Source organism: Dysidea avara, chromosome 9 (assembly GCF_963678975.1).
Source record: "Dysidea avara chromosome 9, odDysAvar1.4, whole genome shotgun sequence".
Classification (NCBI taxonomy): Eukaryota; Metazoa; Porifera; class Demospongiae; order Dictyoceratida; family Dysideidae; genus Dysidea; species Dysidea avara.
In genome coordinates, this window is record NC_089280.1 from 11824234 (window position 1) to 11947126 (window position 122893).

Here is a 122893-nt window from a genome sequence, read left to right on the forward strand (position 1 = left end):
TTAAGGCAAATAATTGTCCATAGCTCTATGACTGATCAGATTTGCACCAAACTTGGTACGATTGCACCGCATGTTCTTAAAAGTGCACCAAACTTCACAAAAATCAAGATGTGCATTTGCCCCTGAGACCCCTAACAAAGACAAGTCAAACTTTGAGGGCTTGTATTTCACAATTGCATTAGGCAATCTTGCTCACATTTGGTATGTGAAGTGCTGAAGGTGGAGGGCGTTTGCAGTACAAAAATGATTCCAATTTGAGAAGGGAGCACAGAGCTATGTATGCACATGCGTGAAAATCGTGTTTTCTTTCTTCCTGTAAATATACTCATGGCGACCGTGTGTCTTGACAACAAGTTTGGTTGCACACAAGGTTATCACTCTGAAGTTAAAAAAGACACAAGTAGCTATCATACTACATACTGTACACGTATTACACATTATATTAATAATTTTGTTGTCTCTTTATGAAGTAACTGTGGCAGTTCCTCTAGGTTTGATTTCCAGTGAAATTTTATACAAATCCTACAATGAGAAGGATTGATAGTAGTACCACATTAGGTTATGTTATACTTACTGAATCTGGCAAGTGATTTTCAAAATCACCAAAGAAGATCAGTATTTCATGATCCGGATCTATTGTGTATTGTCTGTGGTTAAGGGGGAAAAATAGCACATATCATTAAAGCTAGCAGTGATAATTGCATAACAGCACAGTACAGCAGGATCAACTCCACCCCCCTCCCCACCAAAAAAAAATGCTGCTACCATAGAAATATCATATGTAATGAAAAGCATCTTTATGGGAGCGTTTTAAGACTATCTAATGTCAAGTCTAGCATGAAAAACAAGAAAACCATTACAGAAGTATCATTCCAACACTCTAATCAGTTTTTGGTCTGTCTGCCAGCTTGACCAAACTCATACGGCCACCATTTTATCCCACATTAACAAACTCATGAGTGGTATGTGCTCTTTAGGCTTCTGACAAGTGTTAGCCCTCAGCATCTTGCCTCTACCCTTCACCTAAATCTTACTATCTTGTTCATACATGAAACCATACCAAGATACTAATTTCTGTATAATACTTTCTTAACCCTTAAAGCCACATAGGCCGATATATTGGCCGTTTTATTAAAGCATGTAAAACGCCACAAATATTTTAAGTAACGCATGCTTAAAGAATGGCTTCTAAACAGCCAGCACAGATGAGCTTGTCTAATGATATTAACTGAAAACCTTATATCAGGTTTATTCATTGGGCTACTTAGTCAAGTATAAATAATTGTACAATTGCTCACTTGTTATGACACCACAAAGAACAGCGATTGTATTTCCTGTTACTTCACACGCATCGCATCAGTAGCCACTTATAAAAATGTTTGACTCACGTGAGCTTTATATGGCGTGATTTGTCATTGAATGGAGAATCAGCTGGTCCTTACCAGAACTCCATAGGACACATTGTGAAGAAATTATCAACCGTTTTCTGAAGGTATGTAATGAGTTGTTTTGTGTTTTGTGACAGCTAGCATACACAGCGAGTTTTGGCCTTATGCTTTCGCCAAAGGGTAAAACTGTTTTATTCCTTATTACATCACGGGTAGAATAGTACAAACTGTGTAGCCTTATTGTACAGAAGTTATAGCGCTTTGTTTACAGTCACGCACTATGGCTGAAATATTGGCCTATGTGTTTTCAGTGCACTTTTATTAATAATTTTGTGCGGCTTAAGGGCTAAGAAGCACATATTTAGGTGCCACAAATTGTTTGAAGAGCTTAAACCACTGTTGGACTGCACTTGCCTACCATCCCCAACCTCAGCACCACTATAAGAGGAAGTAATTAATTAGATTGGTTTGTTACAGAAACAGTGTACATCAACCACATCAACACACAAGCTGCATTTAAAAGGCCAGTCATGACAACCACGCTCCACCCCACCAGGGTTAACAACACTGTCCTAACTACACTGGTACAGGGCGTGCCCACATAGCTCTAGCCATGCATATTTGTGGATTATAGGTTATAAGATTTCCAACAGCCAGGGCACCCATAATCCACTTAACGGTCACCTTAACATCAAAGAGATTCAAGCCATAAAAAGTAGTATGAAAAAGAAGACAAATATCATACAGTACAATAGTACTGTATAGTAGGGACAACGAAGGTGTGGGTGTGGCCCGTGATATAAGTAATAGTTATACCATGGCTGCGAGGGATTTTGCTGATATATACACCCAAAGCACGAGGGCCGCAGGCCCGAGGGCTGCGGGTGTATATGTCAGCAAAATCCCAAGCAGCCATGGTACAAGTGATATATATCACTTGGGGCGTACTCACCTAATAGGTGAAAGAACTAACGAGAACTCATCCCATTTGTTTTATACAGTAGCATCTGAAGATCGATTATGGTTTTAATAGCGTGGGCTAATAGCCATCAAAACGTTGTCCATACATTAAAACGTCAGTAATACGTTACTATGTTTCAACACGCAATGTTAGAAAACTTGCGATTGTGGGATGGAGTTTATATTGTTATCATTTTTGTACTAAGTTAAGCCAACTAACTTCGCTATTGGGACAGTAAGTAAGTTATTATATTAAGTTAAGTACTTAGAACTGTACGTTACTAACCTATTTCAACGTAGCAATAGTAGCTTTGCTGTTCCATGGTCTGTTCAAAGGCTGATATGCGGTGGGTAGAAATATGCATCCACAATCGCCCAAACAGTTATTTTGTGCCTTCATTATCCTTTAGTAACAACCAACTACTCTATCTTAGCCTATGTACTAAGCTTAGCAACCTCTACAAAACCGAGTCCCACAATACAAAGCTCTATGTCGCTCAATATAACGAGTCAAAGCGCATCGATTCTTTGAACTGGCTGGGTATCAAAGTCATTGGCAAACCGCTTTCCCATGATATTGCCCGGGCAATATGCGAGTTAAACACCGAGCGGCGCCTTTGAACGCCCACGCTAAAGTGGTATATTATAACTTTAAAACCTGCCTTGATTTTCCACTTCACCAGAAGCCATGGAATGTTAATTGGATAATACATTAGCTATTGTGTAATCACTGGAGTACTATGGCAGATGGATTGCCTTCTTGAAAAATGCTATTATTTGGCCTATGCTTTGCCACAATTCCATGAAACTAGTTTCACTAATGCAGTTATGGTCTAGGGATAACTGACAAGGTCAATCAGAGTCTTGCTCATTACTTGTATGGGTGCACTCAGTGCTAATAATTTGTGGCATGGTAATAAACACTCCTTTATCTCTCTGTTAAAGCATTCTGAGGTATTGCAAATACTGCTTTACATTAGTAAGGAAAACCATTGAACACATAACAGCAGTGTAGTCATAATGATTGCTGCACCTGTGATCATTTTGATATGAAAACTAGTCATCGAGTACCTGTAATTCATCTTACACTATGACTTTTGACAAAATTCAACCTTTTATTATTACTGACACTCACATTAGCATGCCACAGACCACACAGGATAGCAGTTTAAACCAAAATCAATTATAACAGTAAGTTGCAGACCCCGGCAAAGTATCTAGCAACAGGGCAAAGTATCCAGTAACAGAATGGGAGAATAGGATTATTTGACCATTGCTGCACTGTCTTTAAGGATTGATTGTGGCTTGTAGGACTGGATACTGATACATTAGGATCTTTTCAGCAGGTGTTTCTGTGACTAATAGGCTTATTCTTCACCACAACATGTACTACATTCTCGAAGCCATATCTTCACCTATGAACATGCTATTTCCACTCTGTTTGTGCCAATTGGTAGTTCTATAGGTGGTAAATCCTGTGTCCAAGTTTCACTTCAATCCAAAGAGCTGCAAGTCTGTGAGACACTTTGAAAAACATAAAAGTTGTATGGGAACCAATGCCTGGTTTAGAAAATAAGTACTCCAGACATTGCCAATCCTTAATTAAATTCCTCGTGCCTTTAAATAAAGTGGTCTATTGGTTGGGCAAAATCAAGCCCAAAAGTGTCTTAAGATCAACCTGAAACGTTTCTATCAAGTTGCTACAGAACTTCAATTGCATCAAACTATCCAAATACACGTGGTTAGTTTAGAGTTGCACCAAACTATTTGAACACACATGGCTCAGTGGTTTTCGAAGTTGGTAGTTGATATCGATCAGTGAGAGTAACTCACGGCAAATTAGCCACATGCAAGTCAATAAATATAGTTTAGTAACTAAAACCGAGTGGGGTCATCCAGGTCCCGCTTTACAGACTATCTGGGTCTGACCAGGATTTGATCACGAGCTAAATTAATTAGTGTAACGATGTGGATGTGATTAACACGTCACAGCATAGCCCTGCTCCTTTCGTGAGCCACACCCACTTATGTAAATCACTGTCTGCAGGTATATGGTAGCCACCCCCATTTATCAGTCTGTAGGTATGCACAAATCCACGTCCGCTATTGCCTACAGGCTTATGTAAAGCCATAATCAGTTATTGTATGAGTCATAATCTAGAATACAGTGCTGTGATTAACTCTATATAATATTGTGACTGGTTTTGTGAAAAGCAGGCTATTTAGTGGTCATGAGCTTGCAAAAAAAAGTTCAAACAAGTAATTTTAAAGTAAAGTAGGGACAGTGTATAGTGCTGCAATAAAAAGTACTGAAACAAGCTGGATTGGAGTCATACGTAATGTCCAAATACTGTAAAACAATAAGAAGTGAACAACCAGGGATATTCACTTCTTATTGTTTTACAGTATTTGGACAGGGTGGGATGGATTTTCTTCCTTAAACCTAAAGTGTTTACTATTATTAACACTATATAGTGACCAGCACTGAAGGCTGACAGCAATTTGTGCTGCAGCCTTAGCAATGTGGGAAAATCCCCTACTTTGGCAGTGAACAAATTATGATAACATGCCAATGTAGAGATTTGCTATGTAATAGACCGTATTCCAAATGACGTCACGAAATAAAATGGCTGCGGCTATTTGGGGTATTCTAACAAATTCGAGTGAGAATTCCAATGGGGCTTAATAAGATTCAAATCGCTATTCAATCCTGGAAGAAGATATTGACCTAAAACTAACAGGTGCAGTTATAAGGGCATAAAATCTATTCTCTAACACCGGGTTAGAAATTTTCAGCTGGTTTTCAAAGTTTAGAAGAAAAACTATTGTTCCTTTGCTGTAATAACCAAACCTGGTAATTTCGCCTCGATATCTAGTTTGTTAGCCTCTATATCAATCTTCGAAATCTCGATCGCCATTGGTGATAATACTCAAAAATATAAGAAATCCCAAAATAGAAAATTGGTGACATAATTTGGAATACAGTCTATAATCATTCATGTCTCTCTTGTTTTACAGCTTTTTATCATTTGAATTCCTGCTTCATTTTTAAAATCACACATATATTATTACATTTTTCACAGAATTAAAACTAACTATAGAATTATAGAATTCTCACTTTGTTTGGGCTAATCTGATCTTGTCTACAGTATTATATTGTTTCCAGCGTTTGTTAAAGTTGATACAAGACTTGTCGTCTTCTAGTTTATCACCCACCATGTTGATAAAAGTGAGATCTTGTAAGTATAGTCCACTAGAATAAGAAACAATATGATTATGAGTGCAACAAATGTTATGTATATGTTACAATTAACAGTTATTGTGAGAGTTACTTGAAATATCTACATACAAAACTGCTGTTTATTTGTCATGGCTCAAAACATAGCTGTAGTGGCTATGCTTATTGTAGTGAAGTCTCTGTACACACATGTGTAACAACCACAAAACCACCTAGCCAGCCCACAGGCCATCAGAAATAATAGAATACTTTTCTAAATTAAATACAGCTAGAGATATTTTAAAGGCTTGTCAATGTAAGAGAATGTGGTAAATCAAATTGCTGGAGTCACTTCTCTAAAACACAAACATGCACTTACATGTATGGAATACAGGGAGGTGTGGCTGTTCCAAAGGCATCTCTGTAAGCCTTAAATGATCCCTTGTTATCAATTAATGCTCTTGGCTCTTCCAAATTCTGTAAAACAACAAAATAATGTCATTAAGTATAGATAGAGCTAATCAACACAGACACCAGAATAACATTGCATTAATATGACCAAAATGCATCTAGTAAGAAACCGACTATTTCACTAATATAGTTTCATATATTACACTACTGTTCACACCTTGATAACTTTTTCTGACCACTCCAGTCTGCTGATTGATGCTGACTCAATGGCAGATAGGATAGCCAAATAAGAATTGAAATTGTTAATATGTCGTAGACTCTGTTGAATAACACACACTGACAACACAACTTATCATCAGGTAGCTAGTACCTTCATTATTGAAATGAAGTAGAGCATTACTCTCTCTCTTCCCTTCTTGTCAAGGCTTCTGTCCAAGATCAGTGTCTTTGTCCTGTGTAGTAACAAAACAAAGGAATAAAACACTTGTCATTCTAATGACAGGAAGGGTTGGGATGACTTACTAATAAATACATGAGTTGTAAACTTGCAGAAATTACTAAGATGAGTGGGAGTTCATAAATAAATCTAATCCAAAACAGCCAAGCTGTAAAAAACGAGTGCAGCCCTGAGAAAGGCTATGGTGAAAAAAGATGTGAAATCCAAGGTGGCAGCCAAGAAATGGCTGTGATGGTAGGTTAATGGTAAAAATTTTAATAACGACAATTCAGGTGAATTTTGTGCCAAGACCAAGCGGCACCAAATTCACTGAATTGTTGTTATTAAAATTTTTACCATTAACCTACCATCACAGCCATTTCTTGGCCGCCACCTTGGATTTCACATCTTTTTTCACCATAGCCTTTCTCAGGGCCGCACTCGTTTTTTACAGCTTGGCTGTTTTGGATTAGATTTCACTTCTTTTTGTATTTGTATACCCCAAAGTCGGCCTATGGCCAGCTTTAGGGCTTTTTAACCTGTCATTTTTTTCTTTACTACAGGAAGAAGAAAAGATGAAGCAGGGTGATTTGTTTGTAGCTGACCTCTCTGCAAGGTGATCCTTCTAGCTGATCTCTCTACCGGATGACTTGTTTGCAGCTGAACTCTCTACAGGATGATTTGTTTGTAGCTGAACTCTCTACCAGGTAACTTCTTCTAGCTGATCTTTCTACAGGGTGATTTTTTTGTAGCTGAATTCTGTACAGGGCGATTTGTTTGCAGCTAAACTGCTGAACTCTCTACAATGTAACTTCTTCTAGCTGAACTCTCTATGGGTGGCTTGTTTCTAGCTGATCTCTCTGCAGGGTGACTTGTTTCTAGCTGAACTCTCTACAGGGTGATTTATTTGTAGCTGAACTCTCTACAAGGTAACTTCTTCTAGCTGATCTTTCTACAGGGTAATTTGTTTGTAGCTGAATTCTCTACAGGGAGATTTGTTTGCAGCTGAACTCTCTACATGGTAGTTTCTTTGTAGCTGAACTCTCTACAGTGTAACTTCTTCTAGCTGAACTCTCTACAGGTGGCTTGTTTCTAGCTGATCTCTCTACAGGGTGACTTGTTTGTAGCTGAAGTCTCTACAGGGTGATTTGTTTGTAGCTGAACTCTCTACAAGGTAACGTCTAGCTGATCTTTCTACAGGGTAATTTGTTTGTAGCTGAATTCTCTACAGGGTGATTTGTTTGCAGCTGAACTCTCTACATGGTAGTTTCTTTGTAGCTGAACTCTCTACAGTGTAACTTCTTCTAGCTGAACTCTCTACGGGTGGCTTGTTTCTAGCTGATCTCTCTACAGGGTGACTTGTTTCTAGCTGAACCCTCTACAAGGTAACTTCTTCTAGCTGATCTTTCTACAGGGTGATTTGTTTGTAGCTGAATTCTCTACAGGGCGATTTGTTCGCAGCTAAACTGCTGAACTCTCTACAATGTAACTTCTTCTAGCTGAACTCTCTACGGGTGGCTTGTTTCTAGCTGATCATGATCTCTCTACAGGGTGACTTGTTTCTAGCTGAACTCTCTACAGGGTAATTTGTTTCTAGCTGAACTCTCTACAAGGTAACTTCTTCTAGCTGATCTTTCTACAGGGTGATTTGTTTGTGGCTGAATTCTCTACAGGGCAATTTGTTTGCAGCTGAACTCTCTGCATGGTAGTTTCTTTTAGCTGAACTCTCTACAATGTGACTTCTTCTAGCTGAACTCTCTACAGGGTGACTTGTTTCTAGCTGATCTCTCTACAGTGTAACTTGTTTCTAGCTGATCTCTCTACAAGGTGATTTGTTTGTAGCTGAATTCTCTACAAGGTAACTTCTTCTGGCTGATCTTTCTACAGGGTGATTTGTTTGTAGCTGAATTCTCTACAGGGCAATTTGTTTGCAGCTGAACTCTCTACATGGTAGTTTCTTTGTAGCTGAACTCTCTACAATGTAACTTCTTCTAGCTGAACTCTCTACAGGGTGACTTGTTTCTAGCTGATCTCTCTACAGGGTGACTTGTTTCTAGTTGAACTCTCTACAGGGTGATTTGTGTGTAGCTGAACTCTCTACAAGGTAACTTCTTCTAGCTGATCTTTCTACAAGGTGATTTGTCTGTAGCTGAATTCTCTACAGGGCAATTTGTTTGCTGCTGAACTCTCTACATGGTAGTTTCTTTGTAGCTGAACTCTCTACAATGTAACTTCTTCTAGCTGAACTCTCTACAGGGTGACTTGTTTCTAGCTGAATCCTCTACAGGGTGATTTGCTTGTAGCTGAACTCTCTACAAGGTAACTTCTTCTAGCTGATCTTTCTAAAGGGTGATTTGTTTGTAGCTGAATTCTCTACAGGGCGATTTGTTTGCAGCTGAACTCTCTACATGGTAGTTTATTTGTAGCTGAACTCTCTACAATGTAACTTCTTCTAGCTGAACTCTCTACAGGATGACTTGTTTCTAGCTGATCTCTGTACAGGGTGATTTGTTCCTAGCTGAACTCTCTACAGGTGATTTGTTTGCAGCTGAACTCTCTTACATGGTGGTTTCTTTGTAACTGAACTCTCTACAATGTAACTTCTTCTAGCTGAACTCTCTACAGGATGACTTGTTTCTAGCTGATCTCTCTACAGGGTGATCTGTTCATAGCTGAACTCTGTACAGAGTGGTTTGTTTGCAGCTGAACTCTCTTACATGGTGGTTTCTTTGTAGCTGAACTCTCTACAAAGTGACTTCTTCTAGCTGATCTATCTACAGGATGACTTATTTCTAACTGAACTCTTTACAGTGTGATCTGTTCATAGCGGAACTTTCTACTGGGTGATTTGTTTGCAGCTAAACTCTTTCCATGATTGTTTCTTTGTAACTGAACTCTCTACAAGGTAACTTCTTCTAGCTGATCTCTCTACAGGATGACTTGTTTCTAGCTGAACTCTCTACAGTGTGATCTGTTCATAGCGGAACTTTCTACTGGGTGATTTGTTTGCAGATAAACTCTTTGCATGATTGTTTCTTTGTAACTGAACTCTCTACAATGTGACTTCTTCTAGCTGATCTCTCTACAGGATGACTTGTTTCTAACTGAACTCTCTATAGTGTGATCTGTTCATAGCGGAACTTTCTACTGGGTGATTTGTTTGCAGCTAAACTCTTTGCATGATTGTTTCTTTGTAACTGAACTCTCTACAAGGTAACTTCTTCTAGCTGATCTCTCTACAGGGCAATTTGTTTGTAGCTGAATTTTCTACAGAGTGATTTATTTGAGCTGAACTCTCTACATGATGGCTTCTTTGTAGCTGAACTCTCTATTAAGTACCTTCTTCTAGCTGATCTGACTACAGGGTGACATGTTTGTAGCTGAATTCCCTACAGAATAACTTGCAATGTATACATGCAGCTAAATGCTTTATTAGGGTGACTGTTCTATTAGAGTATCTCGATCTCGCATTTGCTGCACGTAGTTGCCTTTCGAATCATAACTCAGTGATTTGTAATCCGATTCTTCTGTACTACTGCAAGAACTTTCTATGATGATTATTCCAGCTACATACTGATTTTCAGCTTGTTGCTCTAAGCGGTTTGCCTGGTAGACACGAAAACAAATAGTTTTTTTATTGATAAAAATCGATCGCGTAATTTTGACACAGGTTGGGTTTTGTGTCATATCTCCATGGTCTTTCTCCCGATCCTTTTTCAAACCACAAAAAGGTACTTCTACGATGGTTGCTCCATCTACATATCAATTTTCAACTGATTCCTCCAAGGGGTTTACCCTGTAGGCGTGACAGACCTTCGACCTTATTTTACGCAAATAATCGGTCATAACTCCGTGAATGTTCATCGGATTCCTACCAAAGTTGGTACGGAGATCCGCCTTAATGAGCCCTTTAAGTGTGCCAAATTTCAGCCCAATCCAAGCACGCATTCGTGTTTTATGGCGAATTTTGTAAAGTGTGCGAAATGAAGAAGATGAAGAAGAAAACGAAGAAATTAAAACGAAATTTTGTTCGCTTGTATCTCGGAAATGGCTGGAACGATTTTCTTCAAATTTGGTACGTAGACTCCCCTAACTGGGCGGCACGTCTCTAGCAAATTTAGTTCCAATCGGATAATGGATCACAGAGCTACATAGGTGTGAAAATTGCGTTTTCTTTCTTCCTGTTAATATACTCACGGTGTGGCGCGCCGGCTTCTTGGGCCGCACGACACACTATCGTGTGTCTTGATAAACAAACAACCAATGCAAGCACACATGCCCATGCGCCAGCAAAGGCTTTGGTTACTTACACATGGTCATGCCTTTCCAGTGGAATATTGGGTCACCTGTGTACAAGAGTCATCACTAGCAAATCTCATTACTGGTATCCCACAATAGTCTGTATGTACCATGTTTCACTGGTGAAAGTATGACATGCATATATGAAACACGGACAGTTCCATTTTTCTTCTCCAAGTTAACTACTAACAAAGCTGGGCATATTACTTCCCTAGTTAAATACAGCTAGACTACTGTCATTGCTTTCTAATAACGACAACAATTTGGAATCCCACTTGGAACCTTATAATTTTAACCTGGCAGCTTATATAAATACTTGGCTACGTGCCTTACAGACAGACACTATTCACAGCTCAATTGTGCCTTTCATATTATACCAGCACATGCTTTGATCCCATTGTTTTTGGTACAAAGTACACTTACCACTGTGAGACATTATTGAAGTGTTCAGTGAACTTGGTCAGACCTGGACTCTTCTCTTCATCGGCCTCAGCAGCCCAACACAACATCTCATAAATCTGTAATACAAAGAAGATGGTTAACTGCCAATAGTGATCATACCTCACATCCAACTTGTAGAAATATCCAGCATCTAGTAGTGTCATTTGTTTGGCAAAGCCTTCAGGCTTGAAGTCAAATAACGAATGTTTCCTATGACAATATACATAAATGATATATAATTCACTACCGTAGAGTCTGGTTGTTAGGCACATATGCCTAATAAAAGTTCGTGAAAAAATATTGTGATTAACATATGGTTGTTAAGCGCATGCGTCTAATAAATAAACCACATTGTGATTATTATGGATTCACTCTCTTGGGGTGGTGTGAATTGCAGTCATTATAAGTACCAATATATTTGAGTCCAGTTATTGTGCACTGAATCCTTCATGTGGAGCATAGACTACTAACTACAGAAGACCACTTTGCTTGGTAATTAAGTATAGTACAGGCCATATTTTGGCTTTGTACTTAATGAAATTTTGCACTATGCACTATTAGAAAACCTCTAGCATTTCTTCTCTAGATAGTATAGCTTCGTCTCATGTTGGAGCTTCGTGTTTGTCCACATGTGCTTATCAACCATGAACCCATTCACTGCTGAATTTCCCGGCAGACTATATAGGTCTGGCCGAATTGCCCAGTATAACACTACCTGTACACTAAACTACTTAGTAACCACCCCTTGAAATATTTGCTATAGACTTACAAACTTGGTTATATTGTTTATGTTTACACAACACAAACCGCAAAGTAATTACAACACAACAAAGACGAAAACAATATAAACAGCACATACGGGTACAAACAAAGGATCTACAAATCACTATAACAGTCTATTAAACAGTTCTACATTGTCTGCTTACTGAACGATGGTCTCCCTAGCTGATTTTATCAAGATTTAGCTCAATAACCTCATTGCGCATGCGTATACGCACGCGTGCACATCACGCCACATTCTTGTAAAACCATTGACTGTCTTCTTCGGCTATTGTAGTACATCAGAAATGATTCAGAGTATTCGAAAACACTACTATCAACTCGAAGAAACACTTTAACTCGACTCTGTTCACAAGAAAAGTTTTACCGGATTACGTAACAAACCCACAATAGTGCGCGAAGGATCCGGTTATCCCAGAAACGGGACCTCTATGGGCGTGTGCATTTCAGCATAGGTGCATCGTGCTAACAAACGCACAATACCAGTGTAAACATGTCGAAATTGTATTCAGCGAGTGTTTTATTAGAGCGATCTACCATATGGCGGTTGCCACCGTGAATGGGTTAAGTACAGGACACAGGTATGCACTTAACAGGCAATATGCACTTAATATATACGTGCGCTTAACAAACAGACTCTACGGTATCTGTAGAATACACTTACTTTGCTCCATCTGTTATCATCTTAGGGAGAGCTGCAATCATTGCAGTGTGGTCAGGTATTAGTTGCTTCAGCTACAAGGAGCATCACATGATCTAACTATCTAATTGAAATGTGCTTACTTTAGTAATCAGAGCATCTCTTAACAACTGAGCAAATTTGAGTTGCTTAGCTGACAACATCATATATACCAGACCAATCACTTTCACATCAATTTCTTGACTAAGACCCATCCTAAAATGTAAGAGAAGTAGTACCAACAAATTATATTTGATCAGGCACAAGACCCAGCTGGCTGCAAGAATGCTGTAGGGTTGTGAAATTAGTTTGGAAACTGTGTGCTTGTGTCTGTCTGATGGATGACACTCAAAAGTATTGATACGTTATGCACACAGGAAAGAAGGATGTGGGAGGTGTGTTCACAGCAGCTTCTTGAATGCTAAAGTTTTGGCAGAAAAGTAATAAATAAATTTCAAAATTTAGACATTGTATAAACTTCTACACAACTGATTCCAGTTTGATTGCATGTTTCTATGAGCACCTTGCTCAGTGGAAAACACTAGTAGATATATAAAAGGGCGCATGTCCTGTACTTGTACATAAAATGTATTTGTACAATTAAAAAACCACAGTCTTGAGGTCCATTAAAAAGAAAACTGATGAAGAACTTAGCACAACATTAACTTGTTTGTATATTGCTAGCCATTGGAAATAAACATACAAATTCAAGCAAAACATTCACAACAACTACTTGTATGAATATGCATACACATACTCTAATAAAACACACACTAGAAAGGTGACCTACTTGATGTTCTTTAGTACTCTCACTAACAAACTAGTACAAGAAGTCCACATGGTCTGTCTGTTCTCCTTGTAGAAGTACTGCAGTCTACAACACAAAAATTACAATTGCACAACACACCATACGACGAACCTGTAGACCAGTTTGTTAATCAGTTCCTCATGGGTTACAAATGTTGGATAGATCAGTAGAAAAGCTTCAGTGTAGTGTTTGTCTGTAGAATGATACATCAAAAGATACAAAACACAAAGTACAATGACACCTACATGGTTAATATATACACAATCATACCTGCAATATTCAGTGGTGATGCAGCATATGCTATTAGAGCATCAACTGGTCCACCACGAAGACTGTATCCACCATCATCCTATAGTAACAATATGTGTATGGTAGCTGCAAGGATACTATAAGACAGTGGAGAACACTGTTCAATACATATTCCCCTTGTGCATGTGACCACACTAACAGTATGAGACCATGTGGAAGTACTTTACAGAAAATTTCCTTACTTCTTTATTAAATCTCAGATATGCAGCGACATCCTCCACCTCCAACAAGTTTTCTTCATCGTCATCAAGAGATTCAGTTGATCCACTGATTATTGAGTTCTTGTTACTACCATAACCACTACACAAGTGAACCATGTCAGTACACACACTAAGACTGGAGAATACTATACAATGGTGAGTTGATTATTTTAACTATTCTGGGGAAGGGAGTTTGCATAACTGAAAAGTACATACACTGTACAATCAAACAGCTGTTTATATACAGAGTCTACTCAATTACTCTAATATAGAGCATACATCTGTTGACAAAATACTCTAATAGAACAGTCATTGTGGTGCTCAAATAATTAACACACTATCAACTCTCTACTGTATAAGCTGAGCAAAAGGGATAAAATTGTCGTGAAAATATTCATGAAATCCAGAAAATAAGAAATTATGTTGCCATTACAACCTGAAGTGATACGTGCAGCTACAAATATATCCATGATTATATTTTCATAAAGCTATCAACACCCATAAAAATCCCCTCGAATATTTCTTTTACGTATACAGTAGCTAATTGCATTCATTTAGTACATGGGGTTGTTCTATTAGAGTATATTGATGATCTTCATAGGCAAGTAGCCATTGCTTATAATGTCTCGTCTTAGTAGGTAAATGCAGCAAACACGCAAACACGCACGCACGCACGCACGCACGCACACACACACACACACACACACCTTGAAGAGTGTGCTAAACTACTTGACCTCTCATTAGGATTAGGTGGTAATTCATCCTACACAAAATAACACTGTACATATGGCCAACATACACAATATATTACCTCAGGAGGACTGTCAACTGAATCTCTTTGAGACACCGCAGACTATAATCAAGCATCACACAATAGTATATATACAACGGTACACTGTATGTAATATATCTAAACTATAATATGTGACTGGATCCCACATGTTCACATTAGTGTTGCACCGATATGCATTTTTTCACATTCACCAGTACCGATTATTTGCCTATTCCTGTAACCGATATGCCGATATTAACTGATATTCTTCAGAACAAGGGAGGGGGAACAGAAAATCATCTAAAGTCCGTGTGTAAATTACATTTGTAATGATAATGCAATCAAATGTAATTAATATAATTAATTGCGTGGGCACCCTTTTTTTACAATGTTAATAGTTTTTCCACTAACCCCTTTCATGGAAAAGGAAGCCAAGTAGTTATAAAACAGCTAAGCCACCTTATCAAACAATGTTTTTAGAGGGATTCCAGACACTTTGTGGACTGATTACGTGGGCGGCCAATAAATATACACAGCCTGCTATAGTCTTACAGCCATACTTTCACAAACAAGCCCAAAACAGTTATACAACAATTATAGCAAATAAATGTACCACTTACAGCTGCATTCACCGCTTTACTTTAATTCACCTGTTCATTAATGATTGATTGTGGGTTTCGCAAATTAATTTCCTCTTTGTAACTGATACCGATACTAGTAAAATTAGCTAATATTGGCTGCAATAATTCAAGAGATTATCAGTGCAACACTAGTTCACACAAACTTAATTTTTACAGTAGATAGATTTTTTTTCTTCCTTGAGTTTTTGCCTTCACTCTGGTTATAGGAAGGACCTGAAACACAACTTACCCAGCAATGGATTTGCCTGTTGATGAAGAACAAGTTGGCAAAAATTGCATCTTCGTAGAGGATTGCATTCGTAAGTTACGAACATTTAATTAAGCGTCTATAGTTTATATTCCATATTGTAACTGTACAAATCAATCTTTCTGTTATCACCTTGTAGCACTATAAGATATGGTCGAAATAGGAATCAAATGTCCATGTGTAGATGACATCCCTGTTTCATTGCATTATATTTCTATGATCCCTACTCAAATATAAAATTTCTATTTTTCCTTGCACTTGGTTGTTTACTTTTTTTGCAATATAAGGAAAGAACAGCGCTGTCCAGATATATTATTAAAAATCAACTGATCAACTAAATGTGTGGCCTGACTATCATTACTGAAAAACAATGTGGCCATTACACTTCAATTTGAGCTATGCTCCACATCATTACAAATAAAGAACAGAATGAGAAGCACTTCTGCAATCAATCCATTTACTACAAAAATTGTTATTAAACTTGTACCCCAACTATCAATTACTGAGATGTGTATGGTGGCCATTCCACTTCATTTTCAGTTATTTCTACTTACAAACAAAGAACAGCACGAGAAGCTCTTCTGCAATCAATCAACAACTTACTGCAAAAATTATGAATAAATTATGGAAGATTCAGAGTGTGATTCAGAACTATAGAAAACGTAACACACTAACCATGAATCAACACCTGTGCGGTAGTGGAGAAAGAAATGTAACACAAAGGAGGGCAAAGGTAAGTCCATTATGCATGCACTGCAGCTCTTGTGATTGGCAAAAGGCACATCTCAGGCTGAGCAATCTCTAACAGCAAAGGAATCAAAACTGTACCAGGTCAAGTCATGATCTGCTGGAGGCATCAGTCAGTTAGTCAGTCAGGCAGACAGCAGAAAATTCAGTTAAATGAAAAAACATTTAAAATTCCACAGAAACTTGTTGGAGGGGTTAGGGATTACTCTGCAAGCATTGTTGGTTTTGAGTACACCTAACCAATAATGTCAAACTGTCATGAAGGAAAAACGGGGCTGGTTTTAGGGTGACATTGTTGGCCAGAAAAGCACAATCCCTTCTATCAAACAGTACGGTAGTACGTTCAAGTAGGGATTCCCCTGAAAATGATGCATGCCACCTTAAAAATCATCCTAGAGACATCTTATGCCACGAAAATTACTTTTACGGAATAATATTAGTCGATCTAACATGAAATACAGCATTAAAAACAAGAAAACACTTACCGGTGACAGGATATAGAATTTTTTAAAAACCTCCAAAACTTGAAATTTTGTCTCACTCACTGACCAGTCACAAGCCTAGAGCCCAAATGAAGCAGCGCACACTCACCATTTTATGCCACAACAACAAACTCACCAGTGGGATGTGCTTTTTGGGGTTTCGATGAGTGTACGCCCTGCGCACCTTGTCTTTCCTTTCATCTTTCAATCAGGTTGATTGTCTTCTTCCTCAAGCATCGAAACCATACCGAGGCATTAATTTTCCGTATCAACACTATTCTGTAGACACCACAAAACTATTTCAAAAAGCGCTTATGCTGCTGAAAGAGCGAGGTGCATATAATTTCAAGTGTTGCATGTGAAACATTAAGGCTGCAGAGTTGTCACTTCGACTTTTGCCATCGCCTGGACTGCAATTGACGAAGATATTTGTTGACGGACTGATACTCGATGGCTTGTTCCTCTGAACACACTGACTCAGCCGGACGGCGAGATCAGCGAGTGATTGGATAGTACTCGAGTGGAATTTGTATTACTTCATCCTGTTAGTCGAGACTAAGCTCCAGACAACTGAAAGGGCCTGTACATTCGAACAACTTCCGGTCCAGGTGAATAGAATGCGGATCATCGTACTGAGACAAATCATAGATCTGAGCGCCACTGCTACTACGATCAAAGGTAAGCTATGCACACTACTACGGGCCTATGTGCTTCCAACTCTGGCACAGTATGTACTTTAATAAGCTGTTCAGGAACTTAATATCTAGCACACAAGTTACACTGTAACTAGCTGTACTACAACAAAAAACTAAACAAACTAGTATTTAAAAAAATGTTAATTTAAAAATGAAGTAGAGATCTATGCAAAATAGTGAAACAAGAGACGAATGATAGTATTACAGCATAGCTCGGTGGGAAAGTCCCTATTTTGGCATTGAGCAAAATTAAAGCTAATGTGCCAAAGCACGGACTTTCCCATCAATCTATGCTGTATACCGTCATTCATCTCTTGTTTCACTACTTTTAATTGCATAGATCCCTACTTCATTAAATTAACAATTTTTAAATACTAGTACAGTACTATAGTATCGTACAAGTGGCTAAAAACCACATTCATGTATACTAAAACAGATCTCAAAATTTCATCACTAATACTAGCAAACGTATAAAGAATCATTATGCTCTATTAAGTGTTTCGTTGTAACAACTTTTGCTATTACTCACTTTAGGAATGGTGTTTCTTCTCTTCTTCTTTGCTGGGATGGGTGGAGGACATTCTGACAAGATCAACTTGTGGGAGTACAGCTCATCAGGAAAGTTGTAGTCGACTTTGAACAGACCTTGATAGGCATTGACTGGAGGAACAAAAAACATGAGCAGTTACAGAAACTTTGCACATGCGTATGCACACATACCTCTCCTGTGTGCACACATACCTCTCCTGTGTACACACACACACACACACACACACACACACACACACACACACACACACACACACACACACAGCACGCACAAGGGCACATACACACGATGAGGTCACACTCTGCGTGTAAAATACTTGTGTATGTACCATGCATGCACACGTAGAACTAGTATTAAATCAAATAATTATATGAAAAACTGTAATTTAAAAGGGGGATACGGATCACTGAAAATAGCCATGAATCGCTGGGTTATTAATGTAAGCCACAAATCCCTATTTTGAGTTTAATATAACAGATTTTATTAACAAGACACATACACCCTCAAACCTTTACAGCATAACAGCATTTTAGAAAGAAAAAAAAAGATTTAATTTAAAAGTAGCTTTCCTTCAAGAATGAAAACAGTGATTCATTCACCATTCTAGAAATCTCCTTGAATAATATAACCAAAATTGTAAATTTCACAGTTTAGTCAGAAACACCCAAATTTCCTTTTCACTTGAAACTTACTAGTGGACCTATACTCCTTGCAAAAAAACTCTACAGGGTTGCTTAGTTGAAGGATGTTTCAAGGCAATAGTTTTTTCTATTAGGATTTTTGCAAACAACATGGACGATACCTATTATGAACCCGCTATTGTGGTTCAATATATAAATAACTGGCTTTGTTCGATTACTCTAGTAGAGCATACGCAAGTAGACAAAATACTCTAATTGAACAGTTGTTGTGGTGATCTAGCATTCAGGTAACAGACTGACTCATACATAGATTAGACAGCTTTAGGCATAACACATACTTACAGCAACTTACTGTGTTTTTTCTTAAGAGGAATAACTGGTAATCCTTCCTCTAAATTTTCCATGTATTGTCTATTGTAATTTTGAATTGCCTTAACATCTTCTCCACCCTTCTCTATCAACTCTTTCGGTAGAGGTAGTGGACCCTTCACATTAAATTCCACCATGTTTCGATAATTGGGATCAGAGGTAACCCTGTCAGGTGGCACTGGAACCTACAATATGATGGAGTACATTACAACTGACGGATGTACACAGAAACAACAAAGATGTGTACCACAAGGTTCAAAGCTAACTACAATCACTCATACTACAATACATACACATACATTCTCTGGAAGTGGACTTGGTGGCTCAGGGGAAAGTTCCCAGGTTGGTGGTCTCATGTTTCGATCTAATGAGGCTGTTGCAATTGACATAGAACGTCTCTGTTTAACTGGTACTGGAGGGGGTTCTTCAATGGGCTGTAGTGTAATACATGATTACAGTACATTGACCATAATCAAACAGTTTGCATACTTACAGTTTCTGCTATCTCATTCAGAGATGACATTCTAAATTCACTGTGTGAAATAAAAGTGACATCTGTATGTACACACACACACAACACATACCTCAAAGGTTTTTTGTTCCGCTTTTTCATTGGGATTGGTGGAGGTTCTTCTACACTAGCCAACTCAGGTGATGTTGTATTACTTCTACTTCCATTAACAACATCAAAACTAAATTCCCCAGTCCTGCTACTTCTCCTGGGAGGCTTGGGTGGTGGAACAGGTTCATTGTTATGTGTTGATGTGTGGTTGTGTGAATTACTAAGAGCTACATTGTTAAATGAGTTAGCCATCTCAGTTTCAACTCCATGTTGATGTGGTCTACACAAAACCACATTGTGTGATTGGTCGTTGAACATGGAAGGTGGTGAACGTATTGGTGGTGACAATGGTCCTTCTGAAAACCTAGCATTGGGAACACTCTTCTTTCTGCCTTGAGGAAGAGTTATGTTGACATCACTGAAACTAGCCGATGTACGTCCTGTAAGGAATACTGAATCAGTTGGTACCGATGAAGACATCATCATTCTATGGGGAGAATGATACGTAAATCAGTGGAAACCATGCCTACCATGTAAATGGTACGATACTCACCCAGCTGGAAGGGTACTGATACTGATCGGAGATGTATCTCTAGTCATTTGGTCAGCCTGATTCTGAGCATCACCCATTATGTGGACTAGGTCCTAGAACAGAACAAGACAATTTAAAGTAGCAATGATTGGCAAAAGGACTACTCTAATATAACAGTTACCACTACTCTAATACAACAATCATTGTTGAACAATCACTAATACAACCTTCAACAACAAACTGTGGGCAGGTACCTCATATCACTCGCAACAGTTCCCACTTCTACACACGTTATCAAAATAGGTGTCAGCTGATTACTAACTTAAGATGTTAATCACCACGTGACTATTGGATTGTTTAAAAATGCTTTACAACAATCAGTGCAGTGATTCTTGCCTGTAAATCACTTCATATCACTAGTACAGGTTCATTGGACAATAGAAATGTGTGGCACAGCTACCAGAGGCTTTGCTTTGTTTGTGAGAACAAAAGTGTCCATAATCTTTGTGCAGTCTTTACTTTATGCAATGAGACAAATTTATTAGTCAGTACATGGTTATTACAACCAGTTCTAATTGAAGAGCACCTCATATACATACAGTGTGGGATCACAATTCATATACGCCTTGCACCGTTGTTTATAAAACGTGACTGTGTATGTTGGTATGTAAGACCAGAAAGATAATTTACACGTCAATGGGGTATCTGTGCACTACAGTTGCTGCATTCCCTAGACAAGACTAGCAGTGTTAGGAGTAACGCGCTACTTATGTAACGTGTTACATAATATTATTACTTTTGTGGTAACTAAGTAATATAACGAAATACGCTATAAAAACAGGTAATATAACTCAAGTTACTTTACTAGCAAATGTAACGCGTTACCTAAGTAATATAGTTACTCTAATATTATGTAATATTATTACTACAAGTAACGAAGTTACTAATCTCGTTAGTTATCCACTGAGTAACACCTAGCCACAACGAAGTAATGAAGCCTACCGAATGAAGCTTATTCACCAGCTTCTTACTTATAACCAAGATTTGCACATTCCCCCAACAATGCCATCATGGCACGTGATAAGGTGGTAGTTTCACACGTGACAGCTTAAAGCTGTGGACACAAAGTAATATAATATGTAATATTACTATAGTTACTTATTTTTTTGGGTAATATGTAACTGTACCTAAATAGTTCGGTTGCAAGTAATATGTAATATGTAACTAGTTACTTTTACAAAGTAACTTGCCCAACACTGAAGACTAGTAACCCACACTACTAAGTGAGATAATGATGCTTGGGCATTTGCTTCTAACAATGTAAGTAAAGTTTCTTGTTAAAGGAAGCAACAGTAGCAACTGAGCATCACCGAGCAGGGAACTTGAACCTTGTAAGGCCAGTGCTCTAGCCACTTGACTGAGCAGACAAACACATGATGCAAACACACACGTATGCATGTACACACTATACAAAAAAAAAGTTCACTAACCTCAAGAGCTTGTTCAAACCCGCTCACATGGAACCTGACATCACTAGCAGTGGTTTGAAATTTTGGAGGAGTGTCTACCCACCGTACCAACTCTGCTAAATTGGCGAACAAACTTTGTTCCAAGCTTGTAAAAGTATTTTTGATACTGTAAAAAATGTGTACGTAGTTGTCATTTACACAAGCTTGCACACTTTCAATACAAGTTAACAAGTCAACAACAACACCTACTGCTTAGTTCCCTCTTAGCTTAAAAAGAGCTGCAAAGCAAATTACAGGGAGATTAGTTGAGAGTTCTGTAGCCCTTTTGCTTTAATTTAAGTACCACACAACATATTTTGTACTTGCGTGCGTAACAATTCGTACAATTGCTATAGCAGTGTACACTTAATGTACCAGTTGTCACACACACAGCTATAATCAGCAAAATATAGTAGAGCGGTAAACTGCTAATTTGCTACCAACATTAAAGTTGTTTTGTTAATTACATACATTCCTTGTGCTGCATCGCTTCATTGCTCTTTAGACAATACCTTGACAGTTTTATACAGTTAGTTATTTTCTCAATCTGATAATATTGTTATGCGGGGCAGTTAACAGCTCTCATCAACACACACACACACACCCACGCACGCACGCACGCACGCACGCACACACACACACACGAAATGGTCAGTTGACAAATATTGTGATATGCATGGCAAAGCATGTACACACGCACGCACGGACGCACACACACAAACACACATGTACACACAAACACATCACATATTGGGTTTCTTTGAAGCAGTTTAGGAGCACATATACATATGCTTGAATGACCTGTCCACACCCAAGTGAATAGAGGGGTTGTATAGTAAAAGTGGAAGCCACTTGTAAACTACACTAAATGTCTCTGCATCACTGGTCACTTAAGCTAAAGGATGGGTGCAGCAAACCACTGAACAGATGGACTCCCTGTATATAGGTCTGTTCACTGTTCAAACCAGTACTACATGTAGAGCTGATAACATATATAATTATGGTGAATAAATTATCGATGAAACAATGCACAATTACTGCATATAGTTAAACTGTACTCCACTTATACAATAGTATCATGTATGTAGCAGACACTTCAGAGAAACAAGCACAATTTTGGAATGCAGTTATAAAACTAAAGATTCCAAGAAACCATCCGTGCACATATTGTATTTAGTCATGGCACTTATCACTCCTCAAGCAAGCAAGTGTACCAGTCTTACATGGTTCATTTCATGCATGACTAACCAGTACATCAACTGGCCAGTTGATCAAACAATTTAATTACTGTGAATCTAGAAAGATGTGTAAACTTTCGTACTTAATTGAAGCACTCAGCAAATTTAAACTTTCACAAGTGTTTGCTGTCAACCTTAGGAGCACATTAAAGAAGCTTTCAAAATTTACAAAAACCCAAAAGTAAAAACACTTTAAGGTTCAGGGAAACTTTAGTTTTGATACACATTTTCACTTAAAAGTGGTTAGCAGAAGTACGTCTAATAATGGTTATATGTGTGGCCTTGCACAGCTAAACTGCAACATAATATATACCATAAACATGCAAATAATTTTTTTCAAGGGCAATGTTTTGGATCTGACAATATCCAGCAATATTTCACCTACACACTGGATTGCCATACTTTCGTACAACTCAGGTCCTTTCAACATGTATTGCCAGTACACTTGCTATTTCTGACCAGAGGACCAAAATAAATGTATATTGCATAGACAGATTTAATATACATTTGAATGAGGAAGCCACTGGTAGCCCACAAAAATACCCAGTTATGATTTATATACCCACACTGAATAGGAGTAAACACTACACAATTAATACACACAAGCCACTGTGTTATTAGTGGGGAATATAAATTGCAGGACTACAGGATCAAGAACTGCCAACTACACTGGTTACATAATGCAGTAACACTGGACAGCTACAGATTATTCACTTGATTCCAAATAATGCACACCATACAATTTCCATACCCTATATCACTCCTTAGTGGCTCCAAGGTTTTTGCTCGTTGAATGATGTTCATTACAAAGTCTAACTCCTTCAAGACTTCAGTCACAATCATCGTAAGGTTCTCTCTCTTAGAATGTCCAAAAGACACTACCAATACAACATGTATGTATAATGCACATATCTATTGGATCATAAATACAAGACTGTCAGTACCTCCAATGGATTCAATCAATTTATTGATCTTTGCTTGTTTCTGAAACACTAGCTGGAGTTGATATGAAGTACCAGTACTCACTCCCTGTAACAAACAAAATATAACTGAATTGAACCAATAATCATTCATAGTTGAATGGCTTTTGAGTCAGATTTCTATAAAAATTGAGATTAGATTATTATACTGATGCAGAAAAATTGATCATGTGTGGACATAAACAGGTGAGTTCATAAACCACACTGTTCATCAGAAACATAAATAAGGATGTATATTCGACTTCACTGTTCCAAAATCCTCTGCCACTTTTACTTTACTACCTTCTAAAATAATTGTTACTGCACACAATATTCCTCTGCTAGTGCAACACCAGAGCACACCATAATATTTCTAGTAAAGGAGTTACATTGACTGGGATACTCACTTCAGCTGATGTTGGTTTGCTAATGGTATGGCTCCTTGTCGTGGGTGAATGGTCTATCAAAGCCTTATTTTTTCCAGGCTTTTCCTTCTTTGATTTCTTTGTGCTGTACAAAATCAAACAATAAAATGCAAACACTATAATTAACACACTAGATGAGAAAACAACACCAAACACATTGCATGTACACTACTGTTTGAAATATCAAGGAGTATTAATGATAAACCTGTTGAATCACACTGCACACAATTAAAGTGTCAATGTACACGCTAGGTCACCATGTCACATACCGTATATGACCGTATAGAAGCCCAGGCGTTTATTTCCTATAAATCATTTTTGACCCGGCGTTTAAACGAGACTGGCGGCGTTTAAACGAGACTGGCGTTAATTTGGACCCGGGCGTTTATTTCTTACTAGCCACTCGTTGAGAATGACAGGTACCAGTAAAAGTACCTACGAAATACGAAATCCATAGCCCATCACGTACATAAATCCATTTGGACTCCTCTGCTGGGTGAAACATTGGAAGTCGGGCGGAAAGATGACAATGACCATGATAAATACGCTATGGCCATCACCAGAAAAGAAGGCATAGTCGAACAAGACAAGACATCATAAGACTGGTGACGAGACATCACTGTATAGTTAGCAGCTGACACGAGTTTAGAACCCCTTTCAGTGCATATCATTAACACCCCGGCGTTTAAATGAGCCCCGGCGTTTATTATGACAGTCCCCTAGCTGTACCCGGCGTATATTTGAGCCCCTGCGTGTATTTGAGCCCGGCTTTAATACGGTCATATACGGTACATATACACATAACTTTTATAAATAGTTAAACTTACGTTACTCTGTTGTTAACAGGAAGCGTCACAGACTGCCCTAGAGAAACAAGTATATATAAATTGATAAAAAACACACACAAGTGCTAGTGCTACAATCATATACATATATGGACACACATATACAAACCGATGCAGACATTTTGTGGGGATACTTTAATAGGGGAGTAAAAAGTCAGAATTATGTTCAAATGCTTTGTAATCTGAAGAGATCTTCATCTGTAAAAATAAAATCCTACCATCCCCAAAATAAATACTCACAATTCAATGCATATAAATAGTTACAATGATTGTGAAGGTAATATGCAACAGCCAGTATAAAGACCAGAGCCAGAATTCTAATCTCCTTTGAAATATGTACCACTCTGCGTGGGCAGTTCAAAGGCACCACCAGTGCCATAATTTGTATATTGCACTGCTGCAGACCGCAGCGAGTGCCATATAACTTATAACGCACTAGTTGCGGTTTTGTAGACCACAACGAGTGCATTATAAGTTATAATGCACCGACCGCAGTGCAATATGCAGATATTGCATTGGCTGCGATTTTGTGCAGCATAGCACAAGTGCCGGTGGCGAAGACCACTACGACACCTCACCTAATAGGTGGAAAGACACTTCACAGATCACTCGAATTCTTTTATAGCCTGACATGTAAAGGTCGATTGTGGGCCATAACGTCACCAATACGTATGAATGTTTACAAGCAGCCAATGGCGATTGAAAAGGCCAACGCGGGTGGCCACAACTCTAGTCTACATATATATAAACATACTTATACACCTTACTAGTCTGGTGCCATCTTAGCCCAGATTAAACTGTAGCCCACCTCGACAATGACTCAATAAAACAAATATATTCTAAATAATACTAACCTTTACGTTTGATTGTGGTAACTAGTTTTGTCATGCCACCAGATTCGAGTTTAGCCAGTGTGAATAATAAGAATTAGACTAGTATCATTTAGTAATTAGGTTTTGTTTACTTAAACCGTCTATTTAGCTGCTTTTTTTCACTAGAGAGAATCATTATGGCGATTAGTCTGGTGCTTAGTCTATATGTCATGCTGGCATGCTGAGCACTACATGATGAGAGTCGAACAGCGAATGCAGGTTAGTGATATAACCCATAGCGTACTAGCTTTCAATATCTCAGGTGGCTGCAGTACTGCAGGAGAACGTCATTGCAACGTCTGGCTTGGTTACCCACAATCAATGTTAGAAACCTGGCCTTTATAAGTGTTACAGCTGTCTTGTGAGATTCTCCCCACCTATTAGGTGAGTGGTACATAACAGTTATACAACGTGCACTCGTGCTCTGCCTGTATAAACGCACTTGCCTTCGGGCCTGATGGCCCTCAGGCTCGTGCGTTTATATCAGGCAGAGCACTTGTGGCCGTTGTATAACTATATAATACATAATATTATATGGATGGATATTAATACACATGTGGATTCTAATATTTCAACAACTGTTCATGAAGACAACTACTGTGAAGTGAAAAATTGACAGGAACATTTCAGATCACATGTTTCCCTTACTATCACATGTTGACGAACATGTGACTTGCAAATACATCAATTTCATGAGGAATATGTTGACAATTAACATGCCAACATTATGTCAATTTTTTTACGCTACACAGTGTACGCATCTAAAATGGATTCTTAAAGGTATCACGATTCCATATGAAGCACATTAATCACAGATTATATGCTAAAGCCATAGAGTCACTTAAGGTGGCGGTTACCTCACAATTTCCGGTTTGAAGGATATTTTTAAAATTCAGTTGTGAACACATTTGTAGAGCTACGCGAAAGCAAACACCGTTACATCGTAGACCAGCTCTTCCTCTACCTACATGATGATTTGTACGGCCATTAGATGCTGAACTATAACGCTATAGAGCCGATTGTAAGAGCAAGCAAAAATATTTTCGGCGTCAGTTTACGCAAAGCTTGTTGCACATTATGGCGAAGTAAAACGTGTAATCTATTCTTTAGCAGCATAAGCAGGGCGCAATCAACACAACTTCAGCCTATGCCAGGCTGAAACACAGCCATGGGATTTTGAAACGCTTTTGGCCACCGCGAAGGGACCTAAAACCTGCTGTAACATCGACAGGCAGTACAAAAATCTTTTTTTCTCGACATGCGGCACTGCTACAATAACTAATCGCTTATTTTACCCTAATACAGAGGTCTCCCTCACTAGTGTACAAGAAAAAACTGACGCAGAAAGTTGCACTAACACTTTAGCATACCATACAAAACCACAAATGACGTATGCCGCCGAAGTTTCGCGCGAACCACCGGCCGAATCCCCGTGAACAAAGCTTCTAAACTACTCTACTTACTTTAGTGTTTGCCTTCTTTAATAATACTCGCACAATAGTAACAAATTTCTTCTTGTTACAAGGCAATGGGCCTTAGTACACGCAGCTACCATTTTAATTATTACGTAAACACTAATCACATGACGCAATAAATGAATTTTTGTGGCAGGACGTATGGCTTCGTTTGCAATGGCTTCAAAACCACGACTTCCAGGTAACCGTCACCTTAATTTTATGCATTCAAAAGCAAAAGGAATGGCAAATGCACAATTATTTTTATACGCTACAGTTTAACTCTTAGAAGTTTTGTTGTGCATGGTTTCATACGTACAAATAATTAATAAGAACGATTTCACAAAACTATAGTATATGTTCCACACAACGCTTTTGTAGTGAATGTACACATGTACCATTCTTCGAAATGAAACAAAACACACATACACATGGACATATCACCTATAGCCGACAAACTATACTAACAAGAGGCAGGGAAGTACTGTATATTGGGGATCATGAAGAACTGGGCTTTTCCAGCCAAAGACACCACCCTAAAACCAGCCTCACTATCGCTCCATAACAGCTTGGTAGCATTCAAGCTCAAAAATGTCTTCAGACCAATCCCAAACCCTTCCAAAACGTTTCTAAGCATTTTTTAAAATTTTCTATTTCACAGAATTTTATGCTGACTGACTGACTGACTAACGATGCCTCTAGCCATGCAAGCATAACTCAACAATGGATAAGGCTACGGGCTTGATTTCTTCACTGCTCAACATTGCTTCATCCTGAGATGTGCCTTTTCACCAACAGCAATACGTACAATGCACACATCATGGTCTTGCCTTTGCTCTCCTTTTCTTTTTGCAAGGTGTCGATTCACGATAATGCGATGTGGCTTTCCTGTAGCTATGTCGGCTTATTGCCCGTATTTTCCATGGAAACTGGATTGATTACAGAAATGCTTTTGTACTATTCTTCATTTGTAATGCTGTACAATGTGTGGGGCATAGCTGAAAGCATAATGGCCACCTCCCTTCTGTCACGTAATTGATAGTTGGGGTACGTGTTCTGACACAAAATTACATTTATGGCATTCTTGGTGCTATTCTTTCTTTTGATGCGGTATGCATTAGTTCAGTAGTCACATTTAATTATGTTAAAAAGCAAACAAACAAGTAGAAGGAAAAATTAGGAATTTCAAATTAGGGATCAAAGACAAAATAAGTAATGAAACAAGGGAACAGCTACAAAGTGGCAAGCAAGGAGGTTGCCTATATTTGCAGAACACTAGTGGACGTTTAATCCAGTCATGGCAATAGACTGAAGTTTGGGGATTTAATGTCCACTAGTATATCTGCAGGTTTGGGAACCTCCTTGTTTCACTACTTTTTAGCTATTCCCTTGTTTCATTACCTTTTCTCTGATCTCTAAACCAAATTAAAAATTCTTTCTACAGTAATAGAGATTAGTATATCGGTCTATGTAATATTGCTGAATTCGCAGAATGCGTACCAGCTATATGTAGGTTGAGAAAAAAAGGTTTATTTGTCTGATACCGCCTTAAACTTTGTATGCGAATATTGTCCAACGTGTTTTATAAAAAAACAGCAAGCCACTTTAATTGTTATACTTACAGTTAACAAGGAGTTATTGTGTACCAAGCATAAATGCAAACAAGATGAGGGTGACCAAGTCATGTGATAAGTGCAAGACACTACATATACTGTAAATCAGGAAATTATCAACAAATTGTAAATATAACATATTTGTATACCCAGTTATGGTAAACAAAGAAAAATCATTATGGTAAATAAATGAAATGTAAGTTTCATGGTAGCTAGCAGGTACGGATGTAGTGGTCATTCTCTCTTCAAAAGTTATGACCATTGACATCAACTCTACTGGATCAATTGGTCAGTATATAGCGATTAGTTTTATTGTTGAATGAGAAAAGTGAAGCACAAAATAGCCTTACCACGCTAGCAAAATTTCTATATGCCAAGAAAGGAATGGGGTAAAGTTCAATGCTCTGTATGCTTTGACTATAGTTTGTTCAGTTACTTATAGCATCCTGTATAATTCCTTTGTGGATAGCCTAGTTCACATTATGTTTAGGTCACTAAATTACAGAAACCTAGTTTGTTCCCATACTAACATGTCCGGCACAACTTCATGCAACTTGACAATAAAACAATAATTGTAAGCTTGTGACCAGTATCGTTTGCAAATGCGTGCAAGATTATAAAATACACTTTACAATCTCACATAACAACAAAAGATATGTTATTCAAATACTCAGTGATAAAGTAACTACTCACAAATAACATTTGCCTAATAGCCATGATTCCTGGCAGGGTATATTTCCATGAAACAGCGATGATGTAAGCATGAGATAGCAACCAGTTGATTACTTTATGAAACATTTAAAATGTACAAGATACACAAACAAAAACATTCACAATAGCAACATAACAACTCTGGGGACACACACCACATTGTAAGTCACCCCACAAACCAGTCAGAGCATAACTAAAGTACAGTAAACAAATAAAGCCTAAGAGGGACAACATGCCAAACATTTCTACACTGAGATAGTCACATTGGTAAAACTACCCTGATGTTTGGTATTTTACTATGTGACGCATGTACCAAACATATACGCATGCTCTTCAACACACTACACTAGTACTACACACACACACACACGCACACACATAACAAGTCACATATACACACCACACACAACAACCATTCATCCAATAAAAACATTACTTTGTTCTGACAATTTGTTTCCTTAAGAAGACTCACAACAAAGCATGTAGTCCTAACCATTAGTAATGTAATCAACACTAACTCTATGCCATACTACAAGAATCCCTACCCAGTAATAAGGCAAGATTTAAAATATCACAAGTTTACCTTAGTGGTTGGCAGCAACTTAAAATGTACAAGCCATGAGAGAGTGAAACAATACACTACAGGTTAAATTTCATACATTACCCCATAACAAAACATTTACTAAATAAGTAAAAGATTTATCAAGTGCCTGCAAGCTTGAAACACAATGTACAGGTCTTATATTAGAAGATAGGCGAGGCCTCTTTGATTAAGGTGATACGAGTACCGGAATACAATATTAAAATTTACCCTTTTTATACTTTACAGTTATGAATACAATAACTATGATATGTCAGATTAGGTACAAGTGGTGTACAATACAGAAGCACTTCAGGTTTAATTTTTAACCTCGTTTTTAACTTACCTCCCATAGCAGGTTGCGGTTGGGCCATGTTGTATTAAAAAGGGTCACGCTATTGTTCTCCGTACACCGGCGAAATACCCCAAAACGTTGTCTTCTCCAAACTCAACTTGAGCTGAAAGTCGTCTTCGTTATAAACAATGACTCGAAGGGATTAGGTCTGTGGCGGCACATGGGAGCGCCGTGTTCCTACCATCTGTAATAACTCCGAAAATCCGCAACTGTTTTTTAATAACCCGAAGGAATCTTTTTTTTTTACTCTCAGGAGACTCCACAAGTTCGCCACAAATCAATTTGTGCTAACGATTTACCCGCTGTTCACACTTGCTGCGTTGGCACAAAGTGTTTGATCTCGACCAAGCTGTAAAGAGCTCGAAGATGAATTACCAGGGTAAGCTTTTAAATTGTATGTGTTAGTGTGCACCCATTGAATTTTATTGAACAATACAGACACGTGTTGGTTTCGTCACTTGATATATAGTAACAATATATATCAGTGTTGGGTTATGTTGTGTCGAGTTTTAATGTTTGTGCTGCCATAAAAATACAAGTTTTGTTTGGTGTTTCACAAACACATCTTCGAGTGATGTAGGAGTATCCCTCTGTGTGATTTGACACCTGTAATAGTAGCTGTGTTATGTCAGTATTGTGGGCAATCCATTACTGTTGCTTAACATTTGATTTTAAAGTTGGTAGTATGCCAAAAATTTGTACATACTGTATGTATGGGTCAGACTTAACGTTGTAACTCCCACATTAAATTAAGACCTGCAAAAGTTTTTTTTAGAAGGCACAGTATTGGCTTTGTTTTATAATAATTTACAGAGGAAACACTAAATGTACCCCATACAATAGGAACCACTGTACAGCTTTATACAAGACAATAGCGGGTGTAATACATACAATTAATTTATATTGGAGTGAAATACGTTATGCTTCACACTGTTTCCTTATATTCAACACTTGTATGACAGTGTGTCTTAGTCTATATACATTTTGGGTGTAGTATTATCAGTCATTGAGTGTTTAGGTATCATTGTTGCTGTAAGTATTCCATTTGTTGTTCCAATATAATTAGCTCATATCCATTCATCCTTCCCTTTGGACAGCATGTACTTATATGGGTGAACTTTGTTAATGTAGAAATGTCATATGACCTGTATATACCTTCCTATTAGGTGGAAAGGCTTATGGAGAGTTGAAAGATTCTCAGTTTAAATCACTGGAAGAAATCAATGAGGTACATAGTTGCGTTGTATTTTTTCTGTCGTAATTTATTTTTGTCACATAGCTTCTTTATATAAAAACAACAACAACAGCAATTTAATTGTTCTTTTGAACGTGTATATTTGGTGTCAACAATAGTAGCATGAAATTGAAGGTTATAAAGTTCCATATAGAAACTCTTTAGCATCCTTTCAAGTCTGTGTACGTACGTATCCTCTTTAGTAGTTGTTTATGCTTCTTGGATTGTTGTTATGAATCACCTGTACATCATGGTAAACAATGATGGCTTGTTTACACTTTCTATAAATGGCCATTACCTGGGGCTAGAGTGTACAGGGGTGCACTTATCACTCAGCAGTAAAACAGCTTCTGTGTGTGTTATCATAATAACAACCACTGTGCTAAGTAAATCAGGTACATGCATAATGTTTCTTAAACATACATGCAGCCATGATGCTGAGTACGTGTACAGGAGTGTATGTTGTTTGCACGTATACCGTGTGGAGAAAGCTTTCAGTTATCATGACTAGCCCTATATATATACACATGTGGTGCCTTATATACTTATGAACAACACTGTGTTGTACTCATGTTCTTTCCAACAGTATGTACAACCTACTGTGTGAAAATGTATGTTCTTTGCTTAGAGTCTCATGTTGTGTTCTGTTTGCTGTTTCACCTTATCATGTTTCCTTTCTGTACTTACATCACACATGTTCTCATCACTATAGCAATTCAGGACAAGTGGCAAGTATGATGATGTAGAGGAGTTGGATGAGAAACTGGCTAAGTACCAACGTGAGTGAAATATCCACTGTATAGCTGGTTGTGTTATAGTCTGGTTATGTGCAGGTCAGTTTATGGAATTTGATGAGAACAATTCTGGAGATATCGGTGAGTCTAACACCCTTGCTATATAGAGTACCACTGGTGACTACTGACTAGGATTTGAACCTGGATGTAATACCATCACCCTATTTTAAAGTAGCTGGGAAATTTGTCATGCTGATTAATTACGTACAGTGGTTGTCTTTCTACCTAGAGCACAAAAAATCTGTGATCCGTATATTCGCTATACCCATCAGCTGCATTGTATTTCTTGCAAATATATCTTTGTACATCATAGAGCTGGTCTACGTATGCATGTATGTGGTATTCTTACTATGAATACAACAAAAGATGTCTGTTATTAAACTAACACAAGAGTGTGCACATATACTTACTAAACTAAAGTGGCTTTATTGTTGTGTAATTCTCAATCACAATTTACACTACCATAAGTGTATTAAATTTTGTGGGTAAAATTTTCGTGGTCTATGAAAATACAAATTTGCAAATGTATTAAGTTTCATGGGTGAAAATTTTCATGGTCAGTAGAAATTTGTGGATCCATTAAATTTGTGGTGACCACATTAAATTTGTGGTCAGTAGAAAATCATGAGGGCGGGCAATGAACTAATCACTTGAGCAACACATGGTCTCACATGGTCTCATGATGGATCGGAGGAAACGAACACCATAGAGGAATCTTGCATGCTGGGATCAAATCGGTTTCAAATACTTGAAGAAAGTCCATCATGTGGTTTACCAGATCACATCACACATTAATGTGTGTTCTAATAGGATTTTATGAGGAAGGGTTATTGATCAAGAAGTGGGATCAATTTTTGTGGATATGTCATGACAGCCACAAAATTTTATATATAATCAGCTATTTACCTATTGCATCGTTTATTGAAAGCTGCATGAACCACATGTTGACACGTAAAACATCCTACACAATACTAGTGAAATTTCTATTCATGCAGTATATGAGACAAGGAAATGTAGCCAGTAAACAAGGCAGCCATATCATGAAGTTATCAGCTACCTACGGGTGAAATTTTGTGATTGACGTTGTGTTATGAATGTCACTTGTGAACTGTTGCTAGTTAGTGGTGGTCCATAGGCTATTGGTTTGTACCCCTCAAATTTTGTACAATCAATCATTCACAAAAATACATATATTTACCTTAGAAAACCTGCAAATGTTCTTGTAATTAGTAATAGATGACTATTTTTATGCTACATACGTTCAGGGATGAAGCTATAACTAGATATAGTACTACTTCTGGTACTGGACTGGTAGGCATTGCAACAACAAAAATTTTGCAGTCCTATATAGAAGGTTGTGGTCTATGCCGTATAGCCAGAGACAAAATTTTCTGAGTTGAGGTCCAGTAAATCTTTTTCTGTATTCGACAGTTTATAATCTGACTTCAGCCATTTCAAGTGGAAGCATTTAAGGGCCGGAGAGGCTGTTCACAAATATAATTCAAGGACATACTAAGGATTTAGTATTCCCAGAGTCATGAAATTTGTTTGCCAGCTATCCACTCATTCTAGTTCTATATTTAACACATGTTGATACAGCCAGCAGCAGTAAACTGTATCAAGCTACAGTAATGTGGTCCTGATTTTGTGAGAATTGTTTGGTAAATATTGATTGACTATCATGCTTGTTTCAGACATGATGGAACTGAAAAGAATGATGGAGAAGCTCGGTCAGGCTAAAACTCATTTAGAATTGAAGAAAATGATTGCCGAGGTGGACACAAATGGATCAGGTAATTAATTATGACATAATGTACATAAGTGGTGTGGTATAAGACCTTGGAATTATGTATAATTCATTTTTATGACAATTTGTCTGAACTGCACAGTCAGCATTTCCCTATTAACAAGTAGTGTGCTAATTGACTTCCTGCTAAGTTGTTGTGTAGGTCACTTAGTAATGTAGTGGTTGCCATAGTAACTAAGTGGTGTGTGTAGGTGATAAGTAGAAACATGAGGTGTTAAACAGTAGCCTTTGTTTAATTGTCAGCTGGGTCTAGAATTTATGACCCGGACCTACATAATTTAATAAAATTATGCACAGTTTTGCCTGAAATATCTCCTGGTTAGGGTTTATAAAGCATGGTAGCACACAACTCAGATAGCTTTCAGATGGAGGTGTCAATACCCTACATACTCACATGCACTAATTATTTACTCTATTTGTAGTGCAATCTATTACAGAGTGTATGCAAACACTTACCACATTGTTCCTCTGATATTTATACACACTGTAGTAATGTCAGATCCATTACTTTTCCTCTAATTCCATGTGCTATTACTAGTTAAAGCACTTGCGTGGACGGAGATCAAAATGAATAAATATTAGTGCTATTATTTTCATATACAGCACTGAAAGGAGAGCATTGTGTACGTATACAGAAAAGACAGTACTGTTTATCATGTGCGTATCATTTTAAATTGCTAAAAGTAGCCAAAATAATGCTATCTGTTTGTATCGTGGCCAAAATAAGACACTTACCGATTGTCTGATGGTTGAAAACCAACGTGGTTCGAATGAATGCTCTGATTAACAAAGACGACCAGAAAGCACTTTAAACCAGTTTAACTAGTATTTGTTGTGGCATTACTTGTATGGGCGTTGCTTGTATTATTATTCTCAACCAAATCTAATAATCATACAGTACGATAGTAACTGTATAGTAGGGACCACAAAGGAGTAGGCATGGCCCACGAAATATTATCACCCAAAAAAAACAGCCTCAATTTCCCTTGACGACAATGAGGTAGTATTGGTTAGGTAAAACTTAGCCCAAACAAGCTTTCAGATCGACCCGAAACGCTTTCAACAAGTTGCTACGGATTTTAAAAATAATTTATTTAACGTAATTTTCTACTGACTGAGTAAGTAAGTAACTGACTGATGCCTTCAGACAAGCGTAACTCGAAACAGCAAAGGCTACGGGCTTGATTTTTGCACTGTTCGACGTTGCTTCGGCCCGACAGGTGCCTTTTGGCATACCGCAGTATGTACAATGCATTCTTCATGGACTTACCAGTGTCCTCCTTTGTGTGCCATTCATCTTTGCTGACAGCGAAAAGTGTTGATTTGGCAATAGCACGTGATGGCTTCCCTTCGTAACCGAAATCGTCTGTATTTTTCATAGTGACTATTTTGATAGCAGAGGTGCTTTTCAAACAGTTCTTGATTCGTATTGCTGTGTAACAGGTTGAACATAGCCAACAACGAAACGTAATGGATACTTCACTTTTCAGACAATAATTGATATAACCGGGGTGCACGGCACCATTTACGTATTTCAGTGTGTGTGGATTGCAGAGGTGCTTTTCGAACAGTTCTTGATTTGAAATGCTGTGTAACGGGTTGAACATAGCTGACAACGAAGCATAATAGATACTTCACTTTTTAGATGGTAATTGGGGTGCATGGCACCATTTCAGATGCGGTATGCATAGGTTCACCAGTCATAATAATTATTTACAAAAAAAAGTTAACTAACAAGTACACAGAAAAATTTGGAATTTTCAACTAGAGTAGGGACCATAACACATCGATAAAAAGTACTGAAACAAGCTGGTTTAGTGCATGATATTAAATCACAGTAAAACAATAGGAAGTGTTATATCCCTACAGTGCATTTCCATTATGGTATCTTGAGCACAGTAGGGATATAACACTTCTTATTGTTTTACTGTGATTTAATATCATGGACTAAACCAGCTTGTTTCAGTACTTTTATCGATGTGTTATGGTCCCTACTCTAGTAGAAAATTCCAAATTTTTCTGTGTACTTGTGCAGAAACATCTCATCTTCGTTGTGTATTAAACCTATGCTGACTTGACAACAGCTGCCCACAAACATCTGGCTCCCGTATTAAGCAATTATTCCTGAATGTGGCTGCATACAGTGTAGCTATATATAGACACAATAATAGTTATAATTGCTTAGTATACTTTGAAGTGGGACACTTATGAGCTCTTGATGGTATGTCACATTCAGCTAGCTGTTCTTATCAAAAGTTTGCTAGTCTCTACATCAAAATAAGATAACATGTTTGGTTAATGATCTTGTATTCACCTTAACCCTTAAACCCGCATGTAATTTTTAGTAACAATGCACTGAAAACGCATACGACGATAAATTGGCTTTTACGCATCTCCTCAAAGAAAACGCTGTAGCTGTTGAACTAATAACTCTACGGCTATGCAATTTGTGCTGCTATATTTGTGATGTAATAAAGAATAATATGATACCAAGAGATTTACCCTTCAACAAATGTATGGGGCCAAAACTTGCCAAGAAACAACATGTACGCAATTAAAACACGCATGCCAATCCATACCTCCAGAAAATGGGTCATAACTCTGTCCCAGTTCACTGTATCAAGCTGAAATAAATGCTAGTAGATTCACCACGCATTGGAGAATCAAGGCATATAAAGGTCACGTAAGTCAGACATTCATAAAAATGGCTTCCAGACCATGCGTTCACGAGGTAGGGGAAACCAGATGTTTATCTTCAGTAAACCAGCCAATCTATGGGAAACCAGCCAATCTATGGGAAACCAGCCATCACAGATTCATCCATTAGTAATAATAATTGTGCATATTTTGAGCTTTATAAAAAAACACCGATATATCGGCACGTGCAGGTTTAAGAGTTAAGCACACATTCTATGTTCAAAGTTGGTAAATAAATTTTCTGTGTACAGCTGTACTCTGGTTTCCTGAGTGCTGCACTTCAAAATGTCCAAAATTTCTACATGTATGTTCTACTAGAGTAGTACCGCTATTTCAAACTTCTGTTCACAATTGTGAATATGCGCAAGTACAAGCATTAGTAGTCATTGGTGAGTAAATACGTACACTTTACAGTTTAAATTAATCTTGTTCGTGTGGTGTGTAGTTGGATAGTACGTATAACTGTGTTTACTGATGATCTTGTTACAGGAACTATCAACTATGATGAATTTCTTACTATGATGTTAGGAAAGAAGTCAAGTATCTTGAAACTGTAAGTTGATTAAAGCAGGGCATTTTTCAGAAAGGCAAATGGTGCACTGATCTTACCATATTGTGGGAAAGTCTTGGTATTGTGTGTAAGAGTAATGGTGGCTACTTTCCTAAAATTTTCTTGGGGTCCTAGCTGGCAATACATATACTGTATGACAGAAAATTTTGACAGAAGAAAAATTGGGCAAATCAGATAAATTGGTCAATTGTTAATTTGTCAAATGTCATCGAGTACTCATGTAATTATTGTGTCAACATGTAATTGTCAAAACTAATGAAGTGTGAATTTGTCAATTTTTTCTGTCTAAATTTCCTGTCCTATGGTACAGAATTTTGTTTTCTTGCTCTTGGAAACCCTCTCTGGGTTAGATCCATAATACCACCTTATATCAGTGGTCATCTTTATTAGGTCAGGTCTCTAAGCTGTACTTCAAGACCTCATTATTAAGGCCGTATTTTGGTCTCAAGGCAGCCCTACTGACGAGGTTATACTGTAATTGACTGTTGTTTTTTCTCTACAGCATTTTGATGTTTGAAGAGAAGAACAAGGAGAAGGAAATACCAAAAGGTCTCCCTCCCAAAAGAACCCTGGACTCTTTACCCTGAGTGGGTCGGTGCAATCAGAGCATCCTCTATAAGGACTAGTGACGTGTATTGTATAAACACTTCTATGCATGTAGACCTTTGTACATATTTTTACTACTTTATATTGTGTTCACTCTACCTTTGAGATGTGTTATATGGGTGTATGCTACTGTATGTGTGATTTGCGTAGCATACTGGGGGAGGAGTTAAAAACATTACGAACTCTTGCACATAGTTTATAAATTAAAGTTCTACAAAGCAAGCACCATTCATTTGTTCATCACCATGGCACCTGACGAGTTCTTTGTGATCGGCTTACTACCTGTGTGACTAACACCACAAGTTTAATTACCAATAAATGTTGTGTTGAATTTTTGCATTAAGTTTGTGTAGTTGACAAGAACAAAATAATTAGTTTTAGCTTCTCAGTGTTGATTAGCGCGGGCCCGGATACTGTATACGTCACGTGATGATGTATTCTACCGCGCAAAAAATTGAACTGGTGGTGGGCATCAAACATATCAAGTATGTCTGTTAGTAATCCGACTGAGGCTGAACTAAAAGAACTCGTGGCTAAAACGCTTGAAGAAAAGGGCGTTCTGGGAAAAGTGAAGGTATTAAATATCGATCGAGTAATACATATGCGAACTCGCGCATTGTTTCTTATCATGGATCATATTATGTTACTTGTAACACACAGGCACAATTGAGAGCTAGCGTGTTCCTGGCGCTTCAAGAACAAGACACTTCAACTGTAAGTGATTGTTTACTTTCAAATATTTGTTACCACAATCGAAATTAATTAGCACACCAATGTACTGCTGTAGGCTATATACACCTGTAACTATATTTGCTGGTGCTTTGAAAGTGAACGTTTTCACTTTTTGATTGCATCTTTATGTGATATGCATGTGGCATGGGACCTTCTCGGTACACAGCACCATGTGCACATACAGTAGTTTTAAATTGTGGTAACAACAGTCAACAGTGCTGCTATTAGTTAGCATATTAGTGAATCGAAGCAATAATTGAAAAAATTCTAGGTACATATACAGTGCCAACTGCCTGTGTCTTATGAATGCACACTACACCAATGCCTTCAGCTACTGTGCTAGACACCTGTGTACTACTCAGGTGATACAAGTCAGTGCAGGTAAATCCTCCTAGGACAGGACTAGTGACACAGGAGGCTGTGCCATTCCTCACAGGTGATTATGTCGGCATCCGAGGTCCCATCTAAGCTTCCATGCAATAAGTATAGTGTGCGTTCAGGAATAGAGGGATTGAGATATATAATGTATGGCAGGGTTTGTACGAGGTACTGAAGTTGAGTAAGTAGAAATTTATTGTGGGAATCAATAGGGGTGGACAGTATTTCAAGAAATTCAATATTTTACTGATACCGATGTGCAAAAATGATATCGAGATACACTGTAACAAGCACAATGTGTTATATAGTTGCTGTTACCTTGCTAAGTATGATGCAACATCTTGTACAAAAAAAACATGGGTACGCTCAGGCATACAATACTAGGTATTGACAACCAGCTGCTATGCAATAAATCAGCATTCTTGGAATTTGAAAGCTAATTGGACAGGTGGACTAGTTAAGAGACATATTGCAATATTAGTAGTTATTGAGATGATGTGCCAAAAAATTATCGATATTTGTTTTTGAAGATATCGCCCACCCCCTCCTAATGATGTAATGTATTAGTCTGGTACATTACAGACCCAGCTTATCAATCAGAGATAAGTACTCTTCCAGTGAGGATGCTTACAATCTGTAATCGATAAGCCCCATCATGCAGCAAGGGTCTGTGTGTGCCAGACTAGTGGCATATGTGGTAATATCACTTGGCAACAAGAATTTGAATTTGCATACCTGTACTTCTAGTTTGCTACAGTGTGGCCTTACTTGATTAACTATTACAAACAAGTATTCTGTTTAGGATATATAAATACTGTAGATTATTCTTATGTTGTACCATATTTTGTGTATTACTGCAATGTTCAGGGAACACATTTACACATGTTATTGTTGTTATAGAAGTTTCCATTGAACAATGAGAAGATCAGAAGTTTCATATCATCTCAAGAAGGTGTGTACAGTACAGTCAATACTACAAGTGATTGTACTATTTGTTGTGTACATTAGGCAAATTGGCAGTCAGTTTGGTCATGGAGTTCCTGGATTATTTTGAGCTTGATTCAAGCAAGGCTGTCTTTGAAGTGGAGGCAAGCTGTGTAAGGACTATTACATAATAGTAAATCAGTAAAAGTCTGTGGGGCCCAGAATAAGCATGCAAAAATTGCTTTCAGATTCTAAGATTTGCAGAAATTTAGTAAAGATTTTTTTGCTACAAAACTATGGCTGTGCGATAATAAAATAATTATCCCTATATTTTGATAATAACAAAAAAAAACACCAGTTTATCACGTTATCTCGATGATAGAGTACTTTTACAAACACAGTTTATGCAATAATAATTGGTTAGTATCTCTTGAATTACCGCAGCTGATTGTAACCTTACTCACAATAGTACCATCTGCCTGCTTTTAATGTACTATTATCTTGAGATATCGATATTAGAAAACTCATTATCTTTATCATGATAATGACATCGGTATCGTGATAATCACGTTATCGTTATATCACATAGCCCTACACTAAAACTGTTGTCAAAAGTATAGATACATAGATTAGTACGCAGGATTGTAACCATTTTGTTGAACATGAACAGGGCCTGTTGACTCTATTACAAAAATGCATTCACCAGATGATTGTTACCCCATGGCCTTTCGAGAAAAGTGAAATAGTAAAGTACTCCACTCAGAATACATTTCTGTAGAATGTTAATATGTGAGAGTGTTCTAAACCTTCCTTGTGAAAGCGGGTAGTCAAAATGCCAACAACCATGCATTTGGAGAGGTGGTCTAGAACACCTGCTTTAGCTGCTGCACCAGCAAGAAAGCTAAGGACATGCACCAGTAAGTTAGGAGAGTGGCCCAGTTACTGTACGTAGGAGCTCTCACATCCTGCTATAGGAAAAGCCGCCTGTTATGTACAGCTTCTCTCCAATCTTTGAGTGTCACAAGAACCAAGAATGTAACTGCCCAGTGGGTATGCTGGAAAGGTACTATGTCAAATTGTCAATGTTGATTCCCGACAGCTTTTTCATGGAATAACCCACTAACTTCATACCTTTTGTGTAGCTAGTTATAGTTTTGCTCCTTCTTATGCTCACGGTCACATCCTTGTCAAATTTCATGTCAACAGGACACAGTGCAGATACATTGCAGATTGCCTGCAGTTGAGCAGTGCTCATTAGCATCAAACAGTATGGTAGTACTGTTTAAGATAAGAATCCCCCAAAAGTGACATGCAGCACCTACAATGTCGCATTTAAAAACTATCCTAGAGACGTCTTTTGTGATGAGAATCACCTTTATGGAATAATATTAGTATCAAATACAGCATTAAAAACAAGAAAACACTTTATACAGGAGGCTAATTTTTTTAAAATAATCACTGAAACTTGCCTGCCTGCCTGCCTGCCTGCCTGCCTGCCTGCCTGCCTGCCTGCCTGCCTGCCTGCCTGCCTGCCTGCCTGCCTGCCTGCCTGCCTGCCTGCCTGCCTGCCTGCCTGCCTGCCTGCCTGCCTGCCTGCCTGCCTGCCTGCCTGCCTGCCTGCCTGCCTGCCTGCCTGCCTGCCTGCCTGCCTGCCTGCCTGCCTGCCTGCCTGCCTGCCTGCCTGCCTGCCTGCCTGCCTGCCTGCCTGCCTGCCTGCCTGCCTGCCTGCCTGCCTGACAACAGTCGCAAGGCTGGAGATTAAATGAAGCAGCACACAGCCACCATTTTATGCCACAATAACAAACTCACCAGTGGCATGTACCTTTTGGAGTTCTGCCAAATTGCCTCTCTGCTTCCTTTTTTCTTTAATCAGGCTACTCTTCATTCCTTTTTAGCCATGAAACAATGAATGATGCTAAAATAGGCTATAAAAATGCTGCTAAAATATATTTAATTTACTATATATTCACTATTAGTTGTATATAATTTCATCACTATTGCTTGGCACATTATGCGTTCCCATCAGATCGACTTTAATCTTTCATGTGCTTCAAAATCTGGTTATTGAAAATTCCTGTAAAATAGGCTGCTTATGATCACTGATGTAATATCAATCCTTCAATTAATGGAAAGTTGTAAGTTAGAGCTTTGGATACTCTCTTCCTAGGACCATTGCCCATGGACAATATATGTAGGCCATGTTCAACAGTAAAGTCACCAAAGCTGGTTGCGCTGGCATCAGAGTACACAGTCCTCACAGCCAGGGGGTAACTCATGCTTGGCCTCCACTGATGCGGGACCACTATTAAGGATGAATAGAGACTATGGGTCATAGAATCTGCTATAGGCCCTAAAGCAATAGATTATCTTGCTGATGACACTAGCTAAGATAGACGCTGGAAAGGTTTCAAATGACCAAACTGCTGTTTGAGAACCTGCAACTTGGTTGATTACCTTAGAGAGAGTGTATTGGTGATGGTTCTCATACCTGCTGTTAGAGCTTCAGTTGTTTTGCTGGTGGCTTCATTAACTTAGGGAGCTTGGAAAAAGGCGCAACTAAAATGGTCTTTGACGTCACTGTTAGATAGATGTCCTTCTTGAGTAAGCTTTGAACCTTGTATTGTACATGACCAGGTACACAAAATTTTGGCCGTGTGGACATAAAAGAATTTGTGGCTTGTTCTATTCTTAAAAGTGTCATTGATTACCGTATAGAGGGAAACTTTGGCGAGGGAAAACTTTGGTGAATTTGGTACAAATTCGCCAAAGTTTAACCCACCAATTACTCGTAGCGCCTGAGATTAGCATCTTCATAGCTACAGATTGAGCTTGAATTCACCAAAGTTTATTTTGCCAAATGCGATTTAGCTTGCTATTTGCCAAAGTTTACCCCCGCCAAAGTTTCCCTCTATACGGTATGTGTAGATACGTACATACATTGGGTATCACCTGTTATAAGTGTATAGTAATATGTTTTTGCGTACCTGGTCACTATGTATTGGCTGTTTATTTGTGTGCTACCTATTTCAGACAAATGCTTCTTTTGTAGGGAGTTGTGAACAAGGCCAGAAAGTCGTTATTGGAAGAGTTACCAGGTATCAGTGAGTCTGAAGCTAGTGGTGGTCCCTTACTGAGTACAATGATTAAGAAACTGAAGCAGCAGCCATTGCCAAGTTTTCCTGTACAGAACTTTGCTGGCATGCATCTCTCAAAGCCAGAAGATTTCCTATCCACAGCACCAAAAACAGAATCACTATCAGGAAAATTTAATGGCACTAGTGTGTCTGCAGAAGGAAAGACGTTGGGTGGCCTGAAGGAAGATTTTGGAAAAATGGAGTTTCCTGGCAATGATTCAGTGCGAAGAGTGTTAGACTTTAACAAAACAACATCTTTTCCACCAGCTGGTACTGACATGAACAAGAAATTAACCTCTGGAGATATTTCTAGTGTGGACAGGTGTGTACATACATACGTATGTGTATTATGTAGTACCATATGTTAGGGATCGCTGAAGATTTAGGCAAAAACATCACCCCAAAACTAGTCTCACAATAACTTCTTGGTGTCTTGGCAGTACTTGTAAGGTATAATCAAGCCCATTATGTGTCTTCACAGCTACCAAAATTGCTTCCAATAAGTTGCTACAGAATTAAGAATTTTCTACTGGCTAACTGCCTCCCTAATGCCTTCAGACAACTGTAGCTTGATAATGGCCAAGGCTAAGGGCATGATTTTTTCACTGCTAGATGTTGCTTCAACCTGATAAGCATACCGCAGTACATACAATCCACACATCATGAACTTACATGTACTTTTGTCCTGCTTTTGTGTCTCAGTTCTTTTCACTGACAATGCAAAGGAGTTGATTTGCAGTGCAGTAGATATGGCTTCCCTGTGGTTGGGTATCATGCTTATTGCCAGTATTTTCCATAGCAACTGGATTGATTGCAGAGACACTCATCATATTATTCTTCGGGCAGAACATAGCTGAAGAAGAAATAATGGCCACTGCACTTTCAGTAATTAATTGTTGGGGGAACATGTTTAGACGCAATGGTTAATTTTGTGGCATACCTGACACCATTCTTTCTTTTAATGTAGTATGCGTGGGTTCATCAGTCATACACTGTAATTGCATTATACTAGCAAGTAGAAGTTAAAAAATTAGGAATTTCAAGTTGGATTAGGGATCAAAGAAAAAAGTAAGAATCGAGAAAATAGCTAAAAAGCAGTGAAACAGAGAGCTAGCTGTAGTAGACAATTAATCCCTTATTCAGTCTGGATTAAGTGTCCACTAGATCTGCAGGTGGCTATTGTTTCACTGCTTTTAAGCTGTTCCTCTTTTTCTTTGATCCCTAATTCAACTTAAAATTCCTGTATAACAATCCAAGTTCATTTAATATTTTTGTGACTTGTGTGCAGGAGAGAGGAACTGACAGATCCAAAATTGTTAGGTAAGCAATACTGTATGTCTGTAAAGAATGTGTGTGTGTGTGTGTGTGTGTGTGTGTGTGTGTGTGTGTGTGTGTGTGTGTGTGTGTGTGTGTGTGTGTGTGTGTGTGTGTATATGTCAGTCACTGTAGTACACTGATGACTGATGTGTTGTTATTGTGTAGTGACACACCCACCCAACCCTAAGGGCTCTGTGAACACTTTTGATACTCAATTGATACAAGGCACTACCACCACCACTAATGATTATGAAGAGGATTTCTACAGGTATTGTGATATTTAATGTAGTTAACATGTCTCATACTGTAGAGTTGGGTTATGTCTATTGAGTGCATATTATTTGTTAGGCGTATACATAATTTTTTTTGTGATTTACCATAGCTGATAAGCGCACATGGGCCCAATGTGAGGCTTGCACGCGACGAAGCTATGCACAGGAAGAAAAGCTAGAAATCCTGGAAAATTAATGTCTCCTTGAGTGCTTGCGTCTCCCTTCACTATGTATACAGCAAATTAAACCAGCCTTCTAGATCTTGGTCATCACAAAAGATTTCGCCCAGAATGGAGTAAAATATCCTTATACACTGGTGTGGTGACCACGACCTACTCTATTACAACATAATTATAGAAGTTATCCGTTTACATCATTAATGGTTACTAGACACCATGTTTTTGAGGCAAAAATCTGAAACTTTTTGCGATTTTACACAATTAAGGAAAGACCTGGGGGAAATCGCTACACCGAGTGAGTTACCAATTGAAGAGTGGGGACTGGGTTAACTCAGCACTACAAGCCACCGAGCAGCTGGAGTTTAATGGTCCTGTTTCTTCAAACTACGAAGCGATATTACTAAGCATCAAATAGCATAGCAAATGCACCACGGCTTTCTTATTATCATTATCATTAAAGTACCTGGTAAAGGCAGAGCCTGTATACCAGAAGGCCTTATAAAGGCCTAAGATGTTTATATTAACTGCACTAAGTATGTTTGAAAAGTAGGAGAAAGAAGAAAAAATCCATGACTGGACCTGGGCAGCTTATTTTCACTAGTGTTCTTCAGCTTGTAACTCATTCTTGCCTTACTCATTCATGTAGATAACCTGTAATTATACGGATAATATTTAGTGTGACATCAAACAAATAACCTCTATTAATTAGGCATATGTGCCTAACAGCCAGTATTATTTTTATTGAAAGTTTTCTCCAAAAATTATAAGTGTATGTGCTTAACAATCCAACTCTACGGTATACTGTATACACATCTACTGTATCTGTATGTGAAACTTACCATCATCTGTATAACTGATTTAAAGCTAAGTCAACATTATGTATACACAATACACTGTACAGTGCAAATTACAGTGTGACTTGCTTCTCTGTGATACACAATGCAAACTTTGGAAAGGAAGCATATTTGTTGTTACTGGTAGTCATTCATTAACTTTTCTTCATGTCACCCAGTGAAGATGATGGGTCCATCCATACCAGTTCAGTATCATCAGAACACAGTGAGGAAGAATCACAGACCATGTCCAGTAATAAGGTGTGTATGTCCCATCTGTTGTGTATCATACTTAAGTATTTGTACGCCTCTTGACCATTTCATTGTAGTGGTGGTCCCTAACATGGTTGTAGTAGTAGTAGTTACCTGATGTTTCTGGTGTAAACAATAGTTTCAACAAGTTGATGTTGTGCTACTTCTAAAAACCAGGCGCCATGCAGCTAGCTAACTCGTCTGGAATTAACTATAGACAGTATATACTACTATGAATTAACCAACTATGTATTACTACTTTACAATAGGGTAGTTTTGGATTGTGCAATAATATTATTAGCTAATTCTCGTATTTTGTATTTCATGAAATATTCGTAATTCGTTCAATTACGTTGCTATGCTTTGCTAAGGAAGCGTTTGTAAACAAACCGCTTTTACCAACTTATTACGCACAAAACTATCTTCTAAACTGTTTTATAGTGTGACTAATGTGTTTTTTTCCCACAAATTCTCTCGACAAAGCCTCAAAGCTGCTCTTCATTTTCGTTCACGTACGTAAGGGATACGCCCCCTTTCCAACTCGAAGCAATAGGCTATTCCTGGTAGTGTACGAGGCCTGCACCGTTGTTTTTCAGTTGCTAAATGCCTGAAAACCTCAAGGGGAAGTAGTCTGAGGAAAGTCACCACACCCGTATTTCAGTCTGCCGAAAAGAAACCACCTCAGAGCAAAGTTCACCTGTGCAGAAGTTTAATACAGACTTCATTTCACTTTTACTTACTTCTTACATGAAAGCTGCTTTTACCGTTATTAAACGATTTTGCTCACGTGGGTGCGTACGGACAAACATAGATAGGTAGATAGGTACACACACACACACTTTTACGAAAACAATTTCAGTAAACCAGGCACACGCCCACAGCCGGCCTTCGGCTGGCTGTGGGCGTGCGCCTGGTTTAAAAATTCAATTGTCAACACGTGTAGAGAATTACACTGAAGCAGACTTATAAGTGCTCTCATATGTTAACATATTGTAAATGAGTGATCATTGAAAAATTAGTGTATACATAAAGAGATTGTGACCAGATCTGCACAAACCCAACACAATCATGCAAGTCTAATTTGCAGCATTGAATACAATGGGTGAAATACTTGTATATCATTATAAAAATTCCGTAACTTTTTTTGAGTACTTCATTCTTAGTGAAGAAAGGGTCTGGCGCTTCCAAAACTATTCACCTCAGAAGGCTGAAACTTTGGTGATCCATTCCTTGGACACTGCAGATAATGTTGAGAAGTTTTTAAAAAGTTTCGGAAGTTGTGCAAGCAAGTTAGGTTTTTGCTAAGACGGTCACAAAAGTACACATGAATTGTCTACTTAGGGATAGTATTATCTGCATGTGACACCTGGTTTTTAGAGGTAGCACATTAACTTGTTCAAATGTTGTAAAGTTACACTTCCCTGTGTCACCAACAAGATGTAATGATCAATGCATGGGATCCAACACACAATCTGGCCAGTTTACCAGGACAAAATACAACTAGGTTTACCTAATCCCTGTCTATTTTTAGTAAAACTTCAATACTGTTAAGTTAATCCTCCTAGCATATGCAGCATGTTTCTTAGAATGTCACAATCTCCTCAACTATAGTCCTTGTATATGTGACCAGCTGAACAAAACCCGGTTGTTTTAAGCTTCAAATGTGGGTTCGAAGGTTAGTAAACTTTGAATTACAAAAGTATCCTTCAAAGCTTTGTAATACACTCATAGTCTACAAAAAAATTACAAATAAATGTCATTATATTTTTATTGCAACTGCTTATTCATCTTGCGTGGTCGATGTTCATCTCTTTGCAATCAACCTTTGTGTGCCACGCCCACTTTTAAACCATCACAGTTTAGCTTACTATTGTAGTTGTAGCCTTAGAACACCTTATAAAGGGATAGATAATACATGGAAAGCATAATTAGTTGGTGTTTACCTATGCATGATTGCAGTATAGCGGACACGCCCATTTGCAATTGATCAATTGCGTCATTCAGTACTGCTGCTAGGCATTTCCAAATGCTTCCAAGTTATTAAATAGGATTAAAAGATAAAACTTAAGAAGGATGTGCATAAATGCAAGAAAACATGTAACTCATATAGCTAACACTGAAGCTTCGAGTGTTCGAACATTTATTAGCGACCATTCGATGGTAAATTTCAATATTTATCCCAGCCCTAGTTTTCACACATTCCTCAAATTGCTCTGTTATCAACAGTAACAAAGGCCAACTTTCATCCTTTTATGATGAACAGTCCTGGAGTTATAGCGTTACACAGTTGGAACAGCAATAAATTAATTTGTACACCAACAATATGGCAAATAAGTTCCAGCTGCTTACTCAATTGATCACAACTCATGACTGAAACAAGCTATGCAACTCGACAGAGATTGAACAATTCAAGCACAACCTAGCTGGTCTAGACACTATTTAATTAATTAATTAGTAATTAAGTATGATTGTAATTGTACTATTGTTTCTTTTGTGCACTACACTCTTCTTGAGGTCTGCACAATACAACAACAAATAATAATAATAATATGGAGATAAGATGTGGCTCAATCTATTTACCGTGAGCAGACAAATTCATTAAGGTATAATGCTTTCCCTGTGATCCTTTGTGTGGACAAAGTTCATTCCAACAAATAAATGATGTCAGTAAACTGCATTGTAAATAAGTGCCCATACGTAGCTATCATGCATTTTGCTGTACAAACATGAAACAAATGTGACCCTCTGAGCGAAAACCGGCTGCTTTTCGCAAAATATAAAAACTGTATACAGTAGGTGAAAATATGCATGCTACATAAAAAAATTTACACACACTTTAATTGCATTCGTACACCACTGGATTCGTCTGTTTATGGAGAATAAATAAATTTTTGTTTCATGTTCACACAGCAAAGTATACGTGAGTTATGGGCATTTATTTACGATACGATAACAACAATGTTCACCATTGTCATTTCTTAGTTGGAATGGCCTTCTTCTTAATACCTTGATAGATTTACCAGTTCATGGTGCACGGATTGAGCCAAGTCCCATTTTCGTAGCTTGTTTCAATCGTGAGTTATGAATGATTATCTAAGTGCCTGCAATTTATTTCCCACAAATCGAGTTTATCACTGTTCCAACTGTCAAGCGCTATAACTCCAAAATTCTTTATCATAAAAGGCTGAAACTTTGGCTATCCACTCTTTTGTTGCTATAGATTTCAGAGATATAATGAAATGGAATTCAAAGAATGTGTAGAAACAGCCAGTTTTTGCTCAGCTGGTCACAAATATTTTCTTACTCTCTATGAGCACACGAATCAATGGTGTATAAGTTTCACTGATTTGAGCTTTGTTTCAGTATGTAACAAAGGTGTAGCTGGCTATTGTAGCATGCATATTTTTTTATCCCGTTTATTTCAATAGCAAGATAGATTTTTGCAAAAACACCAGTTTTTGCTCAGCCAGTCACATATTTGTTGTGCTAGTGTTCTAAGGGTAGTTTCAATATGTATCAGATTTTGTGTCTCACATTGTTCCTCTCACTTATAGCTGGAGACAACAGATCATACTATCAACTTGTCACAGAGTACAGACTTTGACATAGCAGAGACTATCAATACATGACCACCTAGCTGCTATCCTACTGTATAATATCACTTCATTATATTTACTTGTATATTGTATATTAACAGAGTCTAGTTTCTTTATTGTACTTGTTCTTAACAATATTATATGTGCTTTTTATTATTCACTATTTAAAAAGTCAAGTTTGATGGTCTTTTATCCTATAGTACATGTTGTACCTGGTGTATGTGGTGATGTTTTCTTTGTAAGGACCTTTATGGTCCTTCTTGGAAGTACTTATAGAAGTGATGTTCTGGGTTGCTTGTAAATCAAGATATTACATGTTGATGAATTGTAATATGGTGTCCTGGTTACATATCTGTTAATACCAGATCAGTTCATTGTTGACAGTATGGAACCATTATTGAGAGTGTAGTATCCTTGTGTTTAAGCGACCATATTAATAGTTCCCACTCTGATAATGTATAATAAATATTATTGACGAATTTCAACTTCACTAACAGATCCACTATATACAGTGTAATTTGTCCAAATAGATATTTTTTGGCAAAAGCCACCGTATATGTATGGCCGAGGGAGAAAGTTTTTGCTGATTTTTCAAGGTTTCATTGGACAGGTTAACAGAGTTCATTTCCACTGGCAATGAGCAAATGTGTGTGCACTATTGTGTTTATGTACATGCACAACCAGTAAGTTATGTGTAGTCTAATCATTAGACAATAACACTGGCCGTATTTATCTATTTATTATTGCTGAGCAGGCAGCACTCAGTGCTGGTTAGCTCAGGAAAAAGAAAACTTTAGTGATCACAAACATAGTTACAATGATTATATGCATACAGAAGTTAGGACTTATAGATTTCATTAGTAAACTGGTCAATGTTATCATGATCAATTAATCTGTGGTAAAGCGTTCCAATCATGAATTGATCTGAAATAAAAGCTGTGCTGGAATATGTTGGTGGATGAAGTTGGAAGAATGTAATGTCTGGGATAATATTGTCTAGTGACTCTTTCCATTTCTAAATAGTAGGATGGGATAGATAAAGGGTGCTCATTGTGGATGATTTTTAATAGTGCTTGTAACCTACGTATCTTATGTCGTACTTGGAGACTTGGCCAAGAAAGCTGTTGTAACATATTGACTGAACTGTATCTACTAAAGTCTTTTAAAACCCATCTTGCAGCTCTATGCTGCACTTCTCTAAGTGTTGTATATCAGTTTGATAGTATGGGTCCCATACAACCACAGTATATTCCATTACATCTGGTAACTACTAAGGTTTTGTTTGAGAAAGTTTAAAGTTTTGGTAGCTTTAGCAACTGCATGTGTTTTTATGTAAGATGACCAAGATAGTTTATATCTAATAAAATTCCAAGGTAGGAGTGTTGACTTAAATTGCAATCATTCAGTTTATAATTATATCAAGAGTTTATAATGTGTTACCGAGACCATTATAAATTAAACTCTTGATTATATTGAACAGAATGGGTCATGAAGATTGGTGAAGTGCATAATAACTACCGTATATAGAGGAAAAGTTTGGCAATTTACTACAAATTCGCCAAAGTTTATCCCGCCAATTACTCGTAGCGCCTGAGCTTAGCGCCTTTTAAGCTAAAGATTGAGATTGAATCCACCAAAGTTTATTTTGCCAAAGGCAATTTAACTGGCTATTCACCAAAGTTTACCCTCGCCAAAGTTTCCCTCTATACGGTAGTACATTCTGTTACATTTAAACATAGTTGCCACTTTATTGCCCATGGCAAATAGTTGGTCGAAATCATTTTGTAAGTGGATAGCATCTTCTTCAGTGGTAATAGTTCGCTATATATGCAATGATCAGCAAATAGTCATAATGGTGAACTTATGTTCTCTGTGATGTCATCAAGGGACCAAGGACAGTTCCTTGAGGTTAGGCACCAGCCTATTATGCTGGCATTAATTATGAGCGTAACAGGTGCCTGAAAGCATCAAGCATAATGCTAGCATAATAGGCAGAATAATTGTCATACTGTAAGCAAAAATGCATGCCACAGAAAAAGGACTTACAATAATAGAACATGTACAATCGATGCCACTGATATGGCATTAAGTAGTTATCTGACACAACTGTGATTATAGTTTACAATTAATGCAGCCAAACTCTTAATGCACAACGAGTACTTTTTACATTTAACCAGTTGTTCATAAGCCAAAGTTTATCATTATCCATAGAAAGTAACAAAACAATTGAACTGGCAAAAATTTTGAGCATAATAGAACTTATTTCCATGTTAGATATTCCATGGATCATCACCAACAAAAGGATGTTATTCTTCTTGATTTTGCAAAAGCATTTGACAGCGTCCCACACCAGAGAGTTCTTGTAAAACTAGACATTACTGCATTATTAATAACATCTGTCACTGGATCAGTATCTGACTTACCCAAAGATCTCAACAAGTAATATTAGATTGTGCCTCATCTGACTCAGTATCTGTTCAGTCTGGAGTACCTTGAGTAGGTACCAGCTGCAGCCTATTATGTTTTTAATTTTGCCTACTATGCTATAATGCAGTGCTCAAAAATTTTGGTACTAGCATATAGTATCTGTATATGCTATTACTTATCACAAAGCTCCATGATGTGTGACACACATTATATGCCTATATACCTGGAATACTGGAATACAACATCAACTCTCTGTACTAGCTTATAGATACCAACAAGGCTAGTGGCCCAGACAATATTTCTCCATTTATCTTAAAGCACTGTTCCAATGAAATATCAGCTATATTACAAGCCAATCCCCGGATACAGGTGTGCTACCATCTGACTGGCTAAAGGCTACTGTATGCCCTGTTTCCAAAAAGGAAACCAAATTCATACTTCCAACTATTGTCCAATATCTTCAACATCTATATGCTACAAAACTATGGAGCACATTATTCATTCTATTATACAACATCTGAACTCCTTCAATGTACTCATTGAAAACCGGCACAAATTCAGGTCACGTGTCACTCAATAAATAATATCTATGGTAATAGCTATGTATACCTGCATGGCATGTTCGCTTTATTACTTGCAGGCTCAGTTATAAATGTGGAAATGATCCTGCATGTACAGCATGCAGGTACGTACCAACATTAGTGCATTATAGGAAGAAAGAACTCGATCTTCACCAAAGCTGAATACCTAATAACTATAGCTAAGTCTGTTAAGTATAATAATGATGTCTGAGTTTTCAGTGAGTTCCAGACTATGATCAATTACTTGGAAGGCACAAAAGCACCCTAATAATTATCTTTTATAATGACAACAGCAAATCAACGAGTATAATAGGTAGAACAATAAAGGCAATAATATCAAGGCAGAGCTGAAGTGATTATATATTACATCATTCTTGAGGGGCTGGGTGCTTATATCCACTGAAGAATCCTAGCAATGCATGTCTTAGTAATTTAGACAATATTATAGCCTCTGTACCTGGAATTTTGTTATGAGCCACAAAAGTGAAAGGTATGCAATTAGTTTGTCAAATTAATTAAAGTTTGTGGCTAGGTGTCTTACCCAGTAAGGTACCTGTGTACAGGTCTAGGTCTCTTACCAGAAATTTGCAAACTTGAATGCCATTGGCAAAGTGTGAATATAATTATAGGAAGTTCACTAACGAGTATACTGGTGTTCATAATTCGAGAACGATCATGAATTGTCTCCAAAATAGTTTTGAGCACTGTAGCTCCTTGATCAAAGAAGATTCATGCATATATCTTCCATAAGAGTACTAGTGATACTCTTGATGGTCTCTAGGCTTGCAGTAAATGTTTCACTGTGCCTTTGGCACTCATATCTAACTATTGTGCGTAGCATGCTGTAGCTTCTCAAAATGAAATTCTAGAATCAGTGATTGATAATGGTATTAGTGCATGAGTTTTACAGTGGTAATACAGTAACAGACATCACTGGTTGTGGTTCTGCATGAATGGGCAACTGCAGTGTTCAGATATCAATCATCCAATCAATTGAATGTATTGCAAGTAGTATTATCAAATAAAAAGATTTACAGTAAATAACATAATATTATTGCATGATGCAGTTACACATTGTGTGTTACATATTTCAGTTATAACTATCTGAGTGTATGAGTGTGTATGGTGCTACTTTTTAATAGGTAGCTATGTGCTTTGTTGTCATCAAAAAGTATGAGATGTTATTTTTTCAAAAATGATGCTATTTTTATATGTATGCTATACCATATTTTTTTATGTGTTACTATTATAGGTGCTATTTTTTCCGGAGATATTTTTCTGGTGTAAATTATAGTTACTTTTTTTCAAAATCATTTACCTATTTTGTAAACTTATTTTTTGTATGAGCGTTTCTATATGTATATGTAACTAAGGTACTTTATCTCTTTGATCTTTTCTTAATGACAGTTATCTGTTGTTCGATCTGTTTTGCAACCTTCTCTAAATCTTTGATGTCCATAAGTGTGAAAATCAGTGTAGACCAGGTCTTTGGTCTCACTCCATTGCTGGTGCTCAACCAATTTCTGAGGAGATCATCACAGCATTTTACAGGATTGTGGTTGCATTTTTCTTTTATAGTTTTGATCACACCAATGTTATATTCAAGATAGTCAGCAACTTCCCTCCAATATGATGCTATACGTGGTATGACAATTTTGTGTAGTTCTTTCATCTTTGGAGCTAAAGGATTAATGATGAATTAGTGCTAATGTTTAAACCAGACAGTACAGTATTAAACTTACGTTGAGCTAATACTTCATTTGAGTTGGAAGGGACAATAGAAGCTGTAGGTTTACCTGAATGATTGAAACAATAATATGAATGGTAATAAAGTACTTAAAACAAGTACATATCTGTTTGTACATGAGTCACTACTAGATTTTCCTGTCTGGTTCCTTTTAGACACCTCAGCCCAATCAGATATTTGCAAATACTTTGCAATAGATTAATATACACACTGAGTAAACCTCATCAAATCACATGTACAGACAAGGTAAACATGTGAAAAGCATGTGTAACCACAAAATCATGTGCAGCTAAACAGCTATTACATCAGTATATCACATGTTTTGTGGTAGACCTCAAGATGCTGGGTCATCATCATACACATAACACCAGTACAGTTACATTTCACTCAGAGCAGATAGTACAACATAACAACAAGAGTTAATAATAAGAGAGGAGAGTATCTAACGCTGTATAGGCCTGTAATAGATGATTGCGCAGAAGTTATTATTATAATTTACCAAAAAGGAAGGCATACACAAAAGGCAAAGCCTGTACAAGGTGTCCGCCTACAAAAACAAACATACATATACATATACCTACAGTACACTACAAACTAAAAAGTACACAACAAAACACAAAACAGTGATTAAGAAGTTACTTGACACATAAGTAATTATAAAGGTGATGCCGGAAAGACATTCGATTACTGTCTTCAAGGATATGTATAGGCCTGAAAGGTACAGTGTTCCAGAAGAAAGTTGTGTTGACAAAAAAGTTAAACGGCTTCCTTTCCGTGTAATGTATAGGCTTCTAGTATTTGTTCGTTTCCTTACCGCAATTAGTTTAGCCGCACTGTGATGAATCCTCGAGAATATTCGAAGACTGAACTAAAGACTGAGCTGTATGTACAGGGAACAGTGCTCCTTCAATTGAAGAATGCTCAAAGGTAGGGTAACATGGCGACGCAGTGAAAATTCGAAGCAATACTCCACCTTTGGTTCAGTGTTTAAGACACTCTCCCCCAGAGCTATCTTCGAGGTTAACAGCCACACTTCTTTACGCAACAGAGCGATGCTCTTCGTGGTGAACATGAACATCGAGTTGAACGCACGCCCTTGTGTCTGGGATAGCCTTTATGGTTAAATGCGAAAATATACTAGCCAGTCTGTACGTCACGCGGAAAAGAAGCCGTTTAACTTCTGTGCAATCATCTGTTACAGGACTACACGGCGTTAGACACTCTCCTCTCTTATTATTAACTCTTGATAACAACCATACATAAAAACGATGCTCACATTTTAATGATTCCTCAATCTGTTCAGCTACTCCTGATAGTTGATCAATTTCTTTCAATGTTTCTATCAAAGTGGACCATGTTTTTGGTGCTAGTCCATTATCAGTGGTTATCCAATCAGTAAATAGCTCAATGCAGCACTTTGTTGGGTCTTCCTTGCCTGTTTCTGCAATAAGATTGATAGCAACAATATCATACTCTAGAAAATCAGCAACTGTTCTCCACTCAGCGGCTATCTTGGGGAACACAGTTTTATGTAAATCCTTCATCTTTGGTGCTGATAAAAAGATAAGGATGTCTCTTCAAACATTACTCAGTAATACAATGTGTACCTTTCTTAGTAACTTCATCATAATCCAGTGATGTTTCATCAGAAACTTCAGACTGCACTGATTGACCTACAATGATCACTTCTACCTCACTAATACTGGTTATTATCTGTATCTCACTTACTGTTTAATGATATAGTGGTAATACTGGTAGCTGTGTCAGGTTGATGGTAATCCAGAGTCAAAGATGCTATACACAAAAGAGAATGAAATGTTATACAAGTTTCCACCTCTTAGTAATATAAACATGTTGTAGTGTTGATAGTTCAACCTCACCTGAAGTTGTATTGAGCTGCTCTTGTCCATCCACCTTCACAGACATTTTTTCATCTACAAAATACAAAATAGTTTAGTATTAGATATAATACCATCTAAGGGCTACTGACCTGTAGAAGTTGAAAATAACTTATGGTAGTGTGTGATATCACATTCAGTGTGGGGAACAGTAGTGGTACATGGTAATATACTACTCGTTTTTGCCTTTTCAAACTTGATGTGTAACTGGTCACATTCTGAACAAGGGATGTAGCTATATATGTAAAATTTGTGAAATGCTTTCATGTGTTGCTCTAATGCATCATTGATAAATCCTTGTAAGGTGTAAACAAGCTCAACGGTATCTGCATTAGCTTCTGCATCACCAGAACTAGAAGTGTAACGAAATACTGACAGCTCAATTACTTCATCCTCATTTATTGGTCTAAGCACATATGTCTGACTGTCTCCTAACTCAAGGTGAACATGTTGGTAGGAAAGCCTATAAATCATACAGATAAGATTAGCTAACAATTTGTTATAACACATGTCTTACTTTAGTAAATCATACTGTTGTGTGCCATTCCATTCTGCACACATCACAACAACTTGGTTGAAGACAGCTTCAGAAATAAACCCTCCTGGAAAATGGTATAGAAATCTGTACGATGGTTTTGGTAGGGTAATAGTTTCCTTGGGTAAAAGGTGAGGCACCAAAAATAACCGTTCATTTTCTTTTCTTTGCTCTGCTTGTATTTGTTTGTATGCTAGTGATGAAGAAGTGACATCTGCCATTAGTTTGAAATTGATGAGCAGTTGTGCAATTTGTAATGGTGTTATATCAGGTACTCTTTGGTCAGCTTCAGTTTCAAGGAATTGTTGTATGCTCCACTGCATAAGCTGTTCCTCAAGTAATCCTTCTTCCCTAAGCTTTTTCGCAAATATGTTGAGTGGGAATTCTCTTGGGTAGCATTTTAGAGTGGTCAGAACATATGTCAGTAACTTGGCAAGCCAATTTGGGGACAAAATTATGATGTTGGATAAATCTGGCACTCCAGCAAAGTGAAGAAGAGTGCCTTTGTTATGTAGGTGCTGTAAAGCCTCATTCACCTCGCCTTCAGATAAGCCACAACTTTGTGCTACTTCTTTGCCTTGAGAAAGGGTGATAACACTGACTTTGTCTTGATAAACCAAATGAAGAATTTTTCTTTCCATTTTCAAATATCGAATTGGTCGTGGTTGCTTATTAGTAAAGGCAATTTTTGTTATTACTTGTTTGAGCTGGTTGATAACAATTGGGTCTCGTTTTTTATTGCTCATGAAAAATATTGATGGAGACCCTTCTGTAAACAGCTCATTATTTTTTGACCCTGCAATGTGATTTAAGAATGGTTTTCCTTCTAATTCTTTCAACAGAACAGGGACTATTTTTTCAAAAGCTATTTTTCTTGCCACAGTTATATCTTCATGGAGTTCATCAATGTGAGTGGCAACAAGCACATATGTAGGATGTAGTTTGGAGAAATCATCTTTGCTGGTGCTTTCACGGCTAACACGAGCACTAACAACTTCCATCCAGTAACATATTGATTTGATGCCTGACTTTGAAGGGGTGATGTCATTAGGATACCTGTGATCTGGAGTGTCATACAGTGACTTTCCAGCATTAAATATAATGAGACAAATCACTTCATCAGATAAGAATAATCCATGTGTGTGCTGGAATACCTGCATGTAAAAGGATTAAAATACACCAGATAATAAGTAAACACATTATTCATTACTACAATCAATTTGTGGTTGGAATCACACAGTATTATTAATTAGTTCTACTGCAAATTAGCTATATATTCATAAAGTAACTATATAAATAATCTATAACAACAATGTATTCAAAGTTGACATGATGTAAGGCCTAGGGGAATCAGTTATGAGTCATAGCCTACAACCAAACATGACACTTGAAATTGTTATGTAGTTCTCACACTTCTTATCTAGTTCTCATAAATTGGCATTGTTATTGGTCAGATTTATGTATGTAGCATTTGTTTCTTAGCTTGAAAAGCCTCGCAAAGTGTTGGGTATATAGCTGAAAGTAGGTACTGAGGTGTCAGGGGTTAAATGGGTTGAATTTTTCTTTAAGGCTATGAGATGTTTGCTGACGCGTAACCAACCTCTTCTGGGATGGCATTGGTAATGTTGTCAAAACAAAATGCATGGTTTCTAAATCGAACAACAAATTATAACAATTAAAGTTAATAAAGAAATGTTGACATGGCTCAAAGAAATGTGGCACATTTGACAAAGGAGACAAGCACCTAACCCCACTACCATCCTGTAATCATACTTGGTACACAATTACCATGTAGGGAAGTTGTTATTAAGAGTTTTTAGAAGGATATACACAGTAAAATTCACTCTGCGGAGTGTTTTTACCTTGGATGTATATACTACGTTCATAGTTATAATTTGCATAAACTTATATTCTTGACTTACATAGTTATCCACAAGTGAGAGTTATTATGCATGACATGTATATAATTCTATACTTGTACAGTAAATTTACTCAACTATAAATAGTCTATAATATTATTATAATACTCACTTGTTGGCCAGCAAAATCCCACAGGTGAATATACTTCTTCTCTGGATCATACTGTTCTTGCAAGGCTTTTAACTGTTGAAACTCTTCTTTTGAAATGGGTGTAAACCTTTGATATTGCTCATGCTGTGTATTTTTTTCTTCTATTACAAGCTTTTCTTGAGCTGTGACAGTTTGTGGTGAAATACCCCTTTTGAAAAATGCAGTGATTTTTGATAATATCCCACCATGTTTTGCTTTTTTTTCAGCTACAGGTAGATTGTCCTTTATTGGTGAAGGTACAAAAGGTGTTGTAGCTACTGACTGATTATCTTCTACATTTGAGGACAAGAAAAAATCAGCTTCAAGAAAAGTTTGTTTTTCTAGATTTATTATTTTTTCAGAATCATCCATAAGCTCCCAGTTGGCAGCTGTGGTGACTCCAATTTCAAATTGGTCTGCTCCTTCTGTTGGAGCTGTATCCTCCTGAAAACTCTTCCCCACAAGAGTGTCTGCTAGACATGACTTGCCTGATCCCTCATATCCAAGCAATACTAGACGGGCATCTGATGATGGCAACATTCCATCCATGTAGCCTTTGCTAATTTCTTCATGTGTCCAGCGTGGCCCGTTAAGAACTATTGTATAAGTGATTATTATAAATCATTTTGTATGCCCAACAAATATAAATGACACAATTTCTATACTGATACCACCATAAAGTTCATGTTACATATTCCCATAAAAATGGAAAGTATATATATCTTGTATACAATGTTTTGGACTGCAGTTCAAAAGATATAAAATTAAATGGTGTCTGAAACATAACTATCATCTACAGTGAAACCTCTTTTATCTGGACCTCTATTAGCCAGTTGGCTGGACAACCCAAATTAATCACATGTTTGTAATCCAATTTGGTATTGACACTAAAATAAAGATTAGCAAGTTGTTTGGTAAAGAAATAGCTATCAAAGCAAATCAAAATTGTCTAATGCTACTACAATACTGCAGCTAATTGTTTCCAATGATAACTCGTGTAAATACACATGAAACTATAAATGACACAATTACTACACTGCAATGATACCAACATGTGTATAGAGTATGCTGTTTTGGATTGCAATTAAAAGTTAATTTAACTGTTTCCACATTTCCACCATAGAGGAAAAAATTGAATCTATAATGAAAGTTAAAATCAATTCAAGTAGGGGTCATAGAAATAAAAGTTTATAAAAGATGGTTTTGCTACTGCAGCTCACATTCTATTTCAGCAGTTGCTAAAATGAAGATTACTTCTAAAAGAATGCAATGAGATCTTCTACAACTGAAGCTGTACTAGTCGACTACTTCAGTGTTATTGCTAGTCAGTAGTATACCCATGATTGAAGTAGGGATTGAATGTTCACGGTGACCTCACTCTTGACCCCTCTACTAGAATTGAAAATTTCCAACCTTTACTGGTACATTTTAGTAACATAATTGTGATTGGAGCATGAACTCCACAAAGAATGGTATGTATTTAAGTCTGCATGCCAGCAAACCAAATACTATCCATCCATTACTCAGTGCTACAAATGAAAAACAATATGATAAGTTCTTCTGCAATCAATTCATTCACTACAGAAATTACGGATTATTATATATATAGACAGAACAAGGAAGCCATACTGTGCTACTTGCAAATCAACACCTATGAGGTGCTGGAGAAAGAAACAGGACACAAAGAGAGGCAAAAGTAAGTCTATTGTAGCTGCTGCATTAGTCGAAAATACACATCTTTCACTTAAATGATGTCAAACAGTGAAACAATCAAGCCTGTTGCATTAACCATGGTCAACTTACTGCTGATGTCATAAGTTAGTCATTGTAAACAATTCAGCTAAATACAAATTAAAGATCTATAAACTTATTGTAAGTGTTTGCAGTTACTCTGGAGACAAATTTGGCTTGAATGCACTGAACCAATACTGCCATACTGTTGTGAAGTAAATCTAAGGATAGCTTCTTTATTTTTGCAAAAACAAGAACACATACAAAAGCTTTACTAAAACAGCCAAGCTGGGTGTGCCTCCCAAAAATGCCAGGGTGAAAAAGTTGTGAAGCAGCAGCCAAGAAATGGCTGCAATGATGTTAATGCCAGCCTACAAAAACAAATATATACTTCACTACAATACACAAACCAAAATACACAACAAAAACAACATTAGCAGGATGCAAACATTAATTCCACATTAGTACTTATATAGTAATGCTGTTGGAAAATTTTTGGATAGCGATCTTCAAGGATTTGAAATGGTGCACTGTTCTAAAGAAACACTATATTGATGAAAATGAGCATCTCTGATGGTAGACTGTAGAGATAGGTGTATAGCGGCTATTGAATGATGGTACATATCATTGAGTAGACCGATTGAAAGCTTGACTGGAGAGATAGCTAGGGCTCTCAGATCCATCAAACCGCTCTATTTAGAAGAGCATCTAGTATAGCTGGGTATCTTTCAAGTTTCCACACAACAGCAGCATACTCTAGAATTTGGCAGATAATAGCTTTTTATGCAACACACTGTTGCAATCAAACATATATGCAAATGGTTTATAAAGATGAACAGTTTACCTTAAAGTCCACTAACAGGTCAAGATACCTCACAGGGTTATTCCAAAACTCTTGCAAAAGAATGAAATTGGCTTACATTGCATAATTGATTTGTGAATTTTAATTTAGCTGTCAATGATTAGTCCAATGGGTAAATGGCAGTAAGATCATCTTGGAGGGCTAAACAATCCTTGAGAGTGTTAGCTGGAGCATACAGTAAACATTGTCAGCAAAAACTTAACAAGAGATTGCTAAAATCATATCTAAATCATTTACATAAATCAAAAACAAAAACTGGGCCTAATACAATTCCCTGGACACGAATAATTTCAAAATGCATCATTAATTTCTACTCTCTGATTTTTGCTGGTTGCAAAAATATCTGAGTCATGGTAGAACTTTACCATGGATTCACAGAGAGCTTACATGTAATATAAGCAGCTCATGTGGTTTGGAGTTTAAAGCTTTTTGCAAATCAAGTAGTAGGCAATGCACAGTACTCTAAACATAGAGCATTCAGTTAAAAGTGTTACTGTAGATTTGAAGTCAGGTAGAGAAGGACTGAGCTCGTGGCACTGAAACTAAATATGAGTGTCAACAATGCACTACAGAAATGAGACTGACTGGTCTGTATACTAGGATTATGTTTGTTATTGCGTTTGTATATATATACATATAAGGACAATGTTATATTACTTGAAATTTTGTCAATCAGTCTAAAGGAAGAGTGAGTATTTGTCAATAGTGACTTGTTGAAAATGACAAAGTGGATGGTAATGAAAGCTGTAGCACTCATCAATAGAAATGGAGTAATGTGTCCACAGGCTTAGTTAGTTAATTAACATTCAAATAGCAAAGTTTGATATGAATTTGACCCAAACACATGTCTTGAATATCTACAGACAATTAAGGATGTATCAATTTTCATTTATCAACATTGCAATATTTTCTGCCACAATACAATACAAGAATTACGGCTATTGTTGCATTGCAATATATGCCACAACTGATAATTACAATTACTTAGCTACTACCTATATTGGTGGCTATAGTCATCAAAGATATCAAAACTATACCAGAAAGTAATTAAATAGTCGACCAGAAGCTATAACATGAATAAATAATACTGATTGTACTACTAGCCAACTAGCAACTGTTGTATTGAATTGTGGATACCACTGTCTGCTGTATCATCATACAGTTAATGCAATACTGCAATGTTTTAAAAGACAGCAAGCAATATGGTGTTTACCTGTATTGTTACAACAGACAGTGTGCAAAAAGTTGCAAACTGATTGCAGGAGGACTAGGATTGACCGTAATTGTAATTACAAGTAGTAGCTCAGGATAGAGTATTTTAGTGCAAGTGACTGATAGTATTTCAACTGTTGTAGCAGAAGGATCCTGAAATGCTGTAAACAGTGTTGGGCAAGTTACTTTTTAAAAGTAACTAGTTACTTTTTAAAAGTAACTAGTTACATATTACATATTACTTGCAGCTGAACTATTTAGTTACAGTTACATATTACCCATAAAATAAAGTAACTGTAATAATATTTCATATTAGCTATATTACTTTGTGTCCATAGCCTTAAGCTGTCACGTGTGAAACTACCACCTTATCACGTGACACGATTGCGTTGTTGGACAATGTGCAAGTCTTGATATAAGTAAGTAGCTGGTGAATAAGCCTCATTTAGTAGGCTTCATTACTTCGTTGTGGCTAGGCGTTACTCAGTGGGTTACTAACAAGATTAGTAACTTCGTTACTTGTAGTAATAATATTACGTAATATTAGACTCGTTACTGTAACTATATTACTTAGGTAACGCGTTACATTTGCAAGTAAAGTAACTTGAGTTATATTACCTGTTTTTATAGCGTATTTCGTTATATTACTTTGTTACCACAAAAGTAATAATATTACGTAACGCGTTACATAAGTAGCGCGTTACTCCCAACACTGGCTGTAAAGTAGTGTTTTGGTGTAAATACAACCTGTATACATTGACATGATGACCTTTAGCAGGTATTTCTCATTAATGACCTTCGTCACATATTAATACTGCATTGGATGCTCCCATTCCTGCTTCCATTCCCATCCTGTTACTATTCCCCTATAAAACTTATTGTTTTAAAAAGTTTGTAGTAACTTCTCAGCAACATTTCAAGTCACAATGAAGACACGTTTAATACTGCCAAGATGCTGTGAGACAGCTTTCTGGTTGATATTCTTCGAAAAACATCAACTTTTATAGCCCCTATATCTATTCTATATTATAAGAGTGAAAAGCCGTCTGTCTGTCTGTCTGCATTCCATTTGATGTCACGCATTGTACTCTCGAACCGCTGCGCGTTTGGAAGCGTCTTTGGCGTCACGGAAACGCTGATTATTGAGCTCAACAATGACGCTTTCGAAAAGTTCGTGCGAGCTATCGTTAGTCGTCTAGGGGCCGTTGAAGGCAGGTGTGTAGACTAAAATTCGCTTGAATTCTTTCTATAAACCGCATGCAAACCGCAAGTAAACACCTATCTCAGTCCATTTGTAAAAGTCTTTATAATACTAAAATATTGCTGTAAAAATGTGGTGAAGTAGATAGGTTAATGGTTTAGGTGCCTGCCTTACGTGCGCGAGGTTGTGGGTTCGAGTCCAGCTGGTGTTAACTTTTTTTTTTCGTTTTGGGCACCTTTTCAGTACACCTTTTTTCGCACTGTACTGCATGTGTTTTTGCCAACTGTACACACGTGATATTTCTAATTCAAATTCATTTGATGTGCTGTGTAAGCATGCCGGAGCATGCCGCCTAAGCGAAAACGATCGTCTACTTTTTGTGCGTTTCAAGCAAAGAGACGCAAGCAGAACCAAAGATTGGATCCAGAGAAGAGACGGGAAGAAGCAGAACGACAAATACTGCGCCGCCAGGAGGCTTCAACTGGAGCTACCACCTCATCCAGTGCTAGGTGTGAACTGGACTCACAACAGAGACGACGACAACGTGACGCAGAAGCCCATCGTGTGGCCCACCAGGACGAAGAAAGAAGATCACAGGAACGGATCCACGATGCAGCTGCCCGTCGACTTGCGCGTGCGGACCCGGCCACCAGAGAAGAAGAACAGCAGCGTGATACAGCTGCCCGTCGACCTGCGCGTGAAGACCCAGTAACAAGGAGGGAGGAGCAACAACAAGATACAGCTTCCCATCAACAAGCTCGAGCTGATCCACTCTACAGAGCTCTGGAGCAGCAGGCTAACACAGCACGCAGACAACAGGTACGTGCAAGCACACACCCAAGCTTTAGGGGGCTTAACTATCAGCCACACAACTTCTTCAACACTACAGATGTAGGCACACTTAGTGTAGAATGCACACACTGCGGCGCATTAAAATTTCCCCAGGAGACCGAATCCCTTTGTTGCTTGAAGGGTAATGTCCAGTTAGAGGCATTTCCACAGCCCCAGTCATTCTTGAGACACCTGTATGAAGGTACAAACACAGCAGGTAAACATTTTCTAGCTAGCATACGTAAGTATAATAGTGCATTTCAAATGACAAGCTTTGGCTGTAACGAGATAACTATGGCTGGCTTCAATCCTTCTTTTAGAGTACAGGGTCAAGTCTATCATCGTATAGGTAGTTTAGTTCCATCAACAGGTGAGTCTCCTAAATTTTCCCAAATTTATTTTATCGACAACCAGCAAACTGAAGTAGCTACAAGATGTGGGATAGTTAATGGGTTAAGGCTTGACATAGTTAGGGGTATTACTGAGCTTTTGCATGACGATAATCATTATGTTCAACTTATTAAGGTAGCTAAAGAAATATTTGAGCAGCATGATGAGCCAGCAAATATTAGGGAAGTGATTAATGAGAACAAATGGCCTGTAGGAGAGCATGCTAGGAGGTACAATAGCCCGATGTGTGACGAGGTAGGAGTGCTAATGCCTAATGATAATGTAAATAATAGGGACATAGTTTTGCACTATAGGGATGGGTCTTTGCAGCGCATTTCTGAACTTCATAGGGGATATGATCCTTTACAGTATCCTTTACTCTTTTCTTATGGCACCGATGGATGGCACATCAACCTGAAATTGGCTAATGGTAGGAAATTGACAGCCATGGTGTATTACCGCTACCACATCATGGTCAGGCAGCAAGTGCCTGTATGAGCCTTATCCGCAATTACGTCACAACGCAAAAATGGCGAAAAGTGTGGGGGCCTTTTGTATAGAGAGCCATTGGGAAGAAACCAAAAACATACCGTAGGACTACTTGAGAAGTACAGAAATGCATGCCCCTACATAGTAAGATAGTTAATAAGCCTCACCAGAGTTTTCTCACGCTTTCTTCACGTGGAACATCTCGAAACATTATCCCTTCCATACAAAGTATCTCACTTGGCCCCCACACTTTTCGCCATTTTTGCGTTATTTTCGCGTTGTGACGTAATTGCGGATAAGGCTCATTGCTTAAGGCTAAAAGGCTTTTCCAGCAATTCCTGGTTGACGCCTACTGTAAGATTGAAACTGAGCGCTTACAGTTTCTCAGGCGTGAGCAAAAGGCACTATGTGCTGATTGCTACCAGGATTTGCGGGATGCAATGGTAGATGGGGATGGTGACCCCAGGAATGTTGGTCGTAGGGTGATCCTACCGTCGTCATTTACTGGTGGACCACGCTACATGCATGAGCGTCAGCAGGATGCAATGACCTACGTTAGGAAGTATGGCCACCCCGACCTCTTTATCACCATGACCACCAATCCTAATTGGCCAGAGATTAGGAACAATCTACTACCAGGTCAAGAGCCTCTGGACCGTCCAGACTTAGTGGCCCGTGTGTTTAGGCTTAAGGTGAAGAAATTGTTAGAGATGCTCACAAAGGAGATGATTTTTGGGAAACCACGGGCTTGGCTCTCCTCAATAGAATGGCAAAAGGGAATGATAATCCAATGGGAGGCAAGTGCATGCTACTGTGTGGTGACTTCAGGCAGATTCTACCTGTCATTTAAGGTGGCACTAGAGGTAACATTGTTGATGCTTGCCTCAAGCGATCTCATCTGTGGGACAGTGTGGTGGTTAAACAACTACACACTAACATGAGAGTGCACCTGTGTGGGGATGTGGCAGCTGGACAATTCGCTGAAGAACTATTGGCCATTGGAGATGGGAAGTTTCCTATTGACACTTTACCTGATGTTGTCCAGCTACCTGACACCATGGGAACCTTTGTGGATAGCAAGGAGGAACTGGTTTCCAGGGTGTATCCAGATTTGCTCTCTAACTTTAGGGACTTGGCTTGGCTTTCTGAACGCTGCATTCTTGCTCCTCTTAACAAGACCACTCATTCCATCAACATGACTCTGGTGGAGCAGTTACCTGGTGACTGCTGTGACTACAGGTCCTTGGACACCATACCTGATGAATCTCAGGCTGTTCACTTTCCAACAGAATTCTTGAACTCTTTAGAGGTATCTGGACTACCTCAGCATCTTCTCTTACTTAAAGTAGGCGCTCCTATTATTATTCTACGCTCTCTAGATCCTCCAAGGGTTACTAATGGCACTAGGTGTGTAGTTACTAAACTGTTGGCTAACACAGTAGAGGCCTAGATTTCTCACGGTAGATATGCAGGACACGATATTATAATACCACGCATTCCTCTCATTCCGAGTAACTCGGTTTTGCCTTTTGAATTTAGACGGCTTCTATTTCCAATTGCACTTTGCTTTGCCATGACCATTAACAAAAGCCAGGGCCAAACTTTTAAGGGTGTAGGATTAGATTTGACGGACGAAAGCTTCACACACGGCATGCTTTATGTGGCACTATCTAGGGTAGGTTTAGCAGATAGATTGACACTTTTAGTTAGAGGGGATTGCAAAACACGTAATGTAGTCTATAGTGAGGTTTTTAGATAGGCAAACACATGCACTTTAGTTAGGTTTGTCTGCTGCTACTGCTGCTTTGTGATATTATGGATCAGCACCTGTGGATGGTGGTAAGGAAGGTATTATGGTAAAAAAAATGTATCAGATGGTTGCTTTGTATATTTATGTATGTGTGAAACTATTTATCTTTTCTATTCTTTTGTCTTTATGCATATCCTGGATGGTTTGCTCGGAGGAGGGATGACTGCAGCTACACAATGAAATGACACGGTCCCGTGGCAGACTGTTCTTCACAACGTGGGGCACGTTGTGAAAATGGGAGCTATTTATAGACTTTGCAGCAATGATTTGAACTCTTTCTACACATGCATACAAAGCAGAGTGGAGCATTTTTCGGGTTTTCCTGTGCAGCAAAACAAAAGAAAAGGCTGGCTGGTTTTTTCCATGAGCTGTCTTGGGCTGGATGACTCAAAATTTTTTGTTTTCATTTATTATTATTTCTTGCTAGCCCCCACTCTGTGCCCATGCTGTTATATTTTATAAAGCCGTTATATTTTGTCATAACAGAATCGTTGTAGTGCAGATTACAGTAATTCATGGTATGTTTGGTTGATGGTAGAATTTGAGCAACTTAAGTCACAAAATATTCCAATAAGAGTGCACTTCTCCACAATTATTGCATTCATGCAATCCTTACACCACATTGTTTCCTTAGTCTTTTATAAAGTATCTATAATAGTATGTTACCAACTGTAATTTCATTTAATTTCCATGTCATTGTACATACTGCCCTGCACGATAGGGCAGGTACTACAGCTAGTATATATATATGTGTGTGTGTGTGTGTGTGTACCACTTTCACACTTCAGATCAAAGGAAAGCCAGTGCATGTATATCACATATCGTACTGACTCAAAATGTTAACGAGATATACGCACTGCTACCAGTGCGTATATCTCATTAAAGCAGTGCATATATCTTGTTACACACTACCTTAACGAGATATATGCACTGCCACCAGTGCGTATATCTCGTTAACTTGAGACAATACGTGTGCACGCTATGTCCAGAAATCATCAGATTTCTTTGATGTTGTACTGTTATCCTCTTCTCTTATATAGGGAATCAAGCAAGCTGTGTTTGTGGGATTGAATTTTGCCAAACAACCTGTGATTGTGGGATTCAATTTTAATACACCAACAGCAGTTTGTTCTTTACTTTTGTAAATGTAGCAACTAAAGTAACATAATTAACACTAGTCTCTTAAAATTGCTATATTAGCAATAATAAAATCAAACTACTGTTTGATGTATTATAATTGAATCACACAATCACAGTTTGTTAGGCAAAATTCAATCCCACAATCACAGCTTACTTGGTTCCCTATATAAGAGAAGGGTATAGCAACTAAAGATTGTCAATTAGGTGGGTCTACATGCTAAAGTAGAACATATTAGTTATACCACAGGCATGAGTGCTTTGCCTGATATATACGCATAAGCACGAGGACCGCAGTTGCTATAACTATTACATATATTATACAGTACAAGAGGCCTGTAACTTGGTCCTTCCGTATGAAATTTCATCTGTGGCACAGTTTTGAGATTTTGAAGCTAAATTTTTGCTGTAGTCAGAGTACTTAAATCAAATGATGTTTAGCCTGGAAATACACAGAAATTTTGTAAGACTACAGACTTCTCTAGAAAGGAGTTGAGGACTCCTTGATTTCATCCTACAGTACTACAGTACTGTAGGATGTATACAGTAAGTATAGAAAACATTTTACACAATAAGGTTACAGGGTACATGCAGTCATGTTTGGGCTATATACATGGATGATAGTAAATCATTAAAACAAAATTAAGGCATACTGTTATTGATAGACGAGTGGTCAAATTTTACATGGCTCACTACATACATGAATCAACCATACAACACAATTATTTGTTATAATGCACATCACATTCATGTAGTAGTACACTAAACACAGATGATGGAAAATACACTATAAACTTTGAGTAGGGGATTCCCATGCATAGTAAGATGCCTGCCTAGTCTTTTCCATTGCAAATAATATTTTAGATGTTTAAAGCTCACTGTAACTTAAATTCTACTTTCCAGTCATAGCCTACTGTTTTCCCAGCTCACCAGAATACTTCTCTTGGCACCACAAGTCAACCTGGTCTGAGGGGTTTCCAATGACCCGGTACAAGATTGAGTTCAAATAATTAATTATTTCAACAAACATTTGTAAATACATGCAATATTAAAGGTTTTACTTCTTGCACAGGACATGCAATAGGGGATCACAGGAGCCTTGGCAGGAACACAACTGCACTTTACACATGAAAAGATGCAGTAGCCAATTACTCTAAATAGTCAGTCATCACATTGAGTCATCATCAAACCCACCCTCATCATAGTTTCCATGACAAGTCATTAGTTAGTAGTAACATTTCTGGTCTTTTGAAATTCAGTTATAGATGCAGATGGTATAGTAACAACAGGGTTTTACTTACTGAAAGTTATAGTAGCTGTAGCTATTAACAGGTCAAATACAGTAAGTGGTCTGCAGTTAGAGTAACCATCGTAGGTGTGCCTATATTTTTAGTGGTTTGAAAGAAATGACCATGAAGATAGACTACAGTTGTCTCAATGTTAAAATGTTTGTGAACATGATTAACTACAGCAACAGTGAATTTTGAGGTGGTAGGGAGTAAAGTAAAGTGGGTCCGGGTGATATATGCAGTGCTTTTACTGGCTTAACGTATTAATCTGGAGATGTAACCAGGAAGTAAGTCAGTGAATAATACAGTTTATCGTGACCTGAGATGCCACAGCAATAGTGAGAAAATTAGTAGTGACTTGTGACTAGCGAAAGTATTTTGTAGTTGTCAATGCTGATTATCACATAATTTGAAATCCAGAATTTGCTGGAACAGGAGGAGAAGACTGAGGAAGGCTAGCTATTTTAACTAGTAGGTAAGTCCAAGCAAACTTAACTCCTTGCTTCTCATCACTATATGCTTGTGCACCTTAGAACATATTATAGCACTTGGACATGGTCTTAACCCACAAATATAGAACAAGGCAAAGCCGATATTATGTATATATTGCACTCACCACAAAATGCTAACTAGTATTTCACCTTATTCAACATCTATCAATAATTCTGTATTATCAACTTAACACAATGCTTTTGTACAAAACTGCATTGAGACATTCTCCTTTAGATTTACAAAATCTTATACCATGTTTACCATTGTACCTATTGGTTACTACTCTGCCATGTACCATTTTGGAGCACTTAATATACACACAACAACTTTGATTTACTACCATCGCATTATTATAAGTTTCACTTTGTGTTTGTAATGTAACAGACTAGTGTAACTATTCATTGTGGAATTCAACATGTTGAGGACATGTGGACAAACATACATACATGAAACTTTCTGCATTGGACAAATTTTGCGTATGTAATACATATTTAGTTCAAACATACAATACAATTATACTTGTTACATTATACACATCACATTAATGTACATACGTAGCAGTACACAGAAGGATGGAAAGTACACTTTGAGTTTCCATGCTTATACGTAGATAATGGCATTTGGAGAATGCTTTGTTATTGGCGAAGTATGCAAGGTTATTATTCTGGTAAGAGGCCTGTACACAGGGGTCTTACCCCTTCTGACAAATTACATACTTTGTGGGTTACTAACAATATTCCAGTTACAGCGCCATTGTATAGCTATGACATGCATTGCTAGGATTTTTCAGTGGATAAACACCATTAAGGGATTATGTAAAAATCAGTTCAGCTCTGCCTTGGTGATTATTATATCAAGGTTGTTTATCCACTGAGGAATTCTAGCACTGCATGTATTACCTATACATAGGGCTGTACTGACTCCACTTTTTACCGATACTTCAACTACTAAGTATTTACCTTGTAAGTATCTGCAAGTACAAGTACCGATACCAAGTACTTTAGCTGCTTCACTTCACACTAGGGCTGTGCAATAATGGCGATAACATGATTATCGTGATATCTATGTCATTATCAGGATAAAGATAATTAGTTTTCTATTATCGATAACTTAAGATAATAGTAAATCTCTGTAGACTATTGTATATTAAAAGCAGGTAGATGGTACTCTTGTGAGTATGGTTACAACCGGCTGTGGTAATTCTGAAAAAGGCAATTTTTGCAAAGAGATACTAGCCTTAAACATTTATTATTAGGCACAACTACCCGTGCAAAAGTACTCAATAGCAATATTTCATTATCGAGATAATATCGTTTATCGTGATAAAATGGATTTTGTTATCGAAACTTATCGAGATATAGGTTTTTCCATTATCGCACAGCCCTACTTCACACATTTATTTGCAATATATACCATCAGTCAACTCATCCACGTATTTATTCATTTGTGTACTTCATGGTACTCTTGTACAAGTTTAAACACATTCATTATAATTAGTACATGACTAAGCGATTAACGAATACAATATTCACTATAGAAGTCATTGAAGTGCAAACCGGTTAGTTGCCTTCAGAATCTAGTCATTGCAATTAGTCTTCTAGGCTTTTGAGAAGAAGTCTAGATAATGGCTTTCGCAAAGAACCACCATAAATACTCTAATAAAACAGCCATGAGTACTACTAAACTGAATGCTCTATTAGAGTTATTGACTATCTATATTGATCTTTTCCTTGGATTGTGTTTTCACAGAGTAGCTTTCAGCATAGATGAATTATTTTACTAGCATTATATTTGATGCTTGTAAAATGGACTAGTAAGTCTATAGCCGAACGTCATTTTGTCGGGCACACCTACCTGCACCAATACATTGGCTGATTCCGATACCTCATAAAAACAGAAGTATTGGACTGATACTGATACTAGAATTGGTGCAGCCCTACCTATACATAGCACTTATTTTTATATGCTGAAGCTTAAATTCTATCTTCCTTATAGAATACTGTTATCTCAGACCACCAGACATACTTTTCTTGACACCTCAAGTCTGAGGCCGGGTTGCAAATTGTGCACAAGGCATGGTTCAAAATATTTAATATTTATGATATACCATAAAATTTAACTGAGAAATATCAATTCAACTTGTCCAGGAAATGGAATAGGCTAGGGGAACACATGAGCCTTGACAGAAGCACAATGCCAACTCACCTCATCATAGCTATCATGACAAGCTAAGTCTTTCATTGCTAAAACCAATTGGTAATAATATTTCTGGTCTTTTGAAATTGTTTTAGATGTGGGCAGGCAGGAAGTAGGATTCAGCTACAAACCAACAATAAGCTAGGTGACTGCTCAAATAGAGTAAAAGATTTACTGACTGTTCTATTAGCTAATCAATCCACACTATGGTTGATGTCAATTTCTCGTAGGTTTTGTTGATGAACGTTTGTAAAATGCACAGCTAAATTTAGCGGTTTTGTTGCAACCCAGTAGTAATGTATTTCTGAAATTGAGTTTTCGAAAAATTCAATCCAGGAATTGTGCTACGCATTTCTGAAATAGAAAGAAGCGCAGGTAGCTAATGTACCAAAAACATAATCACCAATTATAGTGGCCTGAATTGTAGCTACATGCATGGTTTTCATAATTGAGTTCATTATTATTTTTTATTACTAACGCTTTACAGTGGCCAACGCTGAAGGTCTGACAGCAACTTGTGCTGCAGTCTTTGGAAATTAAAAATGAAGTATGGACAATTGATGTATAGCTACTAAGGTGAAACAGAAAAAATCCCCTAGCCCCAGGATTTGTCATAAGCTGCAGGCCACCCAATGTCTAGTCAGGTGCCACACTCAGGCACCAAAGGTTGTTAGCTACCCTTTGATCTACAACTTGTGTTATAAAATCTTTACCAGTGTGTCTGCCATGGGTGTTCCCCAATCAAGGGTATCCAGTAGTTAAGGTTATAATTTCTCACATAATAGTAACATCTGTATCATTGTTCTGAACAATAATATTGGTGACAAGTTCAAGTAACTCTAATAAAGCAATCAGGCAATGTAATGAGTGGAAAACCGGGTAGGCAGTAACTATAGTGGTAGCTATAGAGCCATGTTCCAAGTCCATAGAATGCAGTCTGGTTGTTGGTTTTCCAGGATCGCTTTTAAACATTGTCACTTGAAATACTCTAATAGAACAGTCAGCAATACCCTAATAGAGCAGTCAGTGACTATTTATTCCATTAGAGTATATTATATTGTTTTTATAGGTGTGAAATTGTCTCCAGATTCAATCTCAGAAAGAAACTTTTTGAAAAAGTTCTGGAGCTAACCTAAGCATGCTGCAAATTCTGATTATGCTTGCACAACTATGATGCTGGTGGTGGTCATAGAAGTATGATCTCACAGCTGCCTACCCAACTTGTAGATGCTTCCTCCACCCCTGTATACAGTAGGCTGTCTGTCACTATGAGAATTGTCAAAAGCAATGCTGCATTTTAAAAGACTATGCTGATACTTTATCACCTTTCTTGAAAATGGTTGAAACACTTGCACACGTGATCAATTACAGCAATATTATAGTGAATTATTATTATTAACACTTTACAGTGACCAGCACTGAAGGTCTACAACAACATGTGCTGCAGCCTTAGGATTACCTAACCTAGTTTGAAGGACTTAGACTTAATGACTTATACAGTAGCTGGAAAGGTGTAACAGAAAAGGGGCCAAAGTAAGGAAAAAAATCCCTCCAGCCCCAGGAATCGAACTGCAGGTCACCCAATGTCTAGTCGGGGCCACACTCAGTCTTCCTCCAGGAGGGATGGATTTTCAAAATCGTGAGGTGATAGGAGACACAGGTGGATGATGAGAAGCAGGTAGTCAAGTTTGTCTGGACTTGGCTACCAGTTAAAACAACCAGCCTTCCAGCATTCCAGATCATATGAAAATCAGCATTACTTGCTACAAATTACCTTTTGCTATTCACAAGTCACTACTATAGTTTTCTTACAGCATTCCAGGCCATGATAAACTGTATCATTCACTGACTTACTTCCTGATTACATCTCCAGATTCATATGTTAAGCCAGTAAAAGCATTGCATATGTTTGTGCACCATGAAACATATTATAGCTTGGACTTAGCCACAAATATAGAACAAGGCAAAGATGATATTTTACATATTGCACTTGCCATGGTGCTTTAACTAGTATGTAACAGTTTCAACATCTATCAACAGTTCTGTATTATCAACTTAACACAATATTTTTATACTGCATTGGCAATTATACAATTAATATTATTACAAAATCTTATATCATGTTACTATTGTACCTAATGGTTACTACCCTGCTATGTGCCATTATGGAGCACTCAAGGTTATCACATTATTATACGTTTCACTTTGTGTTTGTAATGTAACAGACTAGTGTAACTATTCATTGTGGAATTCAACATGTTGAGTACATGTGGACAAACATACATACATGAAACTTTCTGCTAGGGCTGGGACGAAGCTTCGAATGCTTCGTGGGTTCGAAGGTTAAGTAAACTTCGAATTATAAAAGTATCCTTCGAAGCTTCGTAATGCACTCATAGTCTATGAAAGAATTACAAATAATCTTTATTGCAGCTGTTATTCCTCTTGCGTGATGAATGTTCGGCTCTTCGCGATCGATCTGCGTGTGCCACGCCCACTTTTAAACTATCGCAGTTCAGCTTGTTACCATAGTTGCAGCCTTACAACACCTTATAAAGTGATAGATAATGAGTGGAAAACATCCTGTTAGCCATTACTTGATGTTTACCTATGTATGATTGCAGTATAGCGGACACGCCCATTTGCAATCGATCGATCGCGTCATTCAGTACTGCTGCTATGCACTTTCCAAATGCTTACAAACTTGTTAAATAGGTTTAGAAAGATAAAACCTAAGAAGGATGTGCATAAATACAAGAAAACCTACAACTTGAAAGCTAACACCGAAGTTTCGAATGTTCGAACATTTTATTAGCGAATATTCGAAGGTAAATTTCAATATTCGTTCCAGCCCTACTTTCTGCATTTGATAAACTTTTGCATCTTTGAAGTGTTCTCCAACAAATTTACTGTTTTTATATACATAGTACAAATTAGGAATTCACAAACTAGCAGGAATCATTACAATAACAAGTTCTTAAACAAGGAGGATCATGTGACCTGAAGTATTTAATAAACAAGTTGGTTTATTGTATGTAATTAGCTATGTGGATTAAAGTAGGAATTAAACTTACACTTCAGATAATGATTCCGCTGGATTAAGAACTTTTTATTGTAATAATCACTTGTAAATTAATATTAAGGTACTGATAGTGAAATTTAACTGGATCACTGCACATGTAGATATTACAAACAAGTACGTATAGTTCTCCCACACATCACACCATATATAGCTACTATATTACTGTGGCAACTGCTAGTCCTTTCCATAACAACTATTATTGTATATAATAAAGTTCACTGAAGCTTAAATTTGTATAGCCTATAGCCCAATAGCAATAATTTGATTCTTGCCACATAATACATGACTGAAATCATAGCTTAGTGGACACAAACTGCCGGTCAAGCAACATCCTGAAATCATTTCCACATTTTCATCTGACTAATACCAAGTGTACTGGACTTCAGTTTACTGACTACTACCAGTTGACAATAACTACACATGTACATAGCCACATTGTCCATTGACCATATATGGTGGTGAATAATACAAATTGTGATCTATCAAAATTTCTCCCTGTACATCAAATATTCCTATTCACAAATTTGGTCACATTGTACACTATTACTGTTGGTCACTAACAATGTGGTTATGTGATACTTATCAGTAACAAAGTTCACTACATCCACTCTGTATTTTGAGTGGTCATGTGAGCTAGGTCTGTATGTATAGTGGTAAACATCCACTATGGTAGTGGTCTGAAATTGTATTGTCAGGAAAGTTTGACAACTGTGTGATCAGCTACAACAGGTTTATAGTAAATGAGAGAAATAGAAATTTAGAAACATTAAAAGTTTAGTCCAGTGAAACCTTATTAATCACCAAATAATATCCCAACACATTCTTACTACACATGGTAAGCTACACAGAATGATCATAAATTAGTTGATCATGTGAGGAGGTTCACTTACCAGATCTGGTGATCCTGGTCTCAACACAATTAGCATAATGTTCCACTACCACAAAAATTGTGATCTTTACTAACAATGTTCCTAAAGGCCACTCCTTGTGACTGTCCATCAACAAGGAATGATAAGTCACCATTTCTGTCTAGTCTTAAACCAACTCTGTTACCTTCCCTTAAGTCACGAAGGTCTTGATTACCATAACTTGTTATCACTTGTTCATGACTGAAGTAATTGTATAACTGAGTACCCCGCCAAACAAAGTGATTTGGAGCATCATACGAGTAAGCTGTTACATCACTGAGTGTTAATTCCTTATCCTTACTAATCTTCATCACACCGAATATAACTGAGCCAGACCATTTACTGCCATAACGAACTATTTCTACTTCGAACTCCGATACTCCTTTAAGAGGCTTTTCACCATACACCACACCGTCACCATAATCATCATCAGGATTTCTTTTACTTGCGGATAACCCATCTTCACTAATTACCATTTGTGATCCACACACACGTGAATATCCAAATGTGATTACTTCTGATAACTGAAAATCCGACCTACTACGATCAGCCATCGCTAAACCATATTCGCTTATTTTACTACATTGTAGAGCCACGCCCTCCTACAAGCAAAATCACGTGGGTCTACAAGATTACCTAATTTCCTCCTTCTACGTGTACAATTACTACAATGATTAAAGCAACACATCACAACAACAAGTATCTCAAAATGATTACACAAACAAATAATATTACAACAACAAACAATGACATGAATAATAATGATATTATGGGAATTAATGTGATAATTTTTCTTTAAAAACTTGCGTTCCTTCTTCCACTTGTAAAATATTGGCTGATCATCTCCAGCTTTACACTTCGTACATTTTCCTTTACCCTGTAGTAATAGAAAACATGTGTGGTACAAATATAGGGATGGTGAGCAGGTAGCTTATATGTAGGACTGCACACAAATATCACTACTGGATCTTGTAATATCCACCATACTGACATGTACATGATATTACACATCATGATGTCACTAATTTACCAGACTAACTATTTCATACACACAGGTGTACACATACAATTCACATACGTGCATATGCACACATAAAGTGCTAAGCAAAAGAAACCCTTCAGCTCAGCTAAAAGTACTTTCAATGGTCACGCCTACATAATGAACCACCACAGGGATATACCTGTAGGCAAATCCTTCAGGTAACCTGCAGGAGGCTGTATGGTGAAGGTAAGGGAAAACTCTGAATTTTCACCAATTATGTGATACATGGACAGTTGGCATTTGCTGCATAGACTGGAACATGAGTAAAGTTTCATCCTTAGGAAACGACAAGCATGCATGTACAAAACACATACACAACACAACACACACATGTTCTAGTTGTACGGTACTAGAACTACAAGTAATTTTAGTACAGTAAACACACACACGCACACGCACACACACACACACACACACACACACACACACACACACACACACACACACACATACGTATGCACGCGCACGCACACACACACACACGTATGCACGCACGCATGCACACACACACACACACACACGAAGCCCAGGTCTGTCAAGAAATGATCACTATAATCAAGAGTTCATAATATATATATATATATATATATATATATATATATATATATTATGTATAATACAATATCTTGGTTAGACCAATATAGGGTGTTCAGTGGTTGTAACATTTAGTGATTAAGTGACGTTGACATTCTGCCAGACAATTGTCACTATGAAAATCTAGTTCACATTTATTCAATGGATTCACAATACAAATTAATTGTACTGTAAAAACAATTGAAAAATTGAGGGAAATATGCAAGTGTTCTATCTGTTAGTGAATATCCCACCAGTACACATTAATAAAATGACATTGACACAGATTAAACACTGCTAACCATCAGTTGCTTTTGTATCTGCATTTTACCAGTAACTCTCTGAAGTTCCATCTTCTCTGTTCCAACTCCTTATAATTGCTCTCTACATCCTGTGACACAACAGGACACTATTAAATTGTCAATTCTTTACAAAATGTAGTATCTGCTCAGTGACCAGCTGGTGTTGTGATGGTTGAGATGTTTCATTTGATGTTTCTTCTTCATCACTACTACTAACAAATATCAGACGAGTGTTTTGTTGTTCTTTTGTCAAGTGGAGCTGTTCACTCTCTAGTCTCTCCACTTTCTACACTGATAAAGTAGACAATTAATAATATACAGCATATACTCAACACATATTGTAGCACATGTAGAAGCAGGTATGAACTTGTAGCAAGAAATACACTACTGCTCAATCCATCACTTGTGGTGATGTTTATAGTATTGTGTGTTCTATTAGAGTGTTTTAAGGTCAACAGGTTGATGTGGTTTCTGATTGTAATTCATGTTATTGTTAACAGTGTAGTTTTGGTAGTTGGTAAACACCCTTATAGTAAATGGTAATGTTCATATGGTCACACCCACATTGTAAACCAACATACAGTATTTTATATAACTTTTAGCTCTTTCACACTGGCTGTTTCACATTGTTACTAGCAGTACAGTTGGTAAACATGTACTCTTACAGCAAATGAGAAGGTACATAAACATTGTAGGTAGGAGGGAAAGCACAAAACTAACTCTACTAGAGTAATCAATTGACTGTACACAGATAAACATCCATACAATCACTATGGGGAATACAGAGGGACCTCATCTATTATGGACACTATGGGACCATCCTGGAGTGTCCTATTAGTAAGGTGTAGGTGACCTCATTATAGGAATATAAACTAATACAAAAAAGGACCACAAACAGGTTCAGTTGACCTTCCGTTAAATGTTCAGTTTCATTTGAACATAGTTGATATCCTGTGTCATCATTAACTTGTGATCAACAGTTTTTGTCAGCTTCTTGGATGGTCTTTGTATGTGACGACCACTCTAATGTGTGTATATGGGACCAGTTGTTATGACAATACAGTACAGTCTACCTCCATTGAGGAATTGATCATTTTGTGGTAGAATTCATCTGGGTTTCTATTTCTTGCCTGTCATGAGAAATGACAAGAATATTATTTTCAGTCAAAATACATTTTCTCACTTTTTCTTGTAGTATTTTAATTTGTTCTTGTTTCCTGTGATAATCCCTGTGAGGTAACAATACATAGTACAAGTGTCCTACTACAAGCTAACCAGTGTTGGGAAAGTTACTTTTTAAAAGTAACTAGTTGCATATTACATATTACTTGCAACTGAACTATTTAGTTACAGTTCCATATTACCCATAAAACAAAGTACAGTGGATCCTCAGTTATCCGAACAGCTTTGTTCTTATAGCTTGCCAAAAGTGTTCAGATAAATGAAATTGTCCGGATAACCGAAGCCCATTGATTTATATACAGAGCTTCGTTCAACTACTCTAATAGAACAGTGATTTGCTCTAATAGAATGCACACTAATGACAAAATACTCTAATAGAACAGTCGTATTTGGCATTTGGATAATCGAGGTGTTCGGATAACCGAGGTTCGGATAAGCGAGGATCCACTGTAACTATAATAATATTACATATTATATTACTTTGCGTCCACAGCTTTAAGTTGTCACATGTGAAACTACCACTTTATCACATGACATCATTGCGTTGTTGGACAAACTATCACCTTATCACGTGACATGATTGCGTTGTTGGACAATGTGCAAATCTTGGTTACAAGTAAGAAGCTGGTGAATAAGCTTCATTCAGTAGGCTTCATTACTTCGTTGTGGCTAGGCGTTACTCAGTGGATTACTAACGAGATTAGTAACTTTGTTACTTGTAGTAATAATATTACATAATATTAGATTCGTTACAGTAACTATAATACTTAGGTAATGCGTTACATTTGTAAGTAAAGTAACTTGAGTTATATTACCTGTTTTTGTAGTGTATTTCGTTATATTACTTAGTTACCACAAAAGTAATAATATTACGTAATGCGTTACATAAGTAACGCATTACTCCCAACACTGTAACCTCATCACAGTCCATCAGTACAGTACAGCATTATACAGTTCTAGAAAAGGGTCAGAAATAGGATTGGAAGATGAGACATTATTGTGGCATACAAAGATGCATTCTCTCACATATTCTGTGTGAGTGTGTGTGTACACACATACACACTCACCTAGCTCTTAACATATAATCCTTATGCTTTTCTAACAAGCCCAGGTGTTCCGATGTGCTAGCTGTGATAGGCAAAACATTAAGTCAACATAAAACACATTTGAGAGAGAGACATCTTATTTGTTAATACAATATACAACATAAGTACAGGGATCTAGACACTCAGGGGTACCAAGCACTGGGTGGACAGTACAGGAGCCCTGGCAAGACTTACAATAACATGCAGAAAAGTTCAGTTTGGGAAAACTGATAGATCCTAGTCCAGGTAGGTTTAAAAATCCTGTATGAGCAGGAAACAGCAATGCGAGCACCCTGCTCAAACAGGGATCGTATGGTCTTCTTTGTCACATCACAAGCACTGGCCACTTGGACAATTGTGTCTGACATAAAATGGCTCAAACAACCAATTTTGATGGAAATGAGATTAACAGATATGCCAGAAAGCTGAAGGTTATATTGTAAACAGCCATACCGATCCTCCAAGCTCTAGCAGCCAAAAGATGTTGCTGGGCATTGGTGCATGTATACAACAACAATGATAACATACTACAGATACAACAAAGTCAATGATGTATCAATGTTGTAGTACGGTGTGTATGAATTAAACCCACAATGACAAGAACGCTGTTTTACCACAAGAACAAACTAATCTCTACAACTTACTTGTGCATGTTCTTTATACGTTCTTCTTTGAGACTGTTAGCACTTCTAGTCACAATCGCTACAACGTGCGCTTATAATCAGGTGGAAAATATCTCGACGTGCTTAATTGAACATGGCGCTATGTTGGTAGTTCTCTAAAACGGAAATACGAAGTTGCATTTTGCGCCATCACGGAAGGATGGCATAGACATCCCTACCAGATACAGAGAGGCAGTGAAGTTGATATGGGACTATATCCTTACATTTTGGGGCATTGTTTAATGAATCACTTGACAAGTGGTAAGCCTGGTGTGGTGGTACAGTCGTAGTATCTGTGGTGGTATACAGTCCTAATGACACTCAGGTTACAAGTGTAGCTAGTGTATTTCCACATGTTCTTCATGCTACAGAGTTGCAAACAATTAACAAGGGGTTGTCACTTCCATACCGCTAATTGATGCACTCGTGACCGGGATCAAGAAGTTTGATCGCCAAAATATTGCCTTGATCACTTGATTTCATCTTTCCAAGGGCCTTGATTCTTGATCATCAACCATAAAAGCTTAGTAAATTCTCATGTTGCCCAAAGTTAGCTTTCAAAGGTGCTTGATCGCCACTTTTTCAGACACCTTGATCGTTTGATTCACTACAAAAACACCCCCTTGGTCACTTGATTAAATCTTGATCCCGGTTGCAAGTACATCAATTGGTGGTATGGAGGTGACTACCCCTTGATTAAAAAGTAAGCGAATTTTCATACATACATGTCTGGTAAAACCATTTGATGCAATACATGACAAAGTGATGTTCATTAGACAAGGCCAATTTTAAGCGTACCAAGCAATAGGGAAATCTAATGTGTGCAAGTACAACACAATCATACAATGGTCAAGCCAAAAGTTACCAATAAATCTCGACTGTCCTTTACTGTTAGTTTGGCATAGCTAACATGCACGAAGCATGTGGGTCTGGTGACAGCCACATCTAACACTTAGATCATGTTCTCAACTGATTCAAATATTCTTTCCATGTCCACTACCAAGAATTAATAATTGAGCTCTCTGTATATGTGGTCTGATTACCAATACAGTACCTCATTAGTATGTTATTACTTGTGTAGGAGGAGTTGTTCACACATGAAAGAATATTACTAAGACCATGAAGTTTGACCTTCAAGTGGAAAACCCATATTCTTATATCCTCAAGTTTGAAAAACAGTCGAAAGGTAAATAGTTGTTTTGAAGTGTACACACATGATATGTACACACATCCTCACATACACACTTGTACATACACACCTGTGTTTATCTATTCTAAGACATTACAACAAGGTTCTGAATCTGATGTTACCAGATGAGGTCATTTTTGCAATGGAAATTTTTTACGCACACGCATGCACCCACACACACACACACACACACACACGCACACACACACGCACACACACACACACACAAACTAAATATAACGACTCCTGTTTGATCAAGTTGTCATTACATGTTTATTTTGTGGCATAAGTAGTTGTACTTTAACATTACCTCAAGTAGCAAGTCAATAATGTTGGTATATCCTCAAGTTATGGGACGATATACCACAACATAACACAACAGTGTAATTATGTACTTTTTATTGTTTTCCAGATATTTTTATCATGTTTTGGATTTGTATGGTGAAAAAGATACAGTACAAGTGAGAAGACTGCTACTATCACTCTGTATGTTACTGGTGCCTACAGTACATTTTTACCTGTGAGGATCATGTATAGGGTGGCCAAAGGCTTTGTTGCATGATTGTACCACACAGCAGGTGGTGGTACCTACACCAACACAATACTGCCTCCTGTGGGTTACTAGTCCTACCCCCTAGGAGGATTGTCTGTGATGACTTGTACAGTGTAGCACCTGAGTAGCACATAGATGTCCTAGTGCTGGTTCACTGGGTACATGTAACCATGCTAATACGGTAGCCGAAGGCTTTGTGCTTGTGTGGAGTACGTGTGTGGTTTGCTTTGATCTCGCACTTGTATTATAAATGGCAAGTACTAACATGTACTAAATATTCACAGGGTCAACAGTCAAGCAATGCTACTATAGGTGAGCTAGTTAGTCTCACTTGTCCATTACTGATATTTTGTATGTTATAGGATCAGACACACCAGGAGGTATCAGTCAACATTCAGACAACAGTCAATATCCTAATACTAGTTATTCATCTCACCAACCTATCACACAACCTACTATTTTGCAGTCTATTGTGCAAGCACAACAAACTGCATCACATGTTTATGCCAGGACAACAACCTGCGATGCAGGTACAGCAACCTGGAATATGGATGCACCAACCCATCATGCAAGCTCAACAGGCTACAATATCCATACAACAACCTGCTATACCAGTTCATCAGTCAATACAATCCCAACAACCACCTGTAATACATGGACACCAGTCAAATCTACAACTCCAACAACAAACACAACAACAAACACAACAATAATTGTCAAACATTCCTTTAAGCCAGAGGATCACACTACTACCAACACCAATGGTAGGGTCACCATCAAGTAACCCTGTACAACAACAACAACAACAGCAGATGATACCAGTGCTGTCTTTACCAGGGAACAATATAGCACTACCTAACCAACTACCTTCTTCATATGGTACACGCTATCACCAAATATTTTTTAGATTTTGTTGTGTCTGTGAAAAAGGGTATTAACCCACAACGTAATGGGATTGTCAAGCCCCGAAGGATGGAAGGGTGTTACCCAGTGGCAGGCTAAGATCAGGTATTGATATTTTTACATGTTCCACGCATGCACACACACACATGCGCACACACACGCGCGCGCACACACACACATTGTACACTGTATACACTTGGTCTAATGTGTTTTTCTTCTGTTCTAACAAAGCCTGAATGTTTGTAGTATACAATCTAATTTTATACATGTATCTGTAGGTGGTAAGATAAGACTTTCAGGAGATGACAGGTAAATATTCCATAAGTATGGTACACTGTACAATAATGTAACAAAGTACATAGTCACAATAGTTCACACGTGTTTGTTATGTGTATGGTGAACTGGTCACATAGGCTTATGCTTTGTTCATAAAGGTATCGTGGGTAACCTAGCAACAGACAAAAGCCTGCAGTAAATTTATTCACATTACCAATTACAAACCTTATAAAATCTGTTGTGGTGACCTAACATACTTCATAAACATTTGCTAACCCTCACAACTTCTTTTATTTTTGTGTACTGTACAGTACATGTTTGATTTTGTGTACCACTATCACTGTCGTGTCCCTGTGTACATGTAGTTTTTCACAAAGATGCAGCCTTACCAACCTGTCAGGTAGTGTATTACAAGTTCTATGTCTTGTGGTGAATGGTGTTGATTTCTAAACACTTCTGCGGTTAAGTCTGGTTATAAAAAGCAAAAAAAAAAAGAACTATTTGAGTCCTGTAGTCCAGTCCGGTAGTTTAGTCCAGTGAATAACATTCTATCATGATTTGTGCAAGGCAGTTTATTGAGGATATTTTTGTATGCACGTGTCTCAATTTACAGTATGCAACAAGATGAATTTACTTTGCAAAGCACAAGCTTGTTTGACTAAGCCTTATTCCAAATGACGTCACTCCTACAAATGGTGGATTCTATTTTGGGACTCCAACATATCCGAGCACAAGTCCTAATATGCTGCGTGCTGTTTGCTGTTGAAAGTTTATTAATGATTGTTATGTTAGTGTGTTATGTTACAACAGTGACTGTTGTATTAGAGTATTGGTGACCGTTATATTAGAGTAGTCTCTTTTGTTGATCAACTAAACTTCCACTCTACGGAGAGATCTAACATAAGTGCTTATGCTCGCACCTTGCTCCTCTAATCACAAGGAAGCTCACCGAATAGCACTATTTTGACCAGGTGATCACTATGAAATGAAAAATCTAATGTATGCAAGATGCACAATTTATTTTACATAATTTTTGTGGAGTTTTGACATCATTTAACAAAGTAGCCACACAAAAATTTCTCTAGTCTCAGGTGTAACCAGACAAACATATACACACATAGACACATAATTTTCTTGTAAAAAAATCAGACAGGTTCCTACATCTAGCAGCATGTATGTACAGTACACATGTGATAGCCTTTACAAAGTGTAAAATAATTCTAGTTATGCTTAGCTACAGTATATGGTTGTATTACTGATTGATGTGTGTACATAATATTCTCCCTACAGAATGGCAGTGTCTACATCAGTACCAGGATTCCTCAGGACATGTATCAGTTAAATCAGTATGACTCTAGCTCAAGGCAGAAAGAAGAGTGTTCCCAATAATAGGTTGTTAGAAGGACCATTATCACCACCAATACTTTCCATACCATTCATGACCAATCACACAGTATGGTTTTGTGTTGACTATATCAACATGGAGTTGAAACTGAAATATGGCCGACTGATTTAACAATGTAGCTCTTAATAATTCACACAACCACACATCAACACATACCAATGAACTGGTTCCACACTTCCACTATCCCAGACTCCCAGGAGAAGTAGCAGGTTTGGTGAATATAGTTTTGATGCTGTTAATGGCAGTAGAAGTAATACTACGTCACCTTGAACCTTCACCAATCCCACTGAACGAAAAGCCTATAAGGTACTGTACACATGTGGACTATGTTTAGGTGTGTTGTATAGCATACGTGTAGTGTAGTGTGTATGTATGTACCATGTGTGTGTGTGTGTGTGGAGGGGGTGGGGGTGTATTGTATGTATGTACCGTGTGTGGGGGGGGAGAGGGGGGGGGGGGGGGGGGTAGTGGTATGTGCATGTGTATGTATGTGTACACAATACTATTGTACTGTATGTTACAGTATCAGTCAGTATGTTTATTATTGTAGGCAGAACTGCAGCTGAGTCAGTAAAGCACCTTACAAATGGTTGGACACTATATTTCTCAGTGTGGATGGATGTGACAGCAGTTAGCTCCATAGAGATGAAGTGAATAGCAAAAGATTCTGGTGAGCTGTACCATTCAAACATGTTTGATTGAAATTTCATTTTCAGGGGTGCCATAACAGTGTCAGTGAAATACAGTCAAATTGGTTTTTAGAAGACTAGACCAAGTGACTCAGTCATGGAGAAAGTCAATAAAATGGAGGAACTATACAGTCAGATACTTCTCCAGGACAGAAAGGTCAACATTAGCTGACTGCAAACCTTCACTGAACTTAGTAAGGAGACCACAAATACAGTACCTCATTAATATGTTATTACATGTGTAGGAAGAGTTGTTCACACATGAAAGAATATTATACAAACCATGAAGTTTGACCTTCACATGGAACACCTTATATCCTCAAGTTTGGAAAACAGTTGAAAGGTGAAATTTGAGATTGTATGTGTTTTACTTGTATAGACACATTACATACGCACACACGCAGACGTACAGCACATACACATGTGATATCTCCCTGAAATCCAATTGTGACACATTATTTTATACATGTAGGTGATAACATGAAGCTTCAAAAAATTGTTCAGATGGCCTAGAAATTTGTTAATGACAGGTACGTAAATATTCCACAAGTACATGTTTCATTGTGTGTGTATTTGTGTACTACTATCACTGGTACCTGTCCCTATGGTGTAGAACTTGTCCTATTGTGTATATTACACACTTTCAGTTTAAACTTGTAGTGATAAAATAAGTCAATTCCTACACAACTCAAATATTTAAACATCAACACATTTACATGTCCTATATGATGTGGTACACTTGTTTGTGTGATTTGATTTGATGAGTGAAAGTGTCATGACTGAATTGAATGAGTGTGCATGGACAGTTTTTTATACTTGTGCTTAACATGTGCACCAAAATATTAGGAATTTAAGGAATAAAAAGTAGTGAAACAGAAGGTTATCCACACCTGCAGTTATACTAGTACATATTGGGAGGATCAAAGTTACTGTATTATCCATACATATTGTTGTATGGACAATACAGTATAGTTCTGAAAATAATGTTAATTTGTTTACTAAAACAACAACACTGATAACTCTGTTGACATTGTAAGACACTAAACCTAACCAAACCAATCCTGCTGTTTGTTGTACAACTAGAAATGTACCATGAAGCCACCAAACTTCAAAGGCAAATTTCAGGGTACATATTTCATAAACCCTGGCTTGCCATTTAATGGCCTTGATATTTGGTGAGCTAGGTAATGTTGGTTTGTTTTTATAAGGATCCTGGCAGCATTCGATTGTGGGAGTTTATTATTGCTCACGTGATGAAAGCCATGAAGCCGATTTTCCATCCTACAGCGCTCAGACGGAGGCAATTTGACTCCCTTACCACCCTATGAGTTGACGAACGAAAGTTCAAGGTGAGAACTAGTGTCATGGGTAATTTACAAGCGCTTGTCTGCGTGTTTGATTATGTACCACGCCCAGTTTTCGTATATTACAAGGTAACCACTCTACAGCAAAGCTTACCCCTCTGAATGTTTAGAAAACTGTAAACAGTGTTTAAGTGGTGTAGCAACTTTGAAACACTTGTAAAATCGCTAAATTGAGTGTTTCCGTGATATCCGTAGGATTTACCTGACAAACGTAGCCACAATGTTAGTTGTAGCTGTCCCATAATCAAATTTCACAAGTTGGTCTATACAACGAATTTGGTGGTTGGTCTCAGATTGGTTTGGGTGATTAATCACCCGCAGGCTCTTAGCCTGCATCGGCATGGTACATATCAGTTGTATCACGTGCCCTTGTGATTTGCCTGATATGTACACCCACGCTCTCAGGCCGTCACGTGGAAAATCACTCGGGTACATGATACAACTATTACATAGCTTGTATAGACACTTAATGATAGTGTGATGGTTGAAAACTGATGTGGTTCAAGCACTCCATATAAGTGCTATGAGGAAGATGACTAGAAAGTGCAATATAAACCTCACAGCATTGCATCTGCTTGTGTACATGAAAAACAGACTCTGAGGTGGCTCAAAACTAAAGCAGTGGTCAGCTTCACTTTGTACTGTATCAGTCTTTTGATTTGCATTCTCTCCTTGTGCTGTGTTTCCTGTACACACACATGGCAAAATTTTACAATACACATATGTTATGTATATGTTAATGTTAGTTCTTCATGGTTGCTTTCTAGTTGATATTTTGTGATATGACAGTATGCACATGTGTGGCAAGCAATTACTTTCTTTATTTATGTGGTGTAGACTACTTTTACAAGCTGTTGGTGGGATGGATGGACACTCTTCCAAAATTTCAACCACCACTAATGATGTCAAGTCTCGTGTGAATGAGTTTGAACCGGCTCTTAAGGTTAGTGAACTGTGTGTGTGCGTGGGTGTGTGTGTGCGTATGTATGTGTGGTATCGTGAGTATACTAGATTTATGCAAAGAAGATATTTTGTATGCACGTGGCTCAACAAGAGGAATTTACTTTGCAAGACACGGGGTTTTCTGACTAAGCCCTATTCCAAATGATGTCACTCCTGCAATGGCGGATTCTATTTAAGGACTCTAATATAACTCACTAACATAACAATCATTCACACAATTTCATCAGCAAACTGTGTGCAGTATTAAGCTCTATTACGACTTGTTTTCAGATACATTACAACTGTACTAGAGTAGTGGTGACTGTTATATTAGGGTAGTCCTTTTTGCCGATGAACTCAACTTCTACACATTTCTAATATCAAACCACTGGGGTTCAGTTAGGTACAGCACCATTAAAATACAGATAGGAAATGCTTTCAATTGGCACCTAGTTTTCACCAAAAGTTGCTTTAAATTGCTCCAAATAAATCCTCTGAGTGTGTTGTACCGTTAGCTGGCCACTGCATATGACTGAATTATTAGAATTGCATTGTATAGGCTTAATGCTCTATTGCTAGTTAACTAATGCTATCCTGTCCCTGCAACATTTATTATTTACCCATACAACTGTTGTTGAACATAAACAGTAGTGAAATCCTTTTTCCACTCAGTTCAATAGTTTACTTTACTGAATAGAGGACAGCCTTATTACATCTTTAGTATACACTTTTTGTATACTGAGATGCACTGTGCAATTACAGGACACTGTAAGACCTCGATTATCCAAAGTTCAATTATCTGAAGCATTGATTATTCAAACAGTAGTGGTGACTGTTTTTTTGTCATTAGGTGTATGTTCTGTTAGAGTACTGTATGTTCTGTTAGAGTACTGTATGTTCTGTTAGAGTACTGTATGTTCTGTTAGAGCACTGTATGTTCTGTTAGAGTACTGTATGTTCTGTTAGAGTACTGTACGTTCTGTTAGAGTACTGTACGTTCTGTTAGAGTACTGTACGTTCTGTTAGAGTACTGTACGTTCTGTTAGAGTACTGTACGTTCTGTTAGAGTACTGTACGTTCTGTTAGAGTACTGTACGTTCTGTTAGAGTACTGTACGTTCTGTTAGAGTACTGTACGTTCTGTTAGAGTACTGTACGTTCTGTTAGAGTACTGTACGTTCTGTTAGAGTACTGTACGTTCTGTTAGAGTACTGTACGTTCTGTTAGAGTACTGTATGTTCTGTTAGAGTACTGTATGTTCTGTTAGAGTACTGTATGTTCTGTTAGAGCACTGTATGTTCTGTTAGAGTACTGTACGTTCTGTTAGAGTACTGTAGGTTCTGTTAGAGTACTGTATGTTCTGTTAGAGTACTGTATGTTCTGTTAGAGTACTGTATGTTCTGTTAGAGTACTGTATGTTCTGTTAGAGTACTGTATGTTCTGTTAGAGTACTGTACGTTCTGTTAGAGTACTGTATGTTCTATTGGAGTAGTTGAACAAAGCTCTGCATAAAAACGAATGGGCTGCATTTATCTGAGCAAATTCACTTATCTGGCACACAGGTGTTTAGATAATGGAGGTCCCACTGTATGCTATTGGCATCACTGTATGTGCATTTACCTCAGACTGATGATGATACTGTCATGGCTGTTATTAATGAAAAAGTCTAGCTTGTCTACATAAATCCAGAGACCACATCAAATTATTTCTGATTTTGCAATATAATATATGACCGGATCTGTGAAACCCGATACAATCACACATTTTAGAGTTGAAATCTACTTAGCCAAATGTATGTATGCTCTGGCACAGTTTCAGCCTCATATATGCTAATAACTTTGGGAGTTACAGCCCTACAAAGTACAACAACAGAAGCATCAATTTGTACAGAAAGTGTTGGGGGAAAATAATTTCCAGGTGCTTTTTAAAACAATTGTAGCATTAACAGAATGCTATATGGAGTTGAAATGTACCACTGTGTTTGCCATGAATAAGGGAGTCGATTACTGGGAAGGGTTTTCCTTGTAGCACCTTTCTTCACTGCATACAGAAATTTACGAATTTTTAAATAATACACGAGTATTCACCCATTGTATTCAATGCTTTATACTGAAAATTTAGGCTTGCACAATTGTGTTGGGTTTTTGCAGATCCAGTCACATATGTAGGTGTATCAAGATAAACAAGCACATTGCATTAAATTGTGGGACCTAATGTATTTCGCAGACTGGACTTGCGGACTGGACTTGCGGACTGGACTTGCAGACTGAACTAGAAACAGATTTTAAACAATAATCTAAGCATTATTCATCTCTTGCAACAGTAGATACACAAGCTACAACTGCTAGTACTGTTCTTCCTCACAAGTGATGACGCCATGTACTAATCAATTAGAATACACTTACGATACATGTGTAATAGCAGTGATAAAGAGTGATAGAGGCTATTGTTGTAGCATGTAGATGTTTTCCTTTGTTGCTTCAGTACTTAGTACTAGTGTTAGGGCTGTAGTGCTAAGCCCAGTTTATTGCATAGCCCAATCTACTCACCCAGCAGTGCCACTTATAGGTATAATTATTGGTTTAGTTATCTCTATAGCCCTAAGTGCTAAAGCAACAAAGGAAAACATCTACGCTACAACAATAACCTCTATCACGCTTTATCACTGCTAGTACACATGTATCGTAAGTGAAACAACCTCTTTTTACTTCTACTTGAGATGGTATCAGAGCTAAGGTACACAAGCAACAGTAGTTATCACACCTAGCCATGCATGCTAAACTTCATGTTTCCCACCAGTAGCATTTTGTGTTCAGTTCCCATATTTTGGTAAATTTAATGCACTTATAATGCATACATGCGAGCAGCAACTATTTGAAGATATATCACATTTATACTACCAAATTATCCTGGTTATGTCAATACAAGTGTGGAATTCAAACTGGACCAGATCCTTTTTTCTTCCTACCTAATGACAAAGACAAAATGACAGTCTGGCCACATGCGACTATATGGTGTACTAGTATGCTTACAGTGTATATAGGAAAAGTGCCTCAGCAGTCACCATAGAAAATACAGACAATTCCCATTTCCAAATGTAGGGAAGCCTTTTGCGCTACCACGAATTGACACCTTGGGCTGTCAGCAAAAATAAATGGGACGCAAAGGAAGACAAAGCTAATCTATGGTGCGTGCATTATACGTACTGCAGTACGCCAAAAGCACATATCAAAACAAAGTGACTTTGAATAGTATAAAAATCAAGCCAGTAGCTTTAGCCATTCTCGAGTTGCACTTGTCTGAAGGCATTAATTTGTCAGTTAGTCTGTCAGAAAATTCCACTAAATAGTTTTTTTCAAGTTCGTAACAACTTTTTGAAAATGTTTCAGGTCGCATTGAAGGCACTTTTGGGCTTGGTCACACCTAACCAATACTGCCAATGTGCCATATTAGGTATTGTGAGGTAGCTGGTTTTAGGGTGATATTTTGGGCTAGAAAAGCCCAAACCTTCATGATCCCTAATATACAGTATTACTGTAGTGTATGACAATACAGTACTAACTACATACTTATATCAATTTTGTGTAGGGAAGGTGTCCTAGCTGGAATGTGAGACTTCAGAAACTACTGACTGTATGTAGACTATCCAGGAACAAGCTGGTGACTCTACATGGAGCAAGAAGCTGTCCCAGTGTGTAAAGAAGATGAATAAGAACTTTTCTAGTAAAGGCTGCTGCTGTTTTATATAATGTGTCTTCTATAATGAGATTGCCAATGGTAGCAATAGAGAGAGTCTGAGGTCTACCACAACCACATGAATTTCCTATGTAATTTGATATAGTTAATGTAATGTGTTTATTTAGTTGCATACATGCTACCATATTTGTACATATTATGTCTCATAAATTCATAAAGTGGTAAAGTTTGCTTATGCAGTGTCAAATTTAAACTGGGATCATTTGCAATCGGTGTTGGACACGATCTTATAGAGTAGCAGTGATGATCTAACAGGCTAGTATAGCTATAGTACACAAGCTATTGGTAGCTAAATCCCACAATCAGTTGTGTGGAGCTGTTCTATGAAGTTTATCATATGTATGCATAGGTGCATGGTGAGAATGGGCTTGGTGGAGGTGGGAAGGAATGGCAGGAACACAGTCCCACATCTTGGTCAATGCTTGTATTATTGAGATACTCTAATAGAGCAGTTGTTTAGTTACAGTGTGTACATATTGATATTTTTAGTAGCAGGTTGGTACACTCATCACAATTCCCAACCTTATAGCATTTTAATAGTCTGTCTGTCTTGCCACATCCCCTCATACTGTATAGGGCCCAGTTTGTGTGTAGTCTACCTCAAGATTTGGGCAGTTGTGAATGGCTGTAATTTTGTATTTTCAGTGGTTTTTAATATGTATATATACATAATTAGACCTGGCTTCATCTTTTCAGTTTCTGTACTCAAGGTCTGTTTTAAGTGATCTTGTGTCTTATACCAGCATAACTGGTGGGCTGAGCATAACACCAATAATTATAATGTGTACAATTTTGAACATCAGAGGGGCTGAAAATCTGCACAATTTGTAAGAATCAGGTCAAAATAGCTATTTTGAGAAATTGTAAATTTTATATCACATAACCTCTTGTTCAGAGAATATGTGTGATGTAATACATGAAATATCCTAATAGAATGTTCACTGCATTTTATGATTAGGTACTCTAATAGAGCAGTCAAGACATAATTTAGGCATAATGGATTAAAGAAACACAACCAATAACAAAATAGGGAACTTATTAAAGAAATTGGAACATTAGGGAGCACTGTTCAAAAGGCAAAAGAGATGCCTATAATAAGTGTTAGAACAGGTACAAAAATTATACATGTAAACAGCTTCATTTTGAGTGTCCTTACATCTTCACAATGTTTATTACACACAAAATTAATTAATATAATATGTTCATCAAATCACTGCAAATCAATTCTTGTCTTCACATGACAATCACATGTATGCATAGACTGTAAACATTAATATGATAATTATTAGTTGATGGTCCAGCATGAAGCAATGCACTTCAGTAGTATAGTAGAAATAAATTGGAGAATCTGGACCTTTATGAAGTGGTAACCATTTTCATACACAAAGGCTATGAAAGCACGTTCTCCTGCATGTACTGTAAGTTAGTCTTCCAGTTTTAGACTGATTAATTTTTTTTTCTGAATGATCATTATTTTGTGACTGATTCTGTTACAACAATAGAATAGATTATTTGCATTCTGTAACTTAGACCAGTAATCTGATTCTGCCTCAGACTAAGCAGTAGGTGAAAGAGTGGTCCCAAGACAGATTAAATGCAAAGTAAGATTAAATAATAATAATTATACAGAGTTGTTATAAGTCAATGTCAGTCAGTATTGGTATATTTATGAATTATGATGTGTTAGCTATGTTATAGTCCATAATATTATTTTAATTGGAGAAAACTTCTTTATACTGAGCAGCATTATCATATTAGCATTAAAAGTTATGAGTAATGGCACAAAAGTCCGAAAGAGGAGGCAAATTTTATGCCTGGCCTATAGTCACAAATTTGTGAGCCATGCACTACATGTTTAAGGATAGTACTACTGAACAGATCACAACTGCATGTACAGGAGTTCAAAACTTCCTACAAGTTCATCTTTAAATATAAGCAGCTGCAGTAACTCAAAATTGCACAATCACCTGGATCTTCTTCGACAATGACAACAGCTATTGTAATGTGAAATGTGAATAGTTACAGATCTAGAGAGCTACGTAGTCACCATTAGAATAACTATTTACTTCACATGTCATTGTGAACACATAGAGAATGACTAGTCCTGTGTACACTTAACAATTATAGTAGAGCAGCTAAGCAGCATATTTCAAAATCAGCCTAACTAGCATGAATGTACTTGTAATTTACAGGTTCTATTAAAATCTTTCAAAATGTGGTAAAATAGCTAACTGTTTTTAAACACTTCTATTGGAGCCAATATTTCAATGTAAAAGTACAGGCACAATCCAATAGAACAACACATCTATGGCTTTGTATACCTTGACCTCCATGCTTCTTAACATTGTAATTGATTGTAGAGTACCAGCAGAGCCTACCGTAAGAAATTGTAATGGCCTGGATGGACACCTCCCTTGATCAGCATTTGGATATGATCATCCCTTGCTTGTTTTTGTAGATGCAAAGTTTCATATAATAACACTTTCATGGCTTATTAATACTTTTCTATTGATATTGTTTATCAGGTTCTTTGAGTGTGATATGATTGGATGGCACCATATCTAATATGAAATAGTTTGAATCAGGCAAATATTGTACCAAGTTTAATGCTTTTATCAAAAGGTGAATGATTTTTTCATTTAGCCTGGTGCTCTATACTAATATAGGAACTTCACAAATGTGCAAAAAGGAGTCACAAATCCTTTCCAAATTTCCACATTTGATTAACCACAACTCTTTATATTGTCTAACCATCACACACCAAACAATATTGGTGTGGTAGTGGCATAACATGACCAAATATATTATATACCAAGTTGGTACCTTATTCACAATGGGTTTCCAGGTACATGCAATTGGAAAGGCTAGACCCCTATATATTCACAAATCCCAGTCACAAATTAATGATAGCGCTGTACATGTAAATGAAAAGGGTGGGAAGGCTCCACCAGCACTAAGAAATAACAGATTGTTTCACATACATACACCTGATCTATAAGACAAGACTATAAGATACTTTCAATTTTACCCTACATATATTAAGTAGTTACAGACTGTTGTATGAAAACATGTCAATATCTTGTATTTTCATAAGACAAGACTTACATACAGTATAGCATTGTATTTAGTCTATTATGCTGTCGATGCTTCAGGCACCTAAAGTATTATGATCAAAATTATGTGACATATAGTCAGCTGGTGCCTAATCCTTAATGGCTACTTGATATAGTGTACCACAAATGACTTGAGCTGTAGTTAATGAGAAATATAAAAGGAAAATAAATTACCAACAGACAATATCGTCATTGCGATCCTTAAAACTGCATGGAACATACTCACTGGTTGAATGACTTTTAGTGCTTTTAAAGTATAAATAGCATATAAAATGGCTATACTTTACTAAAGTGTAGCCAACATGTGCATCAACAAAAGTTATGTAGCTCAATAAGTCAGCTTCATGCTGTCGCTTAATATATACCTTTCATAATTAGCTACTATCTTTATGGAATTTTATTCCTACCATTGGTAGGAATAAAATTCCATAAACAAAGATAGTGTGTTTTATGCTGTACATTGTCTCGATGTCTCGTGATTCCAATTGCAACTTGAAATCATTTACACATTAATACCCCTGGTGGAAATTAAGACCAGCGAATGTATGGTAAAGTGTCATTGGTAGGGACGGACAGGCTCATTTAAGAGTGCAAGGGAGATCTCATCAGTTACACATTCAGCATGTACATACGTACCATGTTCTAATTATCTAGCGAGTCTGAAGGAATCCCACAAAGGGAAATTTGAACAATGGCTATCAATCATGGCATTGAAATTACAGGCAATTTTTAACCAAATACTTAATTGAAGGAAATATTACATTTAACCTGAATTTTTTTGAAAAACATGCAGAATCTTGCAAAAAAAGAACGGTTTATAAAAATTAAAAAGTGGACTATATGTTAGATATAAGACAATTTAATCAATAGCTATATATAGTGAGCTGCAAAAGAGAAACTATTGTGAAAACAGCTACCATAATTGTGGCACTTCATAAAATACTATTTCTGAATACACATTTGTACATAAAGTATACTATACTACTATTCTTTAGTGTGGTTTGATATTTCAGTCTATGTATGGAGCCAGTCAATTTCTTTAGTAGAGTAGCAGTCACATCAATCATGCTACTACTATAATAGTAAAGCATGTAGCCATGCAGGTCAAAGCACAATGTTTAAAGTGATATAATGGACATGGACACATGGTCCAATAAATCAATATTTTTTTTAACAAGCTATGGTGGCATATATAATTTGGGAATAAAGAGGATTATATGATTGCAGGTTGAAAATCCACGTATTGTGATACCAAGAGTTCATAATTTATATGATGAAATCTTGGTGATACAGATATGTGTTCAGAATTCTTACATGTGGGCTGGGCCAAGAATAGCATGAGCTTGCATGATACTCTGCAGCTGGCCTTAAGAGCATTATCTTCAAGAGGCAGGGGCTATATAGTGAGTAAAAATTATATACTATTTAGTTGTTTAATGCATTATATTATGGATTTAATTTTGGCTAGAGTTGAAAATGGTGACATCTATAAGGTTGAACAAATCAAAATTAGCAACTCAATTTTTGCAATGAGACTGCAAATAGCTATTATATAGCAGACTATCTTACTGCCAATATTGCTAAACATTTACAATTGCAAAAATGATATTCCAGCACATTATATGCTTAATTCCTGCACACTGATACATACAGATTTATTATACCAGCATATTTCCCACAATTCTTGCAAGTAGCGCATCTACTGCATAATCATCAAATAAAAAGACTTACAGTAAATAACATAATATTATTGCATGATGTATAGTTACACATTGTGTGTTACACATTTCAGTTATAAACTGATTGAGTGTATGAATGTGTATGGTGCTATATATTTTTTCAAAAATTAATATTGAAGTATTTTATGCGATCTGTTGCTGATCAAAAGTGCATGATGCTATATTTTTTATAAAAACTTTAGGCTCTTTAAAACTATTTTGTACATTAAAGTAGATGCTATTTTTTCTGGTGCTATGGTTTTCTGATGCTATTTTTTACTCTTTTTTTACATATGCTTATCTTATATTGCATGAAATATGTATACATTATTGTAGAATACCCAACTACTAAGTTTATCTCTTTGATCTTTTCTTAATGACAGTTATGTGTTGTTCAATCTGCTTTGCAACTTCCTCCAAATCTTTAATGTCCATAAGTGTGAAAATCAGTGTAGACCAGGTCTTTGGTCCCACTCCATTACTGGTGCTCATGTTAGCATGTAGCGCTAGCGGATGGCTCAAAAGTTTAAACAACACAAAATAATTCAAGTAACTGCACTAAATTTTACAAGCACACATCTGTTTATATAGTACTACAGGGAGAAAGTTCTAGACCTACTAAAAATAGCTAAAAAACTAAAACTCTAAATAAGTACAACCTATGAATAAAATTACACACCAAAGATATCATAGTTTAAGTTAATTGTCTGTCCAGAGTGCATATTTCTCAACACTCCTTCTCACTCACAGGCAGACATTTCAATAACTCCAGTCATTTTCCTTAAGTATTTTAACTTGTCCTTAGACAGTCCTTTAGTCTTCATATCAGCTAACATCTCATTTGTTGGACAATAGCTCAGTTTGATAGTGCTGTCTACCACTTTTTCACGAACATAGTGATACTTGATATCAACGTGCTTGGTCTTACTGTGGTATTGTGGTGACTCTGCTATTCGTATGGCTGCTTGATTGTCTTCAAGAATAACAGTTGGCTTAGTTTGTTCATTGTGGAGATCTTTAAATAGTTCTCTTAGCCAAGTGATTTCCTGTGTTGCATAAGCTAGTGCAACATACTCAACTTCAGCTGTAGACAAAGAAACACAAGTTTGCTTCTTGCTCTTCCAGCTTACTGGTGCTCCACTCACCATAAACAGGTAGCCTGAGGTAGATTTTCGATCATTTGCATCACCAGCCCAATCAGCATCCGAGTATCCAATTATTGTATCGTCATTTTCATCATTATTTGAATACATTAGTCCATAATTGATTGTGCCCTTCAGATACCTCAGAATACACTTAACTGCCACCCAATGTTCTTTGGTTGGCTTGGAGCAGAATCTGGCAACATTACTGACAGCAAATGTGATGTCTGGTCTGGTCCATCCTGAAAGATACAGCAACATACCCACAGCAGATTGATACAAAGTAGTGTCAAACAGTTCTGAATCTTCAGTAGCTTTCAACAGCTTTGTTCCTGTGGCCACTGGAGTAGCAGCAGGTTTACAGTTTTGTAGTCCAAATTTCTCCAAGACATTCTGAACATAGGATGGTTGACCAATCCAAATCTTGCCAGCTTCAAAATTTTGCTTCACATTTACTCCAAGAAAATAGTGGAGTTCTCCCATGTCTTTCACTCGAAAATGTTTTCCAAGATCAGCTTTGACTTTTGCAATTGTTTGCTGTGATTTTCCAGCCAGAACAATGTCGTCAACATAAACTGCTAAGAAAAGCAAACTGTCAGTTGTGGAAACATAAATACAGGGATCATTGGAACTCTGTTTGAAACCAAATTCTTTCAGCTGTGCATTAAGTGCTTGGTTCCAACACCGAGGAGATTGTTTGAGTCCGTAAATACTTTTCTTCAGTCGACAAACTAGATTTTCTTGACCTTGTGCCACAAAACCCTCAGGTTGCTTCATATATACTTCCTCTTGTAGGTCACCATGGAGGAATGCAGTGGTGATATCCATCTGGTGCAATCTCAAATTATTCATGGCGGCAAGAGCAATTACAGAGCGAACAGATTCAGATCTTACTACTGGGCTAAAAGTTTCATCATAGTCGAGCCCTTCTTGTTGAGAATACCCCTGAGCAACTAGACGAGCCTTGCATCTCTCAATAGAGCCATCAGCATTTGTCTTCACTTTAAACACCCATTTGCTTCCCACTGCCTTTCGATCTTCTGGTAATTCTACAAGTTCCCATACATTGTTGTCATGAAGAGACCCAATTTCATTTTCCATGGCATCAAGCCACTTCTGGTTTGTTTGTGCCTCACTAACTGATTTGCGCTCCTTGAAATCTGTCACATTGCATCGTTGTCCATAGAATTCAGTCTGTTTTCTTTCACGCTCAGAACGTCTCAGCAGTGGAGGTTCAGATGAAGTGGTAGTATCTGTTGGCTCGTCTGAGTACTCTAGACACACATATTTCTTTTGCTCATGTTGAATTGAATCTTCAAGACCACATTTCTGTTCATTGAAAATAACATCTCGACTAAACACTACCTTTTTCTTAAGTGGATCATACAACCTGTAACCTTTAGTAGTAGTGCCATAACCCATCAGAACACACTTCCTAGATTTTGAATCTAGTTTCTTTCTCTCATCTTTAGGAACATGTACAAAAGCTTGGCACCCAAAAATCCTCAAGTGATCAACTTTGGGTTTTTCCCCAGTCCAGGCCTCATATGGAGTCATCCCTTTTACTGCTTTGGTAGGGCTTCGGTTACGCAGATAAGCTGCAGTTGAGAGAGCTTCACCCCAGAATTTGTGCGGTAAGTTGGCACAAGACAGCATTGACCTAACAGTCTCAACAAGGGTTCTGTTCATACGTTCAGCCACACCATTTTGTTCTGGGTTTTTCGGTATTGTAAGCTCATGTTTTACTCCTTCTGCTCGTAGGTGTGCTTCAAACTCAGTGGAGGTAAATTCTCTTCCATTGTCTGTGCGTATAGCTTTCAGCTTTTGACCAGTGAATCTCTCTACCATTACTTGCCATTCATAAAATTTCTCAAAGACTTGGTCTTTTTGCTGTAGACAATATACCCACACATATCGTGTCTTATCATCAATAAATGTCAGAAAATATTCCGCACCACCTAGTGATTTTTCATTCATTTTCCCACACACATCACTGTGAACAAGCTCTAATAACTGATCTGCCCTTCTGCTACTGGGGGTAAACTTGTTTCGGTGCTGTTTGCCTTGAGGACAGGCTTCACAAAAGGTAAGGTCTTGAGACAAATTAAAATCAAAGCCATCAACACGATATTTGTTTGCTAACTTTTGAAGGCTACTCATACCAAGGTGACCATAACGTTTGTGCCACAAATCTTCTTTTGTTTCAGGTTGTTTAGCAACATTGACTCTTTCATGGTTAGGTTTGTGGTCAAGTTGGTAAAGACTTCCTACTTTGGCAGCCTTGGCAACAATCTTGTGGTTTCTGTCTAGTATATAGCAAGCTGACTTTGTAAACTTTACCACTTTGCCTGTCTGAGAGGCTTTGGTCACACTGATTAAATTATATGCAAGTTTTGGCACATAGAGAACATCATGTAATGTACAAGACTTTGACTCACCATTTGGTAATGTCACTTCTAAAACCACTTTCCCTCTTCCAGTAGCTGTGAGAGAATGTCCATCTCCCAAAACCACATCTATTGGTTCTTTTATTTGATAGAGGGCTATAAAACTCTTTTTATCATGACACATGTGACATGTAGCTCCTGAGTCAACAATCCAGGCACATTTCTCATTTTGGCTTAATGCTGACAATGCATGGCTTGCAATCAATCCAGAACTTTCACTGTCTGAACTTTTGGCATGTACAGATACTGGAGCTGCTTTGTGAGTCTTTTTCTTTTTATCTTTCTCCTTCTGACGCTCCTCCTCTACTTTAATTAGGTCACGGCAGTACTTTCTGATGTGCCCCAGTCGTCCACAATGGTTGCATCTCATTGGTCTTTTTCTAAAATGTGTCTGTAACACGAATGCACCATCTGCAGTTGGAGGTTTATTCTTTGACTTTCTCTCTTGGTGCAGAATACGTTCTGTAACAACTTCAAACTTTGGCACACCTTCATTTGCTTCGAGTGCAGTTACCAACACATTGTAAGACTCTGGCAGGCTTGCAAGGAGGTACACAACACGATCCTCCTCTGAAACAGTTTCTCCAGCAACAGAAAGTGAGTCAAACAGTTCAGTCATAACTTTTATATGTGACTGTACTGATTCTCCATCCTTCAATTGAAGGGAGTGAAGTTTGCGGCGTAGGTCAAGTCTTGTTGCCCAAGTTTTCTTCTCAAATTGTCCTGCTAACTTTCCCCAAACAACAACAGGATCAATTGGATCACTTATGAGATACAGGAGCGAAGTATCCACAGACAAAACAATATTAGCCAGAGCTCTATCTCTTCTTGCAGCAAATTTTGATTGTTCTGCAGCATTGCCAGTAGGTGCAACTTCTTCTCCAGTTACTATTTTCCACAAGCCTTCTTTCATCAGAGCCATCTTACACTGTATCTTCCAGGTGGGATAGTTGGTGCCATTTAATGGAACAACAGCAGTAGCAATCTTAGACTCAGCCATAGTAACGAAGTAGGTAAAACAGTTCAAATAATACCAGGAAATGTCTCTCTACTTCAAACTAATACTCAACTAGGACTGGGCCCATAACCTGTTAGCATGTAGCGCTAGCGGATGGCTCAAAAGTTTAAACAACACAAAATAATTCAAGTAACTGCACTAAATTTTACAAGCACACATCTGTTTATATAGTACTACAGGGAGAAAGTTCTAGACCTACTAAAAGTAGCTAAAAACTAAAACTCTACATAAGTACAACCTATGAATAAAATTACACACCAAAGATATCATAGTTTAAGTTAATTGTCTGTCCAGAGTGCATATTTCTCAACACTCAGCCAGCTTCTGAGGAGACCATCACAGCATTTTACAGGATTGTGGTTGCATTTTTCTTTTATAGTTTTGATCACACCAATGTTATATTCAAGATAGTTGGCAACTTCCCTCCAGTATGATGCTATATGTGGTATGACGATTTTGTGCTATTCCTTCATCTTTGGAGCTAAGAGAATAACAATTAATTGATGCTAATGTTTTAAACTTACGTTGAGCTAATACTCCATTTGAGTTGGGAGGGGTAATAGAGGCCATCGGTTTACCTGAAGTATATATGAATGGTAATAGAGTAGCTAAAATGAATACAACTACTAGATTTCCCTGTCAGGTTTCCCTTTAGAACCCTGGCCCAGTCAGGTATTTACAAAAACTAAAGTTGCATAGATTAGTTTGTACAATGAGTTTATGCCTCATAAAAAGTGATGTACAAACCAGGTAATCAACAAAGCCTGCACAACCACAAAGTCATGTGCAGCTAAACAGTTATTACATCAGTTTATCACATGACTTGTGGAAGACCTCAAGATGCTGGGTCATCATCATACACACAACACCAATACAGTTACATTTCAATCAGAGCAGATAGTACAACATTATAACCACATGAAGATGATGCTCACATTTTAATGATTCCTCAATCTGTTCAGCTACTCCTGATAGTTGATCAATTAATTTTCTTTTAATGGTTCTAACAAAGTGGACCATGTTTTTGGTGCAAGCCCATTATCAGTGGTTATCCAATAAGAAAATATCTCAATGCAGCACTTTATTGGATCTTCCTTGCCTAAGATTGATAGCTGCAATATCATACTCTAGAAAATCTGCAACTGTTCTCCACTCAGTGGCTATCTTGGGGAACACATGTACAGTTTATGTAAATTCTTCATTTTCGGTGCTAATAAAAGATAAGTAGATCTCTTCAAACATTACTCAATAATACACTGTGTACCTTTCTTAGTAACTTCATCATAATCCAGTGATGTTACATCAGAATCAGAAACTTCAGACTGCACTGGTTGACCTACAATGATCACTTCTACCTCACTAATACTGGTTATTATCTGTATCTCACTTACTGTTTAATGATGTATGTAGTGGTAATACTGGTAGCTGTGTCAGGTTGATGGTAATCCAGAGTTAAAGATGCTATACACAAAAGAGAACGATATATCATACAAGTTTCCACCTCTTAGTAATATAAACATATTGTAGTGTTGATAGTTCAACCTCACCTGAAGTTGTAATGAATTGCTCTTGTCCATCCACTTTCACAGACATTTTTGCATCTACAAAATACAAAATAGTTCAGTATTAGATATAATACCATCTAAGGGCTACTGACCTGTAGAAGTTGAAAATGACTTATGGTATAGTGTGTGATATCAGGATTCAGTGTGGGGAACGGTAGTGGTACATGGTACTACACTAATTGATTTAGCCTTTTTAAACTTGATATGTAACTGGTCGCATTCTGAACAAGGGATGTAGCTATATATGGAAAATTTGTGAAACTCCTTGTATTCTACCCACCCCAAGATTTGGACAGCTGTGAATGGCTATATTTTCAATAGTTCATGCATATTTATAATTAGACCTGGATCCATGACTTGTGACCTTATACAAATCACATCAATTTATGTACTCATGATTAATTTCAAGATCTGTTTAATTAACTGAAACCTCAACTATATATATTGTGTGTATTACCTGAATAATAGGAGGGCAAAAATATTGAGCACAATACTACAAATTTTAGACATTAGAGGAGCTGCAATATACAAGAGGTACTCTATTATAACACATGATGAAATATCACATTTATATAGGAGAAGACAAGGTGCTGTAACAGTCAACACATGTTGACATCCTAATAGAATGGATGATTAGTCCCTCTAATAGAGCGATCAATACTAAGTAATATAAAATGCAATTTTTAAAAGAATATTAGTTTGAACATAATGGGACACAACGACACAACCTATATATAGAAGAATTGGGAGAGCATTACTCAAAAGGTATATAAAAGAGGGGAAGTCCTATAGTACAGTGTAGTGTAGTGTAGTCACAGGTACAATAGTAATACAGGTAAGTGACGTCATTTCGGAGTGTCCTAGCTTAACAAGTTTTATTACACGTAAAATATTTTTATTTCCTATCATATTAATGATTGCAAATCAATTCTTGTCCTCCCATGCATTATAATATTATGCATTGTCAACAGTTTGTATAACCACATAGTTGATGGTTCAGCATGTAGCCATGCACCTCAGTAGCAGTAGCATAGCAGAAAAAATGGAGATAGTATTGAAATATTAGCATTTTGTAACTTGCCACAATTAAGTTACAGAATGCGGATATTTCTATATCAGTGTGACAAGGTGTAGTTCATGCCCCCACGTGCTCTGTTTTTGTAGACCTGCAATCAGATCCAGTCAAAGATTTTTTCTCCATTCTGCAACTTTTTAAACATACTTGTGTAACTAGGCTGTAGGACCAGGTGATCTACAGACCTTCAGCACTTGTTCTATGTATATATATATGTATTAAATTAATAATAACAGACCTGCATGGTCACCAAAATTTCAGTCATAACTCAACTGACTACATAGAATGTTATTTAAAATATTTTTTGCAGGAATATGTTGCATATAATTTTGTACATAGCCCAATTGTATGGCCAGTTACCACTTTAAAAGCTCTGGATATAAGATAACTATGAGCTGTTGTGTATACATAATTGTGCACACATTCCAACAAGAGCTAGCTGCTGAAAAGTGCATGACCATAGAAAAGCTATAGTCAATGACATTGACTGTAACTAAGTTTTCCTATGGTCATCTGAAACTATTCACATTTCAGAATGTTATGGTCATTATTGAACATGATCCAGTTGTTTAGACAATAAATAATTTTTAAGTCTGTGCTTAAAGACAAATTTGTAGGAAGTTTTGAACTTCAATACAATTATGATCTGTTTGTTTTAGTAGTTTATTCAGAATAATTTTTTTTGCGTAGAAAGTTTTCACTTTAATTTTAGAGTACCTACGTACTGGTATACATTGTGATCAAAGATAGGGTTCGCAATCCAAAATATCTGCTTTTACAAATCTCCCTTATTGCTAGATCCATCATGGTCAGTTTAATCCCTCCTCCTTTTAAGATTGTAATACTTTCATAGAATAGCCAGCTGTTATATCGAGTTGTCACCTGCATAGTGAAAATGCATAATTATATGCCAACTGGTTTCTAAATGGACTGGATCAACATTGACCTATACAATTACCTTCAACATGCAGTGACTCACAAATTTGTCCAAAAACAGCACAAAAACAATTGCCTACTTTTTAACATCAAATTCTGTGTTTTCACAGCTAGTGACTACACCATAATAGTGGAGGGACTAAACCCACTTAAAAATAAAAGCGGAAACTTTCTATATACACAAATCATGCAAATGTTTTCTTGATTCTGAAAAAATTATTGAACAGATCATAGCTGCATGTACAGAAGTTCAAAACTTCCTACAAGTCTGTCTTAGCCTCTTAGCACTAACTTAAAATTGTCTAGATCATCCTTTACAATGACAACAATAACCCCTAAAGTGTGAATAGTTTTAGATCTAGGGAGCTCACTATTAGAATAAGTGTCCTTTATATGTCACTATGAGAACTAGTCCACTATGAGCTGACGCTGTACTTGACGATTTATTATGTAGGAACTTCAAAAAATAATGTGCAGAAAGGGTCAGGGGCGGATCCAGAGTTTGGAAAGAGGGGGGGCACCTTTCTGAAAAACAGTTGAAGACCAAAAAAACTTGCTGAAAACCAGTTGAAGACCAAAAAAAAAAAAAAAAAAAGGTCACGACAATAATAGCTAGTTATACTTACCAACTATATCACGTCTGTTATGTAAAATAAAATCCTATTTATAGCTTCATAGGTAAGCTACACTGCCTCATGAACATTGTGACTGCTTTATTAGAGTAATTGACTGCTCTATTAGAGTATCTCGATCTTGTATGCAATTTCTTGAAGGGGGGGGGGCATTTGCCCCAAATGCCCCATCCTGGATCCGCCACTGAGGGTCACATTATATATATATATATATATATATATATAGCTTTACCAAAATGATTTCCATGTATTAACCATAACTCCTCATGTTGTTTACCCATCACACACCAAACACTCTGTAAGAAGTTCAGCTACAATCACAAGCAAGTTACCTTGTAGCTAACTAGTTTTTTTTTGCATCATTGTAATAATAAAAGAAATCTTCTCCTGGTCTCTTCCTTCTTGCAGTAAAGAAAAAAAGACAAATAAATTACTGTACATATATCACTCCTTTTTGTATTTGTATACTACAGACCGGCTTTGAAGCTTCTTTTACAACCAAGCTGTGACAAGGAAAAGCCAGGATGAAAAAAGATGTGAAATCCAAGGTAGCAGCCAGATGGCCGTGATGGTAGGTTAATGGCAAAAAATTTAAATAATTTAATAACAACAATTCAGGTGAATTTGTGTTACCGTTTCCCTGGATTTTTGGGGGCACATTTTTCACAGCTTTCCTGTTTTCAGTGTTTTGCTATAGATTATAGGCTAGCCACTGGTGTCTATAATCAGGTGTATGTAAAAAAATTAAGTGGTGGTAGCTTTCCTGACCTTCTTACCCTTTCATTTACAAGTAATATACAGCTCTTCATATGCAACATCATTTATCTGTGACTGGGATCTGTGAATCTACAGGGGTGTATATAGCCTATTGTGAAAAATGTGCCAACTTGTATAGATAATTAGTATTTGGTCACATTATGCCACTTCATGAGCTCTTTTCAAGATGATTTGTACTGAACTTTTTACAGGGTGACTTGCTATAGATGAATTTGAACCCTATACATGCATCATGAATCACGGTAGTGATTCATAATAGAGATTGCCTATGTTTTTTCCAAAATCCTAATAGAACACTCAACTAAACACCACCTTATAAACTTCAAAAGAAGCCTTAGAAGTTAATTTGGCAGAAGCTTAGGTCCACTAGCAAAGATAAAAGTACTTCTAAAAAAACCTGAAATCTGCCATTTTGAGCCATTTTGCTCATCTTATTATTATTTTCCCACAGGGCTAGAGCAAAATGTGATTACTTTTTGGAGATAAAACTACATAACTTTCCTTCCTATGTCTTTCTTCACATCCATGACCTATTTTTAAATACATATTACAATGATAACACCTGTTCTCAAGCAAATTTACTTCTTGTAGGTTCACTTTGCCATTGCTTCTGACTTATAGTCTCTGCAAAGGCAACCAACGTGTTAATTGTGTTAACAAATATCCAATCTATTCATGTTAACACAATTATTTGGAAACTCTATATCATTACCTATATTTAACCACAGTATAGTTAGTAAGTTCATACCAGAGCAACAATGTTGTTGTGTACCACTACGTACTAGACTTACTGTGATCACATAACTGCACAAGTATGCCTATAAATCCAAAGCCATACTATTGCTGACCTCTGCAAATGACTGCACTCTGGATCTGTACGCTTCCTATAGTTGAATATGTCAGAGCTATGCAGTACAAAGTATATTCTAGGCCTCAGGGAATTATGCTCCAAATTTTCATCAATATTCTATTTCGTATTTGATTTCTTTTAAAAAGTTATCATTATGCTCTCATTATTCCCAAAATGTACTCATTATTCTCTAAATTATTCCCAATTATTATAAAAATGTTCAACTTTTGCAATTTACAATGTTTAGCAGGATTTTGGTACAGTAATTATGTTGCTCTATTAGACAGGAAAGTTAGCTTTTACCTGTTAAGATGCTTAGCTACTGTTGCAATACAGAAAGAGTATTCTGCTGACTGTTCTATTAGAGTAGGCGACTGCTCTATTAGAGTATCTCGATCTCAACTAATGTGAAATTGTATATTATGCCAATTATGCTTTCAAAATGCCAGAATAATTCCCAATTCTTTTACCCCATCATTATGCTTAAAATTATGCAGGCATAATTTCCTGATCATGACCCCCAGTACATTCAATAGTAAGGAAACAATACACTGGTGTTTGCTAACTCTGATAACATTAACTGACTACCAGCTACTGTACATGACTGACTTTGATAGCTATACATGTTTAGTACTGTGTAATATCAAGCACCACCAGCACATCTTATTTATGATGTTAGCTATGCATAAATGGATTTATGGAAAGTAAACAAACTAGTGTAAAAGTAATTTAAAACATGGGAATAGAGATCGCTGAAAAAGTAAGGAAACAAGAGTCAAACAAGCCAGCATGTTAAACACACAGAGATCTCTATTCAGACTCAAAATAAACATTTATACAGAAGCGTTCTTAGTATTTATGAACTTATCTGCCCCTGATTTATGGAGAAACTATACTGGTTTTTTACCTTAGTTTCTACCATATCCATTGAGTCCAAGTAGAGATCTCTGTGTGTTTAACATGCTGGCTTGTTTGACTCTTGTTTCTTTACTTTTTCAGCGATGTCTATTCCCATGTTTTAATTTTTAAAATTACTTTACACTAGTGGTGATTTGTTTCTGGCACAGGTTGGTTTGTTTAATTTGTAGCTGAACTCTCTACTGGGTGACTTGTTTGTAGCTGCACTCTCTACTGTGTACAGTTAAGGTAACTTAATATTGTTCATAGCTGAACTCTACACGGTTACTTTTTTGTAGACTCTCCACAGGTGACTATTGAATGAAAAAAGATTTTGGCTAGCTGATTACTATTATTGTACTTTGACCCGACTACATGCTTTACTATTATAGTAACATGATTGATGTAACTGCATGTACTTAAGGTTTCTATGTGATGCCAGTCACTTGTCACTGTATATATAGCAGTAGTAAAATGTATTTAAAACCTAATAACCACAAGTATTTTTACTTATGGTATTCAATTTCAAGTTTTCTCAGCAAAAATGTTGAGTCAGTACAACTGCATGTGTGTGTTACAAATTTTTGAGACATGCATTTAACATGCTGTGATTTATAATTTTTAAACAGGAAACAGCTCCATTAAAAGTTCGAAAGATTTATGAACTTTGGTTGATGAATGTTTGAACCCAAGTTCGTTTGGGCCCTACTCCATGCATAGAACTACATGTACAATCGGCAGCTCAATTTTTGTAACAAGACTGTGTAAATAGCAGATTCTCTTACTGCAATATTGCCAAACATTTACGGTCACTTAAAATGCCAGCACATTATATGCTTACTTCCCACACAGTGATATATTATGCCAACATATATAGTTGCCGCACAACTCTTGCAAATAGTACATTTACTGTAATCATCAAATAAAAAGACTCACAGTAAATAATGTAATGTTATTGCATGATGTATAGTTAGTTACACATTGTTTGTTACATATAATGGTGCTATGTTTTCAAAATATTGAAGTATTTTATGTGATCTGTTGATGATCAAAAAGTGCATGATGCTATTTTTTCAAAAAAAATTCAAGCTCTTTAAAACTATTTTGTAATGTGGGCTTTGATGTACGTATGTAACTTGTAAAGTATAGGGGTGCTATTTTTTCTTTTATCTGGTGCTATTTTTCATAAACTTGTATCTTATTTTTTGTATGAGAGTTTCTATATGTATGTTATTGTAGAATATTCAACTACAAGTTATCTCTTTGATATTTTCTTCGTGGCAGTCATCTGCTGTTCAATCTGTTTTGCAACTTCCTCCAAATCTTTAATGTCTGTAAGTGTGAAAATCAGTGTAGACCAGGTCTTTGGTCCCACTCCATTACTGGTGCTCAACCAGGTTCTTAACATTTCATCGCAGCATTCAGCTGGATCATGGTAGCATTTTAGAGTGGTCAGGACATATGTTAGTAACTTAGCAAGCCAATTTGGAGACAAAATGATAATGTTGGATAGGCCTGAAACTTCAGCAAAGTGAAGAATAGTACCTTTTTTATGTAAATGTTGTAAAGCCTTTTTCACTTCACCTTCAGATAAGCCACAGTTTTGTGCTACGTCTTTGCCTTGAGGAAGTGTGATAACACTGACTTTATCTTGGTAAGCCAAGTGAAGAAATTTTCGTTCCATTTTTAAATATCGAATTGGTCGTGGTTGCTTATTGGTGAAGGCAATTTTTGTTATTACTTGTTTGAGCTGGTTGATAACAATTGGGTCTCGTTTTTTATTGCTCATGAAAAATATTGATGGAGACCCTTCTGTAAACAGCTCATTATTTTTTGACCCTGCAATGTGATTTAAGAATGGTTTTCCTTCTAATTCTTTCAACAGAACAGGGACTATTTTTTCAAAAGCTATTTTTCTTGCCACTGTTATATCTTCATGGAGTTCATCAATGTGAGTGGCAACAAGCACATATGTAGGAAGTAGTTTGGAGAAATCATCTTTGCTGGTGCTTTCACGGCTAACACGAGCAGTGACAACTTCCATCCAGTAACATATTGATTTGATGCCTGACTTAGAAGGGGTGATGTCATTAGGGTATCTTCGATCAGGGACATCATACAGTGACTTTCCAGCATTAAATATAATGAGACAAATCACTTCATCAGATAAAAATAATCCATGTGTGTGCTGGCCGGAATACCTGCATGTAAAGGGATATATACATAGACTGGATAGTAAGTAATTATAAAGTATCCAATCACATTGTTCACAGCACCACTTTTATGGTTGGTATCACAAAGCATTTTTAATTTTGCAATTCAGCTACAGTATGTATTTCTTAGTAAAGTAGCTAAATGCATATCGACATGTACATAAGCAAAAATGTCAACATTACTCTACAGCAATATATAGCTCCACACATTTCACAAATGAAACAAGCCAAATTTAATAATTTATACACCCTGTAATAACTGTATATCAGTGTTAATAACAGCTGGACTTTTTCAAACCTGAGAAGCCTATTTATGTGACTGTATCATGCTCGTAAGTCATAACCATAAAAGGTGTTGTGTTTCCAATCCATTATGTGTTCTATTATTTATGCTTCTACTAAATGCTATATTTCTCCAGTTGTGAGCAGTTGTGAAAAGTACAACAATGAGCTATGATCTAGATTTTGAACAAGAGACAGCAGAAAGTAAACCCTCACACTCTGTTTTAGTGCCCTCACTTAGATTGCATAGGTGCCATAACACACAGTTTTCAAGAAGTTCAAGTTACCCTGTGTTTCAAGGTCTAATTATTATGTAATCATACATGTTGTACAGTTACGTACAGAACAGGTACATTAGAACATGCACACATATTTCAGTCATATTGATCTGTGGAAGAAATATACAGTAGTTTTTATACCTGCTAAGTTTATAACTATACAGTTTGCACAAACATATACTCTTGCAGCTATACATAAGTTACAGAACATGTTAGAGAAAGGTGAATAAAGACGATAAGGGAGTGCTACTATACTTGCAAGAAATGTGCTTTTATACTTGTTCTGTAAGCTTATTACTATGTAAAAATCAAAGAGATCATTATGGTACAAGGACTGAATACAAGTAGAGTTAATTACAAAACTAATGGAAAAAGGAGAACTTATTCAAGTCCGGAATTGGCACATAGGACCAAATGAATACCAGCTAGCAAAATAGACTTGAGGACATGTATATAAAATGTATGCTCATGTAAAACTGGACAATTGAAATATTTCTAAACTTGTTGATGAACTAAATGAAGCTACTACATGTTATTCACAAAATGCACATGTAGCCACGCATATACATTTCATTCTTTCACAATACCAGGTATAACACCAGTACTTGCATATACATAACTACATATACTCACCTGTTGGCCAGCAAAGTCCCATAAGTGAATATACTTCTTTTCTGGATCATATAGTTCTTGCAGAGATTTTAGTTGTTGAAACTCTTCTTTTGAAATAGGAGTAAACTTTTTGTGAGGTTGCAACCTTTTGTCAGTTTGTGATGAACCACCCCATTTGAAAAATGCCGTTATCTTTGATAATATCCCACCATGTTTGGCTTTTGTTTCAACTACAGGTTGATTTTCCTTTATTGGTGAAGGTACAAAAGGTGTTGTTGTAGCTACTGACTGATCATCTTTTACATTTGAGGACAAGAAATATTCAGTCTCAAGAAAAGTTCGTTTTTCTAGATTTATCATTTTTTCAGAATCATCCATAAGCTCCCAGTTGGCAGCTGTGGTGACTCCAATTTCAAATTGATCTGCTCCTTCTGTTGGAGCTGTATCCTCCTGAAAACTCTTTCCCACAAGAGTATCTCCTAGACATGACTTGCCTGACCCCTCATATCCTAGCAACACTAGACGTGCATCTGATGATGGCAACATTCCATCCATGTAGCCTTTGCTAATTTCTTCATGTGTCCATCGTGGCCCGTTAAGAACTATTGTGTAAGGGATTGCAATTATAAATCATTTGTATGCCCAACAAATATAAATGACACAATTTTTCGACTGAAACCACCATAAAGTTTTATGTTACATCCAATTCCCATAAAATTGTAAAGTATATATGTGACCGGATCTGCGAAAACCCGACATAATAGCACAAGCCTAAATTTACATTGAATGCAATGGGTAAAGTTTTATTTAGAAAGGATTAATCTGGATTTCTATTAGCTAGTTGGCTGGATAGCCCAAATTAATCACATGTTTGTATAGTTTGTAGTCCAATTTGGTGATGACACTATAATAAAGATCAGTAAGTTGCGTGGTAAAGAAATAGCTATACAAAACAAATTTAAAAATGGGTTAATGTCACTACAATATTGCAGCTAATTATTTTCATGTGCCTAATAACTAGGTAATTAATTGTGCAAATGTGTATGAAAATAAATGACAAAATTACTATACTGATATCAACATGTATACAGAGTATGTTGTTTTGGATTGTAGTTAAAGTTAATTTAAACATTTCCACAATTCCACCATAGCAAAAAAATTCAATCTATAATGCAAAGTTAAAATCAATTCAATTGGGGGTCTGGTCATACAGTAGAAATAAAAGTTTCATCTATAAAAGCCAGCTTTGCTATTGCAGTTCACATTCTATTTACGTTGCAGTTGCCAAAATGAAGATGACTTCTAAAAGAATGCAATGAGGTCATCTACATCTGAAGCTATACTAGTGGACAGGGGTGGATCCAAACTTTTGGAAAGGGGAAGGGACAAAATGAAGTGGCACTACATTCTCTGGTTTGGTAAGGTGAGACCAAAACACAAAAGTTACAGCCTGCTGGCAATAGCTGCCCACCTCACCAACTATGTATTAATCACTGATAAAGTTCATAAAAATACTTACATAGCTTGCTACACACTGTTGTATTATCTAATACTGTGACTGTTTTATTAGAGTGACTGCTTTACATGATTAGAGTATTGCGATCTTGGTATACTAAAAAATTTTGGAGGGTGGTCAAGAGCCCCCCACTCCCCTGTATCCGCCACTGCCAGTGAACTATCTCATGCAGTGTTATTGCTACTCAGTAGTATACCCATTACTTAAGTTGGGTCTAAATCAGTCCACTGCATAGCTGCAGGTGTAGGCAACCTCACTCTTGATCCTATACTAGAATTGAAAAATTCTCCATGATTATATGATTTTTAATGGTATGGATCACAAATGATTACAAATATTGTTTTATGTAAGGTCATATGTGATTGATGGCCGATTTCGATTGTTCTGACATGAAAAAAAATTGAAAAATTCCTAACTTTTACTGGTGCATTTTAGTGACATAATTGTGATTGGAGCGGGAACTACACAAAGAATGGCTTGTATTTAAGTCTGAATGCCACCACACCAAATACTAATCACAAAGTGGCTAATTCTCTTTGTTTTCTGCTAATGTTCCATCCATTACTCAGTGCTACAAATGATAAACAGTATGAGAAGTTCTAAACTGCAATCAATCCATTCACTACAGAAATTACAAAATATTTTGTTTACATAAACAGAACTAGGAAGCCATGCTGTTCTACCTGCAAATCAACACCTATGAGGTAGCTACTGGAAAAAGAAATGAGACACAAAGAAGGGCAAAGGTAAGTCCATTATTGCTGCTGTAGTAGTCAAAAATACACATCTTGCACCTAAATGATGTCAAACAGTGAAACGATCAAGCCTGTTGCATTAACCATGGTCAACTTACTGCTGATGTCATAAGTTAGTCAGTGTAGAAAATTCAGCTAAATACAAATTAAAGATCTATAAAACTTATTGTAAGTGTTTGCAGTTACTCTGGAGACACATTTGGCTTAAATGTACCTAACCAATACTGCCAAAGTGATGTGAAGGAAATCTAAGGGTAGCTTCTTTATTTTCGCCAAACAAGAACATATATAGAAGCTCTACTATAGAGTATAGCCTAAACCACAACAGCCAAGCTGGGTGAGTCTCCCAAGAATGGCAGGGTAAAAAAGTTGTGAAGCGGTGGCCAAGAATTTGCTGCAATGATATTAATGCCAGCCTACAAAAACAAACATAATATACTTTACTACAATAAACAAACCAAAATACACAACAAAATACAAAACAAGGGTGACTCCACATTAGTACTTATATAGTAAACGTTGGAAAATTTTTAGTTAGCAATCTTCAAGGATTTGAAATGACACACTGTTCTAAAGAAACACTGTATTGATGAAAAATGAGCATCTCTGTTAGTTGATGGTAGACTGTAGAGACAGGTGAATAGTAGCTACTGAATGATGGTACATATCATTGAGTAGACTGATTGAAGCTTGACTGGAGAGATAGCTAAAACTCCCAGATCCAACAACCGCTCTATTTAGACAACTATATCTAGTATAGCTGGATATCTTTCAAGCTTCCACACTACAGCAGCATACTCTAGAATTTGGCAAATGATAGCTTTTTTATGCAGTACACTGTTGCAATCAAACATTGATCTATGCAAATGGTTTGCAGTTTAACTTAAAGTCCACTAACAGGCCAAGATACTTCACAGGGTTACTCCAAGAAATAGGCTGCCGCAAAAGAATGAAATTGGCTTACATTGGATTATTGAATTGGTGATTTTGATTTAGCTGCCAATGATTAGTCCAATGGGTAAATGGCAGTGAGATCATCTTAGAGGGCTAAACAATTCTTGAGAGTGTTAGCTGGAGCATACAGTAAACATTATCATTCAGCAAAAACTTAACAAAACATTGCTTAACAACATTATATCTAAATCGTTTGCATAAAGCAAAAAAAAAAGGTTGACCTAAGATAATTCTCTGGGTAACTCCAGAAGTGACACTGGCCAATACAGTACTGCATTACTCTCTAAGTAGGAGGCAATGCACAGTACTGTATTACTCTAAACATAGAGCATTCAGTTAAAAGTGTTACTGTAGATTTGAAGTCAGGTAGAGAAGAACTGAGCTTGTGGAACTGAAACTAATTATGAGTGTCAACAATGCACCACAGAAGTGAGACTGATCACGTCTGGTCTGTATACTAGGATTGTGTTTGTCATTGCATTTGTGTGTGTATATATAAGGACAGTGTTACTTGAAATTCTGTCGGTTAGTCTAAAAGAAGAGTGGGTATTTGTCGACATAAGTTGTTGAAAGTTGCAGCACTCATCAATAGAAATGGAGCAATATGTCCACAGGCTTAGTTGACATTCAAATAGTAAAGTTTGGTATGAACACATGCCTCAAATATCTACAGACAATTATGGATGCATCAATATTCCATTTATCGATATACATTGCAATATTTTCTGCCACAATACAATATGGCTATTGTTGCATTGCAATATATGCCAAGGCTGTGGTTTGTAGATAATTACTTTATACCTATTGGTGGCTATACTCATCAAAGATATCAAAACTATACCAGAAATTAATTAAATATAAATAGTCAACCAGAAGCTATAACATCAATAAATAATGCTGATTGTAGTACTAGCCAACTAGTAACTGTTGTATTGAATTGTGGATACCACTGTCTGCTGTATCTCATCATACAGATAAATATACTATGTAATACGATACTGCAATGTTTTAAAAGACAGCAAGCAATATGGTGTTTACCTGTATTGTTACAACAGACAGTGTGTAAAAAGTTGCAAACTGATTGCAGGAGGACTAGGATTGACCGTAATCGTTGCCATACAAGACCTCTTATTTAGCTGCATGAAATCTGCTGGGATTGAACAGTATTTTGATGCAAAGAAAGTTAGTGAGCAGGCAGGAAGCAGGATTCAGCTACAAACCAACAATAAGCTAGGTGACTGCTCAAATAGAGTATAATTATATTGACTGTTCTATTAGCTAATCAATCCAGACTATGGTAGATGTCAATGTCTTGTAGGTTTTGTTGATGAACATCTGTAAATGCACAGCTAAATTTAGCAGTTTTGTTGTAACACAGTAGTAGTGTATTTCTGAAATTGAATTTTCGAAAAATTCAATGCAAGAATTGTGCTACGTATTTCTGAAATAGAAATACTGGTTGCTAATGTGCCAGAAACATAATTACCAATTATAGTGGCCTGAATTGTAGCTACATGTATAGTTTTCATAATTGAGTTCATTATTTTTTTTACACTGTACAGTGGCCAGTGCTGAAGGTCTGACAGCAACTTGTACTGTAGCCTTTGGAAATTAAAAATGAAGTATGGGCAACTGATCTATAGCTACTAAGGTGAAACAGAAAAATATCCCCTAGCCCCAGGATTTGTCATAAGCTGCAGGCCACCCAATGTCTAGTCAGATACCACACCCTAATAGAGCAGTCAGTGACTATTTATTCCATTAGAGTATATTATATTATTTTTATAGGTGTGAAATTGTCTCCAGATTCAATCTCAGAAAGCAATTTTTTGAAAAAGTTCTGGGGCTAACCTAAGCATGCTGCAAATGTTGATTATGCTTGTACAACTATGATGTTGGTGGTGGTCATAGAAGAATGATCTCACAGTTACCTACCCAACTTGTAGATGCTGCGGCTTCCTCCGCCCCTGTATACGGTAGGCTATCTGTAGCTATGAGAATTGTCAAAAGCAAACTTCATTTTAAATAAGGATCAGTCTATTTTGCTTTTTTTTCCACCTATTTTTCTTTCCAGCAATTCTTTTATTTTTTCACCTATTAGCTATGCTCCATATTTTGCTCAAGAATTATAAATTTTGCTCAGCACTGATCTTTGTTAATTGAATATTTCCAAGTGCAAAGCTACAGTTTCACCTTAAAGTGACAGTTCTATTAGAGTATCTCAATCAGCAATTACTTCTAACATGTAAAGCAAGAAGCTAGATAATATTGCTTAACACGTGTGACTGTTTTATTAGGGTATCTCAATTGTCACTTGTTGTTCCTGTAACAATTAGCTATGCATTGTCGATATTTTAGTGTGTCTGACTGTTCTATTAGAGTATCTCAATCTTTTGTGCAATTTTTATGTCCAGTTCACAAAATTGCACCTATTATGCCAGCATTTTGCTCATTGCTTTTACCCACCCATTATGCCAAAAATTTTGCTGGCAGAATCAACACGTCCCTAATTTTAAAAGACTATGCTTTATCACCTTTCTTGAAAATGGTTGAAACACTTGCACACGTGATCAATTACAGCAATATTATAGTGAATTGTGAGGTGATAGGAGACACAGGTGGATGATGATAAGCAAGGAGTCAAATTTGTCTGGACTTAGCTACCAGTTAAAACAACCAGCCTTCCAGCATTCTGGATCATGTGAAAATCAGCATTGCTTGCTACAAATTACCTTTTGCTATTCACAAGTCACTACTATAGTTTTCTTACAGCATCCCAGGCCATGATAAACTGTATCATTCACTGACTTACTTCTCGGTTACATCTCCAGATTTATACGTTAAGCCAGTAAAAGCATTACATATGTTTGTGCACCATGAAGCATATTATAGCACTTGGGCTTCGTCTCAAGCCACAAATATAGAACAAGGTAAAGATGATATTTAACATAATTATTGCACTTGCCGTGGTGCTGTAATTAGTATGTAACAGTTTCAACATCTATCAATAGTTCTGTATTATCAACTTAACACAATACAATTAATATTATTACAAAATCTTATACCATGTTTACTATTGTACCTAATGGTTACTACCCTGCTATGTGCCATTATGAAACACTTAGTGTTATCACATTATTATACGTTTCACTTTGTGTTTGTAATGTAACAGACTAGTGTAACTATTCATTGTGGAATTCATCATGTAGAGTACATGTGGACAAACATACATACATGAAACTTTCTGCATTTGACAAACTTTTGCATCTTTGAAGTGTTCTCCAACAAATTTACTGTTTTTATATACATAGTACAAATTAGGAATTCACAAACTAGCAGGAATCACTACAATAACAAGTTCCTAAACAAGGAGGATCATGTGACCTGAAGTATTTAATAAACAAGTTGGTTTATTGTATGTAATTAGCTATGTGGACTAAAGTAGGAATTAAACTTATACTTCAGATAATGATTCCCCTGGACTAAGAACTTTTTATTGTAATGTACCACTCTGCGTGGGCAGTTCAAAGGCACCGCCAGTGCCATAATCTGTATATTGCACTGCTGCAGACCGCAGCGAATGCATTATAACTTATAACGCACTGGTTGCGGTTTTGTAGACCACAACGAGTGCATTATAGACGGGTTGCCTTTTTAAGGCGTGGTCGTTTTACCGTAAATTTTCCACATACTTTCCGAGTTCGCTAAGTCAAAAATGTATTACGGCTATTGGAGAAAATGAACGTTTCGGTTAACTTTAGCAAGCAAGAGTTAGCCAGCCTTCAGAACAAAAAGTATGTTATAGAGAAAGGTTCGAGCTATAACATATCCAGCGTGTAAGGTGAAGGCTGAACGAGAAGATGATTTTCTCTCAATCTCGGGTTTTTGGAAAGCGATAAAACTCGCTGAAAACATTCTTTGTAAGACTTTGCTACTACTTAGAATGATAGACTGGATGATTTTAACTCATCTTGTACCTTTGAAGAACCAAAAACGTTTGTCAAACTATTTTAAAAAATGGGTTTTTTGTTGACTTCTTGACCAACATTGTAATCATGCGTAAAACGGAAAGTCGCGTTTTCTCGCGTTACACAAGGGACACGACCTAAATAGGCAACCCGTCTATAAGTTATAAAGCACCGACCGCAGTGCAATATACAGATATTGCACTGGCTGCGGTTTTGTGCAGCATAGCACAAGTGCCGGTGGCGAAGACCACTACGACACCTAACCTAATAGGTGGAAAGACACTACACAGATCACTCGAATTCTTTTATAGCCTGACATGTAAAGGTCGATTGTGGGCCATAACGTCACCAATACGTATAATGTTTACAAGCAGCCAATGGCGATCAAAAAAGCCAACGCGGGTGGCCACAACTCTATAGTCTACATATATAAACGTACTTATACACCTTACTAGTCTGGTGCCATCTTAGCCCAGATTAAACTGTAGTCCACTTCGACAATGACTCAATAAAACAAATATATTCTAAATAATACTAACCTTTACGTTCGATTGTGGTAACCAGTTTTTTTACGGTACTGGGCTTTGCAGTGTGAGGACTCTGATTTTCCTTTCCCCAAACCCCTGTTGTAATTAATTGTGTTTGTAGTTTAGTTGTAGAGTAATTTGTATTGTAACTGTATTAAATTAAAAAAAAGTTTTGTCATGCCACCAGATTCGAGTTTAGCCAGTGTGAATAGTAAGAATTAGACTAATATCATTTAGTAGTTAGGTTTTGTTTACTTAAACCGTCTATTTAGCTGCTTTTTTTTGCTCGAGAGAATCACTATGACGATTAGTCTGGTGCTTAGTCTATATGGCACGCTGGCATGCTGAGCACTACATGATGAGAGTGGAACAGCGAATGCAGGTTAGTGATATAACCCATAGCGTACTAGCTTTCAATATCTCAGGTGGCTGCAGTACTGCAGGGGGAACGTCATTGCAACGTCAGGCTTGGTTACCCACAATTGATGTTAGAAACCTGGCCTTTATAAGTGTTACAGCTGTCTTGTGAGACTCTCCCCACCTATTAGGTGAATGGTGCATAACAGTTATACAACGTGCACTCATGCTCTGCCTGTATAAACGCACTTGCCTTCGGGCCTGACGGCCCTCAGGCTCGTGCGTTTATATCAGGCAGAGCACTCGTGGCCGTTGTATAACTATATAATAATCACTTGTAAATTAATATTAAGGTTCTGATAGTGAAATTTAACTGGATCACTACACATGTAGATATTACAAACAATACATATAGTTCTCCCACACATCACACCATATATAACTACTATATTACTGTGGCAACTGCTAGTCCTTTCCGTAACAACTATTATTGTATATAATAAAGTTCACTGAAGCTTAAATTTGTATAGCCTATAGCCCAATAGCAATAATTTGATTCTTGCCACATAATGCATGACTGAAATCATAGCTTATTGGACACAAGCTGGTCAAGCAACATCCTGAAATCATTCTCACATTTTCATCTGAGTATTACCAAGTGTACTGGACATCAGTTTACTGACAACTACCAGATGACAATAACTACACATGTATACATAGCCATATTGTCCATTGACCACATATGGTGTTGAATAATACAAATTGCGATCAATCAAAATTTCTCCCTGTGGCTACATCAAATATATTCTTATTCACAAATTTGGTCACATTGTACACTATTACTGTTGGTCACTAACAATGTGGTTATATGATACTTATCAGTAACAAAGTTCACCACATCCACTCTGTTTGTGTGATCAGCTACAGCAGGTTTATAGTAAATGAGAGAAATAGAAATTTAGAAACATTAAAGTTTAGTTTGGTGAAACCTTATTAATCACCAAATAATATCCCAACACATTCTTACTACACATGGTAAGCTACACAGAATGATCATAAATTAGTTGATCATGTGAGTAGGTTCACTTACCAGATCTAGTGATCCTGGTCTCAACACATTTATCCCAATGGTCCACTACCACAAATAAATTGTGATCTTTACTAACAATGTTCCTAAAGGCCACTCCTTGTGACCGTCCATCAACAAGGAATGACAAGTCACCATTTCTGTCTAGTCTTAAACCAACTCTGTTACCTTCCCTTAAGTCATTAAGGTTTTGATTACTATAACTTGTTGTCATTAGTTCATGACTGAAGTTATTGTATAAATGAGTATCACCCCAAACAAAGTGATTTGGAGCATTATACGAGTAATCTGGTACATCATTGTGTGTTAATTCCTTGTCCTTACTAATCTTCATCACACCGAATTGAACTGAGCCTAACCATCCACTACCATAACGAACTATTTCTACTTCGAACTCCGATACTCCTTTAAGAGGCTTTTCACCATACACCACACCGAAAAACGCACTATTCCCAGGATTTTTTTTACTTGCGGATAACCCATTTTCACTAATTACCATACGCCGTCCACACACTTTAGAATATCCAAATGTGATCACTTCTGATAACTGAAAATCCGACCCTTCACTACGATCAGCCATCGCTAAACCATAATCACTACATTGTAGAGCCACGCCTTCCTACAAGCAAAATCACGTGGTCTACAAGATTTCTCTAGAATTCCTATGGATATAGTTACATGAAAATAACAAGGAGAAAACATCCTGACCAGTGGCGATTCTAGACCTGACCTACAGGGGGGGCCAAGATAGGCTTCAAAATGGAGGCAGACCACGATTGGAGTCAGACACGAGATTACAGCTCGGATTACAGGGCTGTGCTGCTGCCTTAGCTGGATATGTAGCAAATCTACAGAGAACACGTCTGGCCAACATTATAAGGCTGTCCACCAGTAAACCAGTGGCGATTCTAGACCTGACCTACAGTGGGGGCCAAGATAGGCCTCAAAATGGAGGCAGACCACGATGAAGTCCAGACACGAGATTACAGGGCTGTGCTGGCTCCTTAGTGGCTGATATGTAGCAAAATCTACAGAGAACACGTCTGGCCAACATTATAAGCTGTCCACCAGTAAACCAGTGGCGATTCTAGACCTGACTTACAGGGGGGGGGGGTAGTCTGGCGCCGCCCGCCTTCGCATAAAGTAAGGGTCTGGTGAAATACAGATACTAATCATTTCTAGCGCCCAGATTCGGCGCTAGCCAATTAGTGCATGCCAATGACGTTCACACAGAAATCGCCTTGGCAACACAATGCTTTTGTTCGAATTGAAGTGCAATCATCTGACGTACTAGCATACGTACGCTGTCTAATTGAATTCCTTTGAAATGATA

General features: G+C 37.2%; 9 protein-coding genes across 12 annotated transcripts in view; 3 read left to right on the top strand and 6 right to left on the bottom strand.

Moving 5' to 3' along the window:
• Positions 1-354: 354 nt before the first annotated feature.
• On the bottom strand, positions 355-30965 carry LOC136266342 (rap guanine nucleotide exchange factor 1-like). The gene is made up of 28 exons (XM_066061360.1): positions 30718-30965; positions 25124-25160; positions 24279-24381; positions 23857-23941; positions 23664-23790; positions 21657-21801; positions 20188-20279; positions 19657-20121; positions 19566-19605; positions 19372-19506; positions 19056-19257; positions 18042-18172; positions 14740-14781; positions 14636-14691; positions 13911-14028; positions 13690-13768; positions 13531-13612; positions 13402-13485; positions 12716-12827; positions 12597-12667; positions 11278-11362; positions 11135-11229; positions 6347-6428; positions 6194-6295; positions 5945-6042; positions 5467-5601; positions 575-647; positions 355-522 (listed from the first exon to the last, which is right to left on the bottom strand). The coding sequence occupies exons 1-28, from the start codon at positions 30743-30745 to the stop codon at positions 463-465; spliced, it is 2964 nt and encodes a 987-aa protein (XP_065917432.1). The 5' UTR covers positions 30746-30965; the 3' UTR covers positions 355-462.
• LOC136266349 (allograft inflammatory factor 1-like) lies at positions 30940-38540 on the top strand. The gene is made up of 7 exons (XM_066061371.1): positions 30940-31105; positions 31893-31954; positions 32673-32739; positions 32794-32835; positions 34449-34547; positions 37748-37811; positions 38332-38540. The coding sequence occupies exons 1-7, from the start codon at positions 31093-31095 to the stop codon at positions 38414-38416; spliced, it is 432 nt and encodes a 143-aa protein (XP_065917443.1). The 5' UTR covers positions 30940-31092; the 3' UTR covers positions 38417-38540.
• Positions 38541-38868: 328 nt separating this feature from the next.
• Positions 38869-50228, top strand: LOC136266555 (centrosomal protein 43-like). 2 transcript variants are annotated; one of them, XM_066061558.1, is made up of 9 exons: positions 38869-39009; positions 39096-39149; positions 40446-40497; positions 40554-40642; positions 43519-43925; positions 44892-44923; positions 45086-45188; positions 46384-46465; positions 50011-50228. In XM_066061558.1, the coding sequence occupies exons 1-9, from the start codon at positions 38923-38925 to the stop codon at positions 50083-50085; spliced, it is 981 nt and encodes a 326-aa protein (XP_065917630.1). In that variant the 5' UTR covers positions 38869-38922; the 3' UTR covers positions 50086-50228. The 2 variants fall into 2 exon arrangements, with proteins under 2 accessions (XP_065917630.1, XP_065917631.1); XM_066061559.1 differs by lacking the exon at positions 46384-46465.
• Positions 50229-54029: 3801 nt separating this feature from the next.
• On the bottom strand, positions 54030-77493 carry LOC136266708 (uncharacterized). The gene is made up of 10 exons (XM_066061713.1): positions 76902-77493; positions 59272-59885; positions 57223-58394; positions 56798-57168; positions 56688-56741; positions 56536-56601; positions 56415-56480; positions 56084-56359; positions 54803-54856; positions 54030-54740 (listed from the first exon to the last, which is right to left on the bottom strand). The coding sequence occupies exons 1-10, from the start codon at positions 77032-77034 to the stop codon at positions 54439-54441; spliced, it is 3108 nt and encodes a 1035-aa protein (XP_065917785.1). The 5' UTR covers positions 77035-77493; the 3' UTR covers positions 54030-54438.
• A 232-nt stretch (positions 77494-77725) lies between these two features.
• Positions 77726-81841, bottom strand: LOC136266185 (probable U3 small nucleolar RNA-associated protein 11). 3 transcript variants are annotated; one of them, XR_010705933.1, is made up of 8 exons: positions 81748-81841; positions 81086-81146; positions 80499-80974; positions 80020-80065; positions 79910-79966; positions 79746-79859; positions 78837-79122; positions 77726-77796 (listed from the first exon to the last, which is right to left on the bottom strand). XR_010705933.1 is itself a non-coding variant. In XM_066061181.1 (7 exons), exons 2-5 carry the CDS (start codon positions 81097-81099, stop codon positions 79752-79754), a joined length of 225 nt encoding a protein of 74 aa, XP_065917253.1. In that variant the 5' UTR covers positions 81100-81146; positions 81748-81841; the 3' UTR covers positions 77726-77796; positions 78837-79122; positions 79746-79751. The 3 variants fall into 3 exon arrangements, 2 of the variants coding, with proteins under 2 accessions (XP_065917253.1, XP_065917254.1); XM_066061181.1 differs by lacking the exon at positions 80499-80974; XM_066061182.1 differs by lacking the exon at positions 80499-80974 and having other exon boundaries at positions 78837-79127.
• A 1851-nt stretch (positions 81842-83692) lies between these two features.
• On the top strand, positions 83693-93016 carry LOC136266186 (uncharacterized). Its single transcript, XM_066061183.1, has 8 exons — positions 83693-83819; positions 83870-84271; positions 86642-86761; positions 86808-86974; positions 87026-87123; positions 87253-87310; positions 88982-89087; positions 92674-93016. Exons 2-3 carry the CDS (start codon positions 84055-84057, stop codon positions 86743-86745), a joined length of 321 nt encoding a protein of 106 aa, XP_065917255.1. The 5' UTR covers positions 83693-83819; positions 83870-84054; the 3' UTR covers positions 86746-86761; positions 86808-86974; positions 87026-87123; positions 87253-87310; positions 88982-89087; positions 92674-93016.
• Positions 93017-110266: 17250 nt separating this feature from the next.
• Positions 110267-112542, bottom strand: LOC136267481 (probable serine/threonine-protein kinase roco5). Its single transcript, XM_066062646.1, has 2 exons — positions 112418-112542; positions 110267-111212 (listed from the first exon to the last, which is right to left on the bottom strand). The coding sequence occupies exons 1-2, from the start codon at positions 112465-112467 to the stop codon at positions 110267-110269; spliced, it is 996 nt and encodes a 331-aa protein (XP_065918718.1). The 5' UTR covers positions 112468-112542.
• LOC136267482 (uncharacterized) lies at positions 112486-122140 on the bottom strand. The gene is made up of 3 exons (XM_066062647.1): positions 121564-122140; positions 112606-112998; positions 112486-112541 (listed from the first exon to the last, which is right to left on the bottom strand). The coding sequence occupies exons 1-3, from the start codon at positions 122138-122140 to the stop codon at positions 112486-112488; spliced, it is 1026 nt and encodes a 341-aa protein (XP_065918719.1).
• A 60-nt stretch (positions 122141-122200) lies between these two features.
• LOC136267483 (uncharacterized) overlaps positions 122201-122893 on the bottom strand; it is a 12896-nt gene continuing 12203 nt past the window's right edge. Inside the window, exon 9 of the mRNA XM_066062648.1 lies at positions 122201-122222. Within this exon, the coding sequence (XP_065918720.1) occupies positions 122201-122222 (22 nt within the window). The remainder of the gene's footprint in view (positions 122223-122893) is intronic.

Bases quoted from the DNA above. Each gene is read 5' to 3' on its own strand.
- LOC136266186 (XM_066061183.1), top strand. From the start codon at position 84,055: ATGGATGCACCAACCCATCATGCAAGCTCAACAGGCTACAATATCCAT. The intron at 84,272-86,641 runs GTAGGGTCACCA...TTATTATTGTAG, and splicing joins CACTACTACCAACACCAATG to GCAGAACTGCAGCTGAGTCA.
- LOC136266555 (XM_066061558.1), top strand. From the start codon at position 38,923: ATGTCTGTTAGTAATCCGACTGAGGCTGAACTAAAAGAACTCGTGGCT. The intron at 45,189-46,383 runs GTATTGTGATAT...CATGTCACCCAG, and splicing joins TATGAAGAGGATTTCTACAG to TGAAGATGATGGGTCCATCC. The intron at 46,466-50,010 runs GTGTGTATGTCC...TCTCACTTATAG, and splicing joins AGACCATGTCCAGTAATAAG to CTGGAGACAACAGATCATAC.
- LOC136267482 (XM_066062647.1), bottom strand. From the start codon at position 122,140: ATGGCTGATCGTAGTGAAGGGTCGGATTTTCAGTTATCAGAAGTGATC. The intron at 112,999-121,563 runs GTAAGTGAACCT...CTTACACAATAG, and splicing joins GACCAGGATCACTAGATCTG to TTCTTAACGGGCCACGATGG. The intron at 112,542-112,605 runs GTGGGATATTAT...AACTGACAAAAG, and splicing joins TGAAACAAAAGCCAAACATG to GTTGCAACCTCACAAAAAGT.
- LOC136266185 (XM_066061181.1), bottom strand. The intron at 79,967-80,019 runs GTGAGAAAATGT...TTCTCATGACAG, and splicing joins TTAAAATACTACAAGAAAAA to GCAAGAAATAGAAACCCAGA. The intron at 79,860-79,909 runs GTAGACTGTACT...TACACACATTAG, and splicing joins TGATCAATTCCTCAATGGAG to AGTGGTCGTCACATACAAAG.
- LOC136267481 (XM_066062646.1), bottom strand. From the start codon at position 112,467: ATGATCCAGAAAAGAAGTATATTCACTTATGGGACTTTGCTGGCCAAC. The intron at 111,213-112,417 runs GTGAGTATATGT...CTTTACATGCAG, and splicing joins GGGACTTTGCTGGCCAACAG to GTATTCCGGCCAGCACACAC.
- LOC136266349 (XM_066061371.1), top strand. The intron at 32,836-34,448 runs GTGAGTCTAACA...TGCTTGTTTCAG, and splicing joins GAACAATTCTGGAGATATCG to ACATGATGGAACTGAAAAGA. The intron at 34,548-37,747 runs GTAATTAATTAT...ATCTTGTTACAG, and splicing joins GGTGGACACAAATGGATCAG to GAACTATCAACTATGATGAA.
- LOC136266708 (XM_066061713.1), bottom strand. From the start codon at position 77,034: ATGGTGACTTATCATTCCTTGTTGATGGACAGTCACAAGGAGTGGCCT. The intron at 56,742-56,797 runs GTCAGTAGCCCT...TGTATTTTGTAG, and splicing joins GTTATTTTCAACTTCTACAG to ATGAAAAAATGTCTGTGAAG. The intron at 56,481-56,535 runs GTAAGTGAGATA...TGATCATTGTAG, and splicing joins TACCACTATATCATTAAACA to GTCAATCAGTGCAGTCTGAA.
- LOC136266342 (XM_066061360.1), bottom strand. From the start codon at position 30,745: ATGGCCCAACCGCAACCTGCTATGGGAG. The intron at 14,692-14,739 runs GTAATATATTGT...TATTTTGTGTAG, and splicing joins CAGTTGACAGTCCTCCTGAG to GATGAATTACCACCTAATCC. The intron at 523-574 runs GTAAGTATAACA...TTCTCATTGTAG, and splicing joins AAAATCACTTGCCAGATTCA to GATTTGTATAAAATTTCACT.